This window comes from Mustela erminea, chromosome 8 (assembly GCF_009829155.1).
Source record: "Mustela erminea isolate mMusErm1 chromosome 8, mMusErm1.Pri, whole genome shotgun sequence".
Classification (NCBI taxonomy): Eukaryota; Metazoa; Chordata; class Mammalia; order Carnivora; family Mustelidae; genus Mustela; species Mustela erminea.
This window is the reverse complement of record NC_045621.1, coordinates 98,212,501-98,351,704: the sequence shown is the minus strand read 5'-3', so window position 1 is coordinate 98,351,704 and position 139,204 is coordinate 98,212,501. Positions and strand designations below refer to the sequence as shown.

Here is a 139,204-nt window from a genome sequence, read left to right as displayed (position 1 = left end):
GTAAATTCAATTCAAGTAAACATTCAAGCTAGAGGTTTTTTTTAAAAAATTCTAATTTAAATTCGAATTAAATGTTTTTACAATTCTAATAGATTTTATTGGAGCTTCTTGTGATTTCTAGGTATACAATTACATCATATACAAATAAAGATAATTTTTAAATTTCAAATGTATTACATATATACATGATGTATTTTATTTTCCTATATTACTATAGTAACTACAGCTTTTAAAACAAAATTTAATATTGTAGTGATGACAAGCATGTGTTCTAAGATTCATTGCTTATGCACCATACCCAGTGCTCCATGCAATATGTGCCTTCCTTAATAATCACTACCAGGTTCACCTAACCTCCCATTCCCCTCCCCTCCAAAACCCTCAGTTTGTTTCTCAGAGTCCACAGTCTCTCATGCTTCATCTCCCCCTCCAGTTTCCCACAATTTACTTTTCCTTTCCTTCTCCTAATGTCCTCCATGTTATTCCTTATATTCCACAATCAGTGAAACCATATGATAATTGACACTCTCTGTTTGACTTATTTTACTCAACATAACCTCCTCCAGTTCCATCCATGTTGATACAAAAGTCGGGTATTCATACTTTCTGATGGAGGCATAATACTCCATTGTATATATGGACCACATCTTCTTTATCCATCCATTTGTTGAAGGGCATCTTGTCTCTTTCCACAGTTTGGCAACTGTGGCCATTGCTGCTATGAACATTGGGGTACATATGGGCCTTCTTTTCACTATATCTGTATCTTTGGGGCAAATACCCAGTAGTGCAAATGTAGGGTCATAAGGTAGTGCTATTTTTAATTTCTTAAGGAATCTCCACACTGTTTTCCAAAGTGGCTGCACAACTTGCATTCCCACCAACAGTGTAAGAGGGTTCCCCTTTCTCCATATCCTCTCCAACACTTGTTGTTTTCTGTCTTGTTAAGTTTGTTCAGCATAGTACTAGAAGTCTTAGCAACAGAAATCAGACAATGAAGAGAAATAAAAGGTATTCAAATTGGCAAAGAAGAAGTCAGGCTCTCTCTCTTCACAGATGACATGATACTTTATATAGAAAACCCAAAATACTCCACCCCCAAACTACTAGAACTCATACAGCAATTCAGGAATGTGGCAGGATACAAAATCAATGTACAGAAATCAGTTGCTTTCAAGCTAGAGCTTTCTAATTCTACTTGATTTTATAATTCTAGCTTCTTTGTCACTTGCTTGCTCACTCATTCTATTTGCTTTCTCCAGTTCATTTTTGTGTTCAAGTTTCTCTCTTTTCCCAGTCCTGATTGACTGTCTGCACAAAGAAATACCATCCTATAGGCCATCAGTGTTCAAATTGTGTCCCAACCCAAGCTTGGCAATATTGTTCAAATTGTGTCCCAACGCAAGCTTGGCAATATGTAAAAAAGTCAGTGCCAGCCAGTGTATAGACTGTGGAGTTAGTCTGGTTTCCTTAAGCTGGTTAAGTTTCTCTGGGTACCTACTGAGAAGTAACCTTCTTGCCCAATCCTATTTCCACCAACATGCTGACCACTCAGACTTCTCCCTTAATGTCCCCCACATAAGTCTACTTTAAGTGACCTGTGCATCGGGCCATGATAAACTTTGCAAAATGTTTCCATCTCCCATTCCCCATTTCCAAATTTAGCTTAAGAATGCAAAACAGTCTATTGCATTTGAAACTACCCACATTGATTCACCTAACTATGGTTGGAATAAGCTATACAACACACAGGCATGTATATTTTTAGCTTTTTCTAGGGGAAGACATTTTTAAAGCAGAACTTACTACCAGATTTTTAAGCCAAAAAAAAAAAAAAGTGTTTATGTGCTAATAAAATATAAAGCAAAATCACTTATGTCATGAGTGCTGTCAACAGCTTACACACTTAAGATTTTCATCACTGATAGGATATTTAGAACTGGCCCACACTTTGCATCTAGCCAGTTGGAGCCCAGCAACGTTTGATCATTTGCTGACTGCTTCCACAGAGGTGGTGACTTATTCTAGCAATCACATTTTCATCACTAAACTAAGAAATAGTTGATATGGCTCTTGATAAGCAAATCTACTGATAAGGAGGAGGTACTAAAATCATTGTTATCTCAACGACCAGAAAGATAATAAATCTGTAATCAAAAAGAAATATTTAAGAGTAGAACATTGAAATCAGGTTGGACCAAAAAGTCAGAAAGACCGTAACTTTCCTGTGTGTAAATTTATCCCAGAGCCTTAGATCTACTCTCTTCTCTCACTGAACCCACTCCCCTTCTCTGAGGCTCATCAGGTTTTAAGCTTTAAGTCTTCTTACTCCCTGCCTATTGTGGGATGATTTCTCTTGATCAGCTGCTGGATTAAGAACCTGCTTCAAGCTGAAGGACATCTGAAACTATCTATTTCAGGTCTCCTTTGTGACTTCTATCGGGAAGATGACCATACAACTGTATAGTTATTTTGGGAGGGAATGCAGATTCCAGTCAATAAAAAAAGCATCTAAAAAAAATCAAGAGGTGAAATAAATTACTTTCAACCTCAGCACAAGTGCAGGATACTGGCACTGCTCCGCAGGCAGCCTTCTTGTGCAGAAAGACTTTCAATTTGGCTTCAGCCAAGTTTCTTCCTGAGTATTTGTTCTGCATGGGGAATCACATGTGTCCTTGTCTTGCCAAAGTACCAAACTACCAAAGTACAGGCTTTTCACTACTTCGGTCCTCTCTCCTTGCTCTGTCAGCATGGGTTCCTGGAGCTCACCTCCATCCTTCAGAATTCCTTTAAACTGCTCAGCACATATGTCAGGTTCTCCCCAAAACTCTTTCACCACATATGATACAGTGGGATCTTTGCCGCTAAGCAAACCTCCAGCCCAGGAGCAAAGTGTCAATGCCCCCTTGTTGTAGGCACTCCATCTCCACGAGTAGATTCTTAGAGCCTTCTTCTGTAGATCAGATAAGTAAGAGGAATAAAGAAATTCTTAAGGGTCTATACCTCTAGGAATTCCCTTCACTCTGCCTTTCCATGGGTGTCTTTTAACATGGGTAAAAGAGGACAGGGGAATGAGAGGCCCAGGATCAGTTTTTCTATCTTTTAATAAGTCCTACACAGGTGACTTAAGCACTGCCCTACTGCGCTCCACTTCAAGGTTTATGCTAGAATTCTTAAAGAAAATGTTCCACTTACTTTTTGTTATGTAATCAAAGAAGTTAAAAAAATACGCAGATTATCAGACTTTTTTAGTCTAGGTTTGAATTTTATAGCATTAATGATTTCAATATTAAATTAAAATCCACTTAGTAAATAGTTCTAGCTGTAAAATCACTCTCCTATGACAACAAAACAAGACAAGGTTGCCAGGGAGAGGGGGTTATGGAGAGGGTGGCTGAGGGATGGACATTGGGGAGGGTATGTGCTATGGTGAGTGCTGTGAAGTGTGTAAGCCTGACGATTCACAGACCTGTTCCCCTGGGGCAAATAAAACATTATATGTTAATAAAAAAAAAAAAGTCACCACTTTAACAACAACAACAACAACAAAAAATTCAGCTAACCCCTGTGACAACTACAAATTCCTGCCACTTTACCCATCAAGATCAATGTGTCCAGAAGTCTGACTGAGGTGAGCCTAGAGCCATCCAGATTTTTCTCAGGCATTTAGACAGTGATTTGCATTGCTAACTACCCCTCACCATGCCTGTGCAAGGGTTCACCACAAAGCACTGAAAATCCCTCCCAGCCCACAGGCTGCTTATTCCTTCTCCATACCAGCCCATCACAAAGTCCCAGCTTGCTTATGGTATACCCACAGCAATAGTTTATAATTAATTCCTCAAGTGAGCCAAAAGCTGCAATAGAGCAAATATAAAATATTTTGTTCTAAGAGGTCCATCTCAAGGGGGAAAGAAAAAAATCAACCACCCAGATATGTTATTCTTTGTTTCAGGCTCTCAAATCCTTCTTCCCAGAATCTGCCCCATCAAAATAACAACATTTAAATATCTGTTTTACTATTCAGTACCTCTATAGGGGTGGGAAAAAATAGAAAAAGGACTTTGATCTCTCAACTGTATGTAATGGAGCAACATGGAAATTACAAAATGTTGTATCATATTGTGTTTCTAAATCAGAAGTAATAATGAATGAATGTTTATTCAACTAGTATTTGTTGGATACATTACTATGTGTCAAGCACTATTTCTAAGGGATCCAGAGCTAAAGGAAGTCTAGAACTGTCGAGTGACATAGACATGTACATAATCATGCTAGGTTATTTATTGTGATGCTAACTTCTTGCTGTTTTCTCACTGTGGAGGGAAGTGGAAAGAACTTCCTCCATATTTATACCTTTTTTTTAAAAAAGATTTTATTTATTTATTTGACAGATCACAAGTAGGCAGAGAGGCAGGCAGAGAGAGAGAGGAGGGAGAGAGAGAGGAGGGGAAGCAGGCTCCCTGCTGAGCAGAGAGCCTCATGTGGGGCTTGATCCCAGGACCCTGGGATCATGACCTGAGCTGAAAGCAGAGGCTTTAACCCACTGAGCCACCCAGGCACCCCTATTTCTACCTTTCTAACTTGAGAAAACATCATGGACTCTGGTATGTGGGACACAAGCAGAAGCAGAAGTTGCAGGGCAACTGAACATCCTTTTTAACCCAGATTTTTCTTTGGGGATTCAGAATTACTGAGAAATATGGAAATCAGAGTTTGGAGATACAAGATAAACCTGAAAACCACAAAAGGAAACAAGGGTTTGGAATTGGGGATTTTCTGTGATTGATCCTCAATGCCCCTCTGACCAGAGGAAGAAACATTGGTCCTAACATACTAAACTAGGAGCACTGATGAAGAACTTACAGGTCCATACTAGTCACCAAGAAAATGGAGTTCCCTTTGTGGGAATGAGATCACATGTCTTTGATAAGCTCAGAAGTGCTTGGGAAAGGAGCATGTGGGGGACTGGTTATCATAACAGAGGTCCTTCTACCTTTCTCAGGTGATCACTGGGTTCCTGTATTACTAGAGGAAACATGACTGAAACTTACTTAGTTTATACTCTCTCAAGCAAGAGCTTGGATCCAGATTGACTTGACTTACAAAAATTAAGAAATTTGATGTTTTTTGTACCTGCCTTGTGTAGGAAGCTCACTTCTGCTATGTAAATAAATGCAATAAGGATGTGAGCCATCAAAGAAACGTGGGGACCAAAAGGAAGAAACTGTTGATCTTTCTGCTGACGTAGGAAGGTACCATGGTAGAAAATAAAGTTGGCAAAATTGTGCCAACTGACCAATATGGAAAGGTAATTCTAGGTGAAGACAGAGTGGTTTATAATGCATTAAAGTGATATCCTAACAATACCAAATAAACTAACATGTAACTTAGTTGGCTAAGCTAGTCACTACCTTCCCTGCTTTTTTGTATGATAATAAGTAGGTAGACAGACAGGTATAGATACACATATAGATACAGATGAGGAGACAGAGACAGTGACAGATAATAGAGAAACGTATTTGATGAAAATCAAAAGAATAAAATGGACTACTATGAATATATACATTTAATTATATGGGTGTGCATGTTTGCTTTTGAAGATTAGAAATAAAGAAAAGGAATTCACACAAGTGTTAATTCTGATTCATTCCAGGAATGGGGATTCCATCTGCTTTTTTTTTTTTTTTTTTTTTTTTGCCTTTATACTTTTCATTATATTTTCTTCAGTATTTTTCAACATATTTTAGTACTATTTTCTTCAAAACTTTAGTTCCTTATTTATGGCCTTTTTTTTTGTTTTGGTCTTTCAAGTTTCTATCAACACTTTCACAACAGATATATATTATCTGATGATGAGAAAAAAATAAAAGTTGTCTTTCTTTGTATCTAATTTTCAGAGCAGACAGAAAGGGAGAGGAAACTACCAGTTTGGGAGTTTATGGGCAGTGAGGACTCCAGAACTACTACTTCTAGAAAGAGCAGTTAAGATAAGCTATGGAAATATCAGGGGTGTGAAGATCTGTGGCCACTGCAAAGAGCTGTTCAAATGCAAGTGTGCTTCTTACCATCTAAGATGTAAGCCTAAGTGTCAAGCCTTCCCCACCTCAAGACTGCACCTGTTGTTCCCCTCTACTTCATGTCATAGAGGGCTCAGACAACTGCTCTAACTGCCCATGCTAAGGGAATTCTTCCAACCTCACCCAGTCAATCCTTACCATATTCCCTTATACTGTTTTCCTCATAAGAAACACCATAATCTTAAAGAAACTTATTGTATTTACTTTTCTGTTATTGCCTAACTCTGCCCACTGAAAGGGAGTCTCTAGACTGAGGTTATGTCTGACGTGCAATGCTCCCCCACCAAAGGCTGGAACAACTTCTACATGAACTTTCAAGATATTTGTGGAATGAATGACAGAATTTTTTTTTAATATCTTAATTAGGCATTTACCAGGTATCAAAACTGCTTATTTAGAAGTCCCTTATTCCATGGAGCTGGTGGATAATTAATGGACAATTCTTTCTCCATTTAAGTAACTGAATACTTCTCACTCTGCTAAGTCAGAGTATAAACACAACAAAATCCCTTTTATTTTCCTAATTAATCCACAGCCTTATACGAAGAAAATTCAATATCCTACCCTCTGGTTGTTGAAAACAAGTAATAAAAATCACTTGGCTAGCAAAATTACTTACTAGTTAGTCATTTTATTAATTACCTAATTTTACCAAGATTTGTTACTTATACTTTTTATTCTTTTACTTAGAGGTACCTATATAACCTACTATTCTCAGAAAAGTTTGGGTAAATTGAAATGCTATTGATTTTATTAAATATTAACTTCAAACAGTATTTTTGGTACAATATTTTATATTTTCAAATCCTTTAAGAATACTTTCATCTAAACCTTGGATTGCTGATTGATCTCAGCTAGTGCATGGGAACAAATTAATATATCCTAACAATATTGAAAAAACTAACATGTAACCTAGTTTGGCTAAGTTAGCTCTCATTTTCATAGATATGAACCAAACTATAATTTCCAATCCAAAAATATGTTAACAATTATTTAAGGAAACATTAAAAAACTACTAAAATAAATTTCAGTGACATTATAAAATATAAACAAAATTAATCTGATTGAAGTTATTTAAATCTTTAGTTTATGTTTTTAAATAAGTAAATATGTAGATTATCAGATTTTTAATAATGTAATAAGATGGACACCTAAATTTTAACTTATTTGGAAGGCAAAGAACATGCTAAAAGCATGGATTCCTTTAAATTACGTGTGTGTTGATAGATGTAACTCTGGTTACAGTTTTTTTTTTAATAATTAAATACTATGTGACATCTATAAATAAGAAATAAATTAGTCAGTTTTAAGCTTCCTAATCAAAGTTTTGGGACATAGTTTGTAATAAAGCACATACTACTAAAAATTACTAAAACCTGGTAAATATAAGTGTATCTTGGACATAGAAAATTTAAACCAAATCAAGAATACTTACAATTTAAAAAAAATCAATGTTGTAATTTGATTAAGAAAAAACTTGATGCGAAAGAAATCATGTAGGGTGGATTTTATTGAGTTTAACATGACATTTTTGTAATTCCCCAACACATTCCAAATCCTTTAAAAGAATCTCTCGTTCTTTGGCTGTTTGAAGGTGTTTTTCTTGTGAACACATTGCAGATCATAAGAATAAGTGTTGATAAGAGCTGAAAAGAAATGCTTACTTCTAAAAACATGGGAAGAAAAGCCAGTTTTTGTGTTCAGTGCTTCTTAGTGATAGTCTCCTTTCTTTGCTCCTACAGGACTCTGCCTTAGGAGGAATGCATTCTATGATAGTACTTAAAGCATAGAAGAGTTAAAATCAGTAAGGGAATATTGTAATTAACCCCACTATCCCACTCAGCCATATATTTGAAATCAGAAATCCCAATAAAGCCCCCCAAATTTTCTGTCTAACAAGTCTATCAACCTACATTTTTAATACATATGAAGACTGAAAGCTCTGAGGCCTTGCAGTACCTTACTTATTAAAGGAAACTTTGCCAGAGAGATCTAGATTCTTCTAACACCCTGAGGCTGTGTACTTTTGTTTGGGATGGGCGATGAATGAGGAACACACCTTTTAAAAAAATAAACTGAAAGAAGTTTTCTTTTAAGCACAAGCAAACTCTTCAGGCAGATAAATTTTAGGAAAAACATGTACTTATCTAGAAATAAGGGATCTGGAAATTGATATCCTTAAAGCTCTCTGTGTCCACTTTTAAGTCTGGTATATTAGAGTGCCTACTGGTATATTAGAGTACCTTGATAGACTGAGAATAACTCTACACCATCTCTCCCTGGGGTACAATTTCTTTTTGAACTCCTTTATCCAAAGGTCTTAGGACATTGACTTTGGACAATGGAGCTACTCACTAACCCCCCCAAGGTTAATAACTGTCATTAGAGACTCCAGGAGGACTTATCCATACCCTTTTTAGGAAGTCATCCTTGTAACTCAGAGGTGGTTTACGTTTCTAAGGGAGGTAGCCCAAGTTATCCCAAGGTGTCTACACTTACTCTTCGTGGCTGAACGCTGGTAGAATGACATGGGCTATCTTTCAAACTCAGATTTCAAACTCTGATTTCTGGCCTATATCTCACTAGAAAACAGACAAAAACATAAATTTTCTCTGGTATAGTATCTGATCTGCTTTTACTAATATGAGAAAGGATACATTTGAATAAAGCAATATTGATAAATATTGGTAAATAGGAATAAGAAGTATTGCTTAAACATTTGAGTTTGAAATAGAAATGATTCCCTGAGAATATCCTAAATATTCAGATTTTATTGTGAGGTGGGCAGAAGAGAAAACTTCCACTTGTAACCTACTCTGGCTATTTCCATTAGTTAGCTCATTAAATTATGCAAAAGTGAGTCAGCACAGTAGAATAAGGGCTTCGGAGTTGAAATGATCTAAGTGCCCATTTCTGGTCTAGATCTTGCCAGATATATGATGTAGGGCAATTGAGTTTTAGTGTGGTCCACTACAAAATGAAGATCAAATTATCAACTTCATAGGATTTGTGAAAATTAATTGAATTAACATCAGAAAAGCACACGAAACCGTTACAATGTTGGGAGAGTAACCAAATAATAGAATGTTGGCTCTTCTTCTTTACTCATCATTTGCCATGTGTGAGATTATTCAAAGAAAAATGAGAAGTAAATATTTCTCTCAGAGAATACAAAATGCAGAGAGATAGCCAGATGTTAAAATAAGAAGTTAAAACATAGTTAATTAGAGGCTATAAAACAAGCGTGTACAAAGTACTATGGAAACACAGAGCAAGAAGCCAGGAAGTCAGCCTTTCATCTGATTTAATTCAACTCAATGTAACAAATCATCAAGATCGTGTTGTCCCTTCAGCATTATTGAGTCCAATGGACCATTCAGAGTATAAACTGTGAACTCTGTCCTTTGATAGTTTATATAATTTAGTTCAGAAGACAAGACTTACAGGAAACACAATATTTAATAAATATTTATTGAATGTCTATTACGCACCAAGAGCTACACAGTGGAGGGGGTCCCTTCCAGAGCTAACTTCTAGTGGTGTATGTTAATAAGGAAGAAATTACTAAAAAAAAAAAAAAAATTAATCAATTAAGAAATTAATGCCACCAACTGATGAGGAGCCAAGAGGTAATGGAGAGAATGAGTGCTGTGGGAAGGTCATGAAGGGAAGAGGAGAGCATACATCACTGTCAGGTTGCCCTTTAACTCCATCCTAAGGACCCAGACAACCTTTCTGATTGTGTTACACGGAAATTCAGAATCTGCCACTTTACTTTCCTGTGTGAAAGAGATTCTTTTGGGTTTTGCACATCATATAGCTTAATATCTCTGCTTTTCCCTGACACTGTAGAAAATAATATGGCCCCAATCTACCAGAGCCAGGTATCCCACTTGTGACACACAAACCATTAATTCCTATCAGAAAACCATTAATTATTATCAGAGATTACACACACACACACACACACACACACACACACGCATGATCTTTGTTGTAGCTGTTCTGAACTCTGCTCATGGATGCTCACTGTTTTGCTCTCTGACTGAAGGTGCCTGCTGGTGTCAGGTATAGAATCACATGAATTGATTAGGCATAAGGAATATTTTAAATACCAATCCCAAAGGAGAGTTTACATCAACAGATATCAAATATTACAGCTATTAAATATGACTCAAGATAATGGAGCTGACATGAGAGTATGGATTTGATGTAATATCTTTAATTTTCCTAAACAGGAGACATTTTTTATGGTAACATGATAGAGCAAAGTACATTATGGCCAGCCATGAGAATTCCAAGAAACTGTCAACCTGAAAAGAAATCTTCCAGAGAGCATAAGGCTAAGAAATGTTCTCCAATTTCACTAGCATTATTTACTTTTGACTTCAGGATTCTTGGAAGTACCATTTTCTTTGTATGTCTGGTAATGAAATTGAGAAAGCAAGTCATCTTTCCTTTCCTGCCCATGCACCACACTGACCACACCTCACATTGCCCCATGTCTGCCACATCCCTAGACTCCCCATATCTATGAGAAAGCAGTGTGGCAGGGAAGAAAAAGGGGAGACACCAGAAACAGACCCGTGCACATTGTATCTCCACTACTTGCCTATGGCCCTGAGAATTATGAACCTTTCTTAATCTCAACTTCTTGTTATCTTGAGGATAACAATATGGTCCATGAAGGATTATTGAGAGAATGCAATTAAAGAGGAAATAATCACAAAGCACCTGGATATCAATAAACAAATTTATATAATTATTTTACCAACAAGCATGTGGCAACACTTTAAGTAAGGAAAAAGGCATTGAATTTTGAGGGAATAATAATTACCAATAGTCCTCACTTTTAAAGCCAACAGCTTGATATTCTAAAATGCAAAATAAATCAAGTAAATAGATTAAGGACCCAAGGAAAGGGAGGAAGAGAAAGGGGAGAGGAGGAGGAGAGGTGGAGGATGAAAGAGGGAAAGGAGGAGAATCCAAGATGGTAGCATATGAAGATCCTAAACCACCTCCTCCTAATTGACATACCTAATCTACAGCTACCTATGGATCCTTTCCCTCTGAAAAAGATATGAAAATAGATTAACTGCTCTCTATAACAAAGGAGAAAAGGTCCATATCAAGACAAGTAAGGGACATAGACATGGTCTTGCAAAACAAACAAACAACCACCCTCAGTGCAGTGACACACAATATGAAGGGATCTCACCAGAGAGCCATGTCCCCAAGAGGAGCAAGGGGTTCATTCTCCACATGGAACATCCAGCCTCCTGTGATCTACATCATAAGAATAAGTCTTTCACAACATCTGGCGTGGAAAGCCAATGGGGCTTATATCCAGGGGTCCCAAAGAGCTATACAGGAAACTGAGATTTCCTTCCAAAAGGGTTCACATGTAGTCCTACTTGCCCTGAGACCCAGGGATGGGGGATCAGTTTAAAAACTACCTAGATATATATGTGAGGAAGATGCATTTACTGATCTAGGGGTCCCCACTGGAGGGGTGGGGGAGTTGAGATGCACCCTGGAGAAAACCAGCCTGGCAGACACCACTGTTGTAGTCTTTACATAGCCTGCTAGCACACATGGGTGAGCTCAGCTGGCATCCTCCCACCACCTTATGGCAGCAGCACTTGCAGAGACTGGAGAGGATGGGTGATTGCAGTGCTCCCCCACTCCCTGGCTTGAGTGGGTGAGTGTAAATAGTCCTGGAGTTCTCCTGTTCCTTAGCTAAAATCTGTGGGTATAGGCAACTGCAACCTCCTCTGTCCCCTGGTTGGGGCTGCCATTTGCAGCCTAAAGTGAGTGTGCACACACAGACAGGGATCTGGGATGCTGCCTTGTTGAAGCTCACAGGTGCCCAGAGACAAGACATTTCCTGCTGTCTTTCTAAAGTCAATGAGATGCACAGTCCACTTCACCGTCTATTGCCTTGCTAAAGCAAGAGGGCATGTAAATCCACACAAGGAACACCCCTTCATGGTACAGCTGTGGTAGGCAAGAGGTTTGGAGTTTCAGAGCTCCAAGAGACTGTAACAACTGGAAAGACAGCTGGTGGCAGGCCACCGCCCCCATGGCACTACACTAAGAGAAGACTGAAACACCACTTCAGTCTTTCTGTGGAAAAACTCCTATTTACTTAGCCTGGAACTTCAGCCTGAGGAATAGGCTTCAGGTTTCCCACATATCCAGAGGCTAAGAAGGCACACAGGGTAAGTAAGCAAAAAGACATCATCCTCGCACACCACCATGACCTCATGAGTGCTTGACCAGACTTTTCAGAAAGGAACTTCTATACTCATCTAGATCCAATTTTTTTTAAGATTTTTTTTTTAATTTGTTTATTTGACAGACAGAGATCACAAGCAGGCAGAGAGGCAGGCGGCGGTGGGGGGGGGGGGAGAAGCAGGCTCCCTGCCAGGCAGAGAGCCCAATGTGGGCTCGATCCCAGGACTCTGAGATCATGACTTGAGCCAAAGGCAGAGGCTTAACCCACTGAGCCACCCAGGTGCCCCTAGATCCCTGATGTTTTTAACTGTTCCTCAGGCAATACCTCTAAATCCCTTAGCATAGCGGCCAACAGGGATCATGACTGCCAACCCACAGTACTGTATATATTTGCAATTTTAAAAGCATTTGCCTGAGGGTCTGTCTTTCAATCAGCCTCAAGCTAGATGCTCAATGAGATTCCTCCCCCTGGACCACTGACAGATCTTGGCACACCCTCAACAATGAGAACATAATCAAGAGTAAATCCGGTGGTTTAGACAATCACAAAGGTTTGAGACACAACCAAGAGCTAGGGAAAGGTTGAACAAGAAGGATCATCACCCACATGAGGCCATTTCTTTAAGACTGAAAGAGGTACCTGTTTTGCCTAATACATAGAAACAAAGAGACCCAAGCAAAATGAAAAAACAGAACTATGTTCCAAATGGAAGAACAAGGCAAAAACCTCAGAAAATATACCTTAATGATACAAAAGTAAGTAATCTACCTGACAAATAATTCAAATTAATGGCCATAAAGATGCTCACCAACTTTAAAAAGAGAAAAAAACAGGGAGAACTTCAACCAGGAGATAGAAAGCATAAAGAAGTACCAAACAGAAATCACAGAGAAAAAGAATACAACAACGAAATTGAAAAATACACTAGAGGGGTTCAATGACAGACTAGATAAAGTAGAAGTACAGATCTGTGACCTGGAAGGGAAAGTAATGGAACTCACCCAGACAGAGCAGCAAAAAGAAAAAAAAAAAAAAGAGAGGTTTTCCTTTCTGTATTTTCATTGTTAGTGTATAAGAAAGCCACTGATTTCTGTACATTGACTTTTTATCCTGCCATGTTACTGAATTGCTGTATGAGTTGATTCCATTTACTATACCAACGAGAACCATAAGATACCTGGGAATAAACCTAACCAAAGAGGTAAAGGATCTGTACTCAAGGAACTACAGAACACTCATGAAAGAAATTGAAGAAGACACAAAAAGATGGAAGACCATTCTATGCTCTTGGATTAGAAGAATAAACATTGTTAAAATGTCTATACTGCCTGGAGCAATCTATACTTTTAATGCCATTCCAATCAAAATTCCACTGGTATTTTTCAAAAAAGCTGGAGCAAATAATCCTAAAATTTGTATGGAATCAGAAGAGACCCCAAATTGCTAAGGAAATGTTGAAAAACAAAAATAAAACTGGCAGCATCATGTTACCTGATTTCAAGCTTTACTACAAAGCTGTGATCATCAAGACAGCATGGTACTGGCATAAAAACAGACACATAGACCAGTGGAACAGAGTAGAGAGCCCAGATATGGACCCTCAACTCTATGGTCAAATAATCTTCAACAAAACAGGAAAAAAGACAGTCTCTTCAATAAATGGTGCTGGGAAAACTGGACAACTATATGTAGAAGAATGAAACTCGACGATTCTCTTACACCGTACACAAAGATAAACTCAAAATGGATAAAAGACCTCAACATGATACAGGAATCTATCAGAATCCTAGAGGAGAATATAGGCAGTAACCTCTTCGATATCAGCCACAACAACTTCTTTCAAGATATGTCTCCAAAGGCAAAGGAAACAAAAGCAAAAATGAACTTTTGGGACTTCATTAAGATCAAAAGCTTCTTCACAGCAAAGGAAACAGTCGACAAAACAAAGAGGCAACCCACGGAATGGGAGAAGATATTTGCAAATGACAATACAGACAAAAGGTTGATATCCAGGATCTATAAAGAACTTTCAAACTCAACATACACAAAACAGATAATCATGTCAAAAAATGGGCAGAAGACATGAACAGACACTTTTCCAATGAAGACATACAAATGGCTATCGGACACATGAAAAAATGTTCATCATCACTACCCATCAGGCAGATTCAAATTAAAACCACATTGAGATATCACCTTACACCAGTTAGAATGGCAAAAATTAGCAAGACAGGAAACAACATGTGTTGGAGAGGATGTGGAGAAAGGGGAACCCTCCTACACTGTTGGTGGGAATGCAAGATGGTGCAGCCACTTTGGAAAACAGTGTGGACATTCCTCAAGAAATTAAAAATAGAACTTCCCTATGACCCTGCAATTGCACTACTGGGTATTTACCCCAAAGATACAGATGTCATGAAAAGAAGGGTCATCTGTACCCCAATGTTTATAGCAGCAATGGCCACAGTCGTCAAACTGTGGAAAGAACCAAGATGCCCTTCAGTGGACAAATGGATAAGGAAGATGTGGTCCATATACACTATGGAGTATTAGGCCTCTATCAGAAAGGATGAATACCCAACTTTTGTAGCAACATGGACGGGACTGGAAGAGATTATGCTGAGTAAAATAAGTCAAGCAGTGAGAGTCAATTATTATATGGTTTCACTTACTTGTGGAGCATAACAAATAACATGGAGGACATGGGGAGATGGAGAGGAAAAGGGAGTTGAGGAAAATTGGAAAGGGAGGTGAACCATGAGAAACTATGTACTCTGAAATACAACCTGAGAGTCTTGAAGGGGCAGGGGGTAGGAGGTTGGGGGGACAAGGTGGTGGGTATTCGGGAGGGCACGTACTGCATGGAGCACTGGGTGTGGTGCAAAAATAATGAATACTGTTACACTGAAAATAAATTTTTAAAAAATTCACAAAAAAGAAAAGAGAGAGGTTTTAAAAATGAAGGTAACTTAAAGAACATCTGTAACAACATCAAGTGGAATAACATTTGCACTATAGGGGTCCTAGAAGGTGAAGAGAGAGAGAAAGAGGCAGAAAGTTTATATGAAGAGGAGCACCTGGGTGGCTCAGTTGGTTGAGTGTCCAGCTCTTGATTTGGGCTCAGGCTGTGATCTCAGGGTCCTGGGATTGAGCCCCATGTCAGACTCTGCACTCACCAAGGAGTCTCCTGGAGGATTCTCTCCCTCTGCCCTTCCGCCCCACCTCTAAAATAAATAAATTGTAATAAAAGAAAGGTAAGAAAGAAAGCAAGCAAGCTAATGTGAAGCTAAGAAAGTAAGCAACCAAGCTAGCTTATGTAAAGAAATAATGCTTCAAAATTTCCCTAACGTGGGAATGGAAACAGACATCGAGATGCAGGAAGCCCAGAGAGTTCCACATAAAATGAACTCAAAGAGAGTCACACCAAGAAGCATTATAATTAAAATTTCAAAAGCTAAAAAGAGACTCTTAGACACAGCAAGGAAAAACCCAAATTGTTACATGCAAGGGAAACGCCATAAGACTGTCGGTGTAATTTTCAACAGAATCCTTGTAAGCCACAAAAGAATGGCATAACACATTCAAAGTGTTAAAAGAAAAAAACTTTCAACCAAAATACTCCATCCAGCAAGGTTATCATATAGATTTGACAGAGAGATAAAGAGTTTTCCTGGCTAACAAAAGCTAAAGAAATTCACCATTACCAAACCAGCTTTACAAGAAATATTAAAGGGACTTCCTTAAACTGAAAAGAAATGACAGTAATAACAAGAAAGCATACAAAACTAAAAATCTCACTAAAAAAGGTGAATACGTAGTAGAGCTGGCAAATTAATCGCTTATAAAGCTACCAATAGGACTAAAAGATAAAAGTAGAAAAATTACCTAAAACTACAGTAATGAGTTAAAAAAAAGTAAAAAGATGTAAAAGGTGATATTAAAAACAAAGTGTGTAGTGAAAATATAGATCTTTGGTTTATGTTCAAATTTAAGTTGCTATCAACTTAAAAATAGGCTGTTACAGCACCTAGAGTGATATATGTGAACTCCAGTGTAACCACAAAGCAAAAACTTATAGTAAATACACAAAAGAAGATGAAAAAGAAATCTCAACATAACACCAAATAAAACCAGCACACCAAGAGGGGAGAGAGAAAGAGAAGAAAGGAACAAAGATAAACTTAAAAAACAGCCAAAAACAATGAACAAAAAGGGAATAAGTACATATCTACCCATTATTACTTTAAATAGAGTACATTCTCTAATCAAAAGACCCAGAATAGCTCAGTGGGTTTAAACAACAACAACAACAAAAAAACAAAAAAAAAAAAACAAAAAAAAAACCACACCCATATTCTGCCTAAAAGAGGTTCTGTTTAGAAGTAAGGACACAAGCAGACTGAAAGTAAAGGGGTGGAAATAGACACTCTATGCAAATGGAAATGAGAAGAAACCTGAAGTAGCAGTACACCTATCAGACAAGAGAGACTTCACAACAAAGACTGAAAAAAAAAAAAAAAAAAAAAGGGCGTTAATAATGATAAAGGGGTCAATCCAGCAAGAAGATACAGCATTTATAAATACATATGGGCACAACTAGGAGCACCAAGATATATAAAGCAAATATTAACAGAGAAAGGGAGAAATTGACAGCAATACAATAATAGTAGATGACTTTAACACCCCACTTACATCAATGAATAGATCATCCAGACAGAAAATCAACAAGGGAACATCAGCCTTAAACGACACATTAAATCTGGTGCACTTAATAGGCATAAAGAACATTCTGCCCAAAAGCAACAGAATACACATTCTTCTCAAGGGCATGGGAATATTCTCCAGCATAGATCACATGTTGGGCCACAGAATGAGTTGCAGTCAATCAACAAGATAGAAATTATATCATCATTTCTTCTGACAACAATATGAAGCAAGTTCATAGTAATAAAGAAACAAGAAACAAGATACCCAAGAAACAAGAAAAAGATCAACCAATTTAACTTTATACCTGAAGGGACAAGAAAAAGATGAACAAACAGAGCCCAAAGTTAGTATAAAAGAAAATAGTAAAGATCAGTGTAGAGATAAATGAAATAGAGACTAAAAAGAAAATGGAAAGACAAAAAAAAAAAAAAAAAACCACTAAGAGCTGGTTTCTTGAAAAGATAAACAAAATTGACAACCTGTTAGTGAGACTCACCAAGGGGGGCGGAGAAAAGACGGGTCCAATAATTAAAATCAGATATGAAAAAGCAGAAATTACAACTAATACCATAAAAATACAAAGAACCATAAGAGTACTATGTGTAATTATAATCAACGAATTGCACAACCTAGAAAAATGGATAAATTCCTAAAAATTAATAATCTTCCAGGACTGAATAAAAAAGAAATGGAAAATCTGTGGGGCACCTGGGTGGCTCAGTGAGTTAAGCATCTGCCTTCAGTTCAGATCACGATCCCAGGGTCCTAGGATTGAGCCCAAAGTCAAGCTCCCGAGCCTGCTTCTCTCTTTCCCTCAGCCTGCTTCTCCCTCTCCCTCTGCCTGCTCCTACCCCTGCTTGTGCTCTCTCTGTCAAATAAATAAAATAAAATCTTAAAAATAAAAAGAAATGGAAAATCCGAATATACCATTTACTAGTAAGGAGACTGAGTCAGGAATCAAATGCCTTTCAACATGCAAAAGTCTAGGAGCACACAGCTGAAAAAATATATGCATCCCTATGTTTATTTAAGTATTACTTATAAGAGCCAGGATATGGAAACAAGCTAACTGTCCATCCATGGACATGATGGTATGGACATGAATAACTAAAGAAGATATGGAATATACACAGATATCACACAATACACATACGACAGAATATAAACACATAACAGAATATTATTGAGCCATAAAAATGAAATCTTACCATTTGTGAGAATAGGGATGAACCTTGTGGGTATTGTAATAAATGAAATAGAGAAAGTAAAATACTACATGATTTCATGTATTTGAATCTAAAAAATAAAACAAACATAACAAGCAAAACCCAGATGGATAAATTCAGAGAATAGATTTGCGGTTCCCAGGAGGGTAGTAGGGGGGTATTAAATGGGTGAAGGAGATTAAGAAGGACAGAATTCTAGATTTAAATAAATCCTGGGATGTAAAGTATTGCAATGCAGTAACTTTGTAAGGTGGCAGATGGTAACTCGACTTATTGTGGCAACCATTTCACTATGTATACAAATATTGAATCACTATTAATACTGTATGTCAAAAAGACGACAACAGGCACCTGGATGGCTCAGTTAGTAAAGTGTCCAACTCTTGATTTTGACTCAGGTCATGATCTCAGGGCCCTGGAATCGAGCGCAGTATCTGGCTCTGCGCTCAGAGGGGAGTCCAGCTGATGATTCTCCCTTAGGTCCTTCCTCGCACTCGTGCTCTCTCCCTTTCTCTCTAAAATAAAGAAATCTTAAAAAAAGAAGATAATGACATTTCACAAACAAATCTAGTCAATTAAAAGATGATTTAAGGGGCCTAGTCTAGTTTAACCGTCAATATGGAAGTCTGCGGAGCAGTGTCTATAAAGATCTGGAAGAAAAGGTTGAGTGATCTAAGAATATCCTACCCAACCAACATCTTTTGTCTTTAAGCACGAAGGCAACATAGCAATGTTTGTAAGCATGCAAGAACTCAAGAAATTTAACTTCTAGAAGTCATTTTAATACCAAAATCCATCCAACTGTTGGATAAGTAAAAATAAAGAACCAGGAGTAGAGAAAGCATTGCAAAATGACCGCTATGAACATTGAATTCAATTAAATATAAAATTAAGATTACAGGGGCACCTGGGTGGCTCAGTGGGTTAAAGCCTCTACCTTCAGCTCAGGTGATGATCTCAGGGTCCTGGGATCGAGCCCCGCATCAGTCTCTCTGCTCAGCAAAGAGCCTGCTTCCTCCTCTCTCTCCACCTGCCTCTCTGCCTACTTGTGATCTCTGTCTGTCAAATAAATAAATAAAATCGTTAAAAAAAAAAAGTAAGATTACATAAATGTGGAATTATGGTTATAGACTATAATTCTATACTGACTATAATGTATAGGCTAAAATGGTTATCAACTTTCAAATTATAAAATATAATAACAGTGAAAGCCAAGAAGGAAAGAAAAAAGTGAAAAAAAATGAGTGCTAATTTCCTTATCTCTCACAGAGAGAGTTAATTGGTGTAGTATGAAATTTAAACATGGAGTTTAAAAAAATATAATCACTGAAAATTCTTGTTTCACAATTCTTTTGTTTTTACACAGAGATTTTATAATATTTAAAATAAATTTATTTCTTCAAACATAGTGATCCGAAGGGGCACGTGCACCCGAATGTTTATAGCAGCAATGTCCACAATAGCCCAACTATGGGAAGAACCTAGATGTTCATCAACAGATGAATGGATAAGGAAGATGTGGTGTATATATATACAATGGAATACTATGAAGCCGTCAAAAGAAATGAAATCTTGCCGTTTGCGATGACGTGGATGGAACTAGATGGTATCATGCTTAGCAAAATAAGTCAAGCAGAGAAAGACAACTATCATATGATCTCCCTGAAATGAGGAAGTGGAGATGCATCGTGGGAGGTCTGGGGGTAGGAAAAGAATAAATGAAACAAGATGGGATCAGGAGGGAGACAAAGCATAAGAGACTCTCAATGTCACAAAACAAACTGAGGGTGGCCAGGGGAGGGGTGTAGGGAGAGGGTGGTGGGGTTATGGACACTGAGGAGGGTGTGTGCTATGGTGAATGCTGTGAAGTCTGTAAACTTGGCGATTCACAGACCTGTACCCCTGGGGCTAATAATACATTATATGTTTATAAAAATTTTTTTTTTAAATTTTAAAAAAGTATCTCTTTTCATTAAAAAATACTCATCTGAGTATTTATACAATTACTATTTCTATTGGATTTCTTTTTCTTCTAGAAAAAAAATGTAACTAATTTGATTAAAAAAATGAGGAGCAAAAAAAAAATGAGGAGCTTTATCTCATTAAATAATGTCTACACCTATCACTTCTCCAACTATATACCTATCTCTACCTTCATACTTACAATGCTGTTTAAAAATCTATGCTTCTGATGTTAATGATGATTATTTGTCAGTGGCAGGATTTTAGATAATGTTTTAACTTTGTTATACTTTCTATTTTGTTTGACTTTTAAACAATAACAATATGTCATTTAAAAAATCATTCAAGTCATTTTTGTTTTAAAATGTTTAAAAAGTGGTTTCTTTTGGGAGTAAAGCTCAGCTGAGAATAGTTCTTTTTCATAGAACCATTTGGTACCATTTGGAGTATGTGTGTGTGTGTGTGAGAGAGAGAGAGAGAGAGAGAGACAGATTCTGTTACACAAAAAAAGGAAGGAAGGAGGGAAGAAGAGAGGGAAGAAACAAACAGAGTGCTCATGATCTAGTAATAAATTAATTTCTAATTTGTCTCATGCCCAAGGACACATTGAGAAGCATGCCAAATTAAGAAACTATATCAGACACCTCTTGTAGACAACCTTAGATTTCCCTTGTTTCATTGGTATCTGGGTTGCACTACTTCTTGTATGCACAACCTTCAGTGCCTTGCCTCTCACCCATACGGTGCCCCTCCTATCTCCCTTTCTGTGTTTCCCTATGAAAGTCATCAGAGAACCTCACTAGTGTCAACATGCCGTACAGTCTAAGTGTGGGGAAATTAACTCCCTATGACATAAATTTATACAAGTAAAACACAGGAGCCACCAGATACATTTTGCCTTTTTTCACCCCAATGGATAATGCTAAGACTCAGTTTTTCCTGTGGAATTTGAACAATTAGTTACACTTCACAATTACTGTCTCCTAAAGCATTCTAGAAAATCCTTTCTTTGTTTCATTCTTTTGCCTCTCACACCCATCCCACAGGATTAAACTCTCTAATAAAATCATAGGCCTATACTCCCTGTATTGTTTCCTGAGGCTCCACTTTCTAGATAAACCAGGCAGGACACATTATCTACATAATAATGTTCAAACCTAACTCTACTAAAGGGAGGTGGCGCTGCAAATTACAGGACACTTAACAATTCTTTTTCTCTTTGGGTGTTTAGACAAAGAACCTTGGAAAATGAGTATCTGTGTGCACTGAGAGTGTGCACACACATTTGATAGAAAAGCTACATTTACAAATTGAGAGTCATAATGAGATCTTCTACATCACCGTCATAGGAATGCAACCAGCAACTTGGGGTGACACACCCCTCTATACCTTCTCTACCTTGGAGGACCTAAGCTTCACCTCTGTTCTTCTCCCTCGATTCCAAAGACCAAGAGTTCCAAAGGTGATCACCAGCTTTCCTGCAAGAGCCTCCTTTCACCAACCCGTGCCTTTATTCAACCTGTGCTAAGGATTATGTTGTGAGGAATGATTTAAATTTGGAAGTGTGTACAAGGGGAGATCACGGGGAAGTTAGGGTAAAAATGACCCCAAGGGTAAGGAATAAAGAGTCCAAAAACTGTCAAAGACAAAGGATATGACAGAAAGCTGCTTTTAGAAGAAGAAAAAGGAGAAGAGGGAAAGGGAGAAGGAGAAGAAAGGGAAGAAAGTGGGAAGAAGTGGAAGGGGAGGAGGAGGAAAAGAAACCCTACAACCTAAAGAGCAAGGGAGTTAAAGTGGTATTTGGTGATCACTTTCTCCAATGCATGTGTTATTCTAAGATGTTTATAAAGCACATTAATTTCTTAAATACTATAATATAAGCTAGTTTTACAGCTATTGAGCAGAGAAGAGCTGTATGAAGGAATGTCATGTAAAACAGTAGAGTTTTGTGGTCAAGAAGGAAAAAAGTAAGATCATGATCATTGTCCATGGGAGGAAATCCCAGTAATTTTCCCAGTTTGGCAATGTAGGAGGATAGAGGGGTTGAGATTGTTACTAAAAGGAAGGACTAGGACATTTCGCGGAAAGTTGACAGTGGAGAAATTTTGTTACACCATATTTAGTAAACATGCATAAAATCTGGTTTGGCTACAAATAAGTCACAAGTTGTGAATAATTAAATTAAGAGGCATAAACCATGTTTTCAAATAAAGTCTATATTTTTTTCTTTGCAGAAGAATTCACATAGACCTGCCACACGTATTTCTACAGGCTACACATTGCAGGCTAGGTAACAATCTATGTGAATGGTGCCTCCAGGAATTGTATATGGTCAACTTAAAATTGATGTATTTCTAAAACTTGGAACTTTTATTTTCCCTATTTATTTCAAAGCATTTGAGTTAGAAATGTCTTTTAGACAGACAGTTCTCTCATGGAACTCTTCTAACAGTAATAGACATTGTTCAGTGGAAGCACCTCTATCCTAAGTGTCATCTCTATAGCCTCCTGTCCTGACTCTATACCACTTCAGATTCTTGACCTCCACATTGATTTTACATGACATAGACTGTGGTTCCAGGGAGGACTTGCCATCAGACTAATAAACACAGCCTATTTTATATTCCTTGTTCCTTAGAGTCCAGATATGATCCACCGCTCCATAATCTAATTGCCTGTACAGACTAATTACTTAAGAGTTATTAATTCAATGAGTGGTGAGAAGAACTAAGTCTATTATTTCTTTTGTATTTTCTCACAGCCACTGAGAAGGGATAACAGCCGAAGGCAGCATGTGAGGATCAACTAACAAATTTCCTAAATAATAGAGTTTCTTCCTTCAGAAATATTGCTTAAAGCAGCTGAGGAACTAAATGAGGTTTCTGTAATGAAGCTGAAAAGAAAATCTGGCAAAAGCAGTTCCTTCTCTCCTCATCATCAAACCATGGTCCCATGGGATGGTGTTAACCTTCAGGCCAGTCAGTCTTCTGATTGCATGCACATGAGAGAAGCTGGGGTCTGTGGGCACAGAGGAGGTAATGAGAAACCCTAAGAGTGTCTTAGCCTGTTAGCTGGGGGATGCCTCCAGGGGTGGGACCTACTTCTAGAGAGCTGCTCTTCTTCATATGCCTCCTCTCAGAGCTGTGATAGATGTCTGTTGTTTAACTCAGGAACTCTGAAAATGTGAGGAGAAAGTACTTAAAATCAGCACGATGAAATGGAGGAGCATTATTCCATTAGAAAGATGAGGCACGATTTTAAGAGGAAGAATACAGTCACCAGGTGGGAGCACTTCCAGGAGGTGTGGATGGCACCCCAGCTGACTAGAGCTGAAATTCTCTGACTGAGCCTGTGCAGATGGTCTCTGCCATCCTGCCCTCCTCACAGGTGCCATGGACCTTCATCTCAGGACATAGCACCGTGCACTCTCAACTGATGCCCAAACGCTGGTAGCCTCAGCTTCCCACATGGATAATGACATATCCTCAAAATCCTGGATAATGCTGAATTCACACTTTTTGATCACTGTGGTAGGAATCACTTTGAGTGAATACATAGGAAGACATATTGGTCCACAAAAAAGACAACAAAAAAGCTACATAAAATTTATGTGTTGTTACTAATACTGAAAGGTTGTTCATGTGACAGTTTCTCTTAATAGGTCAAATATATTCAGAATCCTCATTGGAAACATAAAAAAAGGACTATTGGAAAAACCTATAATTATTACACAGCAATTACTCTCCTTCAGAGATAAGTTACACCATAATTTTCTCAAAATAAAACATTTTGCATTATTTTAAATAGGGTCTTTATAAATTTAATTCATTATAAAAGTTTATATTTAAATTCCAAATATAAATCTAAATATTGATATTTTAGGGGGAGAAAAAGACTCTAGAAGACTTGATCTGAGAGCAGTCAGATATGAAAAAGAAGTAACTCGGGCATCTGCTGAGGACTTAGCAAGGGGAACATGGTGTTCACAGGCTGACCAGCAATTCCCTGTGGGTCTCCAGAGACTATCCTACAAAGGGTACACAACTATGGACTTAGAGTCCCACTGTGTTCCATTTAGGGTGGGTTTTACATGGTGTTCCTTGCTCACCTCTCTTCTCCCTCATGCTGGAAATTAAACTTCAAATTCTCACTTCTTATGTTTACTTTATATTTTGAATCCTGGTTCCATTTTTTTTTTCATTTTAACAATCACTTTTTGAAGGCCTGCCTACACCAATATTCTCAAACTTTAGCTTGTATCAGAATTATCTGGAGACCTTGTTAAACCAGATTACTGGTCCATGGAGTTTTTCTTACAACAGGTTTGGGAGAGAATAGGAAGAAGTTAAAAAAAAAAAATGCTTTTCTAGAAAGCTCCCAGTGATCCTGATGCTACCAGGTCCAGGGTCCACATTTTGAGAATCACATTTTGAGAATACCATTATGCTAGGTATGGTGTTTAGGTTAGTACTACTTGTAAGAACACTATAAGGTTAGATATTTTTATCCCCATTTTATTAATGGAGAAACAGACACTCAGAAAATTAAATAGCTTGCTGAGGGACACATAGCTGATTGGGACAAGCTAGGATTCTCACCTAGGACTCTCTCACACTGAAGTCTATGTTCTTTTAAATATATAGTTCTTATTTTCATTTATTCACAAACTTAAGGCCAAACCTTAACTAACATTCTTAGAACTATTTATAAGAAAAGAGAGGAATCCTTAACATTTTTGTCTCCTGACTTCTTAGTCCAAGAATCTGCTTCAGTTCGTGAGTGAGAAAACTGCCAGCTGCTGCTGCTTAAAACCCATCTCCCTGGCACTGATGTCCCCCTCATCAGATTAGCTGTGTGACAAGCAATTAAGGAGAGCTATGCCAATCTCTTTAAACACCTGCAATTTATTATGCAGCCAAACAGCTCAAGTCCAAGGGTTCTATTCAGAAGAATGGTATAAACAGATGATGCCTTATTTTTCAGGATCCCCAAGGCTGATATTCAACCTCCATTAGGAAAAATGAAGATTTATGCAAAAGCTATCTAATGTTCTCCATACGGCAGGCCACTGATAAAAAAAATTAGCTGCATTCAGTAATAAAGTAGGCTTTGTCTTACCAGACTATACAGCCCTTTGAGGAGAGCATGAACTATTTTTTGCATATGGAAGAACACTCATAAAAGTTGTATTGCAATGGCTTGGGCCAAAAATCTACCCCAAGTTCTAGGAAATGTTTTAAATTATTCATAATCAAATATAGTCTTTATAACCCATAGCTATATACACTACATTAATCCAACTGACCACTTGAGTGATAGCTGTTGTTAGCAATGTTGGTATTGCCCGCCCTCCTTAGCTGGCCTCCAGCAACTGCAAGCTTCATTCTGTCCCAGCAGGAGCAAGTAACTCCCAGTGCAGATGCTTAAGAAATTCCAGATCCCCATGCTGGGGTTCAGTAACACAGTATGATTGGTAGAACCTATCTAGTGAAAGAAACATCAGTCCACATGTGTCAATGATAGAGCATAGGGTTTAGTGTCATAAATACACTCTTTGGATAATAAAGAATGTTTGGGATGGATGTTGAGTTTAGCATGCCTACTTGTATTGAAATTGTGCAGCAGGTGATTCCTTAAAGAATGATCAAACTTGTTATTACAAGAAGGGAGATGCATTCAGGAAAAATATTAGGCACCTTCTATAGATACTTTATACAAGGAGGAACTGACCATGCTCCTAGTTGTGGCTAGACCTAATCTTGTCCATGCCAGGAACCTTGGAGGAAACCTACCCAGAAAATCTCAAATGATTCCCTTTATTTTGGTTGAGAGAGGACTGCCAGCCCTCACTTACACCTGCAGAAGTTCAGCAGAAAGAATCCTGACTGCCCTTATTGGAAGACTACCCTCAATGGAGAGAACCCAGTCTGCCAGCTCATTTGACACCTGCCTAATGGGAAAGAAAGTCCTTCTAAACTTAGTATCTTCCTTCAAACTTGTCAATTGCCAGATGATCTGCAAAGATGCAGGGAAGGTGGTCGCAGAAGTCACACTTACTGAAAGGTTGCTGAGTCTGGAGATATCAGATTAATGAGGAGGCAAACAAAGATTATAAAAATTATAAAGAAATTCCCTCTTTAAGGAAGGAAGCCAAGACAAACCATCAGAACAAATAAGCTGACCACATTAATAGGTCTGGCCAAGCTCAAACTACTGTAGCCTCTGAATGCCCCTTTGTGTGGATATGAGTTAGGAAATACTTACGTGGCTCAGATCAGCCAAGGTGAGTAGTATGGCTCATATTTCCACCTGTTCAAGAAAGATCGGTGCCAAAACATCACCCTGGGAAATAACTCTTAGGTGAGCAATCATATTGGTATTTAGACTTTAAATAAAGTTCCACTCCACAGGAGGATGTGGAGAGATTTGGAAGGATCATGTGCCCTACCAGTATAGGGAATTATGTTTAGTGTTCAAAAATCATACTCAGATATTCTGTGTTTTAAGTGCCCTAAAGTTGAAGCTTCCAGATTCATGAAAGAACACTGAACAGAAAGAAGATGTTCAGGGACTCAGACTCTAAGATAGGGGAAAAAAATGTCAGAGCCAACCTAGAATTCTGTAACTGGCTTGGAACCAGGGTTTAGTAGCCGAAGACATGACCAGGATCATCAAGACAGAGGTTATAGCTGATCCAGGCACAATTACACAAGCCATCTGCTCTTCTGATGACATTTCTTCCCTTCATGGCTGCTCCTAAAAATAACGCTCTGGACCGGTTCACTGAGTAAGGTACATTCTGCCTGAGTCAAGCCTTAGCCAAGTCTCCAACCAAAGTGGTCTTTACCAGGCCAATAAGTAACACATGGGTATTCCGCAGCATTAGGGAACACAGGCAAAGGTCCCCAGGTTCCCACACTGACCTTGAGTTTTTACTTAAAAGACTCCATATTCTGAAGGTTCTGTCTCTTCTTTAGCAAACACAGGACTACCTTGTCAGTAGCCTCCACCACGGCGCATGAACATGCATCAGGCTATGTGTCATGCCCTACTGATCACAGATTGGTTGGAGATGAAAATGGATGTTCATCGGTGACTGTTCCAGAAGTTGGGGAAAGAAAAAATGGCAACCAAAAAATGCCAACATTTAGACTCCTAGTGGAGTCCTTGGCTAAGGACAAACTTTCCCCGACTCTGCCTTTCCCTACCTCACCACACCCTTGTGAAATAAGGGATTCATAAAGGCTCAGTTGTTGAGCCAGAATATGCTTCATTCCCTAGCACCATAACCCCAATAGTATCGAGACTCAATCAGCCATGAAAAAGAAATAGAAAAGTAATTACAAATGTCATTTACATACTACAACATTGCTTCTTTAGTGAAAGCCCTGCTTCATTAGCAAATGAATTTCTCTCCCCACTCTGCTCACAGTTCTTTAAACAGGCCTTTCATATTTTTCCTCTGTACCTCTTCTCCCTCTGTCCTCCTTAGATAGACTGCATCCTTGTTCTCATAATCATGTTTGTTCTTCAAGGCCCAAATGAAACCTCATTTACTTGAAGATGTCTTCTTCCACACTACACACATTCTGAGGGATGGCTCCCTCCTCTGAATTCGTGCAGCCTACTTCTTGGTACCTCCTAAGAGAGTGAGCCAATATGCAAAGCTGAAGCAGGGAAATCACAGCCCTCAGCCACTCTCTAATGGAGAGACAAATGAGTAACTAGATGTGGTAAAGTGCTCCCTCACTAAGCCTGCCCACGTTGTAACCCCCCAGAACTGATGAACATATTATGCTACATGACAAGAGAGAATTAAGGCTGCGAGAATTGCTAATAAACCAAACTTAAAGATATTATCTTGGATTATTTAGATGGCCCAACGTAATTACAGGTATTCTTTAAAGTGGAAGAGGAAGTCAGGGTCCAAGAAAGATGTGAAGATGCTGTGCTGCTAGATTTGAAAAAGAGACCAACAAGCTAATGAATAAAAGCAGCAACTAGAAACTGAAAAAGCCAGTCAAGGAAAGAGTCTTCCCTAGAGCTTCCAAAAAATGCAGCCCTGATGACATCTTAGTTTTAGTCAACCGAGATCCATTTCGGACTTCCATCCTCCAAAACTATAAGAGAATAAATCTGTGTCGTTTTCAGCCACTAAGTTTGCCATAATTTCTTATAATAGCAAAAGAAAACTAATATGCCAGATATATAGCTTAATGCCTAATACCATTTAACTCAATTATTTCCCTACAATAAAAGTATATATTCTGTAAGGTATCATAAGACACTTTTTATAGGGTTATAATACCTGAGTATTACTGAATATTCTCAGCCAATGAGAACTAGGGAGACAAAACTGCCTAATCCTAGACCAATAAACATAAACAAACCATACTATCTCTGCTCTCAGTCAGAGAACTCTACTTTGCTATCCCCAGTGAGTTTGTTTTACAGCGTTCTATTCACACCACTGAGACTTCTTTTTATCATTTACTTTTTTGTAACACACAACAGATTTAACCCATAATGGTTGACCACAGTTATACAAGTAATGGCACTAAGCCAGTCACACTTAAGTGTACACACACACACACACACACACACACAGAAAAATGCCCCACTGAAATGTCTTCAAAGAAGTGCTTTCTAGGAAACAGTCCAGAGAACAGACACAGAGTAGCAGGCAAAGGGGTTTTGATACTAATGATACTATAAGATCCATCAAAGTTCTACCCATGACTTGGAAGAACTCACTGTAAATTTAGTAAGTGGAAAGAAACATGTCTAAGACACTTGAAGTAATAATTTGAGAGAATCTGAAGAGAACAAAACAACAGCAAAATTTCCCTCACAAAATACTGAGAATGTAGTCCTTAGAGATTTTGCTTTATGAACCCATATAGCTGAGGTGCTGAAGTGACTCTTTCAGGAAGACATCTCCATGGTTGGAGAAGGGTGTATGTGAAACTACTTCTGGGAGTAAAGCCCAAGGAGTGCCGTGGTAAGTAAAGAGGAATGGGGCACTACTGGGGCAGAGATGGGATATTCAGTCAATGTGGACAAGTGGGTTCCCAAAGGAGGAAAGGGCCCAGCTGAGTCTTGAAAAAAAAGGGGAATGGGCTAGGCAGAGACACATGAGCAAGCAGAGACAAAAGCACAGGCATGGAGAGAAGACCCTTTGACACACTGAATATGCTAATTTGTACTGTTATTTATATTTTTTAGCTTCATCTCAGGTCTCCCAGCTAAACTGTTGTTGCAAAATTCGTGCCTTATACTTCTTTATGACCATAACACTTGCATGTAGGAGAAGAAAGTGGGAAGTTATTAGCTGATACTCTGACTTGCTCTTTCATTGGCTGAAGTGCCCTTTGTTTTGTTGGCATTTGCAGCCATTTCCCACCCCCTGCTCAGGCAATACCACATGGCACTGCTAGTTCTCTGGGAATGTCTTGTTCTTTTGTGTTTTTGTCTTCACACTTGCTCTTCCCTTTCTTGGGGGTTTTCTTTCTTCTCTCCTCTCCTTTGCTGAGTGAGCCACTGGCCCTCCTTCAAATTGAAGTTCACACCTTGCTGGTCCTTTCCCCCACCCCACTGCAGTTTCTTTGCTTTTTTAACATGCTCTTCTATTTTTCTTGTTTACTGCAATGCAGATTATTTCATATGTGACTCTCACCTTTGACTAGATTGGAGCCCCTGCAGCTCAAGTAAGTAAGCTTCATCATTGTATGCCCCAATACTGGTCATGATCCTCATTATTTTTTCTATTCATCATTGTGTCCCCCAATACTTTTCACAGTCCTTATTATTTATGTATGTTATTTTTTTTAAAGATTTTATTTATTTACTTGAGAGAGAGACAGTGAGAGAGAGCATGAACGAGGAGAAGGTCAGAGGGAGAAGCAGACTCCCCATGGAGCTGGGAGCCCGATGCGGAACTCGATCCCGGGACTCCAGGATCATGACCTGAGCCAAAGGCAGTCGTCCAACCAACTGAGCCACCCAGGCGTCCCTATTTATGTATGTTATTAAGTATTATTTATATTGTAATTGGTACTTCTATTACCTATCAATTATTCCGTAAGTATTGTATTTTTGGATGCCCCACTATATCCTGGGCGCTAACCTAAGATCATGTGAACAAGAGAAACAAGATGAGTTTAGATATTAGTAAAGAAAACCAAAACAACCAAGTAAATAGCCATTATAAAGAATAACTTCACAGAGTGATACACACTACAAAGAACAAAAGAGGGTAATAGGATATGTGTTTGTTGAACTGTATTATTGAATTCATGAGAAATTTCAACATGTGATTTGGCACTGAATTTCAAAAAAGTCAAACTCCAAATATGTATGAACAACCCGTATTCACCTCAAATCATTTAATTTCAAAGAGAAACAGAAAGGTACAACAATTTCAAGCTAGAAAGATTTACAAATCTTTCTTCTTTATCCGCTTACCTCTAGTAAGAAGAAAAGTGAAAAGTTAAGACAAATATGACACCAAAATATTAAATTACACAAACTAAATAGGCAATCAAGCAAAGGAAAGGCTCAGGAATTAGTGGGTGAATAGATGGTATTTATCTAGTGAGAAACTTAAATAGCTTTTAAGAAATTACCTTGAAAAAGATCTTGATTTAACAATGTCAAGGTAAAGCCAGTCCTACTTCAACTGCTCTTCTGAGGCACTCTTCTAGGTGAGTACACACACACAGACACACACACACACACACACATCACTAAAGAATTAAAAGGAAACAGAGTAATTCACTGGGAGCTTGCACTTTCAATATAGTTATTATTTTTATCTATAGGAAACATGCAGTGAACCGGGAGATACCTCCCCCAAATCTTCCATGGTGGTCTCATAAAGGACATTCTCTGCTTTTATTTCACCAAAGAAAGAGGTAGACCAGAAATCAAAAGATCCTAGTTCCTTCTAACCCTTGTAACTAACCAACTATGTGGGTTCAGGTATGACACTGCACTTAAAACCTGTGTAAGCCCTAGTTTCAACATCTGTAAACTGCAGCCAGATAATACCCTCTTTCCAATCTAAGTGTCTATGATTCCAAGGCACTAAAAACTTGACTAAAGTTAGACTGTCTTTTTTTTTTTTCTGTTGGTTCCGAGTTGAGTCCAACTCCAGGACTCTAATTTGTTTATGTACTCTTGATTCCTACAGGTCAAGTTCAAGAACCCAGAGGGGATCCCATAGGACCAGCCAAGAGGGTCCATGGCTTCATTGCATAGGACAGAAATCAAATGTAGGCCAGCAGGAGGTGAAGGCCGAGTTTACTGAAAGCATAAAGTGCAGGTAAAGAGTGTCTGGGAGACTCAAAGGAAAGGAGAGAAACTCATTTTTGTTCAGGTTCTGGGGCAGGGGGTGGTTATTGAAGATGGTGATCTGGTGTATGTGTCTTCTCAGACATCCAGGAACCAGTGAGAGCAAAGACAAGGGCCCAGGGGTTACTCCTTAGACCAAAGGGCCTTGGAACCAAGATGTCTAGTGCCAGTGGTCTGAAATATGCACATGATAGCTTCATCTGGTCATTCTTACCTAGCCCTTCCTTAGATTTTATCTGTTCAAAAGAAATCATTAATTCCTTGTCTTTTACAAGGACAACATTCTGAGGAATGTGTAAAATGTGTTTTAATGTGTAAAATAGGGTGGGAGTATATAACCTGGCAAGAATAAAAGCAGAAAAAGGAACAAAAAGATTTTTTCCTGTCTCGCTCTATGCAAAGGTTTCCAGGTACTCAAGACTATCAGTCAAATTGTCTTGAACCAATGTTCCCATTTCATTTGACTGAATATCTCTTTTTCTTTAATGAGAGTACTGGCAGTCCTAGCTTTGCATGGTAGTCCAGGACCATAAAAACAACTGAGCAAACAGATCTTCAATATTTAAGAAAATTGGAATGGTTCTGTGATCTTTAAAAATTTTTGTCATAATATTAAGAAAAGTACTGTCAATTATAAATGTATAAAGTGATGAAAAAAATAGTAAAACTAGTACTTATCTAGCACACTGTAATTTAAAACATTAGAGACACTGAGAATGACAGCATTTATTTCTTTTTAAAAAACTTATGAAGAGTCCTTTGAACAGGGCTTCCCTCTCTCATTGTGTAATTTACAATACAGAGTAAACGTCCTTTTTTCTTGACAAATTGTCATATTCTTAAGTTTAGATTGGCTTCTGACATCTTACCCTCTTCACTTTCAATGCTATCAAATATCTCTGAGATTTCCTTTAATTTCCAGGTTTTTACTGGAATTACTTTGTTTAGGACACCTTTTCCTTTTCCTTGCAACCACTTTACATCAGTAAGTCTGCCCTCACTCAGTTTCCCGGGCTGTATGTTCAGTCTTTCACATGACTGCAGTGTCAACAGTCCCGAAGTCAGCTCTTTGTTCTCTAACTCCATGTACGTTCAATTTGAATTTCTCTTCCAGCACTATCACTTTCTCTTTGTTTACTGCACCGTCACCTTTGTGGGATACTTTTTTCTTCTGATTATCTATTTTTGTGAAATGGCAAGTGGATTTATCACTGGAAGACAGAGACACAACATGACCACAGGCCTTGCTGTCTGTGCATAGATGAATAATAGGTGTGTGGTGACAACCACCACGAAATTTGAAAGAAATGAGTAATTGGCCACTTACCATGAGGTCCTCTGTTATTTAGTTAGTAATCTATGCACTGAACCAGCAAAGTTTGTTCTTTACACAATTATGTACAGTTAATACCTTGGGGTAATTAATACTTGAACTGTATTTCCAGTGCGGTAACTTTAATCCATGCATATCAGAGCCACACAAAGCAAGACCTGTACCGCCAGCTTAGCTATTTTTTTTCCCTTTTGCCAATATAGATAAAATCTCAAAAATTCCTTTTCTTACCTATTTGTTCTTACTATTTTTAATAATCTCTTTAATACTTTAAAGTTACTACAGAAAAATCTTTCTTCCAATTCTCTACCTCCTCTCCTCCCCACATTCTTCCAAAGGAAACCGAAAACAAGAAATGATCTTAATCATATCTTATTTGAAAAAAAAAAAAGTAGAAAAATATCAGAATAAAGAAAAGAGAAGTCATATGAAAATTACTTTAAAAAAAAAGGGGGGGGAGCTCTAAGTTCTCTTGAGCTTAAGTCCTTCTAGAGTATTTAAAAAGTCTACATCTATTTCCCAGTTTGGTTTTAAATTAAATTTACTCTTCTCAAAAACCAACACTGAAGATTTTAATGTGTTGCAAGTATGCAATATTTCGACTACTCTGTGAATTCAATGGACTCACGTGGATAGGCCAGGGGACCTGTTATTTACACAACTGTTATATTCATCAAACATCAAAATCCAAGTTACAAATCAGCTCTCAGAGCACAGCTCATCAGACAGTAGAGGGCTTCTTTAAAATCACAATAGTAAAAGGGTGTTTCCCCATCGCACTAAGATACATATTTCTCTAAGATACAAAGGAGACCACATTTGTTTTTATTGGTTCTTTAAATTTTAATTTTAGTATTTTTCTCCTTAAAATATGATCCCACTCTCAAGGAGATTTAGCACAAGATGGCAACCAGTTTGTTCATCCCTGCATACAGACTCTCCTCTCCCAACCTCAGAAAAATATAATCTGTCCAGGAAAGAGTCATTAAAATGGCTTTCCAAACACACACAGATCATTTTAAATTTTTATTAAAGGCAAACAATTTTGGCATGATTTCATGATAGAGGTATTCTGGGAGAATACTTCTGTCTCAGTTGCCTATTTTATGGTAGCTGAAATATTAACTTGAGTGATAGTGATTTCTGAAGTCACCTCGGCCAAGACATCTGAAATGCAATTTCCAATTGGCTAATAGAGGTTAGGATTGGAGAAGACAGCCAACACGTTCCGCAAACCTTCAACTTTCTGACTCTTAATAATTCCAACCTGCCCAAATGATGATGGAGGAAGAGGGGAAGTCTCAAACCATCACAAATCTGGAAAAATCCAAGAGAATGAAGGTAGCCTGAGTTTCTCAAAGATCACTGAATTTGAGGAAAAAGACAAAAAAAAAAAAGTCATGGTTGGTCATAGGTAGAGAATAATAATTTCTGATTGGGGAATATATGAGTTATAATAAAGCGAAGTAGGAGGAGTTTAATGAATATTAGTGGGCTCTCTCTGGTAGGCATGATCCATTGCTAAGACAAAAACCACACCAGTTCCAAAGCCTCGCATACAAGCAGAGACTAGAAACTGGAATGTCAAAGCACCAACAGAACCAGCAGAATTGATATCTGATGCTGGACCTATCTGGTTATTATCTTTTCCACCTGATCGGTCAGGTTTAGACAAGTCTGGAAGCTAAGTATGCGATCCTACCAGAGGTCTCTAGTAAATACTACATGACTAAAATAGAAACGGTAATCAGAAATTCCCCTATTAGTGCACAAAGGAAGAAATGTGCCTTGCACTGCTACAGGTCACTGTATCTCATCATGTACCCATTCTCCCCTCATTTTTCAGCCATGCGCAGTCTAGACTGGAACCAGCCAAACTACTCAGAAAAAATAATACTGAATTCTCAGCCGACGTCCAATGATCTAGCTTTAAAGCCTTGTCCAAGTCTACTTATCTCTTTTTCTAAGATTGCTAGTGTGCTCAGAAAGGGTTTCAAATTTGTACTTTATTTTTTCCTGAATTATTCATCACCTTTTTCTAGTGTAGGTAGATTGTATGTAACACATTAGAATTATATCTTGAATTTGTTCCCCTTATTTCCCATTTCCTCCAGGGAAGGGTGTTTCTCTTTAGCCTCTGAGCATACCTGTCAAAGAACAGCCTTCAGTGATAAGAATAATTGTTTAATATGCTCTTCTAGAGAGTCTGTAATTCCCCAGAAAATAAAATTCTACATCATAAGAAGCTATAGAGGACACAGTGAAATTAGTTTGAACCAAGGCCTAAAGCAAGAAAAAATTTTTTTTTTAAATTGCCTTTGCTAACTTTTATCTCATTCTTTTTTTAAAATATTCATTACCAGATGTTAGTTTGGGGCACTCACTTGCCGTCTGGCAGTAAATGTGTGAAGTTATGTCATCTGAAGCACTGAGACATTCCATATTCTTCTGTCCATGGTATTTGTTTCTGCACTTGGTGACATATCTTCTAGCAAGGGCAATGGTCACATTCATAAAATGCTAAAAAGGACCTGAAGTTCTTCTCCTCAACACCCCTCCATTTATGTATGTACAGATCACATGTTTATGTATGTGTAACACACACACTCTATGTGTCTTCCAATAGTACCCCTTGTCCCCTGCATCTGTTTAAACACCATGATATGTCTAATAAGGTACTGCATGTAATGAAGGACATATCAAAGAAGAATAAGTGGTTCTTCTCTACCCGGACTTGTAACCTAAATGAGGAGACAAGTAATATTTAATTGTCTTTAAGAAGACATAAAAACATGCCCCAAGTATTTATTAATGATAAATTTGTCCAAGTCTTAATAAATACATCTGGTAGATTTGAAAGGGAGACAGAGCCTGAGATGTTGCTCTGTTTGCCCTGTCAAGGAGGAAATGTGATTGTAAGACCGATTCCCCATAAATAACTTTGTCCAAAATAGATGAATATCAAATCTTCTTTGGCTCTTGTTTCACAGGACCCTGACACTCAAAGAATCTCATTAATGTAAGATTTTAAAACTCTAACATGGTCAAGTATAGAGCAGTTGTCAGTTTGAAACTCCTGACTTTTTTTTTTTACATTTATAGTATATGAAGAAATGATATGAAATATTTAATTCCAAGTCCAGTCTATCAAGGTTAGGGAATTCCACTGGACTTATCATAGTATGTAGTACCTGAGGCCATAGCTGAAAACCATGTAGAGCCCTCATGTGTCATGTGTTGGCCTCTGTCTAATTCACCTGTATGGGACATGCTTCAACATGAACTCTCCAGAGCCCAAAGGTACTAAAGAAAATCTATGGGGCTCAAAATTTATCTTTGAGCCAACTCTCAACTCTCTAGCTGTTCTGTTTTGAAGGTCTATTTTTAGGTCAGCAGCTTCTACCTCTCCTCCCCCCAAAAATGCATCTCTATGCTTAGTCCATAAATGCTTATGGGATTAGTCTGAATGCAAACAAACTTTATTATTTATTAATACAAAGTTCAACTCAATGACATTTTTGAAGATTTAATAAAGCAATCAATAAAACACATAAGTGACTTTTGGATAATCTGTGCTACTGCTCTGGAAAAGAAATAGAGGAAGAGTTATTCTCTAAGGAGTAGGAAGTAGAGGGGGCATCCTTTTATTTCAAATAGGCCCAATATTTCTTTCTTGGGAACCAGAATGATGACTAGCAGATTCTAAGACAGTAGTGCTCAACAACCACTGTCCATTAAATCATCTGAGGAGCTTCTTAAAGATAGGCACACTTTGACTAAACTACCAGCATAGATGTCTATTTAACAATATAGGGTGGGGTCCGGCTATCACCATTTATTCAAAGTTCTCCAAGTGATTTCAATGCACAGCTAAGGTTGGACAACCTCTGCTAATATAAGATGACCCCTCTAGGAGGTCATCTATTTTCTCAACATGCCCCGTGAAGACCTTTAAAGTGGCCTTGCTAAGACCCTTCCATTCCTAGAGCTAAGTAAGTGTTAATTTTACAGTTGATATCCTCCAAGGGGGGAAAAAAAATCTTTTCCACTCTAGAGTACTTTAACAATCTTTTAGATGTTAGCCCTCCTTGGCTCAAGTCTCAGAAAAGGTCTACAAGGTTTGCAACCCACTCATCACTCTCCAAGTGAAGCAACACATTTCTTATGCAACTGAGTTAACCTAATTAACAATTATTAGCCACAAATGTGACAACTACTGTAAATAGTGCACTTTCTTTTATCTTGGTTTTTCAAAGAGATCTTCAGGGAAGAAAAACTGTACTCTTGATTTTACATTACTTGGCAGCTAGCAATTTGTGGCCTGAAACTCCAAACAACAGCCTTTTGGGGTCTCTGTTAACTTTGTTCTAAACTTTACACAGCTAATTAGAAGTGTTTCAAAGGTCCTCATTTTAAACCACTTAGTTGATGAGAAATGCATGCTTAATGGGCATCAAGACAATTTAATGAATCTAGAAGGAAAGCAAAGCAAATTGATTATTATGCAATGACTTGTGAGAGCTCCTTGCAAACAGCTTGTAAATAGCAGGTCACAGAGGTAACCAGGACGTGGATGTTGGCAGCTCAGATTATTAATGAGGACACCAATTGTGCTAATGATCAAGCAGCATCTTTAAAAATTAAATCTTTGGAGGCTAGAAGAAAATATTCCAAGTTAATATCATTCAAATAGTAATTTGAAAAATCTTTGGGGGCTAGAAGAAAATATTCCAAGTTAATATCATTCAAATAGTAATTTGAAAAATCTTACTTAAGCCCCATATGCTATTTGAACAGCTTCAGAAGGGCAAGGGGGCAAGAGTTGGGAACTATTGGGTTGCTTTGGCCAAGAAGATTTGAAAGGTGTCTCATCCCTAAGAGTTCTGTGGCCTCCACATCCAAAGTAATCATACTAGACAGTGGTGGTTGAGCTCTAACTAAATCAGTGTAACAGGTTTTTGTTCAATTAGTCATGGTTAGCATTAGAAGTGTAGGAAGAAAGTAACAGAGTAGGTACATCTTGATTTAAGGAAGACATTCCATTATACTATTTTACAAACCTTGGGATTGGTGGGCTAGGATTCCTACTAAATCCTCTTCCACCCTTCATGGAATTAGAAGGGAAGTCAATGTCACTTATACCTTTAAGACACCTAGTGGTTGCCACTTACACCTACAAGAGACAAAACAACTTTTCTCAGCCCGTACCTTCCTCTGTCCCCTTTCATACTTCTCATGTGCACACATTTCTGTACCCTCTTACATTGGGAAGTCTTATTAAAATACATTTCTACTTCCCATCCCCTAGTTTCTGACTCAATAGATGTGGAAAAAGGTCCAATAATTTGCATTTCTAATATGTTTCCAGGTGATGCTGATGCTGCTGGTCCAGAGACCACACTTGGAAAACTGCTATCCTAAATGTTTATTCCTGCCAAACAGGGAAAATTGCCACTGCACTTCAAACATACCCTGTGCCTGTCAACAGTAGGTCACCCCTGTCCTTAAACCCAGCATTAATAAGAAAAGTCTCCTAACATGACACTTCTTTCATAGGCTCCATCTGAAAACATTCCCTTCAAATCATCTCAATATTCCCTTTCTAAACATATTTTAATTTGTTGCGTCATGGTACTTGGCACTGACATAGTTCCCAGGTCTAAGCTCTGGGCTTCTGTCCCTCACGAACACTTCTGATGACACGGCTTGCAGTGCCTGTAGGCCCATTCGAGGTCCTGATGCCGTTTGTATTGGCACAGGGTTGTTTATGTATATGTAAAATCACACGCCCGTTTATAGAACACCCTAGGAAGCAGAATACTAGAATATCAGCATGGAGAAAGATACTGAATTATAAAGATACTATTGCAAATGATAAAGATGCACGGCTAATACACGTGCCCGCCAGGTTTTTAATTTTCTGAAACGGGAATTTTAAAAGTGGGTTTTATCTTTTCTATGGACTTTAAAACATCCCTACTTCCCCTCTCCTGAGAACAGTCTGGCTGTGGAGGACTTCTGGCCTGATCTTAGGCTGGCCCTTACGCTCGTCTCACCTCCTGTGGATTCCCTTCACTCCTTTGGGTGAGATGAAAGGTGAAAGCAAAGTAATGTTCCTACCACTGGTGTCTTCAAGAAGAAATTTCATTCTTTTCACTAAAAGGTACCTGCTCCTCTTCCTGGGGCTACCACACCAGTCAAGGAAGTCAGGATTCTGTCTTTGGATGGTCTCAGTGTGTTTCTAACACTTACTAATTACCCTCTACTTGTGCCTTTACAGATTTTAACTGCCCAATCCAGCTTTGTGTGGTCTAAGAATTAAGTAACAAGACTTACAATGCCTGAACACATTTATTCTCACTCACTTTGTTTGGGTCACTTTTTTTTTTAATAAAAAAAATTTTTAGGGCGCCTGGGTGGCTTGGTGGGTTAAGCCGCTGCCTTCTGCTCAGGTCATGATCTCAGGGTCCTGGGATCGAGTCCCACATCGGGCCCTCTGCTCTGCAGGGAGCCTGCTTCCTCCTTTCTCTCTCTCTGCCTGCCTCTCTGCCTGCTTGTGATCTCTGTCTGTCAAATAAATAAATAAAATCTTTAAAAAATTTTTTATAATATAATATATTATTAGCCCCAGGGGTACAGATCTGTGAATCACCAGGTTTACACACTTCACAGCACTCACCATAGTACATACCTTCACCAATGTCCATAACCCAAACACCCTCTCCTTACCCCTCTCCCCTCCGGCCACCCTCAGTTTGTTTTGTGAGATTAAGAGTCTCATATGGTTTGTCTCCCTCCCGATCCCATCTTGTTTCATTTATTCTTTTCCTACCTCCCAAACCCTTTGGGTCACTTTTATTCTGCAGTAATTAAAGACTACCATTCAAAATAGTCCCAGACAGGCATGTGAAGCAATTATGCTCTAAATTGTTGTGTCCATAGACAAAAAGACTCCCTGTAGAAGGTGGTCTTCTGCACTGAAGGAGAGGTGTCAATTGTCACTACAGCCCCACTAGGTGCCATTATGAGTGGACACAGGAATTTGGGAAGAAAAAGTAAGATATCCAAATAAAAGAAGGAATTTAGAAAAAAATATATACTCCTTTCTTTCTTTCTTTCTGTGACTTATTTCTACTCTTTTCGGCTAAATACCACAGCTATTTTCTTTGGTTACCTGGAACTTTCCAGAGCCCCACAAGAGCACATTCTCCTCATTTCCCCACGGTGGATCAGGCTCCTGTCATCTTTCCTCCGGACACTTACAGTTGCCTTCTAATGAACATCCCTGACCTTGGTTTTCTCCTGTCTCCAGCTCCTTCATGCTATCCTCAGGGTGATCATTCTAAAATAAGAGTGCTCTGCCTGGGAGCATAATGCTTATCAAGACTTTTGGACAAAATCTAAGTCCATTGGCGTTTTACACACAGCCCCTCGCAGCCCAGCAGAATCCTTGCCCCATATTCTTCCATCATCACTCTTCCCTGAACATCTCCGTCAGTCACAACAGTCTTCCCTTCTGTCTGTACTAGCCTGGTATCCTTTAGATGCCTCCAATACAAAATGGCACTCTCAACTAGGACTTCATATGGGTTGTGTATGTGGTTTCACCTGCCTGAAATGGCCTTCTCCAACTTCTCACCTAGTTGACACCTGACTCCTACTCATCTTTCAATTATATCTCAATTACCATTGTTCAGGGAAGTTTTGTATAAGCACAGATATAGAGGGCGAGAAAACAAAATGAATATATGTGAATTATAAATCCAGTTTTGGCTAGAGCTCCTCAACCTTTTCCCTTCATTAGCACAAAGGCTTCTACTGAATTAAAACAAGCTTTTTAGTTATGTGCATTGCCCTTACTGCTAGTTGTGAATCTATTTTCCCAGACTTTAACTCCTGATTCAAGAAAGCTTATAGATAGTCTTACAAGCAATACTTATTAGAGTATTAAATCTGATGCATCTCCTTTGGGAGGAACCTCCTTGAGACTTAGGAATCATGGTTGAAGATGGGAAAAGTGCATCAAATTTGCTTATGAGGGTTGGGAGGTCTCCAAAGTCAGATAAAGGAGTTTGGACTGGAGTACAAATTTTGGTAAATATAAGTGGACTCAAAGTAGGTAGCTATTTTTAAAGAATTTGTAAGTACAAATCTGTAATAATTCCATCCAGGACAATAAAAACACAGGAAACTGATCATAAAATAAAGGTCAGTAATCTTTGAGAACTGAGAGAATCATGAGAAATGAGAGCAGCCCATAGGTGGGTAAGTGTGGTCATGGTTTTCATGGTTGAGAAAAAGTATTCGGGGGTCAGTTTCATACAATGACTGATAATGCCTGCCAGATTTCTGCCCTCTCCCACCAAAAAAAACCCAGTCATCAATTGGCCCAAATAACAAACTATGCTGAACTAACCTAATTTACCTTTTAGAAAAGGTCAGTATATCAGGGGAAATACCATGTATCTGACACAAATCGGTTGCAGATTAATACTATTTGCTTGCTGCTGATATCCTCAGGCATGTATTAATAAAGCCATTTTAACTCTGAAACAGCCTTCAGTAATTAACATTGGTATTCTTAAAAGCTCAATAATAATTCATCCCTTATAAATATATGCCATATTAACTCATTATCACTTAATAATTTATACAACTACTTTATAATTACTGGTAAGTCATTATAAGCATCTATTTACGAAATGAATTCATTGGCATGGGAACATGCTTTCTTGCTTTTGGGTTTTAAATGCATTGGGATTCTTCCACCTAAAACTACATTTTTATGTGCATAAAATATTCTAACAAGCTATTCGTTGGGGGGGAGGAGTATGGAAATAACTATATATCTTGAAGATGTTGCAAAATTAAGATTGTAAATATGTTCTTAGGAAGAAAGGCTCTCATCAAATCTGGATATTGGTGATGTTTGTCTTCTATTATGGCTATGTCCTTTCCTTGCACAATTTTTCTCTCTCCTTTCATTCCCACCAGCCACCAATCACATACTCTCAAATGTCCTCATGATTTCTCCATCCTCTCCTAAACTTTACAGCTATCTAAATCAGCCTATAGCGAAAACTTTGAAATTGATTATTTATACCCAATGAACCTGGAGTTTTGCCAGTTTCTTTGAATATAGTTTCTTCCTAAAAAGACTTTGCAGCCTAGTGTAGAATTTATCACATTTCAACAATTTCACATTTTTTCACATAACAATATCTGTAACATCTACATGCATTTTATAATAGATAACATTTTATTTTCCATAAATCATAGTAAAGTAAGTAAGAAATGTGGACAAACTACAAAGAGAGGATTGGCTAATTTTGTCTGGAAGCTGTACGGGGGAAATGGTGGACTGACAAATGGGGAAAAAGGAGAGGAAAGAAACATTTCTGGGAAGATTATAATATTTAAGCCTTATCTTTACTTTGGGGACTGATAGGGGTTGGGAGTTTTTTGCCCTTGGGAAAGTATTTCAAACTCCAAGATAGGATTTGACAATGGATGAGATTTTTCCATGATTCCTGAAATCCATTCACACAAAATCACATGAGGAGCAATATATTAACCTAAGTATAAACAGGGTAGAGTAGCTTGTTTACAGATCTATCTGAGCTGATGACTTTTAAAGCAGCCAAAGCTGCTAGCATGTGAGGCAGAAGTCATCAACAATGATAAATATGGAAGCAAAAAAGAGTTACAAGCTAATTTTCATATACCTTTACATAACTGTGTACATTTACTGCCACCATCAATTAGCATTAATATGAAGGCCTACTATGTACTATTTTATGCACACTGTTTTAATACAATCTAGAAGGTATTTTTATCCCCATCTTAAAGATAAGAAAACATTCCCAGAGAGGTTAAGTCTTTTACCCAGTATCACAGAGCTATGAAGGAGAGAATCTAGAATTCAAATTGCTTTATTCTAAAGACTACTTGTTTTGTTAGACCATGATGCCTATTTCCCTACCCTGACTTAAAATATTTTTTGAGGTCCTTCTGTTGGAAGTTCAGTAAGGTGCTCTGCCCTTAAAGGAAAACTCTCAAGGATACTGCTCTGTCTCTGTAGGCCCATGGTAACTCTAAGTACCTTCATCATAACCGAAGTAATGGCCATCTACGATCATTACTCCGTGGAGTGTAATATGGCCACTTTCAACAAAGTAGTTCTTTTTGTTCTGGGCTATTTTTTCCAACTCATTAGTTTCAGTGGAATATGCCTGTTGATTCACAAATTCACCTTCCTTGCACTGTAGAAATTTGATGAGATCTAGGACAACTAAATGACCAGGTTTCTCCTTCTCAGTATCACCTATGCAAGACCACTTCCAAAAGCCAAATTCCTGGGTCAATCTTACACACCAGCAATGCGAAGTGCTGTTCAGAGGACCCTTATTCAAAAGCATCTTTCTGTTCCATATCACCAGTCCCCAGGAATTATCAATGACATTTCATGATGGAGCTCGTGCCTCATGTGCTGCCCTTCTATCTTTGCTTAACTTTTTCCCGTGAAGGTTGCCTCTGGGAGTACAGATATGGAGGCTGATTTATCTTTGCAATCCCAAAGCCTAGCATAATGTCTGACCCACAATCAATACTCATTCAACATGTGTGGAATGAAAGAATGAGTGAGTGGATAAGTGAATTCATTCAGGCATTCAGTCTTTAATGAGCACCCCCAACAGGCTGCACAACTGCTCGGACAATGGAGGAAAATGAGGAATATGGCAATTTGAGCTCCTACCCTGTTAAGGCTTACATTTTAGTGGAGTCAATAGATAATAAGCAAATGAGTAAACAAATCATGTACATTTGGATAATAATATGGCTTATTTTAACAGACTACTCACTATGTTCCAAGTAAAAACTACGTTCCAGGGTCCCTGGGTGGCTGTCATTGAGTGTCTGCCTTTGGCTTAGGTCATGATCCCAGGTCCTGGGGTCAAGCCCCACATCGGGCTCCCTGCTCAGCCAGAGACCTGCTTCTCCCTGTCTCACTCCTCCTACCTATGTTCTCTCTCTCACTGTCTCTCTCTCCCTCTCTCTCTGGGTCAAATAAGTAAACAAATATTAAATAAATAAATAAATAGCTATGTTCCAACTAAAATTTGAGGCAAAACCTAGCTAATGGGAATTAAAAAGAAGGATGGAATTTAGTCAGAAGAAATATAATCACAGATGGAAAGCCTGAAGTACTAGGAGTGCTAGTCCTGTTCAGAAGACCCTTATTTAAAAGGGTTGAATATTTACATTTTATCATTTTATTACTTTGATCATAAAAATGTAAATAAATCTAAATGAATGTTGATATAAATCAATAATGATAAAATTCTGTGGTACTCAAAGTCAAATTAAAAATAAAATATACAATAATGACCAAAAATAATTAAATGTCTCTGGAAAGCAGCACGTTAAGTGCTACTCACTAGATCTCTTTCCCCGATATGAATACGTAGGATATCAAGAAAGTTCTAGAGGTTGAAAGAACTGAAAAAATAGGGAAATCAAAACAACAACAACAACAAAAACTGAGAAGTGTAACAAAAGTCACCCTAAAAATCATCTAGTCCAACACCTTCATTTTACATGATACGGAAATGAGGGCCAAGGAAGAAGAAATAGAAAAGCATGTTCACTTCTGTGAAGTGGGTTAGCCTGAGGGGACAGAGTGTAGCTACCTTCTCTCTCCTCACCTTTACAATACCTTTGACCTAGAATCCAAGACGCCACAGTTAATCTAACAACATCACTTCAATCAAACTCCTCATTTACTGCTAAAACACAGGAGCAGTGCTTTCACTTAATCTCCTGTGTTCTTGGAGCTTTCAGCTCTCATTTGTACAAGCAAAAGGTGTAAATTCCTGATAAAGCTGTGGCTTAAAGCATGCTTATTTTAACTCCTTATTTCACATCTCCTGAGTGCTGAACAAGATATTCAGCCCCCCAGAAAGAGAGCCACAAGAGAAATTACTTTTCAAGCACCTCCCACGTTCCCCCTTTTCCCCTAAAATTTGCTTCAAATAACACTGAATATGCGCCAGCAGCAGCTCTCTTCATATTATACTTTGTGCAAAAACTAAACCTGTTCCTTTACTGATCCCAGCTTTCTAATCATTTTTAAAGAATATTAAACGTTAAGCAGCCATATCTGAGGAAGCAACTCTTCTAACACCAGAAGAAGAAATACACTGAACATTTTCTTAACCTTTAAAACATGTCAAGGGCATAAATCAAAATACACCAAATTGCCTCCCGGTAAAAAGCACACTTCTTTAACACAAATGCCTTGGCAATTCTGTAGGCAAGAGGTCATTTTCTTCAAGAAATGTTCAGAATGGGTATATTTCCTTTAAAGTGTTTTATGGAAAAAAAAAACTTACATTTCATGCTGGGTGGCTGACAAGTCAAGGTCTGAGAAAAACAAAATAAAAACAAAACCAGGAAAAGGTCATTTTAGAGATTCCCAACAAGGGTTGCTGAACTGTTACAGAATAAGAGTAGCAATGTACTGCCAGCAGCATTTGGACATTAAACATTGCTCTGCTCTTAGAAAGTAGTTAAATTTTCTTTTTCATCTCCCCAACTTTTAGGCACTTTTGACAGCAACACTGTTGATACACACGAAGACCATGTGTGTCTTCAAACATGCACTGGATAAGACCTCTGTTTAGACCAAATAGCTCCTCTCCCTAAAGTGATTCCTTTAGAATTGTAAGTCGCAAATGAAAATTGAGATAACTGTACCCTGGTCTAATGGCTTCAATTTGTAGATAAGGGAATTGAAGGGTGAAAATATTTGTCCCTGGTCATGTTCACAGCCAGTCAAGAACCCCAAAGAAGAACCTGGACCTCTGAGACTCAGTACGGTAGACTTTTTACCATTATCATTAAAATACGATACTCAAGCACCAGGGCAAACTCCTTCTGCTGCTGAGACACAATCTACCTACCTACCTACCTTCCTTCCCTCCTTCCTTTCTTTTATACACCCCCCCACCCCCCACCTTTTTTTTTTCCTGCTCATTTAGAAAGTGATTCATAAAATCTCTCCTCTCTTGACATCCAGGGATTGATTCTTGAATAGATTTTGCTACAATTTAAGACATGAAAGAGCAAAGAAAAATAAAATTACCTTTGAGCCACAACAACAACAAAAACCATCTAAACTAAGAGGAGAAGGGATAAAGATGATGGAAAATAAAGTGAATATATTCAGCTACTTTTGCTGCATTAAAACATCCTATGAGTCAAGTAGCAGCCTGTCCACAGCAGGTTTATTATAAAGACATAGTATCATCCAAAAGAGTTTTCAGATTAAGCTATGGAGCAGAGACCTTCTGCCTTAATAAAGGACAATTGAGGCTGAATATATTTAAGCAGCAGTTACCTAAGAACACAAAAAAGTGGTACATTAGGCTCATTAGCTCATAGAGGAAGGAAAAGGTGGCTAAGGCAATCCTATAAAACAAGACAATCCAAATGTGAGATAAAAGTGATTCAACAATATCTCCAAGATAGACACTAAAATATGATAGTGCTGTGGATATTACTTTCAGCAGTTAGCAGTGATGTATGATAATTCAAGACTGTTCCATGCAATAATTTTTTGTGGCTTTGGACCCTGGTGTAAAGATTTCTAGTTAATTGAGTCAGGATTTTATTGGACCCAGTTTTCAAGTGGGAAAAGAAAGAGGCCATTTTTATCTAGTGTTCCATTCCAAGAGTTACCATACTTCAAACTGGCTTTAGCGGAAATCTGAAAATTTTACCACTGCATCTATACCTAAGCCCAAAACCCAAGAGAATTTAAAAAATGAGTGATTTTTAAATATCTTTTCCTTTAAATACATAGATAACTGAAATAAGGGATACCAGAACTTAAATTAGTTATGCAATTGCCTCCATTTCCTACTTAAGTTGGCCGAGTAGATGTGTCCTAAGTGTAGTTTGATGGACTAGGCAAGTATCTTAAATGTTCTAATACTCGTGTGTGTTTGAACAGTATTTTATAAATTGTGACCATCCTTGAAACTTTCAAAAAATACTCTTAACTCATGGAAAGAGTTGAGATGCCATGAAGAGAGCCTTCTAAGTGGGCATCAACAGACCTTGTTCTGCTTTTGGCTCTGCTCTAGATAGTTTTGTCATGGTTTTAACCTGTTTTTACTACATTATGCTTCAGGAAATTACAACCTCCAAATCCCAATGGCTTACAACAAACATGTATTTCTCACATGTGTTTCATATCAGATGAGGTTAGATGGCACCTCTGTTCTCATTCTTCTTCATTCTGAGACCCATGCTTAATGTGCAGTCCCCATTTGGGCATGCCGTACTGTTGCAGAAGGGAGAAAAATCAAGCCATACAACAAAGCCTGCCTTGAAAAAAGCAGGAAGTATAATTCTCCCACAGTAGAGCAGCAAATAATTGAGAAAAATATACATCTGCCACAAATTGTCCTCTTGTTCAAATGTAAATCCTCCTCTTGTTTCTTCTTTTATGGACGCCAAAATACATTCATCCTCCCTTGGAAAAAAGTTATAAATGTCTCATATAATTAGAATGTAAGACCACTATCCTGAGACTTCTTTAAAGTACCTCCAGTCCAGATCAAGAAACCCATGAACTAAACACACTAGTTATAAGCCCCCCTTACATCCAGCAAACAATGGTCAGAGGGGTAATCCAACACGCAATTCTATCCAGAAAGGAGAATTGTAGGCTCAAAGAATCATCAGACTATAGCAATTCTAAAATCCTGCTGGGGCAGGTGTTACAACATCCCACTTCTCTAAGACTATGGAATGAAGACTCTAAGACTCTGATTAGATCCCAATTGTAGTTCTTGGCTCTGCCCTCTAGAACCCCTAAATTTCCCATTATCCTTCTTGACCCCATATAAAGACAATATTCAATCTCCCTTACAAGGTTGAAAAGCTTTCTCAGTCTACTATTTGAAGAATTTTGAAGCCCTAAAATCATGTTGTCTTGAATATTCAAGATTACTTTAATACAAGTTGAGGATTCTTTGAGCCCTATAACCTTCTCAAAATTCAAGTGGGCTTTTTATCCATTTGATTCCCTTCAGCTCCAGTGCAAAGAGTGGCACTCATGATTTTTCAGACTAGCTTCTATCTTTTTCAAGACTTAATTTCAGACATGGGCATATCCAGCTTCTATGAGAAAATATATCCTAAGTCTCTTTTCCTTAAGCTCTTTTGACCAAACGAAAATATTTACTAGGCATTACCTTAATAAACAAAGAGATCAATACCCTCATCCTTGACTTGTTCTTTGCCTCTGGTCTGGGTATTAATTGGCTCTGGGTATTAATTGTGCTTAAAACATTTCTCAATGTTATCCTCTACTGGTTGGTGATGGGAAATAATCCCACCTTTTGACATTGATAATAAACCCCAAACAATTAGGAACATTCTCTAAATGTAATGGTTATCTTGTAATCTTATAATTTATAAAACATATAATTACATCATAAAATTCTATTATGAATCAAATGAATTAATATATACTTCATTCACCACCATGGAATCACACATACATGTGCAAGATATAATTTATCCCTTCTGCAGAATATGCTTGATGAGAACATGGACTCAAGAACATATTTCATTATCCACAGACTCACAGAGGCCAAGGTACACATTTTAGGAACCACAAATCAGTTAATGTTTTTTCCATATGCAAGAGCAAACTCTACCCAAGGAGACGTAATTGACCCACTATTACACTATTTAATGGCAGAGCTTACTACTGGATGCTGGCTCACAGTTTGTTCTTCTTTCCACCCAACAGGACCACACTGCACCATGGTTATAACCAGGAACTTCATAATTACTACCAGGTAGTACTTTGAAACATAGGAAATTGCCAATACTTGACCATTTTTTACTTTCAAAAACCTCAATTGAATATAGTTTAACCTAATACTGCAGTCATTTTCCCCATGTGTTTTGGAGTTTAGAACTCTTTTCCATGGAGTCAATGCTTTTCAACATGCAAGGCATACTGTACATTATTTGGATGATTCATGTTATTATTTCTACGGTACTCATAAATAAGATTAAATAACATTGAATTATATCAGTATGTTGGAATACATCTCTGAAATTCAGAGTGTTAAGAGTATCAGTGTGATATATGTCATTTATACCAACTGCCCTCTGAAGGGTAATCCTGATTATAATTTCTTACCTAAAATCAACACAGAATTAACAGATTTCTTCTTATTCTTTCTTCTTTCTTCTTCTTCTTTCTTCTATTTATTTCTTCTTATTCTTATTTATCTTTTTTTTAAAAGGATTTATTTTAGAGAGAGAGAAAGAAAGAATGTGGGGGGGGGAGGGGCTGCAAAGGGAGAGGGAAAGAAATCCTCAATCAGACTCCCCTGCTGAGCACAGAGTCTGCTGTGAGGCTTGATCCCAGTACCCTGAGATCATGACCTGAGCTGAAATCAAGACCTGCTGCCTAACTGATTGAGCTACCCAATTGCCCCTCCTATCATTTTTTGAAGTGTTGCATTGGTAGACATAGCTGGGCTTAAATCATTCACCCACCTAACATTTATTCACAGCTAACCAGGTGAAATGTAATACCTAACCCTTTCCTTACATACTAAATCTCAGGTCTGTTCATTCTTTAGAAAATCAAACTATTTTCTGCAACACTGAGGGGAGTATAAATAAGTCTGTTCACCTAGGAGGAGACATCAATGTGGATTTTCTCTTTTTTTTTTATTGCCATGAGAGACTCAGGGAAAGAAGCAAGACAACTGAATGTGTCTGAAGGTCTACCAGCTCACAACCCACATAACAATTGGTAACAAAGAGTATTGGAGGGGGAATTAATACAATTATTTTTCAAACTTTCTGATTATGTTACTGTGTCTCAATTTGATGCTCTTCTGCTTTTCACATCAGTCTAGTATGAGTAACACCAATCAAAAGAAAACAGGCTTTATCCTGAAGTTCTGTGGGCAATAGTTCTGGATTAGAATATGATAGCATCATTTCACTTGTATAATTACTTTCTATCTATGCCAAATAAAACTGATTTTTCTACTTACATAAATAGTAGAACATTTCTCTTAAAATACACTTATTTAAATCATAATGGTAAGTCAAGAGAAAAATTTTAAGAAATAATTTAGGTGGTATGGAAATTACTGAGAAACCTTGTTTAGAATACATCTCCAACCCCGTATGGCTCTCAGCAGATATGTCTTCCAAGAGACAATTTGAAATTCTGTGTGAATATTTTAATATAATACTACAGCAGTTTGGTGGACAGGAACCAAGATTGCTAGAAGCTCTAAGATACACGTGATATTTCCACCCCAAAATGTTCCACTAGACATTTATATAGGTGAACCATCTATTTTGTCTTTGTGAATTTTTTAAATAAAATTCCTGTACTTTAATTATGCAGCCTAATACAATTTTACAAATTTGCTTTAATTATGCAGCCTAATACAATTTTACAAAGGAACACACTTGTGTAACCACTACTTAGAACAATATATAGAACATGACTACTCTCCCAGAAATTTCCTTCATGTTCTCCCAGGCCCTCTCCACCACCTTCCCAAGTTAACTGTTCTTTCCACAGATTAGTTTTAGCCTCTTTTGAGCTTCATATCAATAAAATAATTCATTACACACTATCCCATGATTAGCTTCTTTTGTTTAATTTTATGTTTGTGAGATTCATCCATGTTACCGTGTAAAGCAGTGGTTTGTTCACTTTTATTGCAATAGCACGGTCTATTGTATAAATATATGGTAAATTACCTTCTACCAGCCATGGACATATGGCTTGTTTTCATTTAGGGCTACTATGAATACTCCTGTACTTGTCTCTTGTGAATACACATGTTGTTTTCTGTTTACTATATATACCTGGGGGTAGTTCTGTTGGGTCATACAGTAGGAGCATGTTCAGCTTGAGTAGCCCTCCCTATACAATTTCCAAAATGATTTGACAAGCTTATGATCCCATCAGCATTGTATGAAAGCTCCATGCACTATATTCTCATTTGGTATTGTCAGACTTGGGTCTTTATTTATGTATTTATTTATTTATTTGTAGATATTTATTTATTTATTTATTTGACAGAGATCACAATTAGGCAGAGAGGCAGGCAGGAAGAAAGAGGAAGGGAAGCAGGCTCCTTGCAGAGCAGAAAGCCTCGATGCAGGGCTCAATCCCAGGACCATGGGATCATGACCTGAGCCAAAGGCAGAGGCTTAACCCACTGAGCCACCCAGGTGCCCCAACTTGGGTCTTTTATTAAACTGTTTTTATGAGTGGATATATCTAAGTTCAGACATCTGAGCCTAGATGCTATTTACTTATAAACACTAGTGTATTTGCAAGGTTTTAATAATAACTGACTTTTTTTTCTGAGATTCAACTATTACATACCTGTGGGGAAGACTATATCCTATTTTGTTTTAAACTTTGCCAAAAGATGTTCATTCTATCAGAAAATCCTATCATCAATGACAATATGACTTGTGGTCCTTGAGTCTATAATAAAACCAACAGTGGTGCATTCCTTTGCATTTCTAGGTGCCACATTCACAATGCTTCCATGTAGAAGAAAAAGTAGAGAAGTGACTATTGTGTGTATGTGTGTCAGTGTTTATTCCTGTGCATACCTGAGCATTTCTATATTGAAATACATATTATTTAATCAAATTATTTTCCTTATTGTTATTTATATTATAATAAGAACATTAGAATGATACTTTTAATTAGTGGGTGGTTATTAAATGGATACTTTATATTTCACGATAGTAAAGATGACTTCATAAAATATTTCTTATTAAAACAATGTACTGGTTTGACAGGGTTGAGAACTGCTCTAACCATTAAAACTGTGCCTTAGAATTATAAATCATTTGGCGGTAAAGAAATGGAGGGAAAAACTAAGGCAGCCAAGGAAATCCTGTGAATCAGTGTTTTCTGGAGGGAGAAAAAAATAAAAAATCTAGTCTAAGTCCCGACACCCAGCTCCTTCATCCATTTTCAGGCCCAGGGTTCTCTGCCACACTTGCCGTCCTTTCTGTGCATTCTAGATCACATAACACTGTATGGATAGGAGCTTTACCTCAGTAGCTCCTCTATAATAGGGAGTAATGGTCATCCTTACCTACTCGGCAATATGACTTGAAACACCTATTTTTAACATCTTCTCTCATGCTGGGGAAAAAAAAAAAAAAAGGTATCTCTTTAGATACAGCATTTTGTAAAAGCAGAAACTTTCTCTTTTACAATCTCAGCACTTGTCCCAAGAGATCAAAGATAGAGGTGACATATGGCCTTTAAATCTTCCATGACTCTCCACCAGCAACAACTTTGCCAAAACACTTTCACTTTCTATAAGTACACGTTAGATCATCTTAACTGACTTTAAATAACTATGCCCAAGGAAAGTCTGCTTTATGTAACATAAACAATATAAGCTACAGGTAATCCATTAGTTCTAGAAAATATGACCAATGAGCACAGCCTTGATAAAAACTTCATTAATTTAGTTACCAATGCTGGATGATGTTCATACTGGTATATATCTCTTTCTAATAGAGGAAAGATGAACACCTAGCTTGGAAATTCGCAACAAGAGGGAGAGAAAGAGGTCAAGAGGAATCAGTGTAAGCAAAACTGATGTTAGAGCTATAGAAGTGAATTTACCACCTGGGATTATGTTATTTTCTTAAGAGATAAAACCTCAGTTGTACAGGATGAAATTAACCCCACAACTTCCAATCCATCAGGAACTTTTCTATGTTTGAGTTTAGAGAAGAAGAGCTGGATATCTCACAAAATATAAAAACAGAAAGGAAAACTCAGCAGAGATTGTCTGCCAGTAACAAGAATAAGGAAATCAGAAGGTATGTTTATGAAATGAATGTATATTCCAAAGCTAGGAACAAAAGCTAAAATTGTATGTAACAGAACTGGAATCCAAAGTGGCTCTGACAAGCTGAAACTCTGCACCAGTGGTTCTCAACTCTGGCTGCCTGTCGGCAGCAGCTGGGGAGCTTTCAAAACCAGCCAGGCCTGAGATCTATGCACAGAGATTCTAATTTAATTAGTGTAGGTCAAGGCCCAGGCATCAATAGTTTTTAAACGTTCCCCCGGCGATTCTAAAACATAGTCAGGGTCGAGACCACTATCTTAGATCATGCCAAAGTTCACTCTAATAAAGGTCAGATGCCGTGACTATCAGCAGTGGTAGGCAGGTGATTGAGAGAAAAATGATACAATACAGACCTAGCTGCTGTCTTGGAATGGAAGAAAGGAAGATTCAGAGAGAACATAGTTAAAATTCACAAGTAATAGTAATGGAGAGCATCATCAGGTATTTTCTGCGTGTCAGACATTGAGCTGAGGTCCAGAAAGATGACAGTAAGTTCACCATGTATAGAAAGATGGACAGAATGAGGGATAAATGCATAAACATGCATGGAAAATTTGGTCCCAGATGCCCAAAAAAGTAGTTGATAGTTACCTTTGGAATATGGGGTTAAAGATAAACTTATTTTTATCATGTAATTGTACACTCAGTTGGACTTTTCTTTCATTTTCACTAAGTGAATATTAACCTGATTTTTAAAATACTATTTAAATAATGGAGGCAGAGTACTCCTGATCTTAGTGAGGATCATTTTTTTATTTCCTACCATGCCTCCCCAACTCAAGCCATTTGTTGCTTCTGTCACTGATAAAAGTAATCAGGATTATTTGGGGATAATCCCCTTTTCTCACACTTCATTCATTACACATACCTAAAAGAAGCTCTGCTAATTAACAATAGACCCCAATACTTTCACCTGACACCAGGATCTGACCTTGCAAGGTCAGATGTATCCAAATGGGTTAATACTGTGCCATGGAAAACTGCCGTTTAGAGCACACTGCCGGGGGTAGAGTAATAGAAACGCTCAGGTCCTTACAATTCTCCTGCATGTGTGTGGGGTTCACGGAGGGGCTAGAAAGAATTCTGTGACTGCTGTGAGGGAAGATAATAAGAATAAAATAAATTTGCATTAGTTTGCAAACCCTTCTTTATGTAGCTCCCTCTGGTTGCCAAAGCTCTACAGAACTTGAAGCTCTCCCTTCTATTGATCAGGTTCACCTTTGATGTTCTCTTTAAACATACATCCCCAGAGCAGAAATGTGGGGGTTATTAAGGATAAGAAAAGAGGAAATTGCCTAGTCTCCCTTCCCACCCCCTCCACACTTACTCCTCCACTCAGAAGCAACCCTTGTTCCAACCACCTGCCAGCAAGAAAGCAATTTCATTTCATATGGAGGAAAGAGACCGCCCAGGCAGTAAGAACACCTGGGATCTACTGCTATATTTAATGCACAGTCGTCCACTCCATCTGTGAAAGGAGGAAGACCAAAGGAGGAGAAATGCCAGCTTTTTAGCTATGTTTGACATCTCTGGATAGTGCTTCTATTTAGCAAAATATTAATCTTTATGATACTAATGTATTCTCAAGTTCAACTTACTTAAAAACAGTGGCTTTATAAAACCCAGACCCAAAAGGTGGAAATGATGTAGATTGCCATGCCAGGCCAACACCAAATATCATCACAAAACGGCATTCCCATTCTCAGCTCTCCACTTGGCCTGGAGAGTTGGAGACCCAGATCATTCCAGTGTCCTCATTGCCACAATAAACTTCGATATGTATTCCGTATTCCAAATACTGAATGTTCCTGTTACATGTGACTAGAGGGTTTTAAACTTGCATGCTCAGATGTATCCGAGTGTAGAAAATATAATAAATAATACTGTGTAAATATGGAAACCACCTTAGGACCCTAATGGAAGCTATATTCTACAAGTAAAGTATAAAGGAGATATCAGGTCCTTGCTTTCAAAACAATTTTAATCTATTTGAAGTTTTCTTTCTAAAATGACAGTTTATAATTTAGATTTCAAAGTGTCTGAGATGGAATCATTTTAATGACTTGACCAGAAAAGTGACAGTTTATTGAAGAGATGATTAATATGGGAAAATCAATTTTATTCTTGAGAAAACAGGTATCAATGAATCTCTGTTCATGCATTTTAACCAAAAATTGTATGTTAAGCTTTTCTACAAGAGAGATCATTATCAATCAAATTGATTTTCATTTCCAAAATTTTGTCAGAAGTTATCACCATTCTTTATACATACTCTGACCCAAAGGAGAAAGAGAAAACTAAAATGGGATCAAAGGAATAAAATTACATCTTGATTTACAACTCATATTTTCTGATCAGACTTACAAATCCAGCTCAAGTGTTTAATCAATACAGAGCACTTAAAAATGATGTCAGTTATAGAATGCTTTCACCTGAAAGTAGTGCTTAAGCTAACTTTTTATTTAAGAAAAATTTTTTAAAAACTTGTTTCTCTTTATCACTTATTTCTCTAAATTAAATCTAAGGCCCAAGACATTACAACAAATTTTATTGAAGAGGGTTCATAAAATACAAGGATAAATATTCAAAAACAGCACCTAAGTATTAACATGCAGATTTGTGGGACTGTGAATGGACTGGTCCAGGACCTCTGGCCTTGCACTGAAAAGGCCATATTTCACTTAGACTTATCGGAGATAACCAACAATTGCTGGGAATACCTCAGTCAGTTTCCAGGTATAAGGCACTGAATCAGAAGCATCCAGTTTCCTCCAGGCTGATGTTTGGAAATTAGTGTCTTTAGTTCAGAAACAGAACAATGAGGAAGTATTTGGCCTGAGTCAATAAGACCACGAAGGGCACAAATGAAGTAAAAATGAGCCATGTCATTCAACCTTGAACTATCAGCTATAAGGTCAACCCCTTGAAGCTGAAAAATGTCAGTTAGGATGGCCAAAAGGAAACACAGTTTTGAAGAGTCAATAACAAGTATGCCAAGCTGGTGTATCTTAATAAGAAAATAATTATAAATAATTTCTACAAGCATGTCGATTAATTTATGGGCAATTTAGCCATAAGTAGTTTTCAAGGAGTTAGTGATATTATTTTAAAAAAACAGCGAGTTGTGCTGGGTGCTTGACATGTAAGTTTTTCACTTAATTTTCACAAAACCTCTGCGAGCAGGTATTCTTATCTTTAATTTACAATTTATGAGGAGAAGCTTAAAAGATTAAGTAAATTGTACTAGGTCACACCAGAAGTGAGGGAGCTGGGATTTGAACCCAATGTGATCTGATTCCAGAGCCCATGAGCTTTAAGCTAGGCTGTCTCTGAGAGATAAAAGACATCTCTGACATAAAAAAATACTTCCTAAGGTTACTGTCAGATGCATAATTATCCACTGCCACTTCAGTGCTGTAATCACCAAAATGTTAATACCTTGTTGGCATAAAATAATAAAGTTATTGTTGTCCACTAATCTATGATCAGCTGAGAAGCTCTGATGATCTTGGTACATTTTGGCCAACTAAACCTAGTATTGCTTAAAAATCTTGTGGTGAGTTAGTGGGGCAGCTGAGGATTGCTAATCTGGTAAGTTCTCTGCTGACATGATTTGTCTCTCTTCCACATTTATCTTCCAATAAGCTAGCCTGGGCTTGCTCCCATCACAAAAACAGTTCTAAGAAAGAAGAATGGAAGCAAGAAGGGCCTCTGGAGACCTAGGTCCAGAGCTATCATACTGACACTTCCATAACATTTTGTTAGCCAAGTCAAGTCAAAAAGTCAATTCAGATTCAACAGATGAAGAAACAGATTCCACCTCTTGATAGGAAAAGCAGGAAAATCACATTGCAAAGAGCATGTAAGGAAGTGTGAAGAGTTAGGACAATGTTTGCAATGAATCTGCCACAACGATGCAGAGATGAAAAGAACAAACAAGGAGTGATTACTTACATTTATTTGTTCATTCAACAAATATCACCTGGTCCCTCCCATAGTTTAGGGGGAAAATAGTTCCCAGGGTGCAAGTTTCCAAGAGTTCTCTCCCTATGAAAACATACATGGCAGGTTTAATTTCTCCAGCAACAAATAGTAGCAACACATGCAAAATGTTGTGTTTGAAGAAAGCTCTTTAGTGATTCAGTGACCAACATTTGTACTAAAGGCTATTAATGTATATACACATCTTCTACCTAGCATTCACCCAAATCCCAGATTTCCAGAAGAAATGCCCGTTTTCAACGTAAACCTCATTGTCTGCACATTTTGGACATAGGGAACCACTCTTATCAGTTAATAATGGCTAGGAAGACTGCAAGGGTCAAGTTCCCAGATGTCAGCCAATGGCCAACCTCATAAACACTTCTCTAAGGACAACAGTCCTTGCCTTGCTGTGTTAATTCCATTGTCAGACCTCTTTGGTGCACAATACCCTTTAGATTTCTTAATGTAGATGTCAGGTAGGAAGAGGTCTATATAGATCTTGAGTTCAGAGAAAAATTCTGACCTGAAGATACAAATTTGGGAATCATCAACATAAAGATGGTATTTAAAGTAATGAGACTAGACAAGGTCCCTTAGGAAGCAAAACAACAAAGGTCCCGTACTGAGCTCAGGGGTTTCTAACATTTGGAGATCAGAGAGACAAGAAGATACAAATGGGAAAAAGGCAAGGGGTAGGAGCATAGAAAAACAAAGCAAACAAGCAAAAAACTGACAAGTAGTAAGTAAAAATAGAAAGATAAGAGAAGCAGGAAATTAAGTCATCCTGGAAGCAACATGAATAGATTATTTAATAACATACAACTCAAGATGAGGAGTGAAAAATGATGACTGGGTTATGTTTTGATGTTTATAGATAATCCACACTATTTATTCTGAAATAATTCTGAAATAATTCAGGCATACTTAACCCATATCCTTGGCTTTTTACTTCCCTATAGGGCCTCATACAAGCCTGGAAGGTAATCGATTGTCCATGAATACAAATAAAGCAAGCACAGTCTGGTACCACTCACTGCATCCCCATCAACAAGCCTTCCCTGAGCACTTAGCAAAGACAGCTGTAGAGCAGCAAGTCCTGGAAGCATGCAGGACCAGATGGGAGGAAAGGAAGGAGAACTATCTGCATGGGAGGGAAGGAAAGTCCAGCCAGAGGAGAAGAATCAAGATACAGCTATTAAACGACCTAATGTATGTAAATCACTTAGTCTGATGCTGTAAATGCTACCCATTTATCATTCTTGTCATCAACAACAAAAACATCAGCATTATCCAGGACTGATCTAGTTATAGCAACTCTTACAAAAAGAGAAATGAACCGCAATATGACAGAGATTTTCAAGATTCCCAAGCACCAGACAAGACCTTCTTACTCCGAACCAAATCCCAGTATGATATTCTGTCTCCAAATACCCTACACTTATTCTGATACCTTTGATATTATTTATGCTGCATCCCCTTCATAGAAATAGAATTGCATTTTTTCACTCTGATTTTTGCTTAAAGTCTCAGCTCTATTGATATGTTATACTGATTAGGACAGGTTCTTTGAACAATCTAAAATAAGAAAAGTGTTGGGGCACCTAGGTAGCTCAGTCACTTAGGTATCCACTTCTTGATTTTGGCTCAGGTCATGATCTCAGGGTCATGAGATTAAGCCCCATGTGCTGGACATGGAGCCTGCTTGAGATGCTCTCCACCCCCCAACCCATGCTGCTCCCCTCTCTCAAGGAATTTTTTTTTTAATTTAAAAAATTTAATAACTGGAGAGCCTGGGTGGCTTGGTGAGTTAAGCATCTGCTTCTGGCTTGGGTCATGATCCCAGGGTCCTGTGGTCACCCCACCTTGGGCTCTCTGCTCAGTGGGGAGCCTGCTTCTCCCTCTCCCTCTAGTCCTGCCACTCTGCCTACTTGTGCGCTCTTCCTCTGTCAAAATAAATAAAATCTTTAAATAAAATTTAAAAACATAATACAATAAAATGAGTGTTTCCTTCAATATCACACCCTAGGCTCCTCACTGAATCTTCTCTAATTCCAGACTCATTTGGGACTCAATGCTCTGTTAGTGTTCAAGTAATAGTAGGTATTAGAATAATAAATGAAAGAACTAACTAAAGAATTAGGGCCATCCATTGGATTTGTTTTTCCATCTCCCTCTTTTCCCATCTCTCACTTGTTTCTTTTTCTTCCTTTTTTAAATTTTTTCCTCCCTTGGTCATTGTTGTTGTAAAGATTTTTACAGCATTGACCTTGAGCAGTCATATTGACCAAGAATCACTACAATCACGGACATATTTTAGACCAATTATTTTGAGGCCGTGGGTTATAACTCATTAGTGGATTGTAACATCTTTTTCATGATTTATTAATATAACAGAATGGAACAGTTTACACTTGGCTGGTCTAGAAAAAAAGTAAAATACCACAGCGCATTTTATATAGTAAAAATAAAAATAATTTCTTGAAGTTCTAGTTGTGTGTGTGTGTGTGTGTGTGTGTGTGTGTGTATGTATGTCCATGCACACTAGATAGGAAGGAAAAATGAATTTCAGACTTGGTGATGGTCCAAAGAATCCAGAAACACTCTCTCAAGAAATTGCAACAAATGATCATTTTGTAATGCAGAAGATCATGGTCTTTATAATCGGTCTCAACTGAAGTCACAAAGACATAGTAAATATACAAAATAAATTCACCTTCTGTGATTTCCACACTGTCTCCAAAAGCTGCAGAATACACCACTATACAAGGTCCATCCAGCTGATGCTACAATGTATTGCTGTGCAGGCATTTTTCTAAACACCTAATTGTTTCATTTTATTATATGGATGGGAGGTAGTGAACACTTCCAATCCATAAAAACGGGCTTAGCATTTTTATTCAAACGTCACTGGATTCTTGCAATTTTTAGCAGCATTTGGGGACATCTTGGGAATGATTATTATATTGTCTGGCTGGAAACACAATTTGAGGTTGGGAAGGAGACATATGCCAAATCAAATTCCCTAACAGGAGGCTCAGTGGACATAAATTTTGCTAATCTCACTTGGTACAGTATTGAGCACAACAGAGCTCTTGGGGAGTCAGATGCTGGTTATAGTGCGTGGGAAAAATCACAGAGTCCCAGAACAAATGCCCAGGTATTCCTCCAAAGACTTGCTTCCTGGAAGTGCCCGACATTCATCTAGCCTCAAAGTTTACAGACTGAAGTCTAGATCCAAGTGAGGGCTGCAGTCATGTTTCGGGTGGCTGTTTTATAAATGTAGACATATTTTAAAATCCAGTGATTTCACATAGAATCCATATACCTAGCTTCTTTTGAAAAAGTCAGATTGTATGGCAACCGGGCTGACATTCCATTTTAGCAGGAAATAGTTGTGTTTCCGTAGCAGCTGCCTTCTTAGAAAAGGCAAACCTCCAGCTGCTCAATGCAAGCATATGTACCTACACCTGCTTCAGTCACTTGTTCTACCTGCCTGGTCCCATGAACATTTAAATTTGCTCTCTGTAATCTAGCAACGTGTATCTAATTACAATAGAACATTTGGAAACAGAGATGGGTACTGTCATAGAAGTGAAGCCTGGAAGCTAATTTAGTCAACGGGTTTTACATTATCACTGTCTCTTGTCCTAAGCACATCCTTTCCTGCCTATCATAGTTGCTCAGCAAATGACCGTTGATGACTGTTTCACAGAGAAACACACTGGGTAGTGCACAGGAAAGAAAATCAGAAAGCCACATGTTTTGGCATAAAGGAGCCTTGGCAAATATCATAATAATTTTATAAATATCAAATATTATAAACTCTTTCCAAAACAAATACTCCCATTATCTAGGAACTGAAATTTCCATGCCACTTCTCTGGAAGTTCAAAAAAATCCAGTTGTGTAATATTTTTAGATGCTGCAGTTCAGAGATACTCAAGGACCCCAAGTTATGAAGAATAATGCCTTCATCTCAAAGACCCCAGGTGTCTCATCGGTCCTTCTGAACTAGAAGCTCTGATTCATTCTCTGCAGCCTAGAAGTCATTTTCTTTATTCCCACATTCAGTTCAAATTCTACATCATCCATTTTCCTTCCCATTCTAAACCATCTGTCTTCTCTCTTTTCTCTGGATTATGATAGCTCTTCCTACCTTTTCCACTCTTTGGTGGGGAAAGAGCAACTACTGTAAACTTTTTCTTGATCATTCTGTCTACACTGATTAATCAAATAAACAATTTGATATTTGTAAGACAGTTATTTTTGAGCCACGATTATTGGGCCCCACTCCTTACCCCCAGAGTTTTTAATTTGGTATTTCCAGGGTGGGACTTCAAAACTGCGTTAAAACAAGTTCCCAGGTGAAGCTGATGTGGTGGTGGAAGGACCACACTTGATACCCAGTTTTCTATAATATAATGCTTCCCTAGGCAGCTATCTTTTGGAGCCCCAAAAGATAAAGTCAGAACCTATCAGCAAAAATTACCAAAACAGATTGCAGTTGAATATAACTACAAGATTTCTTAGAATTTAACTAGTCCTATAATAGAAAGGTCTTGCTTTCCCAAGGTGGGGATCTCACAGTACCTGAAAGCAAGACGGCCATGACTTAGAAGTCCTAAAATTGGGAAGTAAAATTAAAAGATCTCTAAAGTTTTTGCATCTTTAAGCTGCTACAACATTTTGAATAAATGAATGAATGATAATCAGAAAAAGTGTATTTTATGTACTTTGTGCAGCAAGTCTATACTCTAGCCCATACTTTCCCTTAATTAACTGAAGTCTGATCTTTTTTGCAGTTGTTATTTTTAATGTACTTCAAAAATTGCTCCTCTATGTACTTCACGTTCACAGATTTAAAATGATGAGAGAGCAAAAGAACTATGTTTGGAAGAAGCTTGCTTTTATCCATCCGTCGCATACTTCAAATAAGCAGGGAGTTTAAAAAGGTCTTCACTCCCTCTAGTCTGTATCCTGACCAACAGAGAATAAAAAATTTAAATGAGAGAAAATCAATTATTGATCGGCATTCTTTCTTCACAGACACTTTTGTGCAATTACACTATGCTAGCATTTGCTTCGGTTTCAACAGCATACATCATACTAATTGATTTTGCTTTATTGAAATAAAATTGTAAGGTTACGTGATCTACTTTAACCCTTTATCTTCTAGAAAATATTGTCTATGCCAAGATAAGTGCCAGGTGTTATCTCAATGCAGGGCTTTCTTTTAATGTTTATGTCTGGAGGGGGAGAAAAAGCCTTTTCAAGAAATCCTTTTACAAGATGGCTTTAGCAAGAAAGAACTTGGGCAGATTTTTTAAATACCTATATTATAGATTCAATAAACTTGTACTGAGGGCCACATACCTGTTTGAAGCATTCATTGATTTTATCTTTTTACTAGTTTGTTTACCAAATATTCATTGTCACACCCCATTTGTATCTGAAGAGAGGACAGAAGCAGAAGGTAAAAGTATGGATGTTTTACCAGTTTTCACGTGAACCCATCAGTTTCCCTGTTGCCTCCTTTTCCTTATTTCCTTCTTTCTCTCTCTCTCTCTCCTTCTTTCTTCCACCTGGCTATAAGGAGACAAGGTAGTCAAAAGGACAAGGTGAGGCTCCAAACATGGGTTGGACAATAGGATCTGCTGTCGAGGTTCTCCTTTAATGCACTGAAAAAAGTAACTGGAGCCTGTAGTGGGAGACAAACCAATGACATGTAAGTGAAAAACTGAAGGAGAATGGGGTGTGATGAAGGCATGAAAGAAGCCAGTGATAAGATAACGCAGAGGGATAAAAGCCCCCTCTGAGCCTACGACTTGAGACTTCATACATTATAGGTATATACATATATATGTATGATTACATAAATTCATATGTGTATATTATATACTGTCAAAACATTTCCAAAAAATGTACATATATTACTACATTTCACCCTTAAGTAGATCAACATCCTTCTCCCAAAACTAGTAGTTCCCTAACTATAATTTTATTACCACACCTGACAATAATTACCAAATATCATGTAATAACCTTTCCAACAGTCAAGATTTAGAAATTTTAATGGCAGAAACCCTATTAATAAGTAATATAAAGCATATTTCCTTCAAGTTTATTTTATAAATTTAGTTAAAAAGCAGTTGATAATAATTGGGTACAACTAAGAAATGTGGTAGTCTATCCTGAGACTTTTAACTCTCCAATTCTAAATTACATTTTAAAATAAATTTATTTTTTTAAAAAAAAGGTGTTTGGGGGCACCTGAGTGGCTCAGTCAGCTAAACGTCTGACTCTTGGTTTTAGCTCAGATCATGATCTCAGGGTGGTGACACTGAACCCTGCACTGGGCTCCATGCTCAGCAGAGGAGTCTGCTTGAGATTCTCTCTCTCTCTTCCCCTGTCCCACTCTCACTCTCCCTCAAGTAAAAAAATAAAAAAAAGGTGGTCACTGGGTATTTTTTGCTTATCATTTACATTGTTTTTTCATAAGTATTAGATCTTCATAAGTATAAAGATCTAGATTATTTTTCATATTTTGTTAATGATGATAATATGGTATTACAAAGCCTTTATTTAAACAGTACAGTGAGAGTTCCTCAGAGACCCTAAAAATCAACAATCTTAGCAACAGCCTCTCATCTTGGAAGAATATACCCACAAACACATAACTGGGCAGAGGAATAAATAAAGAAGGAAAGGTAGAAGACAGAAAACAGAGAGATAAAGACAACAACAGGGAATATATGTAGTGACAGTGAGAATATAATGAAATCAACCTCACCTCCACTAAAAATTTTGAGAATGTAGGTAAATAATGAGTAAAAATTGGGACACCTCAGAGGCATAGCTGGTTAAGCATCCAACTCTTGATTTCTGCTCAGGTCGTGATCTCAGGGTGGTGGGATCAAACCCCACTTTGGGGCTCTCTGTCCCTCCCTGACTCACACTCTCACTCTCAAATAAATAAATAAATCTTTTAAAAAAATGAGTAAAAATTTAAAGGGCAGCCAACTCAAATGATATATACATATTATACTTATAGGCTATTATTTCAAATAATTTAGCTAGATAATCAGGAACAAAGAATTTGTGCTAACTAGTGACATACAGCATACTAACAATCTATTCTTTATTTTCTCTATACTATACACAAAATATCATTGTCAATTATCTGTTCATGTTTTTTATACACAAGATTAGAGACCATCTTAAATATCACTGTACCTCATACAAAACGTAGCAACCTAATGCCTTTCACATAGCAGGGACTCAAATATTTGTTGCATTTCCAGTTGATAAGGATAAAAACCTAATTTCTTTTAATTCTTTGGATACCAAATTGAAGTTATAAATAAAATATCCCAGGAGTCCTTGCAACCATTAACTTTTCTTTTTGAGAATATCTGGGCTGTAAAAACAAATGAGCTTCTTATCTTTAAAGGATAGGAAATAGATGGTAAATGAATGCTTACTGTAGCCCAAGATTGCAGTGGAGTGTCCCCAGCTCTAAACAATGACAAAAAGTACATTAACCACAAGATCAAGATGCCTAATCAATTTGCAAGCACATGGAAAGGCTCAGAATGATGGGTAATAACCAGCATGACTTTGTGACCAACAAATCATGTTAGACCAATTCAATTGCCTCCTCTGACAGAGTAGCAGACCTTGTATGCAGGGAGGAAGGGACAGACATAATATATTTTGACTTCAGGGAGGCTTCTGACTCTGTTCCACATGACATGCTCATCAACAAGGTAGGAAAATATGGCTTGCTGTCAAAGATAGATTAAATTGATTAGAGAAGTAGCTAATTGGGAAGAGAGGAAAAGTCACAGACTACATGAAAACACAAGTGCAAAACCAAATGTGCTGCTGGTTTGGGTATGGATACATTCAAGGACAAATGAATATAGCAGGGAAAGCAGAATATTAGTTAGACGGCAGAATCCTTGTCCATAAACAGAACAGCTCATGTCTTTTAATGGCATTTGTTCCCAATCTTTGGACATTAGCATGGATATAAATTAATAGACATTATGTTACCATACTCACAGGAAAGTTATCAGTTTAAAGGTTTATATCTCCAAAATATCTTATCAAAATGCAAAAAAAAGCTAGACATAATTACATAACCATTTTTGATTAAGCTATTAAGAGTAATTCTTCATCATGGATATATTGGACAGATCTCCTCTGGTAGGACAAATGGAATGAGAATAGAAAAATAAGATGACTGATTTTGAAACAGGGGAGAAAGTTTGGAGGATGTTAGATAGTAATAGGGGCTTCTAATCATTCTGACTATGATCAAATTTCACCAGAAATTAATTCATTTTACTTGGCATTTTGGTTAAGATGGGACCCTACATTCAGTATTCAGGGTAGTTTTCAATATTCAGTATTCAATCAATATTTTAAATTAATGAGATCAACTGGAAGAACTACCATAGAAATTTGTTCTGGAGTGGAGAAATCATTTATTATTAAAAAAAAAAAACCAGCTACAATTAAGTCCTTACTAAACACCAATTATGAGTCCATATCTGCTAGACACAGCCTCTGCCCTATAGGGGCACAAAAGGAAAAGATAACAACTATGAAAGAGAAAGCATGCATATTCTGACCTCTCCTCTCTACAACCTTTATCTTTCTTTCTTTTTTTCTTTTTTTTCCTTCTTTCTTCTTTCTTCTTTCAACTTCAACTTTTCTCCCTTCAAATGTATTCTAGCCTGCTTTCTCTAAAATCTTTCACTTGATTTTATCATGGGTGATTATTTTAAAAAATGTTTAAAAATTCTTTGAAATTCTCATGAAAAGGTGGAGCCTAACTCCTTTCCCATTAATCATGGGTAGTACACAGAGATGTTTCCATCAATATTACAAAAATGCCAATGCGTCCTACAAGATAAAAATTGAAAAAATATTATACATAAATAAATATATTGATGTACTTAAAAATAAAATTATGAGTTTCTATTAATCAGAACATACATTCACAATGTGAGAAAAAAAGCATAGAATGGGAGAATACAATTTTAATCATATCACCATCAAAGGACTTCTATACAGGATACACAAGGAACTACAAATAGATAAGAATGTGTTAGACAAGTCAATAAAAACAGTAAGCTGAAGATTTAACTGGATATTTTACAAAAGAAAAAATTCCAAATGAACAATAAAAAATAAGACAGACTTCTTTAATAATCAGGGAAATGCAAATGAAAACTATAAGCAAATTATAACTATATACCAATCAAACTGGCTAAAATAAAAATCTGAGAAGCTAGGCCAGAGCCATCCCTACCCACCAGTGAACCTGAAGCTATGATAGCCCCATTACAACAGGAGATTACATGGAGCCACAAGGGACATACCTGGGACACCTGCCTCTGGTGGCCAGGGAGAACTGCCCTCCTGAGTACCACAGGATCAGCTCCTACAAGATGCTATTTCTTCATGACCAGAAGACATAGCTTAACTACCTAATACACTGAAACAAACACAGAGAATGAGGAAATGAGTATTAAGAGACTATGTTACAAATAAATGAACAAGACAAATCTTTAGAAAAAAAAAGCTACATGGAATAGAGATAAGCAATCAGACTGAGAATAAGTTAAAAATCATGATAATAAAGATGCTTGCCATAGTTGAGAAAACAATGGATGAACATAGCGGGATTTTCAACAAGGAGAGAAAATATGAGAAAACATCAATCAGAGCTGAAGAATACAATAAGAGAAAGGAAAAATACACTAGAGGTAATAAAGAGCAGATTAGGTGATACAGAAGAATGGGTCAGAGATCTGAAAGACAGGGTAATGGAATTCATCCAAACAGAACACCAAAAAGAAAAAAAGAAATTTTTAAAATGAGAACAGTTCAAGGGACCTCTGACACAACATCAAGAATAAAAACGTTCACATTACAGGAATCTTAGAAGAGAGAGACAGAGACAGATCTGAGAATCGATCTGAGGAACAGGTATCTAGATCCAGGAAGCACAGAAAGCCCTTAACAAGATGAGCCCAAAGAGATCCACACCAAAACATGTGTAATTTAAATGGCAAAAATTAAAGATAAACAGAGAACCTTAAAAGCAGCAAGGGGAGAATAAATGAAACAAGATGGGATTGGGAGGGAGACAAACCATTAGTGACTCTTAATCTCACAAAACAAACTGAGGGTTGCTGGGGGGAGGGGGTTGGGAGAAGGGACGTGAGGTTATGGACATTGGGGAGGGTATGTGCTTTAGTGAGTGCTGTGAAGTGTGTAAACCTGGCGATTCACAGACCTGTACCCCTGGGGATAAAAATATATTATATGTTTATAAAAAATTTAAAAATTAAAAATTAAAAAAAAAAAAGCAGCAAGGGGAAAACAGTTACATAGAGGGGAATCCTCATAAAACTCATAAAACTTGCAACTGAATTTCCAACAGAAACTTTGCAGGTCAGAAGAACATAGTACAAGATATTTAAAGCACTGAAAGGAAAAACAAAACTTACAACCAAGAATTCTCTGCTCAGCAGGATTCTCCTTCAGAACTGAAGGGGAAGTAAAGAGTACCCTGACAAGCAAAAGCCATCACCACTAAACCAGCTTTACAAAACAATATTCAAGAAACTTCTTTAAATGGAAAAGAAGGCCATAACTACAAATAAGAATATATATATATGAAAGAAAAATAATATCCAGGTAAAGGCAAACATATAGCAAAGGTAATCTGTCAACCACTTATAAAGGTAGCATGACGATTAAAAAACAAAAATAGTAAAATTAGCTATATCTAGAATAATTAGGGGATACACAAAATAAAAATGTAAAATACGACATCAAAAACATAAAACATGGGGGTAAGTAGGTCAAAAATAGAACTTTCAGAATGTGTTCACACTTAAGCGACAAAAAACTTAAAATAGACTGCTACATATATTACATGGCAGTTATATATGAACTTCATGGTAACCAGACACTTGTAATTAATAAACAAAAAAGAAAAAAATCCAAATATAACACTAAAGAAGTCAGCAAATCACAAGGGAAGAAAGAAAAAGACAAAGAAATGAACAGAGAATTACAAAATAATAAAAAAAAACCCAGAAAGTAACAAAATAAGTAATAACAGAAACAAGTAATAACAGAAAATAAGAAAATTTACAATAAGTAAAAACCTATAATTACTTTAAATGTAAATGGAATGAATGTTCCTAAATGTTCCAATCAAAAGACACTGAGTGACTGAATGAATAAAAAAATAAAACCCATTTATATGCAGCCTACAAGAGACTCACCTCAGATCTGAAGACATAAAGGAACTGAAAGTGAGGGACAGAAAAAGACATTCCATGCAAATAGAAATAAGAAGAAAATAAACTTTAAGACTTTTAAAACCATAAAACTTCAAAACAAAAGACTAATGTATGACAAAAAAGGGAATTACATAATGAATAAGGGTTCAATCCAATAAGAAGATATAACACTTGTAAATATTTATACACTCAACATAGAACACCAAAATAGATGAAGCAAATATTAACAAACACAAACGGGGAAAATAACAGTAATACAGTGACAGCAGGGGAACTTTATATTTCATTTACACAAATGGATAGATCACCCAGACAGAAAATAAAGACACACTGCCCTTCAATAATACATTAGATGAGATGTATTTAAGAGATACATAGAGAACATGCCATTCAAAACCAGCAAAATACACATTCTTCTCAAGTGATCATGGATGATTCTCCAGGAGACCTCATATGTTAGGCCACAAAAATGTATCAATAAATTTAAGAAGACTGAAATCATATTAAGCATCTTTTAAATTAGTAAAAAACACAAACACATGGATACTAAACAACATGACACTAAATAGCCAATGACTAAATGAAGAAATAAAAAAGAAACAAAGAAACAAATAAAAGCAAAAACACAGCATTCCAAAATCATGGAACAGAAATAGTAGTCCTAAGAGGGAAGTTTATAGTGTTGCAAAGCCATCTCAAGAAATAAGAAAAATTTTAATTAAACAATCTAGCCTACACTCAAAGGAACTAAAACAAACAAAAAAACAAACAAAAAACCCCTCAAAGTTAGTAAAAGGAAATAATAAAGATCAGAGTGGAAATAAATGAAAGAGAAAACTAAAAAAGGAAGGGTCCCCAAAAATATAATCAGAAATGAAAGAGAAACTATAACAGATACCTTAGAAACGCAAAGAATCATAACAGACTACTATGAACAACTACGAACCAACAAACTGGACAACATGGAAGAATGGATAAATTTCTAGGATTATACAATCTCCCAAGAGTAAATCAGGAAGAAATAACAAAACTGAACAGACTATTTATTAGTAATCAAATTAAATCAGTAACCAAAAGCTCCTAATAAACAAAAAACCAGGATCAGATGGTCCCGTAAGTAAATTCTACTAAACATTTAAAGAATAGTTAATACTTACCTTTCTCAAACTATTTCATAGAATTAATAGAGAAGGAATACTTCGAAACTCACTGTACAAAGCCAGTATTACCCTAAAGCCTGAACCAAAGACAAAGACACTACAAAAAAGAAAATTACAGGATAATATCTCTGATGAACACTGATGCAAAAATATCAACAAATATTAGCAAATCAAATTTAGTAATGCATTAACAAGATCATACACATGACCAAGTGGCAGTTATCCTATGGATGCGAAAATGGTTCAATATCCACAAAATCAATCAACATGATCTATCACATTAATTAAATGCAAGACAAAGATCATATAATCATCTGGATGCAGAAAAGGCATTTGACAAAGTTCAACATCCATTTATGATAAAAACACTCAGCAAGGGGGTACCTGGGTGGCTCCATTGGTTAAGTGTCTACCTTCAGCTCAGGTCATGATCCCAGGGTCCTGGGATGGAGTCCTGCATGTGGCTCTCTGTTCATCAGGGAGTCTTCTTCTCCCTCTTCCTGCCATTCCCCCTGCTTGTTTTCTCTCTCTTTCACTCTCTCTCTCTCTGGTAAATAAATAAAATCTCAAAACAAAATTTTTAAAAAGTTAAGTTTAAAAAGAAACAAAACACTCAACAAAGTGGGTTAGAGGGAATGTACCTCAACATCATAAAAGCTAAAAGCCAAATATAACCAACCCACAGCTAACCTCATACTCAGTGAAAAGCTGAAAGCTTTTCCTCTAAGATGAGAGTAAGACAAGGATGCTCACGATCCCAACTTTTATATTATATTATATAGTATTTTAAGTCTTAGTCACAGAAATTAGGCAAGAAAAAGAAAAGCCACTCAAATTGGTAAGAAAGAAGTAAAATTTTATTTGCAGATAACATGATACAATGCTTAAAAAATCCCAAAGCCTCTACCAAAACATTGTTAGAATAAAAGAATTCAGGAAATTTGCAGTATGCAAAATAAATCTGTAGGTATCTGTTGTGTTTCTATACATTAAAAATGGACTAGGAGAAAAAGAAAACCATTCCATCTACAATTTCACCAAAAAAAGAATAAAATAATTAGCAACAAATCTAACCAAAGAGGTGAAAGACCTGTACTCTGACAACTAGAAGACACTGATGAAAGAAATAGAAGACAACTCAAAAAATGGAAAGATATCTAGTGTCCATGAATTGGAGAAATATTTTTTAAATGTCCATTCTACCCAAAACAATCCACAGTTTTAATGAAATCCCTATCAAAATACCAATGGCATTTTTCACAGAGCGAGGACAAATAATCCTAGAGTTTGTAAAACCACAGAGGACCCCAAATGGACAAGACAAACTTGGGGAAAAACAACAACAACAGCAAAGCTGCAGTATCACACTCCTGATTTCAAACTATACTACAAGGTTGTAGTAATCAAAACAATATGATTCTAGCACAAAAATAGAACATAGATCAAAGAAATGGAATAGAAAGCCCAAAAAGAACACAGGCTTAGTTGGTCAATTGACCCACAACAAAGGAGGCAAGAAAATACAATGGGGAAAAGATGCTCTCTTCAATAAACAGTGTTGAGAAAGCTAGAGAGTTACATGCAAAAGAATGAAACTAGATCAGATTCTTAAAAATTAAAATATATTAAGATTTGAATGTAAGACTTGAAACCCCCAAACCCTTAGAAGAAAACATAATCAGTAAGCCTTTGACATGGGTATTAGTAATTTTTTTTTGATGTGTCTCATCATCATGAGGGAAGGATAATAAAAACAAAACTCAATTAATGGGACTACATGAAATTTAAAAGATACTACCAACAAAACAAAAAGGCAACTTACTGAATATAAAAATATAGTCACAAATGATATATCCAATAAGGGATTAACATCTAAAGTATATAAATAACTTTTACAATTCAATATGAAAACTCCAATTTAAAAAAAAAGATGGAGACAGGATGGGAGTAGATGTTTTTCCAAAGATGACATACAAAAGGCCAACAAGCACATCAAAAAAATCTCAGCATTACTATGCATTAGGAAAATACTAATCAAAACCATGAGAAATCACCTATTATCTGTCAAAATGGCTATTATTAAAATAAAATAACAAGTGTTGACAAGGACGTGAAGCAAAAGGAACCCCCACACACTGTTGGTGGGAATGTAAACTGTTGTAGCCACTAGGGAAAACAGCATGGAGTTTCCTCAAAAAATTAAAAATAGAACTACCATAGAATCTATCAATTCCACTTAAAGGTATTTCTCTGAAGAAGACAAAACATGAATTTGAAAGATGTATGCATCCCTACGTTCATCATACATTACTTACAATAGCCAAGATATGAAAGCAACTAAAATGTCTACTGATAGATAATGGATAAAGAAGTAGCATGTGTGTGTGTGTGTGTGTGTATACACACACATACATATTATGGAATATTAGTCAGCTGTAAGAATGAAAATTTGCCATTTATGACAACATGGATGGACACAGAGGGCATTATGCTAAGTACGCTAAGAGAAAAAAAATCCTATATGATTTCATTTATATGTGGAACCTAAAAATAAATGAACAAACAAAACAGGGTAGAACAGATTCATAAATACATGGAATTGATGGTTGACAGAGGAGGGGATGGGTGGGTAGATGAAACAGGTGAAGGAGATTAGAGGTACAGTCTTCCAATTATAAAATAAGTAAGACATGTCTAGCATAGAGAATATGTTCAATAATATTGCAATAACTTTATATGGAGACAAATGGCAACCAGACTTAATAATGCATATAAATATCAATTCACTATATTGTATACCTGAAACTAATACGTGTCAATTATTCTTCAGTATAAAACAAAAACAAAAACAAAACAAAACAACAATAAAAAATGATGATAAATACATCTCTAAGAACTGTACTTGAAAACTGCTTGAAGATTTGTGGTGGGGGGTTAAATCTGAGAAGACCTAGGACTGGTGACAATGTAAAGCATTAGCTATTAAAGTTAAAAAATAGACATATGCTATGGTTCAGCAATTTAACTCTTAGGTAAATACACCATAGAAACCATAGATACATAGGCACCAAGATACATGTATAATAATTAAATAGCAGCATAGATTTTATAGCCAAAAATCTAGGGAACACTTCAGTAGCAGAATATGTTACACTTATAAAACAGTAATGAAAATAAACTAAAGCGAGGTGCATCAACTTGGATGAATCATATAAACATAATATTGAGTGAAAAGAAGCACAGCACAATGGAATATAAATATAGACATATACACATATGCTATAGTATACTGTTTATATTCTGTTCACAAAACACAAACAAAAAGCAATGTCAATGGACACATATATTGAAGCTAAATTCAAAAAGCAAAGCAAAGAAATGATCACCATAAAATTTCAGCCACTAGCAAGTAAAGATAGGTGGGAGTAGTGCAGAATGAATACACAAGAGCTTCAGGAAAAGTGACAATGCTTTATTTCTTGATGGTATTTATTTCTGTATGGTAGTTTATGGGTTTTACTTTATAAATCATCCCATTACACAGGTTTAGGTTTATATACTTTTCCTGTGTGTTACATTTAAAAATAAAAGTTTATGTTAAGTGAAATAAGTCACACTGAGAAAGATAATACCGTATGAATTTTTCTTAAATGTGGAATCCAGGAAACAAAACAAATGAATAAACACACAAGAAGTAGAATCAGACCTGTGAATACAGAGAATATACTCGTGGTTGACAAAGGGAAGGGGGTGAGGGAATGGGCAAAATGGGTGAAAGGGAGTGGGGGATACAGGCTTCCAGTTATGGAATGAATTAAGTCACAGTAAAGGGTAGAGCTCAGAGAACACAGCCAGTGGTATTGTAATAGTGTTGTAAGGTGAAAGATGGTAGCTATACTTGGGTGACGACTGTAACCTAATGTATGGAAATATTGAATCAATGTGCAGTCATACCTGAAACTAATGTAGCATTGTGTGTCCAATTATACTCAAAAAATAATTAAGATTTACAGAACCAAATTTTATATCACAGTCCACACACTAGGTTCAATCCCCACAAATCTATATAATTGCCCACAGTCACATAAAATGGTTGGAAAGACATATACACTTTGCTTTTCACACCGCATTCAATTCCAAATATTCAGTAAACACACATTAGCTGAGAACCTACTTTGTGACAGGCATAGTGCTAGGCATCTGGAATTCGATCAGCGAAGCAAAAGAAAAATGGCTGCACTGATTTAAGGAGCTTAGAGTCTAGTTTATGTTTGAAATGAGGAATCTTTTCAGCAGTTGTAAGAATAAAGAGAATCTTGCCTCAGGAAAGAGCGCATCCAGGGACAGCATCACAATTCTGTCTCCTCCTCTTTATCTCTCACCTGGCTTAAAAGTTGTAGTTTAGTCTTTTTTTTTTTTCCCCCAGACCATTCCGTAAGTTAGAGGACATGACCACAATTAACTTGTCAGTCACAATCTTTCTGTTTTTACTTCAAGGAGAAAGTAGACCATCTGTTTTCACAATATCTTAAAAAAAAAAAAAAAAAGTCCTGAGAAAGAGCTCTGATTGGCTACTTCAGGTTCATTATTTCATCCATGAGCCAATCACTGAGGCCTACCTCATGGTGTGTGGTGACTGGTTAAGCCTTGACCTTCTACCCAATCCTATAATCAAAGAAATCTGGTACTGTAATCGGGAGCCCCCCTGGAATGGCATTGGGAAGTGACAATTTCCAAATGAAAATAGTGCTGAAATCATAATTGGATTAAGTAGTGCTGGGTGGACTGAAACCAGACATAAAATAGGTCACACACTGATTAAGGGCGTTCATAAAAAAAAAAAAAAAAACAAGAACAAAGTACTGCGGGTTCACAGAAAAAGGGAATAGTTATTTCTAACAGAAGAACCAAGGGAAGTTTCATGGACTCGCACCTACCCTCCCTGACACCACAGAGCCAGATCTCAATTCTATCCCTGAAAGAATCGAGCTGGTCATTTTGTTCAGAACGAAAGAAACTCGTACCTGAGAGGGACATTAAGGTCATGCCGGCTGTCCTAACACTTTCTGAACAGAACGAGTGACGGCAAAATCCATAAGGTTGGCAGGAGGTTCCAGGAAGAAACCCCATCATCTGTCTCAGCAAGCCGACCCGGAGTTTAATAGTCCTTATCTTTTCTGCCAGGTTTAAAGACTGCTTTCCTTAACCAAGCTGAGGTAACCTGAGTTTATAAAACAGTCAATAAAGGACAATGATGCAACCAGAACGACGAGACTGGAGAGCCGAGAAGTGCTCTGAGTCTAAGCTCTCTGTCCCCAATCAACGTTTCAGAAAGCCCTTCCCTGCAGCTCAGAGGGACCTGAATGTATGTCCAACAATGAGGTCCTGTTTTCTCCTCTGACCGTTGCTGTGAAACTGGGGGGGCTAGCTTACTGGAATCTTGATTCATTGTTTTAAGCAACCATTACAAAATATGGCTGTCTTCTTCAGACCCTGTGTTTGAACTTTTCATTCATTCAGCATAGTCTAGTATCAATATTCTGGTTACAAAAAGTTTAACATAGGCCCCTCTATGACTCCTCCTCTCCTCACACTCTGATAGGATTCTCTATGATCAACTGCCCAGCTGTGACAGAAAATGTCCACATCCTGGCAGGAGCCCCCTCCTGGGACACCCTGAAAGGTGGCTAACTCCACAACCAGCCCCCTATCTTCATGACTTTGCTCTGTCTTTGCACCTGTCTCTCCCCCAACTCCAGTGCTAAGTTAAAGTCCCTTTGGTGTAAGAGACTGCTTCCCTTATCTTTTATTTCTTAAACTTATAAACTTATATTCATCATACTTTATGAAAAGCAGACATTTGATAAGTGGTTAACTGTTAATTTTCAAAATGTTACCTTAAAGAATAAGTGATTCTGCCATCACTTAGCTTTCCAATATCCAAATCTTGGCAGGCTTTTTCAGCTCTTTGCCTCTCTGTTCCTTATTTACAAGGTGGGAATAATGCTGTTCTCTCAGAGTCATTATGGGGATTAAGGGAAATAAAGTATGTAAAAATATTAAACTTGCATAGAGATAAGACTTTAATAAACAGTGATATATGTGGGTGGAATTGTACTTCGAACTCCTTGTCATGCTGGGTGATGGAAGCCTAATCTCAGATAGTGTGGGGTCTCTGACTTAGGAAATCATTTATGGAGTTTCAGGGTACAGAGTTGGATAGAGGTGTCTGTTTCACGGGTAGGCACTGAAATAGCTGGACATTTGCCAGCAGGTCATTGCTGACAGTCTCCTGGTTCCAATCTTCTCAACTCCCTAATTCTCTCAGCTCTCTGCTAACTCTGTGCCCGACTGGGAAAGAAATCTGGGTGACACCATCTATGGTCCTGTCAACCATTCCCTTTCTGGAATATTTTTGCCTGAAGAAAATACAGAACATCTTCAATTGATTGAGTTTTGTCTCTCCCCAAGTTCCTGCCAGACGAACAGTAAGTACACTGTGTCCTCTTGTGATCCACCAAACTCTGCTCTCAGGATCTCCCCTACCCTCACCCTCTCCCCAACCTGTGGGATTTTTCTCTGTATAGTGAAACAGTCCTATTCTTCACAAAGTCAAGTCTCCCAAGTAACTGCCTTTACCTCAAGTCCTCTCAGAATCCTTAAGGGCCCTGGACATTGACAACTAAAGCCAGCAAAACCCCCCTTTTTTTCTTCTATTTCATGCTTTCCTCCTGCAGTTGTGGAGCTGGAGGACAGAAGCAAGGATACAGGTAAAATGAAAGCAAAGGGAAAACACTAGGAGGAGAAGCCGCCCAGCAAGGGGCATTATTACTAGTTCAATAGCAGATGGAAACGGACAAAGTACTTTCGATACTTTAATGCTTTAGCTATTTTTGAATGCTTTCTCCATATTCCTTAGGGAAGAGTGTCCCAAATAGGAAACTTTTTTTTTTCTTTAAATCTAGTAATTTCTTTTCTTTTTTTTTTAATTTTTTATTTTTTATAAACATATATTTTTATCCCCAGGGGTACAAGTCTGTGAATCGCCAGGTTTACACACTTCACAGCACTCACCATAGCACATACCCTCCCCATTGTCCATAACCCCACCCCCCTTCTCCTAACCCCCCTCCCCCCAGCAACCCTCATTTTTTTAAAAAAGATTTTATTTCTTTATTTGACAGACAGAAATCACAAGTAGGCAGAGAAGCAGGCAGAGGGTGGTGGAAGGGAGGCAGGCTCCCCACTGAACAGAGATCCCAATGCAGGGCTCTATCACAGGACCCTAGGATCATGATCTGAGCAGAAGGCAGAGGCTTTAACCCACTGAGCCACTCAGGCGGCCCAGGAAACCCTATTCTTATAAGATCACTGCCAAGTAAAGGTCACAACTGTTACAGAATTGGAGAACATGGAATTTTCTGGGAAGAAAGAAGAAAGTAGACTGACTGTAAGCAGACTTTGCCTTTTCAGCACTCCTGTCTCTCCCCCAGAAGTCCCACTGTGTATTCTTTTTCATATCCTGGAAACTTCTTTCTTCTTTGATTCAGGCATTTGCTTTTTCAATCTTCACAGACATTTATAGACAATTTATACACATTTTCCCTTCTGAGTCTGTACTACATGTCAGTGCTACTTCCTTTAGCACAAATTCCATCACCTTAGTAATTAGCTCATTCTCGTATCCAAACCATGACTCAACACTCCAAAGGATGGTTCCATTTTAAAGGATACTGAGGGAAGGAATCCACAGTATCAACTAGCAGATAGCCATGCTTTTTGATAACTGGAGATTCTTATAGTCTCCCAAATTTAAAGCACATAACAACTATAGAATATATGTTCTTTTTAAGGATGTCATTTGCCAAAATGACCAATATTGGGTCATAAAGCAAGCAAGAAATTTTAATGGAATGAAATCATACAGATTGTACTTACAACCATGCTGTAATTAGATAGCAACAAAAAATATAGCTAGCAACACACAAATTTTGAAAATTAAGGAAATATCTCTAGTTATATCAATATGTCAAAGAAGAAATCATACTGAAAAATTTAAAATATGTTTGTACTGAATAGTAGCAAAAAAAAAATACATTGCAAAATATGTGGGATACAGATGAAGCAGAAATTCAAGAAAAATTTCCAGATTTGATGCATGTATTTGAAAATAGTGTGTGAAAATCAACAGATGTTCCTCTGACCCAGATCCTTCTTCACAGAAAGACTTGCTGCCCAGCTGTGGACAGTACAGTCAGTAGACAATCTTTATCAGTTAACTCCATCACTATCTGCCTCAGTCACAGAGAGCTGCCTACCGTAAGGCCATGACCACATCCAATAACAATGTGAAGAAGGGGTTTAACAGTCCAGTCCAATGCTGAAAACCAAGTGAGGACTGCATTCTCCAGAGTTTCCCACCAAGTTGGCTCAGGCTTGTTCAGCCTGCATCACAGTTTGGCTTCTCCTTATCTTTTAATTCTGAGAAATTAAGGAAATAATCCCATTTACCCTTGTACCAAAAGGAATACAATACCTAGAGGGAGCTGAAAGAGCTGTGCAATATAAATTACAAGATACTGATGAAAGAAGTGGAAGATACAAACAAATGGAAAGGCATTCTGTGCTGAGAAAATCTGGAAGAATTAAAATTGTTAATCTACAGATTCAGTGCAGTCACTATCAAAATACCAAAGGCATTTTTCACAGGAATAAAAAATAATTCTAAAATTTGCGTGAAACCACAAAAAACACAGGATAAGCCCGTGTTAGATAAAGCAACCTTGAGAGAGAACTAAGCTGGAGGTATCATACTCTCTGATTTCAAAACATACTATAAGCTATGGTAGTTAATATAGTATGGTACTGGCACAGAAACCAATACATAGGTCAATAGAACAGAATAGAGAGCCCAGAAATAAACCTACACATTTATGGTCAATTAATATGCAACAAAGGAGCCAAGAATATACCGTGGGGAAGGAATACTCTCTTCAACAAATGGTGTTGGGAAAGCTCAACAGCCAAATGCAAAGAATTAACTGGGATTCATGTCTTATGCGATACATAAAAATTAACTCAAACTGAATTAAAGACTTAAACTTAAGACCTGATGCTACTAAACTCCTAGGAAAAAACATAGGTGGTAAGCTCCTTGAAACGGTCTTTGGGATTGATTTTATTTTGGATACAACCAGAAAAGCAAAGGCAGCAAAGGAGAAAATAAACAAATGGGACTACATCAAACTAAAAAGTTTTTGCAGAGGAAAAAAATCATTAACAAAATGAAAAAGCAACCTACTCAGTAGGAGAAAATATTTGCAAATCATATATCTGATAAGAGGTTAATATCCAAAATATATAAAGAAGTCCTACAATAGCAAAGCAAAACCAATCCAGTTATAAAAAGGCAGAGTATCTGAATAGACTATTTTCCTAAGACAATACAGCTGACCAACAGACCCATGAAAAGATGCTTAACATCACTGATCAGAGAAATGCAAATTAAAACAATCAGATTATCACCTCACCACTGTCAGAATGGCTAGTATCAAGGAGACAAGAAGCAACAAGTGTTGGCAAGGATGCAGAGAAAAGGGAATGATTGTGAACTGTTTGTGGGAATATAAGTTGGTACAGCTACAATTTTTCCTCAAAAAATTAAAAATTAAAAAAAAGTTAAAAATAGGTATGATCCAGCAGTTTCCCTTCGGGTATTTATCCAACAAAACAAAAAATGCTAACTTGAGAAGATATATGTATCCTCTGTGTTCACTGAAGCTTTGTTTACAATAGCTAAGGTGTGGAGACAACCTAAATTCTAAATTTTCATCAGTGGATGAATGGGTAAAGAAAATGTGAGATACACACACATACATACACACACTAGGATACTATTCAGTCATAAAAAATGAAATCTTACCATTTGTAACAACATGGATGGACCTTGAGAACATTACGCTAAGTGAAATAAGTCAGACAGAAAGACAAATACCATATGAACTCACTTATATGTCGTATCTAAAAAAAAAAAAAATCAACTGCATAGAGGTAGAGAACAGATGGTGATTGTCAGAGGGAGGCTCGAGTCAATAAAACAGGTGAACTTCCAGTTATAAAATAAGTCATGGGGATATAATATACAGTATAGTGGTTATATTTAATAATAATGTACTGCATATTTGAAGGCTTTGAAGAGTAGACCTTAAAATTTCTCATATCAAGAAAAATTCTGTAACTGTATGGTGAGGGATATTAAGACTAATTATGAGGACCATTTTACAATATATACAAACATTTAATCATTATGTTTTATACCTGAAATTAATATGATGTAGTATATCAGTTAAAAAAAATAATAAAGTATTTTGAAATGCAAAGGGACCAAGGACAACCAAGACACATAAATAAGAAAATGGGCCGGGAAGGTTTCCTCTACCATATCTTAAGTTTATTTTTAAACTTGGTAATAAAATATGTATGGACACATACAGCAAGGTAACAAAGAGCAGAGAAACAGATTTATCCATAATGGATATCTGATATATAACAGAGATGGCATTTCAGGTAAGTAAGAAGATAACAGACATTACAATGAATAATTCTTAGACAAGTAGATAGTCATACAAAAAGAAATGAAATTGAAGCCTTTCCTCATTTCATACATAACTAGCAGGTCCAGGTAAAGATCTAAATGTAAAAGGTGAAATAATAAAGATTTTATGAGTTAAAAAACATAGTTTCTTAGACAAGATGCAGAAGTACTATCCATTAAGAAAAATACTGATACTTTCAATTGCATTAATATTAAAAACTTTTGTTCATAAGACAATAAAAAAAGTTCAGATATGCAGAAGCCATTTGCAGCAAAAACAACTTGAAGAATATCCAGGATGTAAAAAAAAATTTCTATGGATTAGTAAAAACGACACTATCCAATTTCTAATGAACAAATAATTTGTACACTCACTTGTATCAAAGCAGACTAATATAAATGAAAAGTAGAGTTTCATGTAAAATCGGGGAAATACAAAAACTATAATTAAATACCACTGCACACTCACTAGCTTGGCAAAGGGTTAAAAGTTTGACGCTATCAGATGTTGGTGAGGATGCTGAGAAAATTAACACACCAAATGTGGTTGGAAGAATGGAAAATGTTTGGCATTATCTTGTAAATGAAAAATATATAACCTATGACTCAGCCATTCCATTTCTAGGAATATACTCTACAGAAACTCTTACATATGTGTACCACGGTACTTGTACAGATATGTTAATAGAAGCATAATTCGTAGTAATTCTAAACTGGAAAAGTCCACTTAGAGAAGGATAGATAAGTGGATTGCAGTATATGCCTACAACATTATACCATAACAGCAGTAAAGGTGAACTACACTGACATTCAACATTATGGATGGATCTCATAAACAAAATGTCAAGTAAAAGAAGACCTTAACATATATATTTGATTCTACTTTTATAAAACTGAAAAAATAAAAACCTAAAGTATATTAATTAGTGATACATATATAATTGATTATGTGATTTTTCTATATTGATATATTTTGTAGCACTTAAAATCAGTAACAATAAAAGTAATGATTGCAACAACTTTTGATAGGAAAAATGTATCAAATCATTATGCTGTGCACGTTAAGCTTACACAATATTATGTATCAGTTATATTTCAATAAAGCTAAAAGAAACCCACTATAAGTAACAAAAGGCTAAGAACATTCATATGCCCACTTCAAAATAATAATGCATTTAATTAAAAAAAAGGAAGAAAAAGACTAACTAGTGTGGAAGATGGAGTCAAAGGAACCATTTTTTTAAGAAAATACATGACTATATTTATATATGTTATCAGAAGGTGCAGTAAGGAAGTAATCATGTGATTCTTCAGAAAGCAAAAAGTGATAGAATCAGAAGGTAGACATAAGAGAAGGAAAGAATGGATGCAGATGAAAGCAATTTTGTAAATGACAGGCCACTCATCTGATGGCTCCATTTTCTCTGTGAGGTAGGAAATGAGATGGTGCTCCAAAAACTAGCCTTCTTGGCAAAAAGAAAGCTGACTGTACTTTTCCTCTTCCCTGCTCCAGCTTACTGGGTTGAAGCCTCTCATCACTGCAAAGCCAAGAGCAGCAGCTATGCAAATGATGCTCAGTGTAGATGCCAACGTGTCCACCAATGCCAATGTCATGGGCATCCAAGCTCTTGCCAAGAGCTCTGGAGCTGTCTCCTGTAGGTGTCAAAGCCTCATGCACCAAAGCTGCCAGAGACCGCTGAATTCAAATCCCACACTGATTTTAACTTCCCCCAGTGTTTTATTGAGCCCATCATATCCAATCCAGGAAAAGAAAGCTGGAGACTCCAAAGTTTTGACAATACTCAGTCATTTCTTTCTTCAGGATGCCTTTGTTACAGAAATCTCCAAGTGGTGTTTGTCCAAATCTAATGGGTAGCTTCTGATCCAGTAGAATGTGAGGAGAAATGTGATTCTCCACTGTTAACAATCTCCCAGTTGACCTCGATGCTGGTGCCCAAACCACACCATGACGAACAAAGTCCTGGGAATTTCATGTTAAGAGGCATTGGAGGCTCAACGTTATCTATCCACATAACATTTCAAACCATGCCTAAATTATAGGTAATACAGCTGAAGTTCACGCTGGGAAACTCTTCAAAACTATACCCATCTAAGTGAATGATTAGCATATCTGTCAGTCAAAACTAATTGAGCACCCTCTATGTGTCCCACTATGTGGGCTGCAGACAATTAGTAGGTATTGTCTCTGCCTTTCTTGAATTTATTTTTGACTCAGTGAGAGGCAGCAAGATACTGCAAGTATCAAGAACACCAGGGACACTCGGGCTAAAAAATAGAGTATGCAACTACACACAGCCCTGTGGAACTGTACTTGAGTTCTGGGTTTCCACTTGCTGACATGTTATCAAATTTTCTGGCATACCTTGATCAAATTTCCTAGACTAGAATCACAGTCATCCTGTATGTATTTGTTTCCCCTATGGGTCTTTAGCTAAAGGAAAAATTATCCAGTTAATTAGGCATGGGAACATAAAGTGGCCATGCCTTCTTTCTCTTAAGAGTAAAAACAAGGCCCTTCTAGGCTGAGAAGATGAACAGCTGGTGGTAATTCAATTTGAGATTTGTTCTACCTCATTTTGGCAAAGCAAAAGGTGTTCACCAAGAATATGGAAAATTTAATGAAAATAGAGTTACTTAGAAAAGTTTTATCTACAGATCTAGAGAAAGAATCCTACAGGGATGTGATGTGATAAGCAGTGGGTGTTGTATGCAACAATGAATTATCAAACTCTACATCTGAAACTAATGATGTACTATATGCTGACTAATTAAAGTAATAAAAAGAATCCTATAGATATTCAAGGATCAACAGAAAGACCGTGACAGAAGCAAATTTTAGCTAAATTCAGACTTCCCTTTCACAACATGAAAACAAAACAGTGTAGAATTTTAGGTAAAAAGCTCTTACCTAAAAATATCTGTATTTATTTGAGTTGTCATTTGTGTAGAAATGCTACAAATTTTTATTTTCAGATATATAAGGAATCAAAAATTCTAATACTTAAGTATCCTTTCTGAGAAATTACTGAAAGACATACACCAGCTGGCAGAAGCATTATTCAAAATTGACATTCAAGAATAAAGAAGTTGTGTTTTTTATTGTGATTTTAAAAGGATGAACTATGAGCACTAAAATGAGTTAACTGCTGAATTTATAAGGTTAAAAAGAAACCACCAGAATGAAAATATAAATAATCCAGATCTAAATTCCAACTTATTTAAACAAAGCTAAGAAATACACTATGAGGACAGAAAAAGTTTAAAAATGTTAACATCATTCATTTAATAAATACATTTTGAAGATCTACTAAATGCCAGATATTTTGTTAGATGCTCCTCTTACAAACTGTGGTTTATCTTTAAGCTTCAAATATTAGAGAAATATAAGTGGCAGTATTTTTTTTTCTGGTAGACTGTTGTTTATAAGTCTGTTCTGCAGATTAAATATTTTAGTCAGTTTTTATCCAAAATAAGGTCTCTCTTTTTTTTTAAATTCAAACAGCATAGAGAGATTTTAATCAAAAATATCTCATCACCTCAACTCACCCTCATTTCAGTACCGAGAAGCACTTCATTTTAATGATTTCAGTTTTGTTTTCCTAAATTTTAGTTACATATTTTCTATGTAAATGTCAATGTCTTCGATTAAATGTTTTAATGCTTCATTTTTCAATATTTGATAGCATTTGTTTATGCTGCAGATGAGAAAAATGTAGCTCGTTCACAGGATTTTCTAAAATCTGTCTGTCCCCTTTTTTCTTTCAGGCTTTAAGCTTTCTTCAGTTACCTTCCATCTTTGGGATCTGCACTCACAGGGGAGGAGGTGAGTGGACTGGCATCCAGCACTTGGCTGTGGGTCACCAGAAGTTTCACAGTGAGATGGTGGGAAGTGGGTCGTTTGGTCACTGGAGAACGATGTCCTGGGGAAGTGCCAGGGTTGCCTCCACACTCTAAATATCAGGTACAAATGAGGGATGCCAATTTTTAAATTATGTATATTGACCTTTGAGTCCCATGTTGTCAAACCACTTGACAACACTCACTTCTCTCTACCTCCGGAGTCTCAGACCTCGTCCTTTCTTGGAAATCTGCCAGGAAGACAGACACTTTCCTCTGAGGCAAACTCCTACATGTATTCCAACTGCATCTTTCTCCACTTCATCAGCAGAGAACACTTTTTCTGTCTTCTAGCAATTATATTAAGTTCTCGTATAAGCAGATGGACCTCTTTGATCTTCTGGCTTTATGCCTTTTTATTATTTACTCTAATTCTAACGGGAGTGGCAGAAAGAAGGGAAGAAAAGTATGTACTTTTAATACACTATCTTAAACCAGAAGCCTGTTTTTTAAATAAAAAACTTATAAATATAATATAAATTAAGATGATTTTTTTAAAGATTTGTATTTATTTATTTGACAGAGAGAGAGAGACACAGTGAGAGAGGGAATACAAGCAGGGGGAGTAGGAGAGGGAGAAGCAGACTCCCCACTGAGCAGGGAGCCTGATGTAGGCTCCATCCCAGGACCCTAGAATCATGACCTGAGTCAAAGGCAGATGCTTAATGACTGAGCCACCAAGGTGCCCCTAAATTAAGATATTTTTAAAAAGATTTTATTTATTTATTTGTCAGAGAGAGAGAGAACACAAGCAGGGGGAGCAGCAGGTGGGGGCGGGGGGAGAAGCAGACTCCCCACTGAGCAGGGAGCCCGATGTGGGGCTGGATACCAGGACCCTCGGATTATGACCTGAGCTGAAGGCAGACCTTAACCGACTGAGCCACCCAGGCACCTAAGATGATGTTTTGTTTCTTTAAATATTTAGAGGAAAAGAAAGCACAGAAATATTGTCCATACAGAAAAAAAAAAAAAAAATCGACCACAGAAGGACTGCTTTTCCTTACCACTTTGCAGGTGTACATACATAGAAAGGGTAGATTTATCAGACTGGTAGATTTATCAGACATCTACCCTTTATAAAGGGTAGATTTATCAGACATTCTCCACAGAAACCCCATAGTGACATTTGCCTTCTCACACAAACTTTTTTTTTTTCTGTCTGTGGAGCAAATGGGTGAAATTATCAAAGGTTTTTGTTGTGTGTGCTTTTTGTGCCTTTTTACAGTTTTCATACTCCACACAATGAACACAGGCATGTCTTTAATTTTAAGAGAAGGAATACATTTTATTTTTAAATTGCAGGAATTGAAATAGAATGAAAACACACAAAAGTACATGCTGCTTATACAATGTTTTTATGTAAGTAATGCTTTGCATAATTGTTGCTATTCTACTGAAAAAAAAAAAAAAGACCTCAACAAAAATAAGTTTTAAAAAAGTCCCATGGTTACCTGACTTATACTTTTTATCCCTTTCTGGTATGTTTCTAATACTGTGACCACTTTCAGGTTTGATAATTGGATTGGGAGATTAATTTTTAGAAAACTACAATATTAGCAGCAGTACAGATAACATTTATGTAAGCTACATTAAAGAAAACAGAAAAGCATTTTCTAAAAATTCAGAAAGGCTGGCAAGAGAAACTGTGAAAACAGAAGAAAGAAGAGAAAATTGGTAGTAATTTAAAAAAAAAAAAAAAGCTGAACAAGCAAACCAATGGCCAGTTTCCCCAACTTTTGTTATCCAAATAACCCCATTTTTTAAAATATGACTCACAAAATCAAGCTACATTCTGATCATTTTCTCTAGTTTTTGTTGTTTATCTTCAGACTCTAAAAACTCCTTTATGGATCCTACCTTTAGCATCATGGTTCATTCATAAAATAAAATGCTTGTGAGGTCCCCAGAGATATGACAAAAAGAGAATCCCATTGAAATGAGGAAGATAAGAGAACAAAGGAAGGAGAAATACAAGTTAATGTTTTCATAAATGATCCTGGCACACTTTTATTTAGCTCAATCTCTTTTATAGACACTTCATAAAAATTATCATACAAAATTTGCATTTCCAGGAAGATGGAATAGGCATACTTCTACCTAGTCTACCCACTAAATATAAGTATAACCCTGGGTATTTTATATAAAACAGAAGACATTGAGAGAATAAGGCAGACCACCTGAGGATTTTGAGATCTACAGAACATCACACTGGTGAAATCTCTAGGTTTTCCTCCAGTATCCTCTAGCCCACATGAGGTCAGCAACCCAAAAATACCAACATACTCAGATTAGAAAAGCACCAACAAACAAAAGTCCCTTGCCAAGTCCCAAATGAAAGTGAGAGTGAAAGTGTGGCCAAGCAAGACAGTCAAACTTCAAGCAATAGTTACTCTCTTCCAGCCAAATCCCAAAGAGAAAACCATGGTGTCACCCACATGTACCAACAATGACTGAATAGGGAGACTAGACTTCCACCCTCATTAGGTAGTAACACAACACTCCAATAACCATGAGGGTGACAGCAAGAAAGCCATCAGGAGTCTGAACTTTTATCTCGACCAGCTTATATTAAATCACCCCCACTAGGATATCAGTACAGACCTTATAAGGGGCCTAAACTTCATCTCCACCTGGCAGTAATGAGGTAGTTTTTCATCAGAGGCCTACTGGAAAATCAGGTTCCTCACCATCACCCAGTAGTAACAAGGCCACCACACTGACAACAGAGCAGAGACTATAGAGAGACCCAGAACTTCTAGTCTCAACTAGTGGTGGGAAGGAGTTCACCCCATCAAGTGTAAACAGAAACAAATAGGGAAGCTGTACTTCTACCTGACATGGCAGTAACCAGGCAGCACCACTCCCTTTTCCCTACAGTATAGATAAAGAAAGCCTGCTAAACCCAAAGGCTTAACCCAGTCTTAAAACAAAATATGAAAATGTTCAAATTGCAATCAATAATCACTCATCACACCAACAACTTAGGTAGCTCTCAAAAGGAATGACCAAAGATAATAGATAATATTGAGATGACAGAGATCTTAAGACAAAACTCTCAAATCAGCCATGATAAAAAATGCTTCAACGAACTATTATATACATGCTTCAAACAAACAAAAAAAAGATACAAAACCTCAGCAAAGATATAGAAAGTCACCACAAAGAAAGGATATAAAGATGACCTAAATAGAAATTCTGGATTTGAAAAAAAAAAACACAGTAACTGAGGAGAAAACCTGTATGATCTTGGATATGGTGATAACTTTTTAGATACAAAGCCAAAGGTATATCCTGTGAAGGAAATAATTGATAAGCTCAATTTCATTAAAATTTAAAACTTAGACTCTGTGAAAGGCAATGTCAAGAGAATCAAAAGACAAGTCATAGAGTATGAGAAATATTTGCAAAAACATACCTAATAGAGGGCTATCATCCAAAAAATACAAAGATCTCTTAAAACTCAGTAAGAAAATGAACTCTATCAAAAAATGAACTATCAATCCCAGAAAAGACATGAAAGAAACTTAAATTCAAATTACCAAGTGAAAAGCCGAACTGAAAAGCCTACATCCTGTATGACTTCAGTTATAGGACATTCTGTAAAAGGCAAAACTATATAAAAGTGTGGTTTAGCCAAAGGTTGGGAGAAAACAATGAACAGGCAGAGCATAGAGGATTTTGTAGGGCCATGAACTTTTCAGTACAAACTGCAATGTGGATACTTTTCATAATACATGTGCCCATACCATAGAATGTACAACTCCAAGGGTCATCTTAAGGTAAACTATGTATACAGGTGCTAAAAATGTGTTAATGTAGGTCCATCCACTTTCACAAATGTACCAGTCTGTTGTGAGATGCTTATAGTGGGGAGGTTGTACATGTGTGAGGACATGGGATCTATATTCTCCACTCAATTTTTCTGTGAACCTTAAACTGCTCTAGAAATCAAAGTTTACTAGTTTACTAAGTTTACAAAGTTTACTAATAAAAATAAATCTGTATTTATACATAAACACACAGGTATAAACAGCTTATAAACATAAACAGACCTTATGTAACCCTTTAAATTGCAAAATTAAACAAAACTTTAATAGAAAAAATACCAAGGGCGAGAAAGCTTTTTATTCCTCCTTCAAATGTTTATTTAAATTTTGGTTAGTTAATATATAGTATAGTATTTGTTGCAGGAGTAGAATTTGGTGATTCATCACTTATATATATAACACCCAGTGCTCATCATAACAAGTGTCTTTCTTTTTTTTTTTTTTAAAGATTTTATTTATTTATTTGACAGACAGAGATTACAAGTAGGCAGAGAGGCAGGCAGAGAGAGAGAGGAGGAAGCAGGCTCCCTGCTGAGCAGAGAGCCCGATGTGGGGCTCGATCCCAGGACCCCGGGATCATGACCTGAGCTGAAGGCAGAGGCTTTAACCCACTGAGCCACCCAGGCGCCCAACAAGTGTCTTTCTTAATACTCACCACCCACCTAGCCCATCGCCCAACCATTCCTCAGTTTGTTCTCTATTGTTAAGAGTCTCTTATGGTTTGCTTCCTTCTTTTTTTTTCCCTTCCCATATGTTCATCTGTTTTGTTGCTTAAATTGCATGTATGGGTGAAATCATATGGCATTTGTCTTTCTCTGACTGACTTATTTGGCTTAGCATAATATACTCCAGCCCCATCTACATCATTGCCAATAGCAAGATTTTATTCTTTTTCATGGCTAGTAATGTTCCATTGTATATATGTGCCACATCTTCTTTATCCATTCATTAACTGATGAATGTAGCTATAAAATAGCAACAGGAGATCCCTGTGGTGATGAAAATGTTCTCTATTTCGACTGTATCCATGTCAACATCCTGGTGGGTAACACTGTACTATTAGCTGACAAACAGTAAAGCTGGTATGGCATCCAGATACAGTGGTTCTCAGGGATCAGATTGTTTCTCCCAATTTATTTTGCTTCCTTAAAGGTAAAAGCATTTAACATGGCTTTAAAGTTTGGGTAGTGCTTAGCTTAGAAAAGTCAAGTGGAAGGAGCCTCCCCAAAAGAGAAAAGAGCATCAATACAGCAGACGTATTTGAGGAATAAGTAGACTAATTTCGTGAGAGCCGAGTTAGGGAAAGCTGGGTTGGAAATACCTCAGGCACAGGGAGACATCACCGTGAGGAGTCTGCAGATGTTGGGCTAATGAATTAGCCTTCTATGAGGAATCGGGAACTTAAAGTTTTGGGGCAAGAAATGACTTGATAATTGCCCTCTCCAACCTCTCATAATGCTGTCAAAGTAATATCTCTAAAATACAAATGTGATTCCATTGCTCCCCTACGTAGGTACCTCATAAACTATAAAACAAAATCCAGACTCTATCAGAGCTCATGAGGCCATGGGTCATCTAGTACCTCTGGGCCCTGTCTCCACTGTTCTGGAACACATACTCTTGTCTCCCGCTCTTCCTTTGGATAGGACTGGCCTCCACCTGTAGTATTCCACTTAGCCCAGGAGCGTGACAAAATCTAAAAGGCAGAGAGTAGATTGATGAAGGTGAAGTCTCCTTTCTCTTTACCTCCTGTTATCTGAAGAGGAAGCTTTGTTATTCTTGACAGCTTTCCGCATGAAAGGTAAGTTGCTGCCCTCTGCCGAAGGGTTAGAATGTCTTTTCTCTTCCCTGGGTTCCCTCTCTGTATCTCTCCTGTGTCTGTCTCCTTCCCTCTCTTTCTCCTTGCCCCGCACTCTGTCCTTCTTTGTTCCTCTCTCCCATCATCAGGCTTATTGCCCCTTTTCCTTAGCAAATGCCCCTTTTCCCTTAGCCTACTATAATTTGGTCAATATTTTCCATGTTATGGCTTTCTCTCCCCAGCTTCCCACCACATTCTGAAAGCTTAGAAGACCACCCAGTCCGCCTGCCAAGGTATTAAACACAAAATAAAGGACCAATCCAATTTCCTAAGTGTGGATTCATCAACACCTATAAACCAACGTTCTCTACTCTTTATTCTTTCCTTTGAGGTGATTTTAGTTGTGCATATAAACTAAGATTTGACCATGTTTTCCTTCATTTGCTGGTATGGCACCTGGTCAGAAATGTTTACATTATAATTATTTGCACTTATTTCAAATAGGATCCTTTTCCTACCTGTATATTTACACCCACATTCAGGCTTCCTCTCTTGAAGAGATTTTATGGTTTTGTACTCAAGTATACATCCATAAGTTTAGTGACTGTCAAACCTGTCCTCCACCAGCTTGATTACCAATGCTTATTGATATACAAACTACATAAAATTACTGTACTCCTAGTTTCAGCAAGAAAAATACTGCCATTCAGCATACAGTTTTGAGCCCTCATACAACTATTTCTAGTGAACTCTAAGCTACTAGCATGCATTGGGGGACACTGAGAAACTTGCCACTTTTTGAAAACGTTGACAATGATAAAATGTTGGTAATGACAGCATCGAAGTCAGTGCCTCTTCTCAGGAGTCATGAGTTGCAGGTCACTGGGAACTCAGAACCAGAAAGAGCTGCTTTTTCCTGACTGTGTTCAGTTTTCATTTTAATGGGCACCATAATTTTTGCAACAGATTGTGTTTCCCCTTTGTTGTGGATGCTGGTTAATTTACAGCCAAATTTGAAGCTCATCTCCAGCAGCTGAATAGTGTCTTATGATATCCATTATGTGTTATCAAACCTTCTCTCTCTATATCCTATTTTTTCCGATTTCATTGTCCCTTTGCTGTCATTTCCTCACCTTTATTTTTTTTAAATCTATCCCATTATATTCATGCAGATAGAAGGATAGAGATGAGCCGTTTCCAATCACTTTCTTAAAATGGTATGGAGACATAAATAAATCAATAATGTTTTTCATAACATCACTAACACTCCAATAATACGTTTTCTCTCGTGCTAGCCTTAGGGTTTTTAATTGAGGATCTGAAAAATCACTCAGATCTCCATCCACTCCATCCTCAGGTTGTTCCAGGTAAAATACAACCTTTTGGGGTACCTGGGTGGTTCCATGGGTTAAGCCTCTGCCTTCAGCTCAGGTCCTGGAATCCAGCCCCCACATCAGGCTCTCTGCTCGGCAGGAAGCCTGCTTCCCTTCCTTTCTCTCTGGCCTCTCTGCCTACTTGTGATGTCAGTCAAATAAATAAATAAATAAAGTCGTTATAAATAAATAAATGATAAAATATAAAATGCAGCCTTTGCCTCCAAAGCCCTTATACCCCAACTTAGAGGTGGCGGTGGGGGTGGGGGAGGTTTGCAGTCATTAAGGACCTCGTAACGAGCTTAAGGCTACACAATAATTTAAGTCACATATTAACAGTACAATGGTAGGATCTATGGCTGGTAGAGAAGATAGCATCAGTGTATAAAGCTAGAAAAAGAGTTTCATGGAGATGAAACAAAATGAATTTTGTAGAATGGCTGGAATTTACATCCCACAATTATTTTCCTATTGTCTGTTTTATTTTGTTTTTGATTGAACTCCACTTCTAATCCAAACCCCTTCAATTATGGGGGTAGGGGAGTTACAAGAGATAAGAAATTCTGTACCAGGCAACAGAGCCTCACCAAACCACCATGCAAATCATCAGAAAAAGACCAGAAGCAATAAGGCTTTGAGCACTTCCCTTACGTACAAAGCCTTATTCCAGAGTCATCTGAGAATGAAGGACAGAAATTGACTTCTTAGATAAAAATCTCCTCTTACTGGCTCCCTATAGTTGCTTCTCAGTCCTTGCTGGCTGAGATGAAGAGGACTCTGTCTTGGGAAAGGGTGTTGTCCACAATGTAATGTTGTGCCAGGAGGAATGAGGGTGACTGTGGGGATGAAGTCTGTGGGAGGGGGAGGAATCAGAGGGTGTTGAGACTTGAGTCTGAAATGCTGGCTGGGAGAAGAGCTTGGGTAAGCTTGGATGGAATAGGAACGTCAGAAGCAGCAAAGGTCTACCACCATGTGCTGTCGATGCTAATAGCAAGTGACATCAAGTCTGGGGAAAACTGTGCAGCGTTTCTAAGGTCAGCCCTTAGAAACTTGACAGCCACTTCAGCCAGGAATTCTCCCACAGTGCAACCTGTCACTGGCATAGCGAGACCACCTGCCCCTCCTGGAAAGGTACTATTCTAGGGAACAGAGACGTCTGACCCCATGTGGCAGCCATTAGTTAACAAGGGAGCCTGGCTGCCTAGAGGTGCTGCTGTCTGCTTTCCCCTCTGGGCCACATGCATTCCTTCCACACCGACAGCAGGCAGTTGTTCTGGGTTAAAATGCCTGAGAGCAGCATCAAGCGAGATGCAACTCCAGATACAGAGCCTCTGGGACGAGAGTCTGGGCTGCAGGCTTAACCAAGGCTAGAACAAACTCAAGGCCTCCAGCATTAAAATTCAGCAGCTACAGAAAAAAAAAAAAAAAAGAAGAAGAAGAAGAAGAAGAAGAAAAGAAAAGAAAGATACATCCATATAAATAACCATGCTCAGGCTATTAAACATGCTCTTTAGATTAATGCTGCCCAAATTAATGCTAACCAAATCAGAAAAGCATCATGTGGCTCCGCAGGAAGGCGTCCTGCTGCGAAGAAATCACACTGAAACAGCAGAAGAGCCTGGCAGAGGACCAACCTCTGTTCAGTCCAGGGGTCTGTTCTCCCGTGACTGGGGGAGGGTGGCAGTTGCCATCCCCGCTGAGGCAAAAGGTGGTCCCCTGCTGCTGCGGCTCCTCTTCCTCCCACCCCGTGTCCTTCCCTCACCAGGGGAGAGACATGGCCAGCCATTCAGGGTAGCCGGGTTAAATCCCCTTATGCAGGAAGCTGAGCCAATTGCTAACATAGCTTCTAGAGATAATGTGGGGCTGGAGCTTGCTGGGAGAGCCAAATGCAACCGTGGCCACCCTGAAAAATACAGGGACCCTGGGCAGATTTAGCATTAAATAGTCTGTCAAGCCACTATTATTTAAATATTTATCCAACATGTATTTAGTGAAAGGGGTGGGGGTGGGGCTTCTATGATACAAATTACATCACTAATTTAAATTCAGAATACAAATTAGATTCTACCCAGAGAATTTTTCAGAACACGAGAAACAAACAAACAGAAAGTCCTCCTTTATTTCATTTCTACCTAAAAACATTTGGCAAAACCTTTCCTGCTTGTCTGTAGATTTTCTTTTAAAAATCCCCCAATAATGAAAGTACTCATGGCTGGAAATTATAAAGTAAATCACCTAGCCCTAGTCAATGAGGTCAACTACCTTTAACAGTCTCTAACCACAAGAAGACTGTAGGCGACAGGCTACAGATTACTTGCCCTTCAGAATTTGAACAACACAATAGGACATCAAGACCAAATGCCATTGAGGGTGGGTGATTAAAGCAAATATTCGTGTAGAGTCAGGGCTGAGGTCAGAACCACGCAAACCAAGTTACTTGTAAGTTAAGTTCATTTGGAAAATGAAAAAGGTGATCTTGAGAACGCTGTTCTGTAGACAAAAAATGAAGAAAATGAAGCAGATATACAGAGAAAGCCTCCGATGGGAGCTCCTAGAAGCCCAGGAAAGATGGGAGGATGAGGCATGGTTCCAGACCGGCCATTTCCTATACCTCTCCAGCTTCTGCTAATCTGGAAACAATCACATCCTTCCCCACGGACTAGTTTGAGCAGGCTTCAATTACTTATACCCAGTGGAGAGCCTTAAAACCAGTTAGGGGAGGGGTGGAGGGTTTGGGGGGTGGGGAGGAGGGAGGTTCTCAGAGGGGGGATGACGGAATCAGTTCAAGGAAAAAGGTAGTCAGATGGGTCTCTTAGGTCTTTGGAATAAAGCCAGGTGTTAACACAGAGACAAATACATTTGAACACCCTATAAGCATTGGTTGGTTGCACACAATGTGAGCAATGATGCCAAAGGACTGGTATTCTACGTAACAGCAATCAGTAACGCAAAAAAGAAAATCTGAGAATCGACGGGAAGACTTGGCTCTTCCCATGGACATGGGTCTACAGGAATATACCATGACTACAGGAGAAGCCCCACTGGATGGTATGCCGAGGCTCAACACAATTTATGAGGTTCCAGAGGAGTGCCCTCAGAGGATGGATGGGGAAGGCAGTTCAATTTTGGCGGCGTGCTCACTCTTTCTTGACTGGATGTTACATCCAGGTATTAAGGGAAAGACGGGAAAATTACTCAGAAACTATTAAGTCCCAAGCTACTGTCCTGTATCAAAACCCCATAAATGTCAGCCTTAAATTCTCTTTCTTCTGGGGCACTAATTACACTGTCCTCAGGGCATTAATGTCAAAGTCTATAAGGAAACAGGACAACCACAGTCATTGGTAAATACGTAAATTAAATACATTCAGTGTCATCAGGGGGAAAGTGCTCTCAGTGGAAAGTCAACAGAGGCATGTTGAAGTCATAACCAGGGTTCAGAAATTCTTCCTGGGAGAGGTGGGACAGCTTTATATTCCCTCCTGAGTTCAGAAAGCCCCAGTATTCAGTCAAAAGAGCAAGGTATATATAAAAGTATACATAGAGCCTCACTTAGACATTAGAAATAGGTTTGCTGATATTTTGTCATGCTCAGCCTCTTACCCAAAACACAAAACTTTGGTAGTTGTTCAACATGAGAAAAATAGTTGTGGTGTATTATCAAATCCTGTGAGAGACCAAAGCTTCAGATGAATCAATAATACAAGATGACTTCTGTCTTAGTGAATTAGGCCCAAGAGCTAGAAATCTTTCTGAAAGTCAAGACAAAGATTCCACTGTACCAAGACTGAGGGAGTTTTTACCAAATCCGGCCCTATTAAGAAAAAAGCCCTAGTGATGGAAAAAGTGTTTTCTGTGTCCTATAGCAGTTTTCCTCTTGATCCAACTAAGTAATTCCTGGGGCAGGCAGAGGGGTAGGGAACGAGATTGTTAAGCTTTGCACATAAAAGGTATACCTTCAGAAACCGAAAACTGCATTTTCAGTGCAGTACTTTATAAACTAAATAGCCCCCAACTCCAACCTTTATCAAGCAGTCTGCCTTTAATATTCAGAAACCAAAATTACTTTCTACTTTAATCGATGAAAAGCAAGCTTTCACATATAAATGGATTTTTTCCAGAATTCTTTATAAACCACTGAAAATGGATGTGTATAATGGAAGTCCACTTGGTTCTCCATAAAGCTAATTCTGGCTGGCTAATTCCCTTCAGGCAACAGCAAGCATTGTTCTCCTCAGCTCCTGTATAATTAATACTAAGATACAAATATATTCCTATCTATTTCAGGGGGAGTAGAAGTGAGAAAAAGAGAAGGGGAGAAGATACTGGTGTCAAATGAATTCTTTAATACATTTCCCAACTAGAGGGAAAGATAAATTAAATGTGCAATAAAAATTTAATAGCAAACAGTGATTGCACTATAGGAACCCTGATAGAAATAAGCATAATGGCATAATAAATTTTCTTGTGTGAGGAATGATTATTTGGAGCTTTAAGCTTTGACAATTCTGGTAAATCTTATCCGTTTGTTAGCAATTAATAATATTAAATTGCTTCACATCTCCCTAGATAAACATCAGCAATCTTTCAAATCATTGTTGAAGAAATGCATATAATGTAGTGCACACTGCTATAAGATTGTCAAATTTCTATGAGATGTTTAATAGCACTGTTCCAAGGAGAAATAAGAGCGATTTAATCTTTACTGCTGATATAAATACATCAACAAATATTTGTTAAACCCCACTTTGCACTTAGCAGAGACAGCTAGCTGCCCATCAAAATCCATTCTTGCCTCGTCTTGACAAGAGTTCCGGCTTGTCTGGGAAGAGGCTGGTCGGGAAAGGACTACATCCCCCTGTCCCCGAGGAGGCTGATGTGGCCACGTGACTCATCTCTCCAATAACACTGACTGGAAGTTATGTTTGGGTGCCAGGTTTTAAGAATGGGATGTGGCTCCTCTAAACTCTTTCAGCTTCTGCAAGCTTGATGCAGGAAGCAATCAATCCCCAGGGAAGGGAGGAACAAAACATTCAAAGTTCTGGCGCTGAATTCACTTGTTCATGAACAGCCACACCAGGCTTGGTTAAATGGATAAGATATAAGACATAAGATGCAGTATGTTTAAGCCATTATAGATCTGCGAGTCTGTTTGTTACAGCATTTTGACCCAGCCTGACTAATACAATAACATTCTTGTAGACTTTGTGAGACCCATAAAGACGTGAAAAAACTTGTGCTTTTAAAAAAGGTAACATTCTCTGCTTAAGGAGACAAAACATACAAAGTAAAATTATACAATGATATGTAACCGTATCTTATTTTAAGAGTGGCTAGAGGACAGTATAATAGTAAACTAACAAATAATTGGCATTGGCAATAAATGTCAAGCATTCAAAGGAGAAAAAATATTTATTTAAAATGTGTATTTAAAATATATCCATGCAGAAATAATAGGTTCTTCTGGTGAGAGTTACATATCAAAATCTAGTGCTGGTAATGAAATCATTTATAATGGAGTTTATTCCTTTGGAAAATTCCTCAATAGGGCATATAAACCTAAAGTTCCAAATATCAGCAACCCTTTTTTTGATATGTTGTAGTTCTTTTTCCCTGGTTCTAGGATCTCTGATTCACCTGCAGTTTTAAGCTTAATTTTTCTGACAATGACTACCTTTGACCTGGCTAGTCCACTTACACTCTTAAGTCGTCTCCTTAAAACAACACATTATCATCAATCTTTTCCCATAATGTAAAAGTTATCCTAGCATTACTCAGGAGATCTACCAATTTTAGCTGAAAGTGATGCAGACCAAATACCAGCTCAACTAGAAGAGTTTCAGAAATAAGATGTATTCATATTATTTTTTGACTATATATTGTATCGCTATTTGTTAGACACCGGGATGTAAAAATGATCAAAACAATACAGCACATTCTCTTTGGCACATATATTCTAATGAAGCTCCCTCTAAGGGATGAGGACATCACATGTTATACAGAAAGAACTGGATATATTAAGCCTGTAAGCCTAGAGATGACGTGATGGTAAAAAGATAACGGTCTTCAAAGACTTAAAGGCTTTTCCTATGGAATATGGATTAGACTTAGCTAATGGCTTATGGCTTCCGTCCACTGATACATACCAAGCAATTAGAACTAACTCCTGGCACATGTAGGAATTCAAAAGGTATATGTTGAGTGAATAAATGAATGAATGAATGTCAGTCTGGGAACTTAGTTACAATCCTGCTCATTAGCAACACTGAGCAATGGTGGTTAACTATGTCATTTATTTGCTGGGAGACTTTGGGGGAAAAAAATCAGTTAGCCTCTCTGAGAACCAAGTCTGCTTGGAGAGAGCTCTAGGAAGCTTGATATATTGGGGCCCAATATAAGGAAGCATTACTGAAGATCAATCAACACAAATGGTCTCACTTTCCAAAGGCAATTATTTACTGGAGGTTCTCATGCACAGTAGACTCGGACGATAGACATTTTCTTTGGGAAACATTCAGATATTGGAGACTGGGACACTGGGAAGGGCTCAAGCTATTATCAGCTTTTCAGAGGAAACCTGGGGTGGAAACAGGCAGAATACCCCTAGGACAATTAGGAGAGGAAATAGGAAAAAGAGCTAGATGGGGAACCAGTACTCCATCAGTAGTCCACAGGGTGGAATTAAAGCACTAGATAAGGCTAACGAACTTAATTTAGTGGGCGGGATCTCACCGAAGCTTTGTCCTGTGGAGTGGGCCACCCAGGAAAGAAAGACAGGAGCTTGGGACACACATATACGAGGACTCATCCCTGAGCATCCAGGTCTGTTTGCCCATGAAAACCCAGTTTGTTTGTTTCAACCACTCGACCCTGAGCCTGGGGCTTGACAGACTTCTGTGCCTTCTTAGACAAAGGTAGTAAGGAGTGAAGGGTGTTCTTACGTGCTTATTAACTCTGTGACTCTGGGAAGGTTACTCTGACCTTCAGCTCATCAGTAAATGAGAATCACAACAAGAAGCCGGTAAGGTGGCCAGGAGAATTAACCACAAGGGTTGGTTCTGAGCACAGAGCTTACTTCCTGACCTATGCTAGGTGCCTGTCTCATCAATGTGTTCCCCCCCTTTTTCCTTCCAGTCCTGAAATTATATAATTCTGTCCCCCAGACAAACTTCAGAATCTTTTCCTTTTCATTTCCTGTTGGGAAACTTTAATTGATCCTCTGAGAAAAATCAAATGACATTTATAGTTCCACAGAACTGGAATGTGTCATTAGCTCAAATGCATCTCCCTAAACTATAATAAAGACATTTCCTTCAGTATCACAGTCCTCCATTTGGGCAATTTTGAGATCCATCTATTTTTTCTTCCCCCTTCCTGCTGGTGGTACCCTGAATTAAATTAAGAATGTAATTCTTAAATTAATATATAAATTAAGGTGTAATGCATTCTGGAAGTTCCCTGACACTTGGAGGCTCTTCTCTAAACTGCATTTAAACCCACAGAGTCAGCGTAGCATCCTAGAAAGGAGATTTTTACATACATTTCAAGATATGGCAGAAAACCTAAGACTGCCATTTTTCATCTAGAAATTTTTCATCTAGAGATTTTTCATCTAGAAAAATCTCTCATTACTGAAGCACATTTGCCTCCTGATTAGTAGGAGTCACTAGACTTGCATCAAATAAAAGTATGTTGGCATTACAACAATCAAAGCCGAATCAACTCTGCTCTTTAGTCTTCAAGCTCCTTTCAAACCAAACAAAAAAATGGGCCCAAATATGTATGTCCCAAACAATATACTCCCATGGGAATGGGAGTAAAAGACCCTATTCCATTTACAAAGCAACTTTCCATATATTTAGATCACTCAATTTATAGGATTCCAAAAACTCAAGACGATCTGATAGCTCTCCTCCCTAGCACAATTTAGTTTTTCAAAGAAATTTCTTCTTAAAAATTCTAACCCAACTCTCAGAAATAAGTGCTTTAGTTGGGATATTTCCAGCCACATTAATGTTTCTTTCTTTTTTATACTTGCAAACTGTCTGAACCACTTTGTGTGGTTTTTCTTTTCAAGGGGTCTGTCTAGGCTGCATGCAACGAAACAAAACAAAAGAATCAAGCAATCACACTGTTGTCCAATATTCAAAAAATGGTCATTAATGCTTAGAATAATATTTTCAGGACACTTAAAATTCAAAATTATGCCAAAATCCTTCTAGGACTATTAGACCTTATTTTATGTTAATCTATATGGTCTGACTTGATTTCATAACAAACCTCTGGTATGTGGGTAAGTCATTTGTCCTCAATACACTTCAAAATAATTTTTTTTTTCCTACCTAATAGCCAGCCACATAAGGTGAGGGCAGGATCAGGGTGAGAAAATATGAAAAGTCTTGTAAAATATTCTGAAATAAATACATCAGAGGGAGAAATGGGACTTAAGAGCAATATTGAGGTAAAGAGATGATCAGCAGTAACAAAAGAAAAAAGAAAAAAGTTATTTCTTTACATTAGTGCCTAGAAGCAACTAAAGTGCTAAGCACCACAGAGCTTTACTGGTTTTTTATTTGTTTTCAAGTGGATAACCCTTATTTCTGAATTTACGTTTGGGTTGTAATGAGTGGTAAATGGTTAGTTTAGGCCTTCAGGCAATTTCCCGCATGAAAATGAGAGTCATTTCTAAGGTCCGACCAAAATGCAGTCCTTCATTTCCTAATAACTAATTTGACAGAAATCTAACATATGAAAATTTGAAAAGGCAGATTTTTTGCATGGAATCTCTCAATTTCAATTCAAGGAGCAACTCTTTTTTCTTTCTGGTTGCAACTGTACCTCAAAACTCTTCATGCTGTGTTGAAGTCTTGGTAGAAAGAGAATGTGAAGATCTCAAGGCACACTGGGGCGCTTCCTGGCGGGGTCCTTGAAGCACAATTAACCAAGGAAGCAGGGAAGGGAAGCACCAGCTTGAACAAGGAAGTCCTGTTGAGCTCTGTCGCTGAGAGCAGGCAGTGGCAGAGAGGCGTGCCACACTTCAGGTCCTGACAGATGGAGAAATGCAAGCTCAGAGATTTGAGGACAACAGAGTTTAAACATAACGGAGGCAAGAGTTGAACCCAGGTCATCTTGACTCAAAATGTCAAGCTCCCTTCCTGATGTCACAATATCTCTGTATTTTGTAACTCTGATTGCCTGGTATAAAGCATTGTGAAGGTCATCTAAACCATTCACACCACATTAAAAGAAAAGGGCTTCCCGGCGAGGCTTAGAATCCCAAACAGATGTCCACAAAATATAGACAAACAAACCAAATGCTGATCAAGAAAGTGAGTATCAAGAGGATAGAAGAAAAATAGAGAGTAAACAGATTTGGGGGCTGAAGGCCTGGCTTCAGAAAAGGCTGCTACTGGGCACCAGTAGACATCCTAAGACCCTGACTTAATTTTTTAGAGACTTGCAGAAGTAGGTAGATGTGACTTGTCCAAATAGCTACCATTATTGTTAACTTTACTCCCTCCCATCCTGCCTGGTCTGACCAGAGGCATATGAGTACATGGTTGTCACCACAGGACCATGCGACATGATTGATGGAAAGACACCAACCGGCACAGTTAAAGGATACAAAAATAGGTTATGAACTCACCCATGACAACTGACAGAAATAGCTGCATTGACAGAGGACTATACGGCATGCTCCCAGACAGAAGGGAAAGCTCTGCAAATCTCCCATGTAAGCGCAGGTACAGCCCTACATACAATGTCAACATTGTACCAAGTACAAGAAGTTCACATTTTCCACTCCCATGGCATTGGTGTAGAGAGTGATGGGAAGAGGGAGATTTTGTATACTCCCCCATCCAACTCCCATATCCCTCTTTCCATATTCCTCATCTGGAGATTCTTGCTCAGTCTGCCTATTCACCATATGCATGGAATTGCTACTAAACCATCCCAGTAGGTCCTTGGGTGAATCCTCCAAAGTCTTTATCAACATACAGCTTGTCATAAGAGGTCCAAGAATCAGGCTTGTTTTAGGTCCATTCTTTTTTTTTTTTTTTAAAGATTTTGTTTACTTACTTGACAGAGAGAGAGGCAACACAAGCACAGGGAGTGGGAGAGGGAGAAGCAGGCTTCCCAGAGAGCAGGGAGGCTCAATCCCAGGACCTCAGGATCATGACCTGAGCCAAAGGCAGACACTTAATGACTGAGCCACCTGGGCCACCTTCAGTCCATTCTTACAGAGGATGTAATGTATGTGTATATGTTAAAAAGCTGAAGTTGGGGTTTCCAATCCTGGCTAGTCTGGAAATGGTGACTTCTGGGAAACATTCTGTTTGAAGATATCATTAGAAGTCTCATCCAATCTTCACTGTGATTGTTTTCAGGCCTTAGCTGATTTCTAATGTCCCCAGCTGATCTAAGTTAAGCTGGCAAGTAAAGGCCTAATTACAGCAACTACTTTTGACCATTATAAATGATGTAGCAGCTGGCAGAGATAGTAGGACCCTAGCCATGGCTCCTATTCTACTCAGGTTATGAGGAACCTTATTTAACACTTAAACTCTGTAGGCTGATGAAAGAAAACACGATTCTGAATTCAGCCATGCTTTCAAATACGCTTTTTGAGCTAAAAAGCATTCCTGTACCTAGTAATATTATATGTTCATACATCTGTTTATTAAATCTCAGTGTATTAAATCTACAGTAAAGCTATACACACACCCTATTTCTAGGGTCTGTGACTAAAGCTTAGGAATCATTATACCTCATTATGAGTAAAAGGGAGCGTGGGTGGCTCAGTCCATTAAATGCTGTCTGACCCTTAATTTTGGCTCAGGTCTTGATCTCAGGATTCTGAGATCAAGCCCCACATTGAGCTCTATGCTGGGTGTGAAGCCAGCTTAAGATTGTCTCTCTCCCTTTCCTTCTGTCCCTCCCTCCTCAGCTCCCCACCCCAGCTCATGCATGCTATTAAAAATAATAATAATAGGGAGCGCCTGGGTGGCTCAGTGGGTTAAGCCACTGCCTTCGGCTCAGGTCATGATCCCAGGGTCAAGGGATCGAGTCCCACATCAGGCTTTCTGCTCAGCAGGGAGCCTGCTTCCTCCTCTCTCTCTCTGCCTGCCTCTCTGCCTACTTGTGATCTCTCTCTGTCAAATAAATAAATAAATTCTTAAAAAAAAATAGTAAGTATGAAGACCCAGGTTCTAGTTCCTGCACCAATACTATTAGCAGAGAAGTAAGTTTACATCTCCAGAGTGATTTATCTGTGTTCATCTACAAATAAAATAAGGTAGTTAGACTATGTTAATGTTTATCCAAGCTTTTTCCTGAAGTTTCTAACTGGCCCCACCTGGGGTGCTTATTGAAAAGCAGAACTTTCTGAATGCAACCCAGACTTCAGTTTGGAATCTTTGGGGAAGAGAACCAGAATACTTCACCTATAGCAGATTTCCCCACGGGGACACTGAAGCATAGTAATATTTGAGAACCACTTGTTTCAGGTAGTTGGCAATCCCTTCAATCTTGGATATCATTCAAAAACAAGGACAGAGCAACCAATCTCCATGCATCTCAACTGACTGCACAAACAAGGTAAATTCAGCAATTTGGCCAGAATGGGTTAGGTCACCTCCATCGTATTTGGTATCAAGTAATTGGGTTATAAAACAGACAAAAGAGTACATACCATATGATTACATTTACATGAAGTTCTAAAGCAGGCAGAACTCATCGATGGTGGGGAAAAAAAGAGAACACTGTTGAGGGGGAGGGAGAGGGGGAAATTGAAGGAGCACAAGGGTACTTTCTGGGTGATAATACTTTATATTTTGATAGGGGGGCTGCATTATACAGAAACATGCATTTCAGAAACTCATTGAATAATGCTGTTAACATGAATGCATTTCAGTTTGTGTAAATTTTCCCTCAAAGAATAAATAGTAAATTTGTGTCAACAAAAAAAAAAAAAGAGAGAGAGAGAGAGAGAGATAAGATATTGGTGAAGGCACTCAATATTTTCAGTCCAGAAGACTGGAACTGAAATCCTGCCTCAGGTATGTTCCAACTTTCTTCCTTCCTCAAACCCTGAGCTTCCATTTCTCTACCTCTCAAGTAGGTATGACCATAACAATGCCTATTATCTTAAGCAGTAGGATTACAAACATTTCTATAAAGAGATCAGAGGTAAGGGGATCTGGTAGGAGATGCAAGGTCAGCGAGTGGAAAGGGGATTGATCTGGAAACTTCATTCGCCTGGCAAAATCCATCTGAGGTGGCTTTGGCAAAAATGGGGGGAAGGGACAAATGGAGATTACTACTGCTTCTCATATGATTATTATGAAGATTAATAATAAAATATGGATTTTACATAGCAGAGTGCCCGACATAAAAAAAAATCAATGCACAACTGTTCTCATTATTAAGTTGAATAATATGAAATTGCTGCTATTCTACTCTTTTTGACTTTCAAAAATGGAAATTCCATTCAGTTCCAACGTGATGTAATTTAATATTGAAATCCCAGTATGACACAATCAGGCAATTTCTCCCAAATTATTCAAATCCTTTTTAAGTAAGAAAAAGTGAAAGCGATATTACTGACAATATAATGATTTTTTTTCCTTTCATACCTATTTTTTTCTTTTAATGAAAATTCAAAAGGCTTCACCTCAAGTCACACTACAGTCATTTTTCTGAGTAATGATATGATAAAAAGTGAGGCAGCAGGTGGGAGTTTTGATAGAAAACACCCAGGAGGAAGTCAGATGAGGGATTTTTATGCCTTGTTCTAACTATTATTATAACAGGCTGTCCTTCTTATAGAGCACACCCTGTTTCAGTGACTTTAATTATGACCCAAAACTCTCCTGATCAGATGTTAATGTGGCTCATAGACTCCACTCGGTGCTTAAAAAGTCACAGAATCTCTGCCTGGTGGTAATGGATGGCTCTGTATTTCCTTCCCTTAGAGGCCATCTTATAAACAAGAACTAGTCATATGGGGCGTAAAAATAATTAATGGACTTTACTGAGCTATTAATACTATGTTACTAACCAGATGAGATATCAATCTATTTTAATTTGCTAATTTTACATTCATGTTTTACCTAAGAGCGGAAATGATGAGTAAATCATTTTGACTCTCATATGTTTATATTTTACATTTTTAAGCCTTGAAGGTGTGTATGTCTTGATTGAAATTTATTTTTTCAAAAAAAAATTAAAATTAAAAATAAATAAAAAATAGATAAATAAAAAATTTATTTTTTCTCTGAGTTCTCATAGAATACCTGGAAAACTTTCTCAATGGAATAATATAAATCTAACATTTCCTAAGTGATTACCACTCTGAAGTCCAACGTCTCCCCCAGCAAATATAACATGTGTGGCTACCTGAGGCCACATCCCTGGGCTATCATAGAAGAACAGAACCAACGCAGAGAACTAGAAGGCTAAATGCTCTATCAGAACCCCAGAACCCAGGTTTGGCTAAGTGCATCCACAACAATTACCACTGGTCAATAATTAAGTCAAGAATTCTATCTCTTGGGTGACAGACGAAAGCACTGAAGAAAAATATTCTTTCAAAAGTAGAAAAAAAAGAAAAGTATTCTTTTAAAAGTAGATTTAGTGAGGGTTTTCTTGTGTCTTTCATGACCATTTAGTTGTTTCTGTTTAGTTGGAAGATGAGGGAGGAGAGAGTTGATTTTGCCTTTTTTTTTTTTTTTTTTTTTAACCTGCATTTGTCTGGACCTCTATCCCTGACTTGATCTGGGGTCGGACCTGGGGAACCCCTCTGAGATTCTATTTCCGGGTCTCAGTGAATAACGTTAAGTCAGGAAAGAATGTTGAGCTTAGAACTAAGAAAATGGACTGGAGCTCTTCAATTTCCTTTGATCTGATTCAGCTCAACATATGTAAGCAACAGCATGAGGGGAACCTGAACAAAATATGAATAAAAAAACACCTCCGTTCAGGTTCTGTTTCCACTTCTGGCAGGAGAAAGACCATACCATACAAAAAGCGAGAGAAGCGCAGTGCCCCCCCCCCCCCCCCCCCCCCCCGCCCCCGAGGTTCAACATCCAGCAGCAACTGTACAGACACTGACGTGGAAATCCTGGCACCCTGGGAGACCGCGGTCTCCTAGAGAGCACTGGGCTGGGGTTCATCATTGATAAAATGGGAGGATGCCAGAGTCTAGAGTGCAAGTAAACCACACCCAGAGGGCCAATTTCAGCCACACACGCATTTGGATTGTTTGGGGTTTTTTGTTGTTTCAGCTCTGCTGAAGTGTTATTGAACAATAAAATCTTATTTCAAGTGTGCCATGTCATGATTTTTTTTTTTTTTTTTTTTTTTTAGAAATCACAAGTAGGCAGAGGGGCAGACAGGGGGGGGGGAGGCAGGCTCCCTGCTGAGCAGAGAGCCCCATGTGGGGCTCAATCCCAGGACCCTGAGATCATGACCTGAGCGGAAGGCAGAGGCTTTAACCCACTGAGCCACCCAGGCGCCCCCCATGTCATGATTTGATGGACGTATACATTGCAAAAGAATTCCCACCTTCGGGTTATAATTAACACATCCACCACCAATCACATGTACAAAACGGTTTTGTAGGAGAACGCTTGGTTTTACTCTATTAGCAAGCTTCAATTATACAATACAGTATCATCAACTATAGTCACCATGTTATGCATTATATCCTCAGACCTCAGTTACAACGGAGTTTGTAGCCATTTACCAGCCTCTCCCTATTTCCCCCATCCCCCACCCCAGCCCCTGGCAATTACCTGTACTATCTACTTCTATGTGTTTGATATATTTTTTAGATTCCACTGTTAGTTTACAACTTCCTTGGGGGCTCCGCTGTGGTCGCTGCCCTCCCCCATCCCAAGTGGAAGGCAGGGAGAGAACAAAGAAAGAACCAGGCTATTTCTTTTTCTTTTTTTTTTTTTTTAATTTTAATTAATTTATTTTTCGCAGCATAACAGTATTCATTGTTTTTGCACCACACCCAGTGGTCCATGCAATCCATGCCCTCTCTAATACCCACCTCCTAATTCCCCCAACCTCCCACTCCCCGCCCCTTCAAAACCCTCAGATTGTTTTTCAGAGTCCATAGTCTCTCATGGTTCACCTCCCCTTCCAATTTCCCTCAACTCCCTTCTCCTCTCCATCTCCCCTTGTCCTCCGTGCTATTGGTTATGCTCCACAAATAAGTAAAACCATATGATAGTTGACTCTCTCTGCTTGACTTATTTCACTCAGCATAATCTCTTCCAGTCTCGTCCATGTTGCTACAAAAGTTGGGTATTCGTCCTTTCTGATGGAAGCATAATACTCCATAGTGTATATGGACCACATCTTCCTTATCCATTCATCCGTTGAAGGGCATCTTGGCTCTTTCCACAGTTTGGCGACCGTGGCCATTGCTGCTATAAACATTGGGGTACAGATGACCCTTCTTTTCACTACATCTGTATCTTTGGGGTAAATACCCAGGAGTGCAATTGCAGGGTCATAGGGAAGCTCATTCCGATCAAAATTCCACCAGTATTTTTCAAAAAGCTGGAGCAAATAATCCAAAAATTTGAATGGAATCAGAAGAGACCCTGAATCGCTAAGGAAATGTTGAAAAACAAAACTTGGGACATCACATTACCTGATTTCAAGCTTTACTACAAAGCTGTGATCATCAAGACAACATGGTACTGGCATAAAAACAGACACATAGACCAGTGGAACAGAGTAGAGAGCCAAGATATGGATTCTCAACTCTATGGTCAAATAATCTTCGACAAAACAGGAAAAAATATACAGTGGAAAAAAGACAGTCTCTTCAATAAATGGTGCTGGAAAAACTGGACAGCTATATGTAGAAGAATGAAACTCGACCATTCTCTTACACCATACACAAAGATAAACTCAAAAGGGATAAAAGACCTCAACATGAGATAGGAATCCATCAGAACCCTAGAGGAAAACATAGGTAGTAAGCTCTTCGATATCAGCCACAGCAACTTCCTTCAAGATATGTCTCCAAAAGCAAAGGAGACAAAAGCGAAGATAAACTTTTGGGACTTCATCAAGATCAAAAGCTTCTGAACAGCAAAGGAAACAGTCAAGAAAACAAAGAGGCAACCCACGGAATGGGAGAAGATATTTGCAAATGACAGTGCAGACAAAAGGTTGATATCCAGGATCTATAAAGAATTCCTCAAACTCAACACACACAAAACAGACAACCATATAAAAAAATGGGCAGAAGATAGGAACAGACACTTCTCCAACGAAGACATACAAATGGCTATCAGACACATGAAAAAATGTTCATCATCATTAGCCATCAGGCAGATTCAAATTAAAACCACATTGAGATACCACCTTACACCAGTTAGAATGGCCAAAATTAACAAGACAGGAGACAACATGTGTTGGAGAGGATGTGGAGAAAGGGGAACCCTCCTACACTGTTGGTGGGAATGCAAGTTGGTGCAGCCACTTTGGAGAACAGTGTGGAGATTCCTCAAGAAATTAAAAATAGAGCTTCCCTATGACCCTGCAATTGCAGAACCAGGCTATTTCAAATTGGTGGGCAGCAGCTTTATGAAGCTGGAACTTATGAGTTTTATGTTGTGCAGAGGCAAAAACATGACCTCCACACTGCCTGCTAAATTTTAAAGTTTATACAGAGGCCTTATCTGGGTTCAGTCCTGTATCTGTCCATAGAGCCTCAACACCACATCGGGGTCTCAAGGCCATGTCCTCCGAGCAGCCTCTGGGCGTGGAGAAAGTAAGCAGAGCCCACATTCTCTGAACAGAGGAAGGGGGAGGAATTCCTAATTTCTCAGATCTCAGCTCTGGAGTCAAGGGGCAGTGCTCAACCTCTCCATGATCTTTCTCCACACTCCACTGGTCCTGACCTGTTCTTACAATCTCATGCCCCGCGCCCTCCCAGTTTGCCACAAGTGACCTGCAAGGGTTTTTACTAGACTGGAGTTGGCTCCTCTGGCCCTATCTGGCTGCACAGGACACAGATGGAATAGAAAACACAAGTTTAAACAATGATATCCAAAATCAGTAACAGTATTTTCCACCAGGAGTTCTCCAAAATAAAATGGCCTTGGACATTATCAGGACCTTGTAAGGAATCACCTGTGCCATTATCCAAACAGAGCGTTGCATGTTCATACCTGATGAGTCTACTGATGTATCAACTTTACTAAGTTACAGTATCAATTCTTTAAATGTTTTGCTTGTTTCCTCAAGTGATGTTAAGTGTTTAGTGGAATCCATCACTGAATTCACCTGGCTCTGAGATTTTTCTTTGTTGGAAGGTTTTGGATTACTGATTGAATCTTTCTGTAAATAATTGGTCAGTTCAGGTTTTCTAAGTCTAAATGATTCCACCTTGACGGATTGTGTGTTTCTAGGAATGTATCCATTTCTTTTAGGCTATCTAATTAGTTATAATTGTTCCTAGAAGTTTCTTATTATCCTTAGTATTTCTGTTATCAGTTCTAATGACTCCTTATTCATTTCTGATTTATGTGAGTCTTCCTTCTTTTCTTAGTCTACCTAAAGGTTTGTCAATTTTGTTCATCTTTTCAAAAAAGCCAGCTCTTGGGGGCGCCTGGATGGCTCAGTTGGTTAAGGTCTGACTCTTAATTTCGGCTCAGGTTATGATCGCAAGGTTCTGAGGTTGAGCCAGGCATGGACCCTGCTGAAAATTCTCTTTCTCCCTCTGCCTTTTCCCCATCTGTGCAGGAATGCTTGTACGTATTCTCTCTCTCTCTCTCTCTCTCTCCCTCTCTCCCTCTCTCAAAACAAAACAAATCCAGACAAAGAAAAAAACAGCTCTTAGTTTTACTGATTTCTTTCCTATTGTCCTTTTAGTCTCTATATCATTTATTTCCACTCTGCTCTTTTTTATTTCTGTTCTGCTGCTAACTTGGGGCTTGGTTTATTCTTTTTCTAACTCCTTGATGCATATATCAAGTTAGGTTGTTTATTTGAGGACTTTTTTTTTTTTTTTTTTGCTCATAAAGTATGCATTCAAACTGCTTTTACAGGAAGATTGGACAATGGACATTTTGGTCTGCTCTCTCCATCCATTCTGAGGCTATCTCCAGTGAATACTCAAGTGCCCATTAAAAACTTCATTTACTATAGCTCTGTGGGTCTTGAACCTGAAATCTACCTTGGCTTTGAGAGCAAACTATTTTGGGTGCCCATCCCTCAGGTGGCAATCTTAAGTTAGGGCACAACATGTCCAAATCCTTCCCTTCATTCCTTGGGGAGAACTGGGAATTAGGTGTTCCCTCCTGATTATATAGTGCTGTTTTAGGGGTAAGGCTTATGATGAGTGCGTTCTCATCCTTCTCCTACACATGTTGAGGTGGGTATCTTCTCATTTGCCAGAGGTGTAGGAATCACTCCTCTAGTTTCTGGATTTCTTTCTGAGGGAATTGCTGCATGGATAGGTATACATTCAGTGCCTCCATGAAAAGAGGGAAGTTCAGGGTCCTTTATGTCATCTTCTTGGTACCCCCCCCCCGACACACACACACACACACACACACACACACACTCATTTGTTTCCATGCCATCTATGGCTGCTTGCTTGCAACTACAACAGAATTGAATACAGGGGTTGCAACATATGGCCCACGAAGCTGAAACTATTTGTTATCTGCCCTTTGACAGGAAATGTCTACTGATCTCTGGACTATAGCCATTCATGAGGAAGGAAAGAATATCACAACAAAAACAGGACATTATGAATAATCATAATACATGAGAGGGCAGAGAGAAGACAATCTGCTCTCAGCAAGACAGAGTGGGGGAAGGAGAGTGTCAGTTTAGAAAGTCCACGTTCTATTATGGTTTCTTGATGATCAAATCAAAGAATTTTCATTTCTTTCTATAGGTAGGAAAAAGAAAGCCACTGGAAGGGTCTTTTACTAGCATAATGAACTAAACTGGAAATCTCCAGGAAAATTACCTTCAGGATGCATCAAAGAGAAAACTGTAAATGGACCAGCTCAAGTAAAACCTAGGATTCCCTTATACCCCATTCTAGTCCAAAGATTACTGCTTCTCCATAAAAGTGAAGCATTTTGATTTTCTTCATCCAAGCATTTTTCCTTTCACACCTTGTTTTTTCTACTTTTTTCCCTTCTTAACTTATTGAGCATAGCTCTGCCAGTTGGGATCAATTCTTAAAGCCCGAGAAGGAGACATCTGTTGCTGAAGCGGGATTCACTGCTCCGCAAGCAGCCTATAAGTTAATAATGGGACCCTATCACTGAATAATAACTGTTACTTTCCTCCTAATGTCCCTAAAGCATTATTAAATGTGGCACTTACAGCCCCTTATATGCAATTTACCTCTGTAAAAGGTCATCTGCAAGTACAGTACTTAAAAATATGCCACAAGGAGCTGTGATATTACATGTTGAACCATTCATTACCTATCACCAGACCTACATCAGACAAGTCCCATTTTTGAATGTAGACACTTTCTCTTAACAACAGCAATGGAACCTTCTTTGGTATGTATTCACTCCCAGCAGAAAACATCCCATCTCTCTCAGTTTTCTGAATGCTCAGAGCATTGCCTGGGTTAAGGAGGAATACCATCAGATTAAATATGAAGCAGGTGAGGTTTGCCTTCAGTGAGTCCCACAACTCTTTTCTGGGACCTGAAGGATACCAAGGGTCACCATGCCTCCTTCAGGCTATCCAGAACCCCCTACTCTAACCACACTCTAGCTTTCTGCTCTCAACAGCATCTTAGCTTCTGGACCTTACCCAATTTTTTCTCTTTCCCAAGACTGACATGTCAAGGAAGTTCCAGGTTAAGACAGTGGATTAAAAACACAAACTTGGGGCGACTGGGTGGCTAAGTGGGTTAGGCCTCTACCTTCGGCTCAGGTAGTGGTCTTGGGGTCCTGGGATCGAGCCCCACATCGGGCTCTCTGCTTGGCAGGAGTACTGCTTTCCCACCCCCCACTCCCTACCTGCCTCTCTGCCTACTTGTGATCTCTGTCAAACGAATAAATAAAATCTTAATTAAAAAAAAACAAACCTAATATTATACCCTCTGTATTAGTCAGGTTAGGCTATTAGTCAGGTTAGGCTATCATAAACTGTGATGAATATCATAGACTATGTGAAACTATAGACTGGTTTCACAGCAGAGTTATTTCTCACAGTTCTAGAGTCTGGGAAGTCCAAGATCAAGGTTTTGGTAGATTCAGTTCTCAGTGAGGGTATTCTTTCTGGCTGCAGTCAGCAGCCTTTCCACTGTACCCTCACAAGGTGGAGAAAAGGAAGGCTCTGGTGTTCCTTCTTTGAGTAAAGACACTAACCTGATACTCCCCTCTAAACCCAGTTATTTTCCAAAGGCCTCATCTTCAAACCATCATAGTGAGAATTAGAATTTCAACATATTAATCAAGGGTGACACTAACATCTGGCCTATAACATTCCGTCCTTGGCCCCCCAGATTCATGTCTTCCCATATAAAATTCAGTCATTCCATCCCATCAGCCCAACTTCTTGACACCAATTCTAAAGACTAAGTTGTTAAACTAAATACAAGTGACACTCAAGGTCTAATTCATACAGAAACAAAACTCCTCCACCTGTGAATCTGTGAAACCAGACAAGTTATGCACATCTGAAGTACAATGGTGGGACAGGCACAGGACAGACATTATCATTTTAAAAGGAAGAAACTGGGAGGCAGAAGGGGATAACAGCTACCAACCAGGTCTAAAACCTAGCAAGAAAATCACCACTAGATTTTTAAGGGCTGAGAATAATCCTGTTTGGTTCAATAATCTACCTTTTGGAACCAATGGGGCCATGCCTCCACTTCTGTGGCTCTGCCGAATGGGAATTGCACCCCCAAGGCTCCAGAAGACCACTGTCTGGCTTGTTGAAACCAAAGCAATGGTCTTCCCCTTTGAAACCAAGGAAGCATTTCTGATGATTTCTGAATTGCTTTTGGGTTCATTGTTCCCTTATCTTGAAGAACTGTCATGTTCATAGCCAGATAGCTCTCTGCTCTAGTCCTATATGCTCTCTGAAATCTGAAAGCCTTTCCTCATTTGGTCCCATCTCCACCCCCTTCAGCCCAAACCAGCAGTGTTTCCTCTGCTGTGGCTGATTAGATCCATGGGTTCACACTAATAACAATCACAAATGGTTGCTCAGCCACACCCTTGGTGTTCTCTTTAGAGCAAGCTTCTCAAGTGTTGAAATATGGAGAAGCTGAGAATTTCCTAAATCTCTAAGTCCTGAATTCTTTTCATTTAACAAGTCCTTCTTCAATTCATCTCTTTCTTCCTGAATTTCAAAAGGCACATTTTGCTTAGATCTCAACGTTCAATCGCATCACTCATTACGTTCCACAGAACACTAGAACCTATTTGCCACTTTTTGACACAAATCTCTTTTTCTTCATTTTCCAACAGCATGTTCCTTCCTCACCTCTGAGTCTCCAGCAGAATCCCCCTTCACATTTCTATTTCTAGCGGGTTCCTCAAGTTCCTCCAGCCTCTACCCATTACTTAGTTCTAAAGCTGCTTCTACATTTTTCAGTATTTGTTATAGCAGCCCCCCACTTCTCAGTACCAAAGTCCATTTGGCCTCTTACAACAAAATACCATAGACAGAGTGGCTTAAGCAAAAGAAATAAATTCATTTCTCATGGTTCCAGAGGCTGAGATGGCCAAGATCAAGGTTTTGACAGGTTTGGTCCCAGATGAGAACGCTCCTTCTGGTTTTCTATGTCTTAACATAGAAAAGAAGAAGAGCCCAGGATTTATAGCCCAGAATCCCCTTTCCTGCTGCCTAGTCTGCTTTCTCAGTCCTTTGGTGTGGGAACTATTAGTTTCTCCTCATCTTTTTCAGTTGTGAAATCTACATTTTGCCTCTGACTGTCTTAGTTTATATCTGTCTACCTTCAATGCTTGCTGTCCTATGACTGAGTCTACACTCCGTGTTTGTTGCCTTCACACTGTGGCAGCATAATAATAGGATGGGCCAACAACACGGTGTGGGGGAGACAGTAAGAAAGAGATAGAAGGCAGCATTCTAACACTTACTGAGCCTTAACCATATACCAGCAGCTAAATAAAATTGTTTTTTTAACTCCTCAAATAACTTTGAAAGGAAGGTAATATTATTTTCCCCATTTTACAGATGAGGAAACAAATCCTAGTTTATTTGTTTGTTTGTTTGTTTTTTAATACGTGTGTGTGTGTGTGTGTGTGTGTTTACTTATGTGTGAAAACACCAAAGAGGACTCTGAGCCCAGGTAATACTTCTTAGTCAGCATTTTAAGAGATACCACTTAAAAGCCGGAACAACACTCTTGTGGTTAGATTTGATCTATATAACCTGACCCCCATCCTCATTCTTCTTAACTCCATGGCCTTTCCTCTTACTGTTCTTCCCACACTAGATTCGCTCAGCATCCCTGGCCATCCTGGTTTCCTCACACATTCTAGATATGCTCTTTCTCAGGACCTTTGCATTTACTGCTTCCCCTACTTGGAATGCCTTTCTCCTAGTAGCTGGTTCCCTCACCTCCTTCAGGTCTTTTGCTTAACCATCTATCTCCTCAATGATAACCACTTAACTTGAAACTGCAACTCCCCATCATTTTCCTCCCTACCTCTCTTGCCTCTACTCTTCTCCATTGTACTTACCATGATTTGATAGGCTAACTGTTTTGTGTATTTCTGTCTCTCTCTTCCCACTCGAATGGGAATTCCACAGGACAGGGGCTCTTTCTGATTGTTCACTCCCTGCGCCTAGACCATTTCCTGGCCACAGTCGATGTTCAATTCATATTTACCAAATAAAATGAAGTAAATGAATACAGTTTAGGAAAAGTTGAGTTAGACAAAGTTAACCAGATTTTTTAGTTGCAAGAGAAAGAGCTTTTAATATTCCGATGTGTATTTTCTTTTACCAAGAACAGAATCTAGCATGCAGTTTCCCAAACTTCTGTGAACATAGAACCCTTCTTTCATGGAACAGGTCGCAGAGAATTGTGCTTAAATAGAAATGGAGTTGGAAGAGTAGATTTTGGTGAGAAAGAAAAAGGGAAGGACACCAAAATCCAACATGTCTTAGGTGAAGTGGGAGGGAGCAATTTCACTCACTCACTAATTCATTCATTCATTCCTTTGTTTGTTTGGAAAATATTTATCAAGTGCATCCAATGGGCCACAAACTTTTCTAGACCCAGGAAAAGGCAGAGACCAAAGAGGTGGAGGCCCCAGATCTCAGAAAGTTCACATCTTCTACTGATTTCTCTGGTTTTGCTGAATGCTTTTAACCCTATAAAATGCAAAGAAAAAAAGTGTTCCAAGCCTGTGTCACTGCTATTTTAGGACACTTCTTTCTGATTAGAAAGATACTGAAATATAATTAATTAATCCCCAGATGAAGAATCCACATGTAAATCTGGGAAGGAACACAAGCTGTGGATTTCCCCTACTCCAGCTCCATCCCTTCAGGACCTGTCCTATAATCAATACCCTCCATCTAGAAGGTATGACTGAGGAATCCCTGATGACCACCACCACAGAACCGCACTCTTTCATCATATCCTCTACTGCAGCAAGGGAGATGATCATAATGCAGAAGAGAGGGGGATGGCTAGAATACTAATATGCAGGAGGGTGCTTTATCATCTCTAGGAGCCAATAAAAAGAAAGAAAGAAAGAAAGAATTTTATCTTTAAAATGCTCCTGTCCTCCTGATACACAGAACAGGACAACAACATGCTGCTCAATGAGTTATTGTGGCTACAATCTCACTCTGAAAATTACTTGTCATGGCAACAGGCAAGCGTCATCCCCAAAGCCAGCAGCCTGAAGCAGATAGATTGTTTCAATTATCTAATTTTCACAATGAATGAACCCTGCTTATAGGAAATCCATAGGTGGCTGGCAGAGGCAAATGGCGGCTGTGACATGTTGGGAGCTGGTAGATTTACATTCTCTCTCAAAATACAGAACAGGATTGTAATTTTCTGTAAATACAGAAGTAAAAGAGGAAGAGTAGAAGGAACTTACAAAAATTCCCATTTTGTCTTAGCTCTGGGATGTGGATGTTCTTTCCAAATCGTCCTCTCTTCTCTTAGGTCAGACAATACTGCACAGAGGCATGGGCCCTTCTGTGGTGTCCCCTCTAACTGCACCTCCCTCTCTTCCCACTGTGCCTCTTCCAGGGCTTTGGAGGTGTTCTACATATGGCCAGCAGATGTCCCCAAGAACTCCTTGGCCTCAGCGGAAAGTGCTATCACGCAATGTAGATTTCTCATCAAATGTATGGTAAAATTTTGTATAAAGCTCTCTGCTAAACAAGAAATTCAATTATGCTACATTTGAATTACCTCTCCTTTCTGTGTCTTCTCCCAACATTTTCAGGCCAGTCATCCAGAGCATTTCTAAGGAAGCCAAAGGGATAATATTAATTTCCTGCCTCAACCAGATAAGTGACCTTGGTTTTATCAAACCAAGGAGGATATAGGTCTTGTGATTGGTGTGTCCCCATCCTCCATCTCTCCCCTCAGAAGCAGGGACCTCACCATCATGGTCCTTCTTCATGCCTTCTCACCTCTACTATGGCTCCAGTTTTACCTCCCCTTTTCCCAGCTCAGTTCCCATCTCCTACTCTCTCCAACCCTACATAACTGTTTGTGACTTTCTAGGAAGGACTACAGCAAAAAACCTGTCATTCCCTGCAGTGATTTTTTTTCTCCTAATAATCAAATCTTTATTCATGCAGATTGAAGGGAGAAGAAGGAAGAGGAGGAAGAAGAGGGGGAGGGGGAGAAGAAGGAGGGGGAGGAGGAGGGAGAGGAGGGGGAGATGGTGGAGGAGGAGAGGGAGGGGACGGGGGGGGAGGAGAAAGAGAATTTGATTTTATTATATTCTCTTTTTATTGGTGGTGCTGACATTCATGGAGTTGATGTGTTTTCTAAGTCATGCCTGCTGAATCCCTAAAATGAACAGGGACTTAGGCATTCAGTTATGCTTCAGTTTCATATACCCATTTGCCAAAGTTCAGTTTACAAAGCAAAACTCAGAAATGATTTTTCTTTTTACTACAACAAAATAAGAAAAAGGTTTTCCAAAATCTGTTGGACGGTGTAAACTGTATGCCTCTTCCAAAAAATCTAGAGCCATATTTTTCCCCAAAAGACTCTGGTGACAAGTAAGAGAAGTTATAGTCATCAGTGTTTTAAGTTCCGGCCTTGGGAGAATTTCTGATCACTCTTCTCTTTTCAATCTTTGTGCAAAGAACGTCTGTTTTCAGTTCAACAGTTGAGACTCTAATGGCCAAATCAGTAAATGTTTATTTTGTAAATTAGTAGAAGGCGAGGCAGAAGGAAGCTCAACTTTTCACTGATATTTTGTTTACAGTGATAGAAAATGCCATCAGATAAATTTGAGCCAGAAAGCTCTTTTCTAACAGGAGCGTAACATTTATTAATAAGAAGTTGAGGATTATTTTGTTTCAAAAAAATGAAAAAATGTGTTGTAGCATTTTTAGATGTCCTGTATCATTGCCTTTTACTCATGATGCATTGAGGTGATGATGAATTCTTCATAACAGAATCAGTATATTGAGTGTTAGAGGTATTAAACACACTGCAGTGCTTGCACAATACTTGAAGAATAAATGTAATTGCGCTCTTCGAGTGGGTCGGCTTCAAGTGAGAAGTGTGGAAAATCAAAGGTAAAATAATTTAAGGCTTCATAAAATTTAGAATCAAGACTACAGTTTCTAGAATCAGAACTAAAGTTACTCCCATTCTAGTGTGGGGTTTTTTGTTTTGTATTATTTTGTTTTGCTTTCCAACCACATGCAAGTAACTCTCCCTGCACCAGCTGAGTGTCCTAAAATTCAACTCAATTCTGACACTACCTACCCAGGGATAACAGCAGATTCTACCACTAAATGTTCAGTCTCACAAGACTTCCCTCCATTTCTGATACCAATCAGAAACTCAGGTTGTGGGTACCTGGGTGGCTCAGTGGCTTAAAGCCTCTGCCTTCAGCTCAGGTCATGATCCCAGGGTCCTGGGATGGAGACCCATATCCGAGGGCTCTCTGCTCAGCAGGGAGCCTGCTTCCTCCTCTCTCTCTGCCTGCTTCTCTGCCTACTTGTGGTCTGTCTGACAAATAAATAAATAAAATCTAAAAAAGAAAGAAAGAAACTCAGATTGTTAACCTGTGTCTCTCACCAACTGGTTACAAATCATGAGTTCCTACCACCCCTTCCTTGAGATCAATTACTTTGCTAAAACAGCTCACTACACTCACAGAAACATTGTATTTATTCACTAAATTACCAATTTATTGCTAAGGATTTTTTTTTTAATATATGAATCAACAGCCAGATGGAAGAGATACAAAGGGCAAAGTCCTGAGCAAAAGAGCTTTCATCCTTTGTGGAGTATGGGGCCTGGCATGGTGGCACATGGAAATATTTAATTTCCCCAACCCGGGAGTTCTCTGAACCCAGTCTTTTGGGGTTTATGGAGGCATCATTATAGAAGCATGAGTGCTTAAATCATTGGCACTTGGTAATTGATTCAAGTTCTAGCCCCTCTCCCAGGGAATCAGGGAACCCCTCTATTCTGGGTTGGTTCCCTGGGTAACCACCACCCTTCCTTAGGTGCCTGCTGAAAGTCACCCCATTTAAATACACCCAGTTGTCATGGATAGGAACCTGTGGTGAATAACAACACATCCATTTCACCTTTATGTTTTTTTTTAATTTAATTTTTTTCAGTGTTCCAAGATTCATTGTTTATGCACACCCAGTGTGCATAAACACAGTGCTTCATGCAATACATGCCCTCTGTAATATCCACCACCAGGCTCACCCAACCCCTTATCCCTCTTCCCTCCAAAACTCTCAGTTTGTTTCTCAGAGTCCACAGTCTCTCATGGTTCATCTCCCCCTCCGATTCCCCCAACTCACTTCTCCTCTCCTTTACCCAATGTCCTCCATGTTATTCTCTATTCCACAAGTAAGTGGAACCTTATGGTAATTCACTTTCTGTGCTTGACTTATTTCACTTAGCATAATCTCCTCCAGTCCTATCCACATTGATACAAAAGATGGGTATTCATCCTGTCTGATGGCTGAGTAATACTCCATTTTACATTGGGACCATATCTTCTATATCCATTAATCTGTTGAAGGGCATCTTGGCTCTTTCCATAGTTTGGTGATTGTAGACATTGCTGCTATGAACATTGGGATACAGATGGTCCTTCTTTTCACTACAGTCGTATCTTTGGGGTAAATACCCTGTAGTGCAATTGCAGGGTCATAGGGTAGCTCTATTTTTCATTTCTTAAGGAATCTCCACACTGTTTTCCAAAGTGGCTGAACCAACTTCCTTTCCCACCAACAGTGTAAGAGGGTTCCCCTTTCTCCACATCCTCTCTGACATTAGTTGTTTCCTATCCTATTGATTTTGGCCATTATAACTGGTGTAAGGTGGCATCTAAATGTGGTTTTGATTTGAATTTCCCTGATGGCTAGTGATGATGAACATCTTTTCATGTGACTGTTAGCCATTTGTATGTTTTCTTTGGAGAAGTGTCTGTTCATGTCTTCTGCCCATATTTTGACGTGATTATCTGGTTTTTGAGTGTTTAGTTTGAGGAGTTCTTTATAGATCTTGGATATCAGACCTTTGTCTGTAATATCATTTGGAAATATCTTCTCCCATTCCTTGGGTTGCCTCTTTGTTTTGTTGACTATTTCCTTTCCTGTGCAGAAGCTTTTGATCTTGACAAAGTCCCAAAAGTTCATTTTCGCTTTTGTTTCCTTTGCCTTTGGAGACATGTCTTGAAAGAAGTTGTTATGATTTTAAAGCGATTTCAGGAAGTGGAGACAAAAGACTACAAAAGAGCTAATGATGCTCCCCTTCTTCTTATAACCCCAAGGTTTTGGGAGCTGTGAGCCAGGAATATGGATGAAGACCAAATATGCATGAGATGTACATTTTGGTCATCTTAATGGTCAAATATGTGTTTCTCATAAGTCAAGATATCACAGCGACTTTGTGAAAAAAGGATTTCTCGTGGTAAGGGGAATGTTAGGTAAATGTACAGTTGGTACATCCATCATGCTTCTATTTATACTTTTATTCCCAAACTGTATCATTTATATTCTTAAGTTTCATGGCATTGAAGAATCCCCAAAACCTGACTTCTTATAAATTGCAACAACCATATTTTCAAAGCAGATCAATTTACAAATATTTCTACTTGGACTTCCTACTTATATATGCCAAGAGAAGAAGTTGAGTGAGGTGTGGCTTAACTCTCATGGTGCTATATATTAAGAATTACAGCTATTTTTTGGTGTGTGTGGGGGTCTATCAGAACACTACAGCTTTAAAAATACAAAGATTTTGAAGACTTCCATTTAATATCTTTTTAAAAGATTTTATATTGATTTGACAGAGAGAGACAGATCACAAGTAGGCAGAGAGAGAAGGGGAAGCAGGGTCCCTGCTGAGCAGAGAGCCTGATATGGGGCTCGATCCCAGAACCCTGAGATCATGACCCAAGCTGAAGGCAGAGGGTTTAACCCACTGAGCCACCCAGATGCCCCAAAGACTTCCATTTAAACAGACTTTGAGCAAAGGCTCAGACCACCAGGTAGGGACTGTCAGATATCAGGTTTTGAGCAATCAGTATGAGGTCAGATTCCAAGAGCTCAGCTTGGATCAAGACACGAAGCAGGTGCCCAACAGAGAGAGTGCAGGCAGCATGCCTCCCAAGACCAGCACAGAGGAAGCAGTCACATAAGGACACACAATAAGGCTGTGCCCACTGATCCAAGGGCTGAGACCAAACATCCCATGAAGTGGTTTTAAAAATGGGTAGATAAACCTGACAGATGGCATGAGAAGACAGTTTTTATTCATTCAATAAATATTTATAGCACCTCTTTTGTGTCAGGCACTCTGCTAGGTGCTAAGGATATAGTGATGAATAAGGCAGATTTGGTTCCTGCCTGAGTTTATAAACCAGTGGGAAAGCAGACTTTTTTTTTTTTTTTAATCATCACACATGCAAAATATACACTAAAAAAGTAGCCCTAGCCTTAAGTGCTATGAAAGGAAAACACAAGAAACAGTATGAGGATATATTTTTATTTTGGACTCAGGGAAGACTTTCTGAGGAACCAACTTTTAACTGAGACATGGAGGACTGGTAGATGTCAGACAGACTAAAGGAGGGAGGAAGAGCGCTCAGGTCGAGGTAAGAAAACAGGTGCAGGGGCTGTGAAGATGGAAGACCCACTGGCTCCAGGCTGTGATAGAAGTCCGTCTCTACTGCAGCACAGAAGGGAGGGGAGAGCAATGAGCAGGAGGCCGGGCTCCTGCAGGGAACTGACGGCCATGATAGGATTTGGGATTTTATGCCAAGGGAAATGGAAGGCCATTAAAAGGCTCCAACCAGGGACGCCTGGGTGGCTCAGTTGGTTAAGCAGCTGCCTTCGGCTCAGGTCATGATCCCAGCGTCCTGGGATCGAGTCCCACATCGGGCTCCTTGCTCAGCGGGGAGCCTGCATCCCCCTCTGCCTCTGCCTGCCATTCTGTCTGCCTGTGCTCGCTCTCTCCCCCTCTCTCTCTCTCTGATAAATAAATAAAATCTTTAAAAAAAAAAAAAAAAAGGCTTCAACCAGGCTTGTTAAGTGGTTACTACTGAAAAGTATCTAAAAAGCTCACCTTGGCTTTCTGAATGGGAGCAGGGAGAAAGTGGAAGCCAAAAGAGTAGTCTGGAGGTTGCTACAGTGGTCAGAGAGCCAATGATTGGGCTACAGTTGGTCTGCAGGGATAGAGAGAAACTAGAGGGGATTCATGTTTCAGCTGTCCTCTGCTCTGGCAGAGAGGCACCCAACCTCCACTTTCAGTCCCCACTGGGGCATCCATCCCAATTGACATCATCCAGTTGCATCTAATGGGCCCAACAGCATCAGAGAAAAGAACTTAAGACCACCCCAGTAGTTATCTGGATCAGTAATCCCCCCAAAAAGCTTTTCATAACCAAGATTCACTTGAAAACCACTTTGTTAGATTGAAAGACTGTTTAAGGTGAGCAAAAGGACCCCACTGCCTGCCAATTTTTTTGCATCTGTTTGGCAGGAGTTGTCTGAAATATGAGATCCAAACACGTAGAACAGACCTAACCACAGGAAAAGCAAGGTTGCTTAGTTGCAAACCTGCAAGAAATTCATCATTTATTATTAATGTCACCATGGGCATGGAAGGCTTTGATATGGATGCTGGAGATACCTGCCTGCTTTCCACCAAGCATGACAACTTTACACTCTCTTTTCCCTGCCCCAGAGCATTTAATTCATGGGGAAGAAGCTTCCTCAGTGGTTTGCCCTCCAGACCGTTGGCACAAAAGTAGAAGTTTTGAGTGCAGAAATTGAATCATTTCAAAGGGGATGTGGGATTTGCTCTCAACACAATTTGGAAAACCACAAGGTTTAGTGGAAACAGGCCGGAAAAGGAAATGAGGGCTTCTGAGCAGGACTATTTGCGGGGCACAGTCCATGTCATTTAAATGTGACACCCTGGCTTGTCACTTAAGGTCTAAAGTTCCTGACTCTTCCCCTCGCCTCTAGGTGCCCCAAGGCAAAAAACACTTAGGGCCTTGATTCCTGGGCCCAGTTCTTGGCCAGACACAGAAGTGGGTACAATTGGCTCACAAGAAGCATCTCAGCTGAGTGCTGTGAGTTCCCAGAGGCACCTGGCATAGCCGGGTGGGGTGGGAAGGACGGTGGGCAGGGCCACACCCTCTGGACTTCATGGAGGGCATACTACAGAGTGTACTACCCAGAAATCAGAGATATGACCCCCGTCTCATCATGCCAGCTATTCATGCCAATAGCTTGGTTTAATAAGCTCCCCTTCCCAGTCTGCTAAGTCTTCCGCTCTGCCACAGATACTGATTCCTTTAAATCAGAGAGAAGATAAGCTCTCTTTGTCAGCTCCCTGTATTGGTTGTGTAGCATTCATTCATTCATTACTCACTCAGCAAAGGTTCGAATGCCAGACACTAGGCTCCTTAGACAACTTGCTTGACCTATCGGAGGGCCCTAGTTCTCACTTGTACATTGGGGATCATAATCCCATTGCAAGGTGACTTTCACAATTTAATGAGATATAATTTTAAAGTACCAAACACAGTGCCTGGCAATCAGTAGCTGCTCTGTTTTCCTTTCTCTTGCCTTCCACTCGCCCTTGCCAATTTTCAACATAGTCTTTCTTGTGGCTGAACTTGTGCCCAGGCAGAGAATGAGGCAACGACACAGCCCTTAAAGTAGCCAGTGGGAGATTCTACAGCAAATATTCTAGAGCTATCTCTGTGCTCATGGGAGAATGAATAGGAAACCCCTGTAGTTCTCTGAAGTCTCGGGCTGGTATCCCACCTCCACAACTGGGAGATGCATTTACTTCCCCTTCTCTGTGCTGGTGACTTCTAATGTGTAACCCTTTCAAGGCCAGGTGAAACTTGTTTTCGCTCCATGGGCCCCAAATCGGGCATTTTCTTTTAGAGGGAAGAGCTTCTTTGGTTGACCTCTGGATTTCCTAAGAAGGCACAAAGCTCTGCTCCGCTGCAGCAGAGGACCTGAAAGGTCTCAGAAACATCTTGTTATTTGAAAAGGTACCATAAAACACCAAGCAAGGCTGACCACACAGCAATTGAGAAAAATAAAATATTCATCAGAGGACATTACTGGGAAGAAAACAGCATAGTTAATTTCATGAAAACTCCACTGTAATAGAGGAGCAAAATTAATCATGCAATAGCGTTATGACTTCTGAGCCTCAAAGCCAACATAAAATAACGGAAGAAAAAAAGGAAAATAAAACAAATCTCTGGCATCCATATAGACAATGCATGATTGGAAGTGGATGGAAAAATAACAACAAGTGAAGTGAATGCTGGCTGGAGTCCTCTCGTTTACTTAGGAAAGCAAAACTTACATTTTGCTAATGTTAATGCTAATAGTTCTATCTTGTTTGCATATGTTTGATGAGAGCACTGGTGAAGTAGGAAGACCTGAAACCCAAGGGCAAAAGGCAGGCAAAATAAGAATGGGGTTAGTTTTGCCAGCCTCAACAGCAAAATTGTGCATGCCCCGTAGTATACATTTTCCCACATAAAGTGTCTAGCAAGTCCATTTTTTAAAAATTCTGTCTCACTGCAGGGATCATTGAGAAAAAGTCCTGCCTATGAGAGCCTGCATTCCAGGGAGTGGAGCTGGAAAGAGAGTGGCTAAACCTGAAGGAGCAGCTAGCACTATGGAGCACCTGCTCTCTCCCATGGCCTGTGCCATGCCTACCTCGGATGGTTTCGGAGATGACCTCATAATATAGCAAAGGATACGAAACAAACAACACAAATGCCACGAGCTTTTGCTTTGTTTTGTTTTTTTTGTTTGTTTTGCTTTTGGAATCCTTTAACTTAGAATACTGATCAAAGGGATAGATGAATTCTCTAAACCTACAGAGACATGGCCTCAGCGTAAATGGATACAGGATTTTGCAGGGGGGGGCGCGGGGGACTGAATATCTCCTGCTTTTATGATTGATGTGCCCTTTGCAGAGCTCCTCACTAGTTATTCCTTGCTCTAATTAAGAAGCTCCTGAAATGAAGGGAAGGTTAAGCAAGTGGTTTTGTTACCCACCCCCCGCCAGGAATCTTGGAGTCTCTCCAGATGTTTAAAGAGATTGGACTTGTGGGATAAACCTCCCAATTATTTCTCAAATCCCAGCAACATCCATGCACTCTTCACATCTTTAAAGTTCATAAATTGATAGTAGCCAAACCATCTTGCTTCTGTGTTTTCCCTTTTCAGTGACAACTGTGTGTGTGTTCCCCTCTCATTTCAAGCCTTCTTTAGAAGTACACCTGTGTAGGGACGCGTGGGTGGCTCAGTGGGTTAAGCAGCTGCCTTCGGCTCAGGTCATGATCCCAGCGTCCTGGGATCGAGTCCCACATCGGGCTCCTTGCTCAGCAGGGAGCCTGCTTCTCCCTCTGCCTCTGCCTGCCATTCTGTCTGCCTGTGCTTGCTCTCTCTCCCTCTCTCTCTCTCTGATAAATAAATAAAATCTTAAAAAAAAAAAAAGTTCTCAAAAAAAAAAAAAAAAGAAGTACACCTGTGTAATCCCTGCAGGTCCTTGTCAGAGACGGATGTGAGATACAGGCCTTAAATCACCTGACATCACTGTCTGGGTAATTCAGAGTAGATGACGTAGATAACATTGCTCCCACCTTCTCATAGAACCTGAATATTTTAGATTTCCCAGTGGACCTTCCTGATTACCCAGTGTATGTGTCAATGAAGAAAATTTGGCCCAAGAAGGCTCAAAACTTGCCTGAAATTGGCACCTGGAAAAAGTTTCATTTACACTGGCCCTCTTTTCCTCTCAGGACCCCTTCTCTGGGTGATGAGGAACCTAGTGAGGGAAGCGCTTCACTGTAGGCTGCTGAAAGAAGTGGCAGAAGACCCTGGGAAACCTAGTGGTAGAAATCCAAAGATGTGAACATCCCAGGGTGTGCAGGAGTCTGTCCGTGTTCCCCACACAGAGTCTGTGAGAAACAGAAGACAAGACGTACATGACGGTGATGACAAATACACGTACTGAAGCCAACACAGCCGTAGGCATAAGACCTGAGGCTTGTGATCCAGAACCGAGGGAATCAGGAAGAATGGGGGGAATAAGATAAAGTGTATCAAGAGGTGCCGAGAAATGCTGTTGTTTAAATATAGAACCAAAATAGAGACTTAGGCATTATTCCTTATTTAATTTCCATTATATAACTTAATGTAATGTTTAAAAGCTGAAGTCTGCAATAACAGAAGTATTCCAAAAAATGTAAAGGATTTTGCACACACACACAAAACGATAAGTGACTCGTTTACTTGGTTACAACATCAAATAATACAGAAAATCTTAGGATAAACACAAGTCATATCTGACCTCTCTCTCCCTTTTCTCTACCTGAAGAAACCTTTTTTGTCTTTCTAATGTGTTTTTGTTGTTCAGCAATTTTCTAATATATATTTCTTGACTTACCACTTAACCATTTTTGTTATTTTGTATCATTTTGTTTTTGTTGTCATCAGGTGAACAACTAAATATTTGGTTAAACTAAATTAAGTAGGTTTCATGTCTATAGGGCTATTTATAACCTATGAGGCCACTAAAGTATGAAAGTTATATGAGCACTGTTATCTCTAGGTAGAAGTAATGAGCTTATTTATTTCTCTCTGAGCTTTGACATTTTTCCTAAGTTTCTTACGTAGAATTTTTCTTTTTACTCCTAAACTCTAGAAAAAAAACATGCATTAATAAAACTTAAACCGGGAGACATCTAGTTAGGAATGGTGAAACCAAGATATGTCTACCATCAAGCAAAAACCACACAATGAGTAAGAGGGAGAGAGAGATGTGAGAGACAAGGCAAATCCTACCCTCACTAAAGTTAGAAAATATCCATAACCCATACATTAAGTTTTTATCAAATATGTGGAATACTCAAAACTATCGCTTGTACCTTTTTGTTCTCACATGCCAGGAAATGTCCCGTGTTATATGGCAAGGCCTTGAAAAGCCCAAAGTACAACTCCCTCATTTAGGGCAACAAGGTTAGGGGATTGAGAAGCTATTGATGTGGCACCAAATTCTTGTTCCTCTGAGGGATATGAGGACAAAGGAGGAAATCAGAGGCATGCTGTCTTCTCAAGAAGCCAGGTTCTGGTGTGGCCGTGTCAGTGTTCTGTTTTGCAGCTGCTTCTTATAATCAGATAAAAAGAAGAAATTAAAGAAACACTTAGAACATGCAGGAGAGAGAGAGCAATGAGAACAATGTCTAGGAATGAAAATTATGCAAAATAAGTAAAAAAAGACTGTATTGCTTTCTCAGATAAGGGTCTTCCAGGCGGAGTGAAGAACTGCTCATCATTAAATAAAACAGAATGAAGTAATAGAAAGCTATTGCAGGTCCACAGACAATATAGCAGATGATATTATTGTCGACAAGTATTCATTCTTCCCCATCCTCCATCCGCGCGGTGTACTGCCCCTTTTCATTAATGCAGAATTCGACCACATGACTTCCTTTACTCAGTGCAACGTTAGCAAATTGGCAGAATCTGGGGTTTCTAATGAGATTGCACGATTGGGTATATTCTCTCGAGGCTCTGACATTGCCATTAGGTAACTGTATCATATATCACGTAGTCCCAGAAGTAAAAATAAATGGGTGCTTACAGACTAAAAAGATAAGCCATGGACGAGGAGAAAATATTTGCAAAACACCTATCTGACCAAAAGTCTACTTTTGGTCAGTTTGGTGTACTCCAAACTATACAAAGAACTCTAAACACTCAATAATAAGAAAATAAACAACTCAATTTTAAAATAAGCTAAAGATTTGTACAAACACCTCAGGAAGAAGCACAAATGGCAAGTAAGCACATAAAAAAATTCTCTACATCATTTCTCATTAGGAAATTGAAAATTAAAATGTAATACCTCTATACACTTATTAGAGTACCTAAAGTACAAAAAAATAATAATAAGAAGAAGAAGAAGAAGAACAATAGGAAATGTTGGCAAGGATGCAGAGTACTAGGAGTTCTCATTAGTTGTTCGAAGGGATGTAAACTGCTACAGTCATTTTAGAAGCAAGTATGACACTTTCTTACAAAGATAATTATAGTCTTGCCATATAATTCTGCAGTTGTGCTCCGAGTTGCTTCCCCAAATGAGTTGAAAACATGTCTGCAGAAAATCCTAAACAAAAAAGTTTAAAGCAGTTTTATGCATAATCACCCAAAACTGGAAACAACCAAGATATCCTTCAATAGCTGAATATATAAACAAACTGATACATCACAGGGACAATACTATTCAGTGACAAAAATAAACAAACTGTCCAGTGACAAAGACATGGAGGAGACTTAAAAGCATATTGCTAAGGGAAAGAGGCCAGTTACAAAAAGCTGCATACTATAAGATTCTAATTATATGACATTCCGGAAAAGGAAAAAGTAATATAGGGAGAGTGAAATGTTCAATTGTTACTAAGGTTTAGAAGAAGAGAGGAAGGGATAAAGCAGTGAAACAGAGAGCATTTTTAGGGCGGTGAAACTGTTTGTGTAATACAGTAATGACAGCTCATGACATTACACATTCATCAAAATCCATAAAACTTTACAATACACAAAATAATGAACCTTAATTAATGCAAATTTTAACACTTCATTTGGGAGGTTGGGGATCCCAAAAAACAATGTAGAGTGTGACAAGAGAATTTAATTGCATTAAAAATACATGAAACAAACTTCCTGAAAAAGTTAAGCGGGATATGTGTTTGGCCAAAGTAAACTTGGAAATGGGTAGAATCTGTAAGACTAAAGGCAAAAGGAAATGTATGTAAGCACTGTACTCTAGTTCATAAAATTGTGTCGCATGAGTTATGGGTTATTAATTCTGAGCTGCTGTGCATGTCCACTGGAAATGAATATCAAAGAGATGGTGGGTGGTGAGAGCCAGATTTCTCACTTTTGCAGTGGGAGGTTACCTCCCAGCAAGGGGAAATAGCTAGCATGACCATGTGGTAATGGATTACCACTGGGGTTAGAGACCTCAGTAAGAACTCAGGTATAACCTAAGATATACCTCATTACATATAAAAATATTTATATATGTATGGATAAATATTGGTTAGTAATACACATGTATTTTTGCTCTAGTAGATAAGAGGGGCTACAAGAAATGGGGTAGAAATTCTACCCCAGTAGAAATGAACACACCTCATAGCCATATCTTGGTTTCTAATATCATTTTCCAAGAAGGGACCAAGGCATACTGGATAAATGGCAGTTTCTAGGACTGAGGCAGGAAATATTTAAGATGTTCCTGGAGCATCTTACAACTCAGAAGGTAAGGAAGTGCTTGAAGGGAAAAAAATATATAAGTATACTGATGAGAATATATCAAAGAGGCAAAATAGATAAGTGAAAGAGCTCCCAACAGCCACAGCTGAAACAATTTAAATAACAGTGAAAATGCCACTTTATTTCTGTGAACTCCTTCCTCAAAATCAATAACCTCAATCTAATCATTAAAAAAAACTGAAAAATTCCAGGAGAAATACATCCTATAATATACCTGACCAAAACTCCTTGAAACTGTCAAGGTCACTGAAGACAAGGGAAGTTAAACTGTCACAGCCATGAGCCCAAAGAGACAGGACAACTAAAAGGAATATGGTAATCCAGATAGGACTCTAGAAGAGTTAGCGGACTCTAGGCGAAGAATTAAGGAAATATGGATAAACTACGGACTTAAGCTAATAACTATGTATCAGTATTGCTTACTAATGATAATAAATACACTAATGATAATAAATAAATAATTAATAATAAATAAATAAATAAATATGGGATATTAAAAATAGGGGGAACTTCCATTTCAATTTTTGAAATAGCTTCAGAAGAATAGGCATTAATTCTTCTTTAAATGTTTGGTAGAATTCCCCCAGGGGGGCGCCTGGGTGGCTCAGTGGGTTAAGCCGCTCCTTCGGCTCAGGTCATGATCTCAGGGTCCTGGGATCGAGTCCCGCATCGGGCTTTCTGCTCAGCAGGGAGCCTGCTTCTTCCTCTCTCTCTCTGCCTGCCTCTCTGCCTACTTGTGATCTCTCTCTGTCAAATAAATAAATAAAATCTTTAAAAAAAAAAAAAAAGAATTCCCCCAGGGAAGGAAAACTTTTTAACTCTTTCTATGAAGCCAGCATTACCTGATTCCAAAACCAGAAAGACCCCATCAAAAAGGAGAATTACAGACCAATATCCCTGATGAACATGGATACAAAAATTCTCACCCAAATACTAGCCAGTAGGATCCAACAGTACCTTAAAAGGATTACTCACCACAACCAAGTAGAATTTATTCCTGGGTTTCAAGTTTGGTTCAACATCCTCAAATCAACCAGTGCGATAAACTACATAAATAAAAGAAAGGACAAGAACCATATGATCCTCTCAATAGATGCTGAAAAAGCATTTGACAGAGCACAGTATCCTTTTCTTGATTAAAACTTTTCACAATGTAGGGATAGAGGGAACGTAACTCAATATCATAAAATCCATCTCTGCAAAGCCCACAGCAAATATCATTCTCAATGGGGAAAAACTAAAAGCTTTTTCCCTAAGGTCATGAATGCAGCAGGGATGTCCACTATCACCACTGCTGCTCAACATAGTACTAGAAGTCCTAGACTCAGCAATCAGACAACAAGAAAGAAATAAAAGGCATCTAAATCAGAAAAGAGGAAGTTAAACTCTCACTCTTTGTAGATGATATGATATTCTATGTGGAAAACCCAAGAGACTCCACCCCAAAATGGCTAGAACTCATACAGGAATTCAGTAAAGTGGCAAGATAAAAAATCAATGCACAGAAATGAGTTGCATTCCGATACACCAACAATGAGAGAGAAATTAAGGAGTCAATTTAATTTACACTTGCACCCAAAACCATAGGATACCTTGGGAATAAAACTAACCAAAGAGGCAAAGGATCTGTACTCAGCCAACTATGGAATACTCATGAAAGAAATTAAGGAAGACACAAAGAAATGGAAAAAACATTCCATGCTCGTAGATTGGAAGAATAAATATTGTTAAAATGACTATGATACCTAGATAAATCTATACATTTTCAATGCAATCCCTATCAAAATATCAACAATTTTCTTCAGAGAGCTGGAATAAATAATCCTAAAATTTGTATGGAACCAGAAAAGACCCTGAATAGCCAAATGAAAGTTGAAAAAGAAAACCAAAGTTGGCAGCATCACAATTCCAGACTTCAAGCTCTGTTACAAAGCTGTAATCATCAAGACAGTATGCTACTGCTCATAAACAGACACATAGATCAATGGAACAGAATAGAAAACCCAGAAATGGACCCTCAACTCTATGGTTAACTAATCTTCGACAAAACAAGAAAGAATATCCTATGGGGAAAAGACAGTCTCTTCAATAAATAGTACAGGGAAAATTGGACAGCCACATGCAGAAGAATGAAACTGGACCATTTCCTTACACCATACCCAAGGATAGACTCAAAATGGATGAAAAACCTAAATGTGAGATAGGAACCCATCAAAATCCTAGAGAAGAACACAGGCAGCAACCTCTTTGACCTCAGTTGCAGCAACTTCTTGCTAGACACACCTCCAAAGGCAAGGGAAACAAAGGTAAACATGAACTATTGGGACTTCATCAAGATAAACACATTTTACACAGAAAAGGCAACAGTCAACAAAACCAAAAGACAATAAATAAAATGGGAGAAGATATTTATAAATGACAATATCAGATAAAGGGCTAGTATCCAAAATCTATAAAGAACTTATCAAACTCAACACCCAAGAACAAATAATCCAATCAAGAAATGGGCAGAAGACATGGTCATTTCTCCCAAGAAGACATACAAATGGCTAACAGACACATGAAAAAATGCCTAACATCACTTGGTGTCAGGGAAGTACAAATCAAAACCACCATGAGATACCACCTTACACCAGTCAGGGTGGCTTAAATTACTAAGTCAGGGAACAATAGATGTTGCTGAGGACATGTAGAAAGGGGAACACTCTTACACTGGTGGTGGGAATGCAAGCTGGTGCAGCTACTCTGGAAAACAATACGAAGGTTCCTCAAAAAGTCAAAAACAGAGCTACCTTACAATCCAGCAATTGCACTATTTGGTATTTACCCCAAAGATACAAATGTAGTAATCCAAAGGAACACCTGCACCCCAATGTTTATAGCAGCAATATCCATAATAGCCAAACTGTGGAAAGAGCACAGATGTCCATTGATAGATGAATGGATAAAGAAGATGTGATACATAAACACACACACACACGTGTATATATTCCAAAGGAATATTACACAGCCACTAAAAATGAAATCTTGCCATTTGCAACAATGTGGATGGAACTAGAGGGTATTATGCTGAGTGAAATAAGTCAATCAGAGAAAGACAATTGTCATATGATCTGATATGTGGAATTTCAGAAACAAGGCAGAAGATCATAGGGGAAAAGAGGAAAAAATGAAACAAGATGAAACCAGAGAGGGAGAAAAACCATAAAAGATTGTAATCATAGGAATAAAACTGAGGTTTGCTATAGGGGAGAGGGTTAGAGGGATGGGCAAACTGGGTGATGGACCCTGGGGAGAGTATGTGCGGGAATGGGCACTGGGTATTACAGAAGACGATGAACCACAGACCTATACTCCTGAAGCAAATAATATACTATATGTTAACTTCAAAAAAAAAAAAAATTGGGGGAACTGTGTGGGGAGTGCTATATGGGCTTTCAGTACTATTACTATAAATCTAAAATAGCTTTAAAAAATTAGAGCCTATTCATTTAAAAAAAGTTAAAAACATGGGACAGATCTGCCCCTGTAGAAAAATGAGGAACAAAGTCCAGCCAGACCCATAGCAGGAAGCAGAGCCTCTAAGCAGCCCAGATGACCTGACTCACAGATGGAAAGGAAATTCTGAAAATTATTAGAATTCCTAAAATAGAGGACATACAACCTCAATTTTGCTAAATATTGCCAAATTGCTCCCCAAAGTGGCTTTACTATTTAAACTCCCACCGAATGCATGAGTTTCTGTCTACTCCCTTTATTGCTACCACTTTGCAACACAAAAGCTTCAATTTTTGCTAATTTAACCAGTGAAGTTTTTACTTCCCTGAACTTGTATGTTGCTAATCTCTAATAAAGATGGACATCTTTTACCAGTAAATACTTCAGTCAGCATTTCTACAGATAAGGACTTTTTTATTTTGTAAAAAAAACTGACTCCAATAATATTATCATGAAATTAACAATACAGGTTTCCTCTGCTATTAGAAAATCGTGCAAACTCAAAGAGGATAGAGCAATTACTGTTAATTGATATGGATTTGTTTTTATGTTCCTAGATTCAAAAAATAATCTCCTAGGTTTTTCTGATACCTTTCAGGGCACATCTTGCTAACAGATGCACAAAATAAATCAAGATAAAGCCCGGATGCTCACACAGTTCAAAGCTCTGGCAGCTTGATGCTGAGATGTTGTCATTCCCAAGGAAGGAGTGGTCAGGGCCACTCTCGCTGCTTTGGGTGTTCACATCCCTGACAACAGCTCACGCAAAACAAATGCTAACTGCTACTTTTGTTGTTCATATTTTATTTACTTTTTTTGTAAAAGCAAAGATTTTTTGGATCTCTTTCTGTTAGCAAAAACAGGAAATAATAATGTAGATCTTCTGTAAATGCAAAGTAATATAATGTGAACTTTTGAAAAGTGGGGGAGACCTACAATTTCTTTGTGACATCTTAATAACTAGTCCAAATTCAATGTTCTCATTGAATTATTTTTTTATTCAATAAAATTCATATTCTCTAAAATATCTTTTAAAAGTTGATTTGCTTGGATCAGGATCCAAACAAGGTCTACACATTGCATTTAGATTATATATATCAAAAGTCTCTCTTAATATGTAAGAACTCTCCCTCCCCCTTGTGCTATTTATTTTTTTTTAAAGGTAAATTATTTGTCTTACAGAATATCTGGATTTGGCTGATTAAATTCTTACGATGTCATTTAACATGGCCTACATTCTCCAAATTTTCTCTAAACTAGGAGTTAAATCTAAAGGCCAGATCAGATATGGATTTTTTCCTTTGTTAACAATACTTCACAATGTTTCTGTACACTTCCTACTGCCTTACACCCAAAAAAAAAAAAAAAAAAAAGTAATGTCCTGTTTGCTCCTCTTTTAGCAACACAGAGATTTAATTAGTGGATTCAGGTCATGACAGCCTGATCCATCTGTTACAAAGTTTCCCATCTAATGTTTCTTATCTAATGGTTTTAGCAACTATTGATGACCATTATCTAGATCCATTAAGGTTTGTAAATGTGGTTTTCTATTTCTATCATTTCTTCTCATTTTTCACCCATGATTCTTAAAAAAAAAAAAAGACAACACAAAACTTGACTTTGCTAATTATTTTCCTGCTCTGAAATACTTTTCATGCAAGAAAGACAACTGACTTTCTTATCTGGAATACAAACTAAGAATCTGGGAGACATTGCAACCTTCCTCTGCCAGTGGATGAGGGAAGCTGACTCAGGAAGTACAACATGGGGATTTCTTCAGCATGCGATTTCTTTTCCAATGCAATTAGTTGAGCACTGAATGCCTCATGCCAACCGCCCTCATCTTCACCCTCTGAGATCCTTCTGAGGGCATTTGCCAGGACTTCATCTGGAGAATATGAAGACACTATCTGTGCCAAGCAGGCTGTGTAGAAACCGACGAAGCGGGAAAAGGACAGTGACACTGTCGACATTGGTATTACAGATAGGGTTTGACTGTCTTTGAGGTAGCTTTCTATTCTGAGGGACTGGAAGCAACATGTAGTAGCCCACTTGGCACTCTGTCACTTAGCTTGATTTCTTATTCTTTAACTCTTAGGATATATGTCAGAACTGATAAAATAGACATGCAACAATCTTTAAAAATCATGCCAAAACTTACATTAGTACCTTCTCTATCCTGAAGATATTTGCTTGTGTATAATACCAAGAACAAGACCAAATCTTTGTCTATAGACAAAGATACATGATTTGTTTGTAGTCAAAGATATAAAATTTGCAGAAATCTTTCTAAGTCTAGAAAAGCACAAATCTCCTCCATCACCATTAATAGGAACTTGTTAGTCCCTAGCTATATACCATTACTATGCCAAGTGATTGAAAATTCATCATTTGGTTTTGACTCTTCAAACTCTGCAAGGTTGTTTTATGAATAGGTACAGTGCCCATGATTGTTCAGAGTGTTAAATGGTAGAACTGATATCATAACCTAGACCAGTACTGTTCTAAGGTCTGCATTCATTCTTTCATCCCACACCACCATCAATACTTATTGAGTATCTTTGATGTCCAAGGCACTGTTCAAGGTGCTGGAGAAATAGAGCAGTACGGTGGCTCCTACCCTCTATAACTTTGCTACCTGTTTCTCATGTGTGGTCTGAGGTCTAACAGCGAAAACATCACCTGGGAGCTTGTTAGCTATGAAGTATCTAGGATTTCATCCCAAACCTACTGAAAAGGAATCCGTATTTTAAGAAACCTAGGTTTTTCATATGTACATAAACATTATATTTGGGATGCAGTAATGAAGAATTTTCAATCTAACTGTGAAAATAGCACACAGAATTTTGAAAAGAAAACTAACCACAGAGACAAGCCATAGATAAGTAAACATTGAGTGCAGCAAGAAGTCAGCTCTATGGGAAGACATGGGAACTAAAAAGTGTGCAGCACAGATCCTGCAAAAACTATTTGGAGGAGGTAGAGGTCAAGCTGAGTCATGCAGGATGGATGGAGAGAGCATCCTAAGTAGAAAGACTGTGACAAGGAAGCCATCAAGATGAAGACATTGATAGAAAATCTGAGTACCAGAACTGACTGCCCGGAATGACCACTCACCAGACTCTCCAGGAGAGGGCAGAAGCTCTGGTTTCATCTCTTCACCTAGGATCCTCCCACAACCTAACACTTTGTTGGTATTGAATAAATATTCGTTGAATGAAAGGCACGTCATAAAAGTAACACGTCTTACTAAAATATTTTATATGTTTTTAACTTTCCTTATAGTTACTGACGTTTTCCTAATGAGTCTGTTGGTGATGGTGTTACCTTGAGGAGAGATGCCCAACCATTGCTGTCCAGAACTTCGTTTGGAAAAAAAAAAAAAAATGTATACACAGGATTAATTTCCTTAAGTGCTATGCAGAGATCAGGAAACTACCTAAGCATCTGATTTCATGGATGGATATATTATAGCCAGTATTTAGGAATATTTCCTTAGAATAGGGTCATAAATTGGAACTACTTAATGAAAGATATATAAACATTTTAAAGTTTCAAATCACACTGCCAAATTGACTTTCAAAAATTATATTCCCTTCAGCAGTACCCTGATCTGGAAGGATTGCTTAGGAAAAAGAAGGTACAAAGAAGTTGGTTAACCATTTGATGAATAACTGATAATTGCTTCTGTATTGAGTTATTATTATTTTCCAGGAAATTTAAGAGCCACTTTACATTTTAATTCTCAGCACAGCCTTTAAAAGACGTATTATTATTATTATTATTATTATTATTATTATTATTGCCATTTTACAGACTAGGAAAAGAAGGCTGAGAGGCACTTCACAGTTGTCCCCAAAGTCAGAAAGCTATTAAATGTTGAAGTCCTTATTTGAAACCAGGTCTGTAAGTCCCCAAGGTCTGTGCTCTTCCACTATACCAGAACTCCTGCCCTCGATATCTACTGCTACAAATGAGTTACCCCCAAATCCAATGGCTCAAAAGAGCCACTGTTTTCATTATATCTCCCAGTTTGGGGGCTAGGACATTCTTTTTCTCCACATGGCATTAGCTGGGGCAGTTCATGTAAAGGTGAAGTATCCAAGTCCAAGGTAGCTTATTCACACGATTGCAAGATAATGTTAGCTATTGACTGGAAATTCATCTAGGGCCATCCATTGGCGGGGCGGGGGTCTTACTTTTCTTCCACATGAATCCCTACATTGTGATGATTGAGTTTTCTCACAGCATGGAAACTGGGCTCCGAGATAAGTATGCCAAGAGATAGGAAATAGGGTGAGCCTGGGTGGCTCAGTGGGTTAAATCCTCTGCCTTCGGCTCAGGTCATGATCCCAGAGTCCTGGGATCGAGCCCCACATCGGGCTCTCTGCTCAGAGGGAGCTGGCTTCCTCCTCTCTCTCTGCCTGCTTCTCTGCCTACTTGTGATCTCTGTCAAATAAATAAATAAAATCTTAAAAAAAAGAAAGAAAGACAGGAAATAATAGCTTATAATCTCCCATGACATAGGCCCTGAAACTGGCACAGAATCATTTCTACCTCATTTAATTATTCAGAGTGGTCACAAAGCCCACCCAGATTTAAAGGAAAGGTCTATATAGCTATAGACCCCCATACCAGTTTCAAACAATCATCTTTAATTTATCACATTTCCTAAAATAGAATGCCAAAATTACATACGTTCCAGTTATGTATCATATATACTTATTCCAAAATAGTCACAGATGCTAATATCGCAAAGAAAAATGTTGTTTTCCTTTATAAGCCCTTCCATTCCATACTATTTTCTGTAACTATGTACATGAGGTATTTTAAGAAGAAATAAAGACATTTTCTTCCAATTTTACCATAAAGTTTCTGTTTATGTCAGAAATAAGAAGTGGTCAGAGAGAATGCTGAATCATGGCAAGTGTGCTTTGCACTTTTAGTTTTCTCTCTCCTTTGCTATATGACCTGCCTGGCTAAGTCAACAGCAAGAAGCTGCAATTTGAGAAGTGACAACTCTCTGGAGGGAAGATGTGGTTTCCAGGATGATAGCAGTTAGATAGATGCTGCTGTTTCTTCAGAAAAGCACAGCAAAGTGATGTGCTTCATCGGTAACTGCTGAAGAGAGCCCTGGTTTTCCCAATTACAGGATAAAACTGGCCTGGTTTCATCAGTGTCATTAAGCCTTGGTTAGAATTTAAATGAGGTTCCCATTTTGCAAATCCACGCAGACCTCATTCTAAGCCAACACAGGTGTATCTGGCTTTCTGGCAATGATAAGCAGTCTTGATATATTTCTACTCCATTAAAAATTTCCCTTCCTTCCGCATCTGTGTTAAGACCCCCACTTGTACTTGGCCAAGTGCACCGGTTTCAGGAGTCAACCAAAGCAGCATATAATCCATTTTCCCAGTTTAGGCAACTATGGAAATCCAATCTAATTTCCATTTATCCATTTAATTTAATGCCTACTCTCCTCATCTAAATAAATCTCCCTTGGAGACTCTCCCAGAAATCCAGGCTCTTATTCCTGCCCTCTGCCCAGCTAAGTCTCAGAGTCTCGACCGTGAGGCCAACTTGGAAGAGCAGCCACAGGACGAATGGATGAGAAGTTATAAAATTGGCCCTTACAGTGCAATAGAAATTTGCTTTATGAACTGATCTCCATACAGGATGAGTGTATGATGGGTATACCTGATCTAGCCTGTCACACTCTAGATCTAGACCCATAACTTCAGTGTTATCTGCTGCTCCTGAAATTCACACAGAAAAGGAAATATTCTGAATCATATATGCTCATTTGAAAATATATTGACAGAAGGACTGCTAGCCCCTGCAAGACTATGTAAACAATATGGTGGAGTGAGTGCCATGTTCCATGTTGCCAGGAAGTTGCCAGCAGCTACAAAAGTGGATGTGGATCAGGACTGCTGGGGAGATGGTGCTAAGATGACCATGGTGAGTTGACAAGCCAGAGATCAGCCTTGGCTGCCCGTTTTGAGAGATTCTAGTTATTCCAGATTCTAACCACTTCTCAACTTGCTTACACCCACTCCACTTGGAACATAAGAAGAAAGACATCCTTTAATTCCTTCTCCTCTGTGCACAATATACTAAAACTGGAGCAAAAGCTAATGAAGTTCTCTCTCCGTCATGAAGGTGGGAAGGTATACATGACCAAACATCGTTCCAGCAACAGAAATCCAACATAGAGCATCCTAATAATATTCTTTTGAGCTACTTCATATTTTCTGAAAGATGGCTTCTGTGGAGAGCAATAACTATTTTATAGTGTAATTCAGAGAAGAATAAGGAACTAATTCAGGCTTCATTTTATTTAGCTACAAAATTAAAGTACTGAAACACATCACTTAAAGGATTTCAGGTAACATTACATCTAAAGATAAACAGAGAGGTTCTTTATCACACTGAATGCTCAGAAAGTAATAATATAGTGTTTTTTTACAATGTATAATAATAACATAATTCTTTTTATGATGGAAATGGTAACAATTAATGAAACATGAAAACAAAAACACATGTACGTTTATAAATCTGGGTAAATCTGATTTAAAAGTAGGGTGGTATAATGAAATGAGTACAAATCCACGTACCTTTGATCTAGAAATTCTATTTTTTTATGATATATATTTCTCTAAGCCCAAGTTTTCAGAAGAAAATCCTGAGGCAATATATACATATAATGTTCTATCAAGGATACAATCTCAAGGAAACTAGAAGAGGGAATAAAGGAAATGAGATGAGGAATAAGGGAAAACAAATACAGAGTGGTGTATTATGAACTTGGCCACAGCACAGCCTTACCAGAGAGCACACCTGGTTGCTCTGTCAGACCACACATCTCCCGAGAGGGCATGTGAAAACACTATACCTGGCAACAACCCATCAGGTGGAAAAAGGGAGAATAATTTATCCACCGGCTCCATAATGTTCCCTATTTGGCAGTGATCAAGGCTCCCTTCTCGATTTGTAAGAATACAATTAGTGCCAAGCTAACTGCGAGGTCACCCAACAGCATCCCAGTGAAAACTACAGCCAAGAAAATCTGATGAGGAACATAAACTTGATCCAGCACATTTGCAAGGAAATACTCGCCCATGATCTTAATGGACAATACTGTAGCATTATTTTGTATCAAGAAACTGAAAAGAGGCTGAATAGCCATTCTTAGGGAAATGGTTAAATATATTATAGTATACCTGTACCACTATAATACAGGTATAATTAATGTCATAAAATAATAATATAATGTTATTATATTATTATCATTATAAAAATAATTATATCATTATAAATATCATTATAAAAATAATGACCGAGATCTACTTATCCAAAAAACCCAAGGCTTATTAAATGAAAAAATGAGTCATAGAATTACACACTTACCACAATTTACTTGAATACAAAAAAATCTCCATATACATTTATATCCATATAGAGATGACATAAATAGATAAATAGTTGCTAAGATACCTATCAAAATATTAGTGTTTACAGCTGAAGAAGGGAGTATGGAAGACCCTTGGAAGTTTGATTGCACATTTATTCCAATTATTCTTGTACAACTTGAATTTCTTAATAAAAAAAGTTAAAGGAAGAAAAGGTAGAGAGTGAGGAGAAAGGGTGGAGAAGGGCAGAACAGAAGATTGGGTTCCGGATTTCACGATTTCTGAATCCTGGTAGGATGACCAACTGTCCAGCCATGCCATGTGGTTCCCCCTTAGCTCCAATCCTAGTACTTACTGAAGTGAGTCCTGAAAGCTTTTGCTTTTGGAAAGTTTGGACACTATGTTTTA

The 139,204-nt window shown here is 38.2% G+C and overlaps 2 long non-coding RNA genes across 4 annotated transcripts; one reads left to right on the top strand and one right to left on the bottom strand.

The window, feature by feature from the left end:
- Window positions 1-34,155: 34,155 nt before the first annotated feature.
- On the bottom strand, window positions 34,156-75,342 carry LOC116596742. The gene is made up of 5 exons (XR_004288295.1): window positions 75,221-75,342; window positions 74,348-74,544; window positions 47,145-47,437; window positions 37,959-38,071; window positions 34,156-34,263 (listed from the first exon to the last, which is right to left on the bottom strand). It is a non-coding gene; the product is annotated as an uncharacterized LOC116596742 (long non-coding RNA).
- A 24,738-nt stretch (window positions 75,343-100,080) lies between these two features.
- LOC116597917 lies at window positions 100,081-105,153 on the top strand. 3 transcript variants are annotated; one of them, XR_004288853.1, is made up of 5 exons: window positions 100,091-100,166; window positions 100,406-100,566; window positions 102,341-102,431; window positions 104,124-104,321; window positions 104,838-105,153. It is a non-coding gene; the product is annotated as an uncharacterized LOC116597917 (long non-coding RNA). The 3 variants fall into 3 exon arrangements; XR_004288855.1 differs by having other exon boundaries at window positions 104,115-104,321; XR_004288854.1 differs by lacking the exon at window positions 100,406-100,566 and having other exon boundaries at window positions 100,081-100,166.
- Window positions 105,154-139,204: the final 34,051 nt, after the last annotated feature.